The sequence below is a fragment of the Oncorhynchus tshawytscha genome, linkage group LG02 (assembly GCF_018296145.1).
Source record: "Oncorhynchus tshawytscha isolate Ot180627B linkage group LG02, Otsh_v2.0, whole genome shotgun sequence".
Taxonomy (NCBI): Eukaryota; Metazoa; Chordata; class Actinopteri; order Salmoniformes; family Salmonidae; genus Oncorhynchus; species Oncorhynchus tshawytscha.
Window position 1 is genome coordinate 65,279,795 of NC_056430.1, and position 144,179 is coordinate 65,423,973.

General features: G+C 43.5%; 5 protein-coding genes, 1 long non-coding RNA gene and 1 pseudogene across 7 annotated transcripts; 3 read left to right on the plus strand and 4 right to left on the minus strand.

Annotated features, from left to right (window-relative positions):
- The first annotated feature begins 13,327 nt into the window (after window positions 1-13,327).
- LOC112245632 (keratin, type I cytoskeletal 13) lies at window positions 13,328-18,465 on the plus strand. The gene is made up of 8 exons (XM_024413759.2): window positions 13,328-13,833; window positions 14,708-14,790; window positions 15,130-15,286; window positions 15,988-16,152; window positions 16,441-16,566; window positions 17,168-17,388; window positions 17,816-17,862; window positions 18,068-18,465. Exons 1-8 carry the CDS (start codon window positions 13,423-13,425, stop codon window positions 18,172-18,174), a joined length of 1,317 nt encoding a protein of 438 aa, XP_024269527.1. The 5' UTR covers window positions 13,328-13,422; the 3' UTR covers window positions 18,175-18,465.
- An 11,392-nt stretch (window positions 18,466-29,857) lies between these two features.
- Window positions 29,858-41,650, plus strand: LOC112245634. The gene is made up of 8 exons (XR_002952773.2): window positions 29,858-29,989; window positions 36,926-37,282; window positions 37,514-37,610; window positions 38,084-38,289; window positions 38,492-38,522; window positions 38,636-38,750; window positions 38,837-38,980; window positions 39,267-41,650. It is a non-coding gene; the product is annotated as an uncharacterized LOC112245634 (long non-coding RNA).
- A 3,177-nt stretch (window positions 41,651-44,827) lies between these two features.
- On the minus strand, window positions 44,828-48,815 carry LOC112245631 (keratin, type I cytoskeletal 13). Its single transcript, XM_024413758.2, has 8 exons — window positions 48,155-48,815; window positions 47,590-47,672; window positions 47,279-47,435; window positions 46,952-47,113; window positions 46,628-46,753; window positions 45,429-45,649; window positions 45,269-45,282; window positions 44,828-45,170 (listed from the first exon to the last, which is right to left on the minus strand). Exons 1-8 carry the CDS (start codon window positions 48,662-48,664, stop codon window positions 45,121-45,123), a joined length of 1,323 nt encoding a protein of 440 aa, XP_024269526.2. The 5' UTR covers window positions 48,665-48,815; the 3' UTR covers window positions 44,828-45,120.
- A 17,559-nt stretch (window positions 48,816-66,374) lies between these two features.
- Window positions 66,375-79,847, plus strand: LOC112245560 (keratin, type I cytoskeletal 50 kDa-like). Its single transcript, XM_042305354.1, has 7 exons — window positions 66,375-66,673; window positions 75,738-75,835; window positions 76,398-76,619; window positions 77,431-77,656; window positions 77,943-77,987; window positions 78,561-78,792; window positions 79,052-79,847. Exons 1-7 carry the CDS (start codon window positions 66,554-66,556, stop codon window positions 79,195-79,197), a joined length of 1,089 nt encoding a protein of 362 aa, XP_042161288.1. The 5' UTR covers window positions 66,375-66,553; the 3' UTR covers window positions 79,198-79,847.
- Window positions 79,848-84,674: 4,827 nt separating this feature from the next.
- On the minus strand, window positions 84,675-88,352 carry LOC112245704 (keratin, type I cytoskeletal 13-like). 2 transcript variants are annotated; one of them, XM_042302823.1, is made up of 8 exons: window positions 87,744-88,352; window positions 87,235-87,317; window positions 86,755-86,911; window positions 86,358-86,519; window positions 86,093-86,218; window positions 85,550-85,770; window positions 85,303-85,363; window positions 84,675-85,245 (listed from the first exon to the last, which is right to left on the minus strand). In XM_042302823.1, exons 1-8 carry the CDS (start codon window positions 88,293-88,295, stop codon window positions 85,114-85,116), a joined length of 1,494 nt encoding a protein of 497 aa, XP_042158757.1. In that variant the 5' UTR covers window positions 88,296-88,352; the 3' UTR covers window positions 84,675-85,113. The 2 variants fall into 2 exon arrangements, with proteins under 2 accessions (XP_042158757.1, XP_024269609.2); XM_024413841.2 differs by having other exon boundaries at window positions 84,675-85,363.
- A 10,238-nt stretch (window positions 88,353-98,590) lies between these two features.
- LOC112245705 lies at window positions 98,591-99,889 on the minus strand (annotated as a pseudogene).
- A 3,924-nt stretch (window positions 99,890-103,813) lies between these two features.
- Window positions 103,814-104,674, minus strand: LOC112245613 (keratin, type I cytoskeletal 13-like). Its single transcript, XM_042305357.1, has 3 exons — window positions 104,380-104,674; window positions 104,077-104,240; window positions 103,814-103,991 (listed from the first exon to the last, which is right to left on the minus strand). Exons 1-3 carry the CDS (start codon window positions 104,527-104,529, stop codon window positions 103,814-103,816), a joined length of 492 nt encoding a protein of 163 aa, XP_042161291.1. The 5' UTR covers window positions 104,530-104,674.
- Window positions 104,675-144,179: the final 39,505 nt, after the last annotated feature.

Below are 144,179 nucleotides of genomic sequence, written 5' to 3' on the forward strand. Positions count from 1 at the left end.
CTATGAGGGTGCCCGTGTTGACGGATTTGGGGTTGTACCTGGTGGGTTCATTGATAATTTGTGTGAGATTGAGGGCATCAAGTTTAGATTGTAGGATGGCCGGGGTGTTAAGCATGTCCCAGTGTAGGTCATCTAGCAGCACGAGCTCTGAAGATAGATGGGGGGTGTCATGACTTTGGCCTGTTGGGGGAGGTTTATGACCCCCATAAATGCCTTTCCCCTTTTCTCTCTCTCTACTCTTTAGAGCTGACTCTTGTAAAGCCTTTGTAACATAGAGAGCCTGGTAACATCAAAAGGTGGAAAATATTCCATATTTCGGTAAACAAACCAGTTGGAAATATGCGTTGGTACTTAATTAATGAATATGATCTCAGATCAGTTGTTGTCTGAGACATTACTACTAATGACGGGATGACATAAACTGTATCTTGGAAAGTCGACACATTCTAGTTATCAGATTCACATGGAATTGTTGTGTAATTTAAATGTTTAAATATGCAACTATTTGTGAAAATATTAAATGTAATTTTAGCTTCTTAAATGAGAGAACTGTTTGTCAAAGAGAAACTCTGCTCACTCAGAGGCCCAGCCCAAGTGAACAGACTTTGGTTGTAAACTATGAAACACGCCCTTCTTTCACCACTATATAAATCCGTTGGCGAAAATTCAACTTCCTGTTCCAAGGACGTGAGGACTTGCGGTCCCCGCGTTAAAAAGGACAAGGTCACCTACAGAACTAAGCAAACGTCAGCGTGAGTTCTGGTTGAACGACAAGAACCTTACAAAATTAGCATTGAATTTCAAAGTGAAGATGAAGATCAACATGCCGAAAGGATGAATTTCGACTATACCAGCCAGTCGACTATACCTTTGTGTAACCAGTCGTCATATCTGTTCCGTCCACTAGTGATGTTTTCCTTTATGACATAATTTGTAATCAATGTATGATTCATTCTGTAGATGTAATTCTGTGTGATTATTTAGGTATTTAGTAAATAAATAATTAAACCAAATTTTGTGTTGCTGATTCAACTTGTTAGCCAGGGTTCGTGACGATAACCAAGAATTTACAACTTTAAGATGAGACTGAATAAAGTGACGATTAAATGTTGACTGCTACTGATGTTGTCACGCCCTGACCATATTTTGCTTTGTATGTTTATAGGTTTTGTTTGGTCAGGGTGTGATCTGAGTGGGCATTCTATGTTGTAGGTCTAGTTTGTCTGTTTCTGTGTTTGGCCTGATATGGTTCTCAATCAGAGTTAGGTGTTAGTCGTTGTCTCTGATTGGGAACCATATTTAGGTAGCCTGTTTTGTCGTTGTGCGTGATTGTCTATGTTATGTTGCATGTTAGCACAGTGTTTATATAGCGGTCACGTTCGTCTTATATGTTTTGTTGTTTTTTTGTTTAAGTGTTCTTCGTGTTCTTCATTAAATATAGAAGAATGTATTCAAACCATCCTGCGCCTGACTCCGCTTTCACTCTGCACCCAATCGCTCGGACCAAACGGCGTGGTAACGGGCAGCAGCAGGAGAGGCAGTGATGTCAGGATTTCTGGACATGGGAGCGAGATCTGGACTGTGTCACTACTTGGGAGGAGATAGACAGTTGGGCGGTCGACCCAGGGAGAGTGCCGGAGCCCGCCTGGGATTCTCTGGAGCAGTGTGAGGAGGGATACCGGCGAATGCAGTCAGCAAGGCGGCGCGGTAGGAAGCCCGAGAGGCAGCCCCAACAATTTCTTGGGAGGAGGCACACGGGGAGTGTGGGTAAGGCAGGTAGGAGACATGCGCCAACTCCCCGTGCTTATCGTGAAGAGAGAGGGCGTTGTACCTGGCAGGCACCGTGTTATGCGTTGGAGCACACGGTGTCCCTGGTGCATGTGCATAGCCCGGTGCGGTACATTCCAGCTCCTCGTATCGGCCAGGCTAGAGTGGGCATTGAGCCAGGTGCCATGAAGCCGGCTCTACGCATCTGGTCTCCAGTGCGTCTCCTCGGGCCGGCATACATGGCACCAGCCTTACGCATGGTGTCCCTGGTTCGCCAGCACAGCCCAGTGCGGGCTATTCCACCTCGCCGCACAGGCCTGGCTACGGGGAGCATTCAACCAGGTAAGGTTGGGCAGGCTCGGTGCTCCAGATCTCCAGTGCGCCTTCTCGGTACGGTCTATCCGATGCCATCTCCACGCACCAGCCCTCCGGTGGCAGCCACCCGCACCAGGCTTCCTGTGCGTCTTCAGAGCCCAGTACTCCCTGTTCCTGCTCCTCGCACTTGTCTTGAGGTGCGTGTCCCCAGCCCGGTACCACCAGTAAAGGCACCACGCACCAGGCCTACAGTGTGCTTCGTCTGTCCTGAGCTGCTAGAGTCTCCCGTCTGTCCTGAGCTGCTAGAGTCTCCCGTCTGTCCTGAGCTGCTAGAGTCTCCCATCTGTCCTGAGCTGCTAGAGTCTCCCATCTGTCCTGAGCTGTTACTGTCACGCACTGACCATAGTTTGCTTTGTATGTTTATAGGTTTTGTTTGGTCAGGGTGTGATCTGAGTGGGCATTCTATGTTGTAGGTCTAGTTTGTCTGTTTCTGTGTTTGGCCTGATATGGTTCTCAATCAGAGACAGGTAGCCTGTTTTGTCATTGTGGGTGATTGTCTATGTTATGTTGCATGTTAGCACAGTGTTTATATAGCAGTCACGTTCGTCTTATTCGTATTGTTGTTTTTTGCTTAAGTATTCTTTGTGTTTTTCATTAAATTAGAAGAATGTATTCAAACCACGCTGCGCTTTGGTCCGCTTCTTACGACGATCGTGACAGATGTAAAAGATTACTAGGTCTTTAAGAGTTTATTCGGAAGATAACAGCTCATTAAACATTTGTACGTGGTGCCCCGACTTTCTGGTTAATTACATTTACCTGATTATATTAATTACAGATATTTTTTTTTATAGATTAGCATGTCATATCCCTTAATCCGGCATAGCCAAAGACAAGACAGGGGCAATCAATTCACCTATGGTGTCCAGGGCACAGCTGGGGGCAGAGGGTGGTCTATAGCAAGTGGCAACAGTAAGAGACTTGTTTCTGGAAAGATGGATTTTTAAAAGTAGATGTTCGAATTGTTTGTGTACAGACCTGGATAGTAAGACAGAACTCTGCAGGCTATCTCTGCAGTAGATTGCAACACCGCCCCCTTTGGGAGTTCTATCTTGTCAGAAAATTTTATAGTTAGGGATGGAAATGTCAGTGTTTTTGGTGGACTTCCTAAGCCAGGATTCAGACATGGCTAGGACATCCAGGTTGGCAGAGTGTGCTAAAGCAGTGAATAAAACAAACTTAGGGAGGAGGCTTCTAATGTTAACATGCATGAAACCAAGGCTTTTACGGTTACAAAAGTCAACAAATGAGAGCACCTGGGGAGTAGGAGTGGAGCTAGGCACTGCAGGGCCTGGATTAACATCACCAGAGGAACAGAGGAGGAGTAGGAGTAGCTAAAGCCTATCAGGACTGGTCGTTTAGTGCGTTCAGAGCAAAGCGTAAAAGGAGCAGGTTTCTGGACATGAGAGAATAGATTCAAGGCATAATGTACAGACAGAGGTATGGTAGGATGTGAGTGCATTGGAGGTAAACCTAGGCATTTAGTAGTGATGAGAGAGATATTGTCTCTAGAGATGTTTAAACTGGGTGATGTCACCGCATATGTGGGAGGTGGAACTAAAGGCTCTATAGTGAAATAAGCAAATAATCACTAACCAGGACAGTAATGGACAAGGCATATTGATATTAGGGAGAGGCATGCGTAGCCGGGTGATCAATAGGGGTCCAGTGAGTGGTTGGGCTGGTTGGAGATACGGCGATCCAGATAGCTAGCAGGCCGGGGCTAGCAAGCTAGCAGAAGGGCCTTAGAGGGACGTCTCGACGGACGAAAGTCTGTTTTGGAATCCGCATACGGTGACGTCGATAGACCAGTCATGATGGATTAGTAGGGTTCCGAGTAGTAGGGGAGTCCAAGTCCAATTGGCAAAATAGGTATAGTGGCCAAAGAAATTGGCCGATGGATAACAGTCCAATATGCTCTAGACAGCTAGCAGCTAGCAGGCCGCGACTAGCAGATGGTCATTCAGGGATGGTTGCGATGTAGAGGCCAGTTGAGTACCCCCTTGAGCAGATTACGTCATAGTCCAGTTGTAAAGGATCGGCGGGTTTCCGTGCCCCTTACTAGCAGTAGAAGGTGTCCGGGTATTGTAGCCCAGGAGTGGCTGATGGGCGTCTTTAGCTAGCCAGGAGAAAGGGCCTAGCATGGGCTAGCTTCAGGCTAATTAGTGCTTGCTCCGGGACCGACATTAGCCAGTACTCAGATAGCAGCTAGCTAGCTGAGAGGATCCAGGTGAAAATGTTCAGAGCTTGTGGTAGGAATCCGGGAGAAAGACTTGGCCCCCTCTCCTCCTGGGATATGGAGAGAAAATAGGTCCGGTATGCTCTGGTTTGAGTCGCGTTGTAGAAACTGGCGAGAGCTTTCCAGGCTAAAGGTTAGCTGATGACCGCTAGCAGTGGTTAGCGGACTACTAGCTAGTAGCTAGTGAGCTGGCTAGCTTCTGTTGGGGGGGGATTCCGGATTCGAGGTGAATAATACTTTAGAAGAAAAAAAACAGATCCACACCACATTGGGTGAGGCGGGTTGCAGGAGAGTGAAGTTTTGAAGTTGAAGTTGAGTTTTAGAAAAAAATATATAAAAAGATATGCGAAGAAAAATATATAAAAATATATTTTACATGGGACAAGAGAAGACAAGGACAAACGACGTCTGACTGCTACGCCATCTTGGATTTCTGATCCAATGAACCATTGCATTTCAAAATGTTGTATCAAGACTGCCCAAATGTGCCTAATTTGTTTATTAATAACTTTTCATGTTCAAAATTGTGCACTCTCCTCAAACAATAGCATGGTATTCTTTCACTGTAATAGCTACTGTATTGGACAGTGCAGTTAGATTAACAAAAATTTAAGCTTTCTGCCAATATCAGATATGTTTATGTCCTGGGAAATGTTATTTTTGCTTACAACCTCATGCTAATCGCATTAGCCTATATTAGCTCAATCGTCCAGTGGATGGGACACCGATCCCGAAGAAGTTCAAGGAGCCATTTGAAACTAGACTTGGCGCTCTGGTATAGCGGTCCTGGATGGCAGGAAGCTTGGCCCCAGTGATTTACTTGGCCGTACGCAGTACCCTCTGTAGCGCCTTACATGCTGACCACACCACTTGCGTCGTGTGTGCGAGCGTTGCAAAATACATTTAAACAAAAATCTCGTCATTGGTTTTTAGGAGCATATACCCACATGGATGATTATGTTTAATGCTTTTTGACCTGTCCCAAAATTAATATAATTGGTTCAGAGTTTGTTTGATATTTCAACCTGTGTGTCCTGATATCTTCTAGTTTGGGTGAAGAAAATCAACGTGCGAGCGATGGTGCATGAGCACGTAGACGCAGATGCCCGTCTGGTTTGGTCAGCATCTTACGGTCTTGCTCACATTGAGGGAAAGGTTGTTATTCTGGCACCACACTGCCAGGTCTCTGACCTCCTCCCTATAGGCTGTCTCATCATTGTCGGTGATCAGGCCTACCATCGGTGTGTCGTCAGCAAACTTAATGATGGCGTTAGAGTCATGCTTGGCCACACAGTCGTGGGTGAACAGGGAGTACAGGAGGGGACTAAGCACGCACCACTGAGGGGCCCAATGTTGAGGATCAATGTGGCATATGTATTGTTGCCTACCCTTACCTCCTGGGGGTGGCCCGTCAGGAAGTCCAGGATACAGTTGCAGAGGGAGGTGTTTAGTCCCAGGGTCCTTAGCTTAGTGATGAGCTTTGTGGGCAATATGGTGTGGAACGCTGAGCTGTAGTCAATGAACAGCATTCTCAAATAAGTGTTCCTTTTGTCCAGGTGGGAAAGGGCAGTGTGGAGTGCAATTGAGATTGCGTCATCTGTGGATCTGTAGGGTCGTTGTGCGAATTGGAGTGGGTCTAGGGTTTCTCGAATGATGATGTTGATGTGAGCCATGACCAGCCTTTCAAAGCACTTCATGGCTACAGACGTGAGTGCTACGGGGCAGTAGTCATTTAGGCAGGTTACCTTGGCGTTCTTGGGCACAAGTGACTATGGTGGTCTGCTTGAAACATGTAGGTATTACAGACTCAGTCAGGGAGAGGTTGAAAATGTCAGTGAAGACACTTGCCAGTTGGTCCGTGCATGCTCTGAGTACACGTCCTGGTAATTCGTCTGGTCCCGCGGCCTTGTGAATACTTACTCACATCGGCTATGGAGAACATGATCACACAGTCGTCCAGAACAGCTGTTGCTCTCATGCATGCTTCAGTGTTATTTGCCTTGAAGTGAGCATAAAAAGCACTTAGCTCTTCTGGTAGGGTCGTGTCACTTGGCAGCTCGCGGCTGGGTTTCCCTTTGTAGTCCGTAATAGTTTGCAATCCCTGCCACATCTGACGACCTGCACTTATAGTATGCACTTATAGTGTTAAAGCTGAGGAGAGAGGAACAACGAAAATGATTAGGCCATAGCATAATCTTCTTCGACATGGTTTTGTGAAAGCGCCTCCGGGCTTAGGAGTCCTTGTTGATCTGAAAAACAATTACACCTAGGAGTGGCACACTTTCCTGAAATCACCTTTCTGTTGAACAAGGATGGGGACATACTTTACACATGTCCAAACAAGTCAAGGCAAAGACAATCCATAGACAGCAGGAGGGGTTGCCAGAAGAGCAAGAGGTAGGGAGCGGTGTCTGTGTGCACTGGCATTATCTGGTTTAGTCTAACCTCTGGCCATCACAACTGATTTAGGATGAACCGTTCCTTCCTAAGTTATAATTCATCAATTCAACTTGGTTAGTTGGTTAAAGCTAGAATCCTTAGTTGCTACCTCCATTTTTGTACTTCACAATTATTTATATGTACCCATTGATTCTTGAAGAATATGACTTATAAATGCTGCATGAGTCAGTTCAACTGTTGTACCCCATCAGAACCCAGAATATAAGTTTTTTTTTACCCCAATGTTTGTAAACAAAGTAAATGTAAACCAACACTGTATAGCTTCAAAACATGGTTAAAACTGTAATGTTGATATCATGGATGGTTGTTGCATCCGTAGATCTGTCTATGAATTTGAGAGTGGATACATTTCTCTAGGCCCATTCCTCAGCTTTTACAAAAACAGAGGAGGGGTGAGGGCTTTGTTATTGTTTCAACTATGGATTCTAGCTTTAAAGGGCTTAAAAGAACAATATGTGCAGGCTGGCCCAAAAGCATTACAAGGATTGTGGTCAGACAAGCATGGCTTACACAACCACAACACTGGAGAGAGCAACTTATTTGCTACAACAAGGAGTGTCAGACAGTTATATTAGAGCTGTATGATTGGTCCCTCAATAACCAGCACTTTGTGACATAGGCTGATGTAAAAAGGGCTTTAAAAATACATTTGATTGATTGATTGATAACCTTGATACTGTAGTGTACGTATAGGTAGAAATGGTAGAAATTGACCAATAGGCCTATTCATGGGGGTAGATGCGTGTAATTGAATTTTAAATACTGCACACAGAGCAAGTGAACAACTTGATAGCCAGGGGGAAAGAAGACTAAGGCTGCGTTTAGACAGGCAGCCCAATTCTGATATTTTTTGCACTAATTGGTATATTGACCAATCACATTAGATGTTTTCACATCAGATCTTTTTTAGAGCTGATCTGATTGATAAACAGACCAATTAGTGAGAAAATAAAAGTGGGCTGCCTGTCTAAATACAGCCTAAAATGTATGTTTTTTGTCCCTGGGGCTGTTTGCTTAGACCTGACAAGACACCCTGAAGGTCTGAAGGTGGTTTACGGAGGTCAGGGAGTAAAATGGAGCAATTATACTGTCTGTCTGCATCCTTTGAAGCCTAGTGCGTTCATAAGGTCTCAAATCCACATTTCAGTTCAGTTCAATCCACAGAGTGAATGTGAGAGGACACCCTATAGCAGGGATCTCCTATTCCAACCCAATTGGCCAAAAGTAATCATTTTAGATTCCATTTCATGCGGCCCATGCGTGGTTAATTAAGACAGTCATAATTAAGACCGTCTTACCGATAAATTACTGTATGTTAAGAAATCACATAAGATCATGGGAACACTTTAAATGTGTGTTGTAATGAGTGTTGCAATGAGTAAACAGTCTGTGTGGCACAAAGTGTGCATGAATTATGTCTGTCTGTTACTGTTTTCGCCTAGAGGACACAACTTCTTATTCCATTTCCCCATCAGCTGTGTGGGCTTGAAAATAACTGCTAAGTACTTAGCCACTGGGCACAGATATCAATTCAATTCAACATCTATTCCACGTTGGTTCAACATAATTTAATTGAAATGACGTGGAAACAACGTTGATTCAACCAGTGTGTGCCCATTGGGTAGTAGTTCAGTAGCCATCTGTCAATACACTGTGTCACTCATGAACAAGCGGAAAGTGTAGGGACTTGACAGGGACCTCCATCACACCTGTGTGAAGGCCACCGAAATTAAATTAAAGCGTGTTGACAAACAGCTAACATCAACCCACTCTGACCTTGAAAATGATAGAGAGAGAGAGCGACAGGGAGGGAGGGATAGCAATTATACTAAAGATACTCTAAGCCCTAAAGATACTCTAAGCCCTTCAAATTCAACTGGCTTTGAAAGCCAGCTACATTGCATCTTTTCATTGTTCCCCTCTAATCATGGACTGATTTAGACCTTGGACACCAGGTGTGTGCAATTAATTATCAGGTAGAACAGAAAACCAGCAGTCTCCAGATCTTCTAGGGTAAGAGTTGAATAACCCTGCTCTAAGCTACGCTTGGGTAACTTTCAGCAATGCTGCAAAACCTGTAAGCATCAAAACCAAAGGTCCAAAATAAACAAGTCTTTTTTAATGTGGCAAAGCTATGATTATGAGGGTGGGGATGGGGAATGTGCTCCTCTCCAGTCTTGTTCATCTGAAAAGCTATTCATGCTTTTTGAATGGAACATCATACAGTGGTTTTCATTAGAAAGTACATATTGTTCTGAATGGACCAGGTGGCTCCTTTGGAAAAGCTCATATTCTTTCATTATGTTTTTTGTTAATTCTCATTGAGGTCCACAAGTACTAATTTGAGGCTATTAGCGATTTGATTCTCCAAAGTAAAATATTTCTGCATTGAGGATTGCCAACATTGAACTATTACAAGAGAAAGCTGTTTGTTATTTGTATTTGTATTCATTATGGTGACTTCTGCTGCCTTGGCAGCAGCTACTCTTCCTAGGGTCCGGATTTTTAAATAAAACATTACAATACATTCATTACAGAATTCACAACACACTAAGTGTGTGCCCTCAGGCCCATACTCCACTACCACATATCTACAATGCAAAATCCATGTGTAAGTGTATGTATAGTGCATACGTTATCATGTGTGTATGCATGTGTCTGTGCATATGTTTGTGTCACTTCACAGTCCCTGCTGTTCCATAAGGTGTATTTTTACTTGCTTTTTAAATCTGATTCTACTGGTTGGAATTTTTCCTATTTTGTTGCCTTACAACCTGGAATTAAAAATGATTTTTGGGGGAGTTTGTATCATTTGATTTACACAACATGCCTACCACTTTGAAGATGCAAAATATTTCTATTGTGAGACAAACAAGAAATAAGACAAAAAAACAGAAAACTTGAGCGTGCATAAATATTCACCCCCCCAAAGTCAATACTTTGTAGAGCCACCTTTTGCAGCAATTACAGCTGCAAGCCTCTTGGGGTATGTCTCTATAAGCTTGGCACATCTAGTCACTGGGATTTTTGCCTTTTCTTCAATGCAAAACTGCTCCAGCTCCTTCAAGTTGGATAGTTCCGCTGGTGTACAGCAGTCATACCACAGATTTTCAATTGGATTGAGGTCTGGACTTTGACTAGGCCATTACAAGAAATGTAAATGTTTCCCCTTAAACCACTCGAGTGTTGCTTTAGCGGTATGCTTAGGGTCATTGTCCTGCTGGAAGGTGAACCTCTGTCCCAGTCTTAAATCTCCGGAAGACTGAAACAGGTTTCCCTCAAGAATTCCCCTGTATTTAGCACCATCCATCATTCCTTCAATTCTGACCAGTTTCCCAGTCCCTGCCAATGAAAAACATCCCCACAGCATAATGGTGCCACCACCATGCTTCACTGGAGGATGATGTTCTCGGGGTGATGAGAGGTGTTGGGTTTGCGCCAGACATTGCGTATTCAGTCTCATCATACCAGAGTACCTTCTTCCATATGTTTGGGGTCTCCCACATGCCTTTTGGCAAACGTGTTTGTTTATTTTTTTCTTTAAGCAATGGCTTTTTTTCTGGCCACTCTCCTGTAAAGCCCAGCTCTGTGAAGTGTACGACTTCAAGTGGTCCTATGGACAAATACTCCAATCTCAGCTGTGGAACTTTGCAGCTCCTTCAGGGTTACCTTTGGTCTCTTTGTTGCCTCTCTGATTAATACCCCTCCTTGCCTGGTCCATGAGTTTTGGTGGGCGGCCCTCTCTTGGCAGGTTTGTTGTTGTGCCATATTCTTTCAATTTGTTTTTAGAATGTATTTAATGGTGCTCTGTGGGATGTTCAAAGGTTCTGATATTTTTTTATAACCCAACCCTGATCTGTACTTCTCCACAACTTTGTCCATAACCTGTTTGGAGAGGCAGAGCAGTGCTTTATTATGGGCAGACTTCTCCCCATCTTTGCTAATGTTGTATCAAAATGTTGTGACCGTAACATTTTACGATCCAGGGTTACTCCAAGCAGTTTAGTCACCTCAACTTGCTCAATTTCCACATTAATCATTATGAGATGTAGTTGAGGTTTAGGGTTTAGTGAATGTTTTGTCCCAAATACAATGCTCTTGTTTTGGAAATATTTAGGACTAGCTTATTCTTTGCTACCCATTCCAAAACTAACTGCAGCTCTTTGTTAACTGTTGGAGTCATTTCAGACGCTGTAGTAGCTAACGTGTATAGTGTTGAGTCATCCGCATACATAGACACATGGGCCAGTGGCATGTCGTTAGTAAAGATTGAAAAAAGCAAGGGGCCTAAACAGCTTCATCCACATTATAGAAGGGGGTGTAAAAGCCATAGAACATATGTTTTTTGAGCAGCAGACTATGATCGATAATGTCAAAAGCTGCACTGAAGTTTAACAAGACAGCCCCTGCAATCATTTCATCATCAATTTCTCTCAGCCAATCATCAGTCATTTGTATAAGTGTCGTGCTTGTTGAGTGTCCTTCCCTATATGAGTGCTGAAAGTCTGTTGTCAATTTGCTTACTGTGAAATAACATTGTATCTGGTCAAACACTATTTCTTTCCAGAAGTTTACTAAGGGTTGGTAACAGGCTGATTGATCGGCTATTTGAGCCAGTATTTTTTTTTTTTTACTATTGTTATGTGTCACATGCAGTCACAAACACAATAACACTTTCTCAAAGTGTAAACAAGTGTGTTATTCTGAGGTTATGACAAAATAATGTAAATCAGAACAGGGATTGAAAGATAAGGGATGCAGTGTATTGTGTTTGAATGTTTCATTTTCCTTAAACAGCTATGAAGGCATAATAATGTGAACATACAGTACATAGAACTATAAAGGTGTGTTAGTAAGTGATTAATTAGCCTACCCACACAGATATACCATAACCACAGTATGGCAAAGGCTTTATAGTAATGGATAATGAAAATGATACCTAAGCAGGACTTGCAGCCTTCCGTCAGATATAATCATACAACATGCTATTGAACATATAATAGAGTTTGATTTCCCAAAAGACTGATGGATTGAATTCAGAGGTGAAAAGTATATCAGTATCAGTAACCGTTAGGGGCAAGTAATAAGAACAACGCCAGTTTGTGGTTGCTTTCTATTTTACATGCTAATCATATCATCATATCATCACTCCATAGAGGGATGGCGAAGACACCACCTGTGCTGGAAAGGTTGTGTTTACGCTCAACATCTGGGAAACACCTAGCTCGTGATTCACACTTTGCACCTGTTGACAAAATAACAGAGACTTGAGTTTGACGGGAGAAGACGTCTAGTGACCCGTATACCAACACTGGCCTACGGCAGAAGCCAAACATGAAACCAGTTTTCTGTGTAATTCAGTTAATATCAATGGCATATCAATCTTTCTAATAAATGGCACATCAATATTTTTAATAAATGGCATGTCAATCTTTCCGCATGCTATCTGTGCTAAATTAACTCAATATTAGGAAGGTGTTCCTAATGTTTGGTATACTCAGTGTATATTAGTGTGTTTCTGTGTATTGTTTTGGCCAATCCACAAATACCTGTATTTGTTCAATAATGGGCAACCAACTATAACTTTGATGTGAAATTTAGAGAACCTTTTGAAGGTAATTGTTATTGTATTCCTGAAGTCTCTCTCATGTCCTGAATGCCCTCTTGATTCAAGTGACATCTCTATAACAATTTGTAACTTCCTATTTGAATCTTTAACATAGTAAACCATCAAATAAATATCAGGGTAACCATTTCATAAATTCCTCTTTATCAACGCCCCATGTCACGTCACCGACTACTTTTATGGTATGATGATCAATGCATTTACATTTTCTAAATGGAAAACCTATATTTTTTCACTAACTATGAGGAAATAACGGTACCTATTTTTATTAGACCTAAGGACGTTAGATTTGGATTAGCCTCCACATTTGGGAGACTTCTAAACCTGTTACCATTACCCTTGAACATAATATAATTGCCCAATAACATTTGAAAAAGAAACATAATATTGATGAAATGTATAATTTGTATTTAAAAAATATTTATGATCCTTCCATCTCTCCAAAATATAGCCTACCAACATGTGCATGTCATGTGAGCTAGCCTACTGTTCTACAAAGTTTAGGTAGAGGAGCCTATTTTCTGTATCCTACATTTTTCGGTGACTACAGAGGGGAAAGCAGACTTTCTGTTGCGGGTTCCAGTCGTTTGTCATCTCTTAAAACGTGAGCTACTATCTTATCATATTCATAACTTGCTTATCTGAGGTTTATCATGCCGTGACAGATGTCAGACTGTACAGGAAAGTGAAAACAATTATGGAGGCAGAATGCCAGCTAACTCTCACGCGCACCACACCTTAGTTCCCTTTTTTAACGAGCTGACTAAGGACACACCTGTTGGATGCCTAATGAATATCTATTCACGTACATAATTATCTCAATGCGACATCCAGCCGCTCCCACCTCCAAGGGGGTATATATTCTGCTATCAGGCTTGAACTGGTTCACCACCAACTCTTCGAAGTACCACTCCGGGTTTTGTCAGCTCTACATAGCCATCATCACAACGTCGCCATGAGTGCTTTATCACTTCGAAGTTATGGAGGCAGCCGAGGCTCATCCTCCATGTCTCTCGGAGGAGGGTACCAGAGTCGCATCGCATCACGGGCACCAAGCGTCTATGGAGGGGCAGGGGGACAGAGTGTCCGCGTATCTTATGCTTCGGGCACCAGGAGCGGTTTCGATCTGTCCAGTGCGCTTGGAGGTGACAATGGCAGCTATGGTAGTAATGCAGTGTCGGTCAACGAGAAGGCCACCATGCAGAACCTCAACGACCGTTTGGCCACCTACCTGGAGAAGGTGCGCTCCTTGGAGACGGCGAATACTCAGCTCGAGCGTCAAATCCGCGAGTGGTACGAGAAGAAGACACCGGTCATTAGAGATTACAGTAAATACGAAGCTACTCTTGCCGACCTGCGCAGAAAGGTGAGTATTCTTTGGGCATCATAAATACAGTATATTGCTATGTTGAGCGAGATTGATATTATTACATTTTCGTTCATCAACCTCTCCCCTATTTACTATTGAGTTTGGATTAAGTTTTCTATGATGAGAAATGTTTTAATTAGGATATATAATTTACAAAAGTAAAATGTCTAAACATTTCTACTCAGGCAGGAAACAACATACATTCTGATATACAATTCAGTTCTAGCTTACAAGACAAGTCATACCCTGACGTTCATTGACTGACTGCATCTATGAAGCTGTCAGGCTGCAATATAAGTGTGCCCTCAGGATGTGAATTTGTAAACCCTTGACTTTAATAGAGGAATCATACCACGTTTACAGTAGTGATGGATTATGGGACTTACATGTCATGAGTGTTGTTTAGTATATTTGTCTCTATTGAAAGAAAGCAATTACCAAAAAAAGGGCTTGGCATGTGAAACCACTTCTGTTCAACTTATCTCCCTGTCAACATTTACATTCACACTCACACTCATGCCGCCTACATTACTTCTTTCAAACGGGTGAGCCGTGAGCGTGATGACGACACGGATTGAATCATACCACTGTTCAATAGCATCTTGTATTATTTAATCTGATGTGATCCAAGTCATGCTGATTATTTTCATTTCCCATACATAACGGTGTGGCCTTTGTCATAGATAGGCTACAGTATATATGCGTGGGTAGGAGGCTAATCAATAAGTTACTAACACACTATTATAGCTCTGATAGGCTTCTCCTTAGCACGCAAGCAAATTATGTAATCATTGTGATAAGCCTGACTGTGTGTAGTTGTCTTCCTTTTTTATGTACCATGTACCAACCATTTTTGTTGTCCTGTTCTCAGATCAGTGCTGCCACTCTGAGCAATGCCAGTATCCTCCTGCAGATAGACAATGCCAAACTGGCAGCAGAGGACTTCAAAGTCAAGTGAGTACAAAGGGTCTATAAGATGGAAGCAGCAAACAACTGTTGAACTCATCTTAGAATAATACTTTAAATCAGGATTGGAATGGGAACTATACGTCATATGTAAACTTGAGTCATGCAACTTTTATACCATTATTACAGTAGGAAGCCACACCTACATTACTCAAGGTCAATGAGCCCATGACGTGATGTTAAATGTCACATTACTGTACACCTTAGATACATCATCAACGGTCAACTGCACATAAAACTGGTCTGACTGGATTTGTGCCATTTGGTATGTTTACTGTTGGCGGCAATTGTTAATAATGCTGGTTAACTCCATTTCCCTCTGGAAAGGTTTGAGAATGAAATGGTTATGCGTCAGTCAGTGGAGGCAGACATTGCTGGACTGAGGAAGGTTCTGGACGAGTTGACCATGTCCCGGTCAGACCTGGAAATGCAGATTGAGGGGCTGAAGGAGGAGCTGGTCTACCTCAGGAAGAACCATGAGGAGGTGGGTGTTCCTCAGGGCACTGTAGGGGCCTTGTAAGCTCCTACAAAGCCCCTCTTTTATCATACCATATCCCCAAGAGTCATGGCACAGCCCTGTCAATAGCAAGACCTCCCCACAGTTCAAAATTCTTATACATTTTACCTAGATGAAAACAATGTGGTTGTGAGAGTCAAATGGAGTTGTCAGAGACATAATTCATTCTCATCGCATGCCAAGCAGTGTTGTCTTTGGCTGTATCAATGACAATGCAAGCAAGAGATCAAACAGACCTTGTTTGGAGTGTCTGCGCTGTCTCTGTTTGTGTAGCTTTAAAGCTGTCAGCAAATTTGTCACAAGCCCTGCAGCAGTATGGCATAGATGTTAAAACCACACTTGAGATCACATGGTCACAAGTATTATTTCATGTTGGATTACCTTGAGGGTAAGTTATCATATACTTACTTTAGGACGGTTATACAGAATGTCAGAGAAGCTGACCATGAACACTGTAACTAGGTTATGAAAGATGGGGTTGAACCTGAGACACCACCTGTCTGTGACCCAATTTGACCCCACACCCCTATGTAATTGTGCTAGACAGTTTCCCTGTCTGGGACAGTCAAGTTGTATCTTATCTTACCCAGTGACAGCCTACCCAGTGGCAACCTCCATTCGCCTCTCATCTGGTGTTGACCTCTGTCATCACTCTGTGCCCCTTATAGGAGATTGCTGCCATGCGGGCTCACATGAACGTCAGCTCAGTGAACGTGGAGGTGGATGCAGCACCCCAGCAGGACATGGCATTGATGATAGAGGAGATCCGAACTCAGTATGAGGGCATTGCCGAGAAGAATCGCCGCGAAATGGAAACCTGGTACAAGAGCAAGGTGAGGAGAAGAAGAGCCCAACCTTGTCTAGGGAGAAACTCTTGATCCATCTGTTCTGTTTTAGATAATATGAAAATGCACATCTTAAAAGGAACACTATGTCCTATGAGGGCAGTATTTAAAGTGCTTATAAACAACCAATTACTGTGATCACATACTTGAAGCTATCTTATACTTGTTTGATCATGTCAATATAGAGATATCAGACCACAGAGAATGACTTTTGTGCATATTACCAGTACAAGTGGAGTTACACAACCCTTACCGTGTTCCTTCTGTATGTCCCAGTTTGATGAGCTGAACAAGGTGGTGACCCACAGCACAGAGACCCTCCAGACGTCCCGCAGTGAGATCAATGAGCTCAAGAGGACCTTTCAGGCCCTGCAGATCGAGCTGCAGTCCCAGCTCAGCCTGGTGAGGAAACAAAAGCCCCCTCAACCCCCCTAACGTCACACCCCTCTCTGCCTCCTAGTTGATGCTAGACGTATGAGTTTGAGTTAGAGCTAGACTAGGTGTAATTACTGTAGAAGATTACTCGGAATTCGGAAATACATGACATTTACAAGATTCCACCTTCAGTTGAACAGTACAGTACAACTGACACCTCACAGTAAAAACATGATCATTTAGACCTCATAAATACATTCCTACCCTACAGGTTACATATGAGTCCTCAGGTTTACCTTTTAGAAACTGAAGATTATGGATTAGTTACAGAGAGAGAAGAGAGAAGCAATCAGTTAACTCAGAGCTTTGTAATTATCACTAACTATAATAATAATACATTTCATTTTTGACAAGCTCTTTGATTGATGGATATATGAAGTGAAGTTGAGGATAACAGTTTTTGTTATACCACAGCTGTGATCCTCAAAACTGAGTTCTAAAAACATGTGCTCACCAGGAACTTCACCTCAATCATTCACTGATGTCAGCGTGGGTAGCCTAAATCAACACCACTTGTTGAATCGTCTGAAGTCTTTAACCCTTCCTCTTCCTCCCTCTCTCCCTATAGAAATCAGCCCTGGAGGGACAGCTGAATGAGACCGAGTCCCGCTACAGCATGCAGCTGAACCAGCTCCAGGGCATGGTCAACAGCCTGGAGCAGGAGTTGGGTCGCATGAAGACGGACATCGAGAGGCAGGCCGGCGAATACCGCATGCTCCTGGATATCAAGACCAGGCTGGAGATGGAGATCGCAGAGTACAGGAGGCTGCTGGACGGAGAGGATGTCGGGTAAGGAGAGGAGAGGAGAGAAGAGAAGGCTGCAGATCCCTAAGTTACATACCCAACGGGATTTACATGGCTTCACATCCCCAATGTAAATTATAAATGTGCATTTTACATACCCAATTACAAATCAACCCCTCCCCTATCCCTTTGACACACCACCTGCTGTAGGCACTTTGAATCTAAAATGATTGGATACATGCAAGTACTATGGTGGGAATATTAGTAGAGTGGAAGATGGAGCAATCATCATTACGCTAATAACCTACAGCAGCCTATCTGATCATTACAGATCTACAAGAAGTGCACAGGGGAAGGGGCCAGGGGTCAATTTGGAACTGGGCAATAGAGACTGTGTTACAGAGTAGAGGGATTAATGTAGAGTTGTTCAATATGAAGGTACTTAACACTTAAACTATCTTCTTCCCTCCAGGAGAGCTGTCATCACCAAGAAGGTTGAGATTGTTGAGGTCAAAAAACGTAAGTAGAGCGAGAGCATTTTCTATCATATCAAATTCCATATTGATTGAACCCAGCGGTAGTAATTGTGAAGCACTCTAGAACACAAAGGATTTGGTTGATTTGAATGTGTTAAGGTGCTATGTGTTCTCATAGCTCTGTGCTTCTCCTCTTTAGCTATGCCCAACACTAAGTGTACTAATGGTTATTTGTCCCTACGTTGTAGCTGAGCCAGTGGTGACAAAGAGAGTGAGGACGGTGATTGAGGAGATGGTTGATGGGAAGGTGGTCTCCCGTACAGAGGATGTGGAGATGGAGGTCCCGAAAAAATAGATCCCTTGCCCACCCAAACCCACCTGTCATTAAAAGCCTGGTTCCGCCTACAGCTAAAAGGAACACCAGGAATGTTAAAATATTTTAATCTCCTCTGGATGGCATCGCTTTGGTGTTGCCTGTATGCTCGGTGAATGTACAGCACTGTGCAATCTTTGATAAATTGACCATATTTGATATTTAAATTGACAAAACAAACATGCTTTTGAATATCATTATTGATCAAATGATAACGAATGATGTTTGGTTGAATTGTCCCAAAATACATAATAAAATATGTTTCAATATCTACTGTATTTGATCATTGTCTTTGTTTTGAGCATGATCTCTCAAATCATTTTTCCTCTCAGTCTACTGTCTTATCATTGGAAAATAACATTGTTCAAAAGGGGATGATCAAATATCAAGGAACATTTAAAGAGATTATCTTATAACTTTTTTCTTATCTTTTCTTACCAAGATGGCATATCAGTCAGACTTCCTTTGTCCTTGTCTTGTATTGTCCCGTGTAGATATATATTTACATCTTTCTTCGCATATCATTATATATTTTATTTTCCAAAAACTCAACTTCAAAACACTCTCCTGCAACCCGCCTCACCAATAAAAAAAGAATTTATCTGAAATCCACAAAAGAAGCTAACCAGAAGCTAGCCAGAAGCTAGCCAGTTTACTGGCTAACGTTAGTATTCAGCTAACCACGGTTTGTGGTCATCAGCTATCCTTTAGCTCAAAAAGCTATCGCCAGTTTTGTACAACGCTACCCAGACCAGAACACACCGGACCTATTTTTCTCTGCATATCCCCGGATTTCAACCGCAAGCTCTGGACATTTACAGCTGGATCTCGCAGCTAGCTAGCAGCTATCCGTGTGACTATTGGTTTACGTCGATCCCGGAGCAAACATCAATTATTCCGGAGCTAGCCAGCTGAAGAGTTCCATCAGCCACTCCTGGGCTACAATCACCTATCCGGACCTTTTACTGCCGATGCGGAGCCCCACCGGGCCTTTCTTCACTGGACTACCGACGTTATCTGCCTGAGGGAGTTATCCAACTGGCCCCTCCGTCGCAACGTTACCTGAATGCTCATCTGCGGCCCGTTAATCGTTAGCTGTCTCATCGGCTGCTATCTGAATAGGTCTATCGGACAATTGTTCTTGGGTCACTATAACTATATCTATTTTGCCAATTGGATTGATCCCCTCTACCACACGGAACCCCACTAATCTACCGCCGGAAATGCATGAGGTGGCTAAAAACAGACCTCCATCCTATGCTAGCTTGCTACCGATGGCCCGGCTAGCTGTCTGAATTGCCGTTACCCCAACCAACCTCACTACTCACTGGACCCTTATGATCACTCTACTAAGCATGCCTCTCCTTAATGTCAATATGCCTTGTCCATTGCTGTTCTGGTTAGTTTTTACTGGCTTATTTCACTGTAGAGCCTCTAGCCCTGCTCATTATACCTTATCCATCCTTTCTAGAGACAATATCTCTCTCATCATCACTCAATACCTAGGTTTACCTCCACTGTATTCACATCCTACCATACCTTTGTCTGTACATTATACCTTGAAGCTATTTTATTGCCCCCAGAAACCTCCTTTTACTCTCTGTTCCGGACGTTCTAGACGACCAATTCTCATAGTTTTTAGCCGTACCCTTATCCTCCTCCTCCTCTATTCCTCTGGTGATGTAGAGGTGAATCCAGGCCCTGCAGTGCCTAGCTCCACTCCTATTCCCCAGGCGCTCTCTTTAGATGACTTCTGTAACCGTAACCCTCAATCTCACACAAATTATCGATGAACCTACCAGGTACCACCCCAAAGCCGTAAACACGGACACCCTCATAGATATCATCCTAACCAACTTGCCCTCTAAATACACCTCTGCTGTTTTCAACCAAGATCTCAGCGATCACTGCCTCATTGCTTGCATCCATAATGGGTCAGCGGTCAAACGACCTCCACTCATCACTGTCAAATGCTCCCTGAAACACTTCAGCGAGCAGGCCTTTCTAATCGACCTGGCCGGGGTATCCTGGAAGGATATTGATCTCATCTCTTCAGTAGAGGATGCCTGGTTATTTAAAAAAAAAAGCCTTCCTCACCATCTTAAATAAGCATGCCCCATTCAAGAAATGTAGAACCAGGAACAGATATAGCCCTTGGTTCTCCCCAGACCTGACTGCCCTTAACCAACACAAAAACATCCTATGGCGTTCTGCATTAGCATCAAACAGCCCCCGTGATATGCAACTTTTCAGGGAAGCTAGAAACCAATATACACAGGCAATAGAAAAGCCAAGGCTAGCTTTTTCAAGCAGAAATTTGCATCCTGCAACACAAACTCAAAACATTTCTGGCACACTGTAAAGTCCATGGAGAATAAGAACACATCCTCTGCTGCCCACTGCACTGAGGATAGGAAACTCTGTCACCACCGATAAATCCACAATATTTGAGAATTTCAATAAGCATTTTTCTACGGCTGGTCATGCTTTCCACCTGGCTACCCCTACCCCGGGCAACAGCACTGCACCCCCCACAGCAACTCGCCCAAGCCTTCCCCATTTCTCCTTCTCCCAAATCCAATCAGCTGATGTTCTGAAAGAGCTGCAAAATCTGGACCCCTACAAATCAGCCGGGCTACAATCTGGACCCTTTCTTTCTAAAATGATCTGCCAAAATTGTTGCAACCCCTATTACTAGCCTGTTCAACCTCTCTTTCGTGTCATCTGAGATTCCAAAGATTAGAAAGCAGCTGCGGTCATCCCCCTCTTCAAAGGGGGGGGACACTCTTGACCCAAATTGCTACAGACCTATATCTATCCTACCCTGCCTTTCTAAGGTCTTCGAAAGCCAAGTCAACAAACAGATTACCGACCATTTCGAATCCCACCATACCTTCTCCGCTATGCAATCTGGTTTCAGAGCTGGTCATGGGTGTACCTCAGCAACGCTCAAGGTCCTAAACGATATCTTAACCTCCATTGATAAGAAACAATACTGTGCAGCCATATTCATTGACCTGGCCAAGGCTTTCGACTCTGTCAACCACCACATCCTCATCGGCAGACTCGATAGCCTTGGTTTCTCAAATGATTGCCTCGCCTGGTTCACCAACTACTTCTCTGATAGAGTTCAGTGTGTCAAATCGGAGGGCCTGTTGTCCGGGCCTCTGGCAGTCTCTATGGGGATGCCACAGGGTTCAATTCTTGGACCGACTCTCTTCTCTGTATACATCAATGATGTCGCTCTTGCTGCTGGTGAGTCTCTGATCCACCTCTACGCAAACGACACCATTCTGTACACTTCTGGCCCTTCTTTGGATACTGTGTTAGCAACACTCCAGACGAGCGTCAATGCCATACAACTCTCCTTCCGTGGCCTCAAATTGCTCTTAAATACAAGTAAAACTAAATGCATGCTCTTCAACCAATCGCTGCCTGCACCTGCCCGCCCGTCCAACATCACTACTCTGGACAGTTCTGACTTAGAATATGTGGACAACTACAAATACCTAGGTGTCTGGTTAGACTGTAAACTCTCCTTCCAAACTCACATCAACCATCTCCAATCCAAAGTTAAATCTAGAATTGCCTTCCTATTTCGCAACAAAGCTACCCTCACTCCTGCGGCTCATGCAAATATAACCTTGTAAAACTGACCATCCTACCGATCCCTGACTTCGGCGATGTCATTTACAAAATAGCCTCCAATACCCTACTCAATAAATTGGATGCAGTCTATCACAGTGCCACCCGTTTTGTCACCAAAGCCACATATACTACCTAGCACTGCGACCTGTACGCTCTCGTTGGCTGGCCCTCGCCTCATACTCCTCGCCAAACCCACTGGCTCCAGGTCATCTACAAGACCCTGCTAGGTAAAGTCCCCCCTTATCTCAGCTCGCTCACCATAGCAGCACCCACCTGTAGCACGCGCTCCAGCAGGTATATCTCTCTGGTCACCCCGAAAATCAATTCTTCCTTTGCCCGCTTCATCTTCCAGTTCTCTGCTGCCAATGACTGGAACGCACTGCAAAAATCTCTGAAGCTGGAAATGTGACAGGTTAAAGGAAATATTCAGAGCCTGTTATACATTAAAAACTATTAGTAAGTTCATAGTATGTGAGGATCTTAAAACATCTAAGGTTAAAAAGATCATGCATTCAGTATTAGTGGATAGAGATTGATAACATTCATATAATTGTGTTAAAGTTAAAATCCGTCAAGCGTACAAAGGGTACGAATTGTGAGAGGAATGTGTAAACATTGTATTGATTACTTTATTTTGTGGTGCCTAATGGAAGGGTAAAAGTGTTCATCTGTAATCTACTAAATGCTCTTAATCTATGAGCCTAAAATCGATTGCTCTGGTCTCCACCAATGAGGAAACAAACCGTATCACTCGTGATTATTTCTCCCCTTTTCAGGTACGTTATTGATGATAAAAAAAGAGTAATTTAAATGCAATAACTCGCTAACATGTCAAGAGTGTTTAAGGTGTGTCTTAGTAACGTCTTGAGGAAGTTAGAATTAAGTTTGCAGAGAGTAATATGAGCCCTGCTCGGTTGTAGCTTCGTACTGAGAGTAGCTGCCATTTCATGTCGATTGTGAATGAACATGTGCGTTGTTAATAAGATATTTTGCGGTGTTATTTGTATAACGGTTTTTCAAATACTTTATTGCCTGTTGATAAATGTAGTTATGGTTTACTGAGTTAAAGCTTTGTGCTTGACAGTTATATTGAAATTAGTATCTGTTTCAGTGAATTAGTGTATACTGTTGTGACTTGAATAAGCCTTGTACCCTAAAGACTATCTATTTCCTGTAGATCTGTTGTTCTGTAAAATGTGTTACTTTTGTAAAATGATTGCACTAAAAGTGAAATGATACCGTATCACTCTCGTGATTATTTCTCCCCTTTTTCAGGGGCGTAACAGAAACACATATCTCCCTCACTAGCTTTAAGCACCAGCTGTCAGAGCAGCTCACCAATTACTGCACCTGTACATAGCCCATCTATATTTTAGCCCAAACAACTACCTCTCCCCCTAATGTATTTTTTTTTGCTCCTTTGCACCCCATTATTTCTATCTCTACTTTGCTATCACTTCTATCACTACATTCTGTAGTGTAATAATGTTATCTTCATAATAACATTTTGTATATATTTGATGTCATTCAATTTCACCCAACCATTTAACATGCTCTTTCAACAAATGCACATTAGATGATAGAATGATTCAGTATGATGTCATTAACAAATCAACACGGACAAATAAATAGGCAGTGATTCCTTTAAAGAAACATAATCCTGGGACTGTCACGCCCTGACCCAAGAGAGCCTTTTCTCTCTTTTGGTTTGGTCAGGGTGTGATTTGGGTGGGCATTCTATGTTTTGTTTTCTATGTTTCTTTATTTCTATGTTTTGGCCGGGTATGGTTCACAATCGAGGACAGCAGTCTATCGTTGTCTCTGATTGGGAATCATACTTAGGTAGCCCTTTTTCCCCTGCTTCAGTGTGGGTAGTTGACTTTTGTTAGTGGCACTTTAGCCCTGTAAGCTTCACGGTTGTTGTTTTGTTGGCGACATTTTAAACAAAAGAGAAATGTATGCTCACCACACTGCACTTTGATCCACTTCTTTTGACGGCTGTGACATGGACATAGTCAAAGGACGGTTAGTCTAATGGGTGTGGATCCCAGCCCTGTACATGTAGCATCTTTTGCATCTATAAAGTTTGATCTCGGCTGATGACACTGAAGCAGTCAGACATCTCCAATAAAATATATGATTTGAGGTCACAGTCTAAATTCCCCAAACAAGCCACTTTAATTACAGATGATTACAAAGATACTGGAGTCAATAAACAGGGAGGTGAATAACTCAATTGAACGGTTTCAAGTTCCAAAGGTGGGAAGGAACTGAGGTAATAAAAGCATTGTAATGGTGAAGTCTTACTGGGACAGGGTGGGACAAGACCAATATAAACAGTGTGACTGAGGACAGTACTCTATGTAATGGTTCATGCTTGAGCCGGCCTGTTATTGAGTTAGGAGTGAGATTGGAGACACTGAAGAACGCGGCGACAGGTAGTCGAGTGGTTAAGAGCGTTGGGCCAGTAACTGAAAGGTCGCTCTTTTGAATCCCTGAGCCAACTACGTGAAAAATGTGCCCTTGAGCAAGGCACTTAACCCTAATTGCTCCTGTAAGTTGCTCTAAATAAGAGTCTGCTAAATGCCTAAAATATATATGCATTGCTCAAAAAAATAAAGGGAACACTTAAACAACACAATGTAACTCCATGTCAATCACACTTCTGTGAAATCAAACTGTCCACTTAGGAAGCAACACTGATTGACAATAAATTTCACATGCTGTTGTGCAAATGGAATAGACAACAGGTGGAAATTATAGGCAATTAGCAAGACACCCCCAATAAAGGAGTGGTTCTGCAGGTGATAACCACAGACCACTTCTCAGTTCCTATGCTTTCTGGCTGATGTTTTGGTCACTTTTGAATGCTGGCGGTGCTTTCACTCTAGTGGTAGCATGAGACGGAGTCTACAACCCACACAAGTGGCTCAGGTAGTGCAGCTCATCCAGGATGGCACATCAATGCGAGCAGTGGCAAGAAGGTTTGCCGTGTCTGTCAGCGTAGTGTCTAGAGCATGGAGGCGCTATCAGGAGACAGGCCAGTACATCAGGAGACGTGGAGGAGGCCGTAGGAGGGCAGCAAGACCGCTACCTCCGCCTTTGTGCAAGGAGGAGCAGGAGGAGCACTGCCAGAGCCCTGAAAAATGACCTCCAGCAGGCCACAAATGTGCATGTGTCTACTCAAATGGTCAGAAACAGACTCCATGAGGGTGGTATGAGGGCCCGACGTCCACAGGTGGGGGTTGGCGCCACTGGCTCCCTGTGCTCTTCACAGATGAAAGCAGGTTCACACTGAGCACGTGACAGACGTGACAGTCTGGAGACGCCGTGGAGAACGTTCTGCTGCCTGCAACATCCTCCAGCATGACCGGTTTGGCGGTGGGTCAGTCATGGTGTGGGGTGGCATTTCTTTGGGGGGCCGTAGATCCCTCCATGTGCTCGCCAGAGGTAGCCTGACTGCCATTAGGTACCGAGATGAGATCCTCAGACCCCTTGTGAGACCATATGCTGGTGCGGTTGGCCCTGGGTTCCTCCTAATGCAAGACAATGCTAGACCTCATATGGCTGGAGTGTGAGTGCTATGGAGTGCTATGGACTGGCCCATCCGTTCCCCAGACCTGAATCCAATTGAGCACATCTGGGACATCATGTCTCGCTCCATCCACCAACACCACATTGCAACACAGACTGTCGAGGAGATGGCGGATGCTTTAGTCCAGGTCTGGGAGGAGATCCCTCAGGAGACCATCCGCCACCTTATCAGGAATATGCCCAGGCATTGTAAGGAGGTCATACAGGCACGTGGAGGCCACACACACTACTGAGCCTCATTTTGACTTGTTTTAAGGACATTACATCAAAGTTGGATCAGCCTGTAGTGTGCTTTTCAACTTTTGAGTGTGACTCCAAATCCAGACCTCCATGGGTTGATACATTTGATTTCCATTGATAATTTTTGTGTGATTTTGTTGTCAGCACATTCAACTATGTAAAGAAAAAAGTATTTAATGAGAATATTTCATTCACTCAGATCTAGGATGTGTTATTTTAGTGTTCCCTTAATTTTTTTGAGCAGTGTATATTGGATGAGAAAACAAAGTGTGTGTGAGAGATAGGGATGTGAAAGTAGTGATTGATAAATTTACCATATTTAAGTTGACAAAACAAACATGCTTTACCATATTTCAGTGTTGATCAAATGATCATGTATGATGTTTGGTTGAATTGTCCCAAATTACACAATAAAAGATGTTTCAGTATCTACTGTATTTGATCATTGTGTATTTGTTTTGAACATGATCTCTCAAATAATTTCTCCTCTCATTCAGCTGTGTTCCACCAGATGGCAGCAAGTACTTCCTACTGTATGATAGTTAAACTTGGTTTTGGCTTTGATTTTCAATGGTGCCAAATATCAAATGGTATCATTCTGAGAGGGCTTTAGAGAACTCTGTCATCATCAAGGCAAATATTTATGGGACCTGCACTAAAATAAGTGTTTTCCTTTTAACAAAATGTGGTTGTCATCTTTGTAGGGGAAAACGTGTTTTCATATCTACATCCACGTAGAAATTCACATAATCACAACCTCATTAACCTTAGACAAACATCAGGGCCATAACTAAATATGAGGACACCGAGGTCCGGACCTTGGTAATTTTTTCTAATTTAAAAATAAAAAATAACAATAAAATATATACAGTACCAGTCAAAAGTTTGGACATGCCTAATCGTTAAAGGGTTGTTCTTTACTTTTTACTATTTTCTTCAATGTAGAAATGTAGCAAAGACATCAAAATCATGAAATAACACATATGGAATAATGTACTAAGCAAAAAAGTGTTAAACAAATCGGAACATATTTTAGATTTTAGATTTATCCACCCTTTGCCTTGATGGCCGCTTTGCACACTCTTGGCATTCTCTCAACCAGTTGCATGAGGAATGCTTTTCCAACAGTCTTCAAGTAGTTCCCACATATTCTGAGCACTTGTTGGCTGCTTTTCCTTCACTCTGCGGTTCAACTCATCCCAAACCATCACAATTGGTTTGAGGTCTGTTGAAAAACAAATGATACTCCCACATGATAGTCGCTTCAAAATGCTGTAGAAGCCATGCTGGTTAAGTGTGCCTTGAATTCTAAATAAATCACAGACAGTATCACCAGCAAAGTACTCACAAACCATCACACCTCCTCCTCCATACTTCATAGTTTGAACCACACATGCGGAGATCATCCTCTGCGTCTTACAAAGACACGGCAGTTCGAAACAAAAATCTCAAATTTGGACTCATCAGACCAAAGCAAACATTTCCACTGGTCTAATGTCCATTGCTTGTGTTTCTTGGCCCAGCAAGTCTATTCTTATTGATGTACTTTAATAGTGGTTTCTCTGCAGCAATTTGACCATGAAGGTCTGATTCACACAGGCCCCTCTGAACAGTTGATGTTGGGATGTGTCTGTTACTTGAACTCTGTGAAGCATTTATTTGGGCTGCAATTTCTGGGGCTGGTAACTCTAATAAAGTTATCCTCTTCAGCAGAGGTAACTCTGGGTCTTCAATTCCTGTGGTGGTCCTCATGAGAGCCAGTTTTATCAGTGCTTGATGTTTTTGTGACTGCACTTGAAGAACTTTCAAAGTTCTTGACATTTTCTGTATTGACTGACCTTAATTTCTTAAAGTAATGATGGACTGTCATTTCTCTTTGCTTATTTGAGTTGTTCTTGACATAATATGGACTTGGTCTTTTACCAAATAGGGCTATCTTCTGTATACCCACCTACCTTGTCACAACACAACTGATTGCCTCAAACGCATTAAGACGGAAATAAATTCCACAAATTAACTTTTAACAAGGCACACCTGTTAATTGAAATGCATTCCAGGTGACTACCTCATGAAGCTGATTGAGATGATCCCAAAAGTGTGCAAAGCTGTCATCAAGGCAAAGGGTGGCTACTTTGAAGAATCTCACATCTCAAATCTGTTTTCATTTGTTTAACACTTTTTTGTTTACTACATGATTCCATATGTGTTATTTCATAGTTTTGATGTCTTTACTTTTATTCTACAATGTAGAAAATAGTTTTTTTTTTAAACCTGCAATGACTAGATGTGTCCAAACTTTTGACTGGTACTGTATATTTTGTACACAATAAAGAAAATAAATGATGGGTCAAAATCTAAATATTGCTCCCAACACGGATCAAAGCTCAGAAGAATTATAAGCTATTCTTGATCTGACTGAGCTCTAATAAAAAAAAAAACGACTCAGACAAAACCGGTAAATAGTCGCTTGTAGATATTTTATGTCAGTCAGTTAGGAGACTTCTATTGTAAAAATGGCTAGCTGGAGCTTGTCTGAGTGGTTGGCTGTGAATACCCTCACACGCTAGTACTTAATGCTGATATAATTGGTTCTGACTCGCTACAGACTGTCCGGCCAGAACAGTACGGATGCTTCTTAGACCAGGACTTTTATTATCTTCATCACCACCACACACTATAGTATTCACACTCACAGACAGAAATCATCAGTTTACATAGGATGAACTTGTGGTTCTGGTAAGTAAGAACAATTATAATCTGGGTGGTTTGAGCCCTGAATGCTGATTGGCTGACAGCCGTGGTATATCAGAACGCATACCACGAGTATGACAAAACATTTATTTTTACTGCTCTGATTACTTTGGTAACCAGTTTATAATAGCAATAATGTACCTCAGGGGTTTGTGGTATATGGCCAATATACAACGGCTAAGGGCTGTGTCCAGGCACTCCGCGATGCGTCTTGCTTAAGATCAGCCCTTAGCCGGGGTATATTTCCCATATACCACACCCCCTCATCCCTTATTGCTTAAATATACAATGTTGTAAGCTATGCAAAAGGAATATCTACACAGGAAATAGAGGCATGGCATCTAAGAAGGGATATTCACATAACAGCATACACATTTACAGCTGTACTGTATATGTATAAACATCTTGCTGGAGAGAGAGAGAGAGAGAACTAATTACTTAGACAGGTGAGATTTATGGCCCTCTCTCTGAGGACTGGTGGAGATCTTATCTGATCTGTGTCTAGTTCCACAGTCATAAATCTTACTGTCCATGCAGGAACACAAGGACAGTCTACTACAGGCTATATAGGAATTAACCATCTCTAAACAATAACAATATACCGCAAAATGCTCATACACTCATACATTCATGCAACTATAAACAACATTCACATGAAATATATACTGAATAAAAATATAAATGCAACATGCCACAAATTCAAAGATTTTACCGGGTTACAGTTCAAAGAAAGAATCAGTCTATTGAAATAAACTCTTTAGGCCCTAATTTATGGTTTTGACATGACTGGTCAGGGGCGCAGCGATGGGCCCAACCACTTGGGAACAAGGCCCACCCACTGGGGAGCCAGGCCCAGCTAATCAGAATTAATTTTTCCCCACAAAAGGGCTTTATTACATTCAGAAATATATATTTCTGTTTTTCAGTATACATAATATGCAGCAGTACTATTCAGCTACAGAAGTAACAAGATAATCAGGCCTTGCTTCCAGTCAATCACCATAAAGTAGCATTAACCCACCTGACAATAAACCCAACAACTCACTTCTTCCTAAAATAAACACACTGATAACTTGGTCGGCAGCCAAATTTGCATCATTGTCTGCAGACAATGATAACAACTCTGACCTTGAGTGGGAGGGGTCAGAGTCCAAATGTGCATTTGGGCACTCTGATTGGTGGAAACCAGGAGGCTGTGATAGACAGCTGAGAAGAGGAGAAATCATCCTAAAGGGACCATGGGGAAAGTCACGTGCACAGGCATGGCTTTGAAATGTGTTTTTTTAAATGTATTTTAATTTGACATCTATTGCAGTAACGTTGAAGGGCTCTTACTACTTAGCTAGAAGGATGAAGTAATATGCTAACTTTAAACCGAGCCTACCTTAGCAGGAGCAAAAAAATAGGCTTCTAAGTTCTCATAATAACTTTGCTTTACAGAGAGTAGGCTACTGAGACAGACAGTGATTTGGCGGTCAGTGGTGAGGCTAAAGCAGCCTGCAATGCATGCAGAAGGAAACAGAGGAGACAGAGAGAGAGAGAGAGAGGAAGCAATCAGAGAGAGGTTAGTACAGTGGTTCACAAACTTGGGGTCTGGTCTCCATGCAGGGTCCACTAAGAAAATCTGTACTAATCTTATCAAACAAGTTAGGAACCTAAAAAAAAGAAGATATATTTCAATATGAACATCTCCACATGGCGTATGTTTATTTTTGGCCTCCATTAAATTGCAATCAGAATGCAAACAATACAGTTCTAAAATGTCATATGTTTTCATTTATATCGTGATTGTTCATCATATATCGATTTGTCCACTGGACTTTATAGTTTATTATATTAATACAAAATCATAAGTAATATTCTAGTAATTCATGTGAATGTGATAATCAAACCATGTATGCTCCATTTATGTCTGTCTGTGCAGAGTTTGATTAGTAATGCCTAGGAATACAAAATGTAAACGCTACGTACTTTGAAAAAAGAGATACCTATGTAAACAGTTGATTATTTTATACAATTCATCACATCTGATTGAACTTTCGCTGATGCTACGTGTCAGAATGAATCATTTCTCATATTTCCCCCCTTTCAGGGGTATAACATTACAATTGTATAGCTAATAGGCTATACAGTGCATTCTTAAAGTATTCAGACATTTAACTTTTTCCACATTTTGTTACGTTACAGCCTTATTCTATAATGGTTTAAATATTTTTTTTCCCTCATCAATCTAAACACAATACCGCTCAATGACAAAACAAAATACATGATTTTAGAAAAAAAAACGGGAATATCACATTTACATAAGAATTCAGACCCTTTACTCAGTACTTTGTTGAAGCACCTTTGGCCGCAATTACAGCCTCAAGTCTTCTTGGGTATGACGCTACAAGCTTGGCACACCTGTATTTGGGGAGTTTCTCCCATTCTTCTCTGCATATCCTCTCAAGCTCTGTCAGGTTGAATGGGGAGCGTCGCTGCACAGCTATTTTCAGGTCTCTCCAGAGATGTTTGATCTGGTTCAAGTCAGGGTTCTGGCTGGGCCACTCAAGGACATTGAGAGACTTGTTCTGAAGCCACTCCTGTGTTGTCTTGACTGTGTGCTTAGGGTCATTGTCCTGTTGGAAGGTGAACCTTCGCCCCCAGTCTGAGGTCCTGAGCGCTCTGGATCATGTTTTCATCAAGGATCTCTCTGTACTTTGCTTCATTCATCTTTCCCTTGATCCTGACTAGTCTCCCAGTCCCTGCCGCTGAAAAACATCCCCACAGCATGATGCTGTCACTATCATGCTTCACTGTAGGAATGGTTTTGGTCAGATGATGAGCGGTGCCTGGTTTCCTCCAGACGTGACGCTTGTCATTCAGGCTAAAGAGTTCAATCTTGCTTTCATCAGACCAGAGAATCTTGTTTCTTGACAAGATCTTGAGTCCTTTAGGTGCCTTTTGGCAAACTCCAAGCTGGCTGTCATGTGGCTTTTACTAAGGAGTGGCTTTTGTCTGGCCAATCTACCATAAAGACCTTATTGGTGGAGTCCTGCCGAGATGGTTGTCCTTCTGGAATGTTCTCCCATCTCCACAGAACTCTGGACCTCTGTCAGAGTGACCATCGGGTTCTTGGTCACCTCCCTGACCAAGGCCCTTCTCACCCGATTGCTCAGTTTGGCCAGGCGGCCAGCTCTAGGAAGAGTCTTGTTGGTTCCAAACTTCTTCCATTTAATAATGATAGAGGCCACTGTGTTCTTGGGGACCTTCAATGCTTCAGAAGTGTTTTGGTACCCTTCCCGAGATCTGTGGCTCGACACAACTCTGCCTCGGAGCTCTATGGACAATTTCTTTAACCTCATGGCTTGTTTTTGCTCTGACATCGCACCGTCAACTGTAGGACCTTATATAGTCATGTGTGTGCCTTTCCAAATCATGTCCAATCAATTACATTTACCACAAGTGGACTCCAATCAAGTTGTAGAAAAATCTCAAGCAGTGACACACCCCATCCAACCTGACAGAGCTTGAGAGGATCTGCAGAGAAGAATGGGAGAAACTACCCAAATACAGGTGTGTCAAGCTTGTACTGTACTGTAGTGTCATACTCAAGAAGAATCGAGGCTGTAATCGCTGCCAAAGGTGCTTCAACAAAGTACTGCGTAAAGGGTCTGAATACTTATGTAAATGTGATATTTCCGTTTTTTTTTTTAATACATTTGCAAAAATGTCTAAAAAGCAGTTTTTGCTTTGTCATTATGGGGTATTGTGTGTAGATTGAGGGAAAACAACATTTTCATCCATTTTAGAACAAGGCTGTAACGTAACAAAATGTAGAAAAAGTGAAAAAGTCAGAACTTCCCGAATGCACTGTAAACTGCAAAAAGACAGAGGTCATCCTGATTGGCTCTCGGACTATCAGAAACCACACCAGCAGCTACAGCCTCAATATTGATGGTGCCAAGGTCCTCCCCTCCTTTGAGGTTCGCAACCTGCGTGAGATATTTGACAGTCGGCTCTCGTTTGAAGCCCACATCAAGAGTATGACCAAAGTAAAATGTCTTAATCTACGGAAAATTTCCAAGTTACGACTTATGCTGCCACAACCTGCAGCTGAGTGACTCATCCACACCTTTATTTCATCCGTCTAGACTATTGTAACACCTCTTTTGTTGTCGCATCTGCCAAGTGCCTGAACAGGCTACAAAATGTCCAGAACTGTGCTGCAACGTGCCCTCACCCACACCTTCCCCTGCGAGCACATCATTCCAGTGCTGTTCAACCACTGGCTCTCCATATGCTCACGCATCGACTACAATATTCTGCGTCACGCCTACCAAGCTATCCACAACTCTGGACCCAAGTACCTGTTTGTAGGTGACCAAATACTTATTTTCCACCATCATTTGCAAATAAATTCATAAAAAATCCTACAATGTGATTTTCTGGATTTTTTTTCTTCTCATATTGTCTGTCATAGTTGAAGTGTACCTATGATGAAAATTACAGGCCTCTCATCTTTTTAAGTGGGAGAACTCGCACAACTGGTGGCTGACTAAATACTTTTTTGCCCCACTGTATGTGTTGTCAGCTTGCTAAATAAATAGCAGAGGAAAGTTACAGAGCGCGCCTTGAGCTTTGTGCGTTGTGCCCATCCCGCACAACATGCGAAGAGCCTGCAACAGCACTCCCATGTGAAAGACAGAGAAATTATGAAGTCACATTTCCCCTGTTGCCTCGCCACACATTTTACGGCGGCCCCGATGATACATCATTATGACATGAACTATGACATAAACTATATTGTTAACTATGACATGGCTTTCATGAACTATAGCAACCAGTACTGTCTCATTATCCAGGCCTATGACCAAAGTCAGTTGAATGTCTATTGTGGACTGTCTTTGGATGTCTATTGTGGACCAATATATTGTATGCTAAGGGATTAAGGCCTTACAAAGGACACTGCCCATCATGGATGCCCCTCCTGTGAGTACTCAAATACCTACCTACTGTTTAACACCCTGAACATGAGGGGTACTATAGAAAATGAAAGCATTACCTCAGGTGGAAGTTTAATGGTTATATTTCAATTTCTTTGGTGTGCATAGATACTGTTTACTAGGCAGGGGTGCCGCCAGGGATTTTGGGCCCCATGAAAAGATATCACGTTGGGCCCCACCACCACAGACCACACCAACCCTGCGCAATTGCTGTAACCACACACCTCCAGAACCCAATCGACCCATTCAAAGCTTTAAATAACTCTACCTTTGCAAGCTTTGCAACTCTCTTGTAGTCCAATATTTACTGTACAATGTTTACTGACAGTGAGCTATGAAAATATAACACTGTGCAGACATGCATGCAACATTCTGCATACAGTGGAATTCACTATTTGATGCAAGACTGATACCCTCTATAGGAAATGTGCTAAAGGCCATATTTTACAGTCTAAATGTAATTTTAATGGTAAAATTCTTGATTGGAAAATTCTCTTAACATTAATGAATAACTTAAAATAAATATAACCTAAATATACATTAATATCTTCAATTAAAATAAATTAACATGATCATCTATAGAATGATATAATAAAATCAGCAGCAGATTTTTGAACTAAGTATACATACCAACTAGAAAATAAGCAGCTGTAAGGGGAAATGGGAAAACAAAATGGAAATGAAAAGGCCTGATGGTGGCGCTAGAGGAAAGGTCAAGTGGTCACCAATTCAAGACCCGAAGTGGAAGAAACCTATTGATTGTGCACAGCTAATTTTACAGCAATCCAGCCATTACTTTGAGATATATCTTGTTCTCACTCTGTTATCAGTCTTGTTCTCAGCCAGTGGGTATCATGTGTGTAGTGATCCATTTAACAGTTATCACTGGCCCTTGCTCAGCCTTACTAACCAAGAGCCCAGCGCTGAGCCGTCTTGCTAGCAAAGTCCCTGATCAAGTCTTTGAAGTCCAGCTTTCTAGCTAACTGACTTTCAATGGACAGCAGGGCAAGACTGCAAAGCCTGTTCTGGGACAAAGTGGGCCTCAAGTATTTTTTAATCAGTTTCAGCTTAATGAATGCTCTCTTAATGAATGCTCGCCAACCCAGACAGGAAGATTACGTCAGCGACTCAACCCACTCAAGTGACGCACCCCTCCTAGGGACGGCATGAAAGAGCACCAGTAAGCCAGTGACTCAGCCCCTGTAATAGGGTTAGAGGCAGAGAATCCCAGTGGAGAGGGGGGAACCGGCCAGGCAGAGACAGCAAGGGTGGTTTGTTGCTCCAGTGCCTTTCCGTTCACCTTCACTCTCCTGGGCCAGACTACACTCAATCATAGGACCTACTGAAGAGATGAGTCTTTAGTAAAGACTTAAAGGTTGAGACCAAGTCTGCGTCTCTCACATGGGTAGACAGACCATTCCATAAAAATGGAGCTCTATAGGAGAAAGTCCTGCCTCCAGCTGTTTGCTTAGAAAGTCTAGGGACAGTTAGGAGATCTGCGTCTTGGGACCATAGCGTACGTGTAGGTATGTACGGCAGGACCAAACCGGAAAGATAGGTAGGAGCAAGCCCATGTAATGCTTTGTAGGTTAGCAGTAAAACCTTGAAATCAGCCCTTGCCTTAACAAGAAGCCAGTGTAGGGAGGCTAGCATGAGAGTAATATGATCAAATCTTTTGGTTCTAGTCAGGATTCTAGCAGCTGTATTTAGCACTAACTGAAGTTTATTTAGTGCTTTATCTGAGTAGCCAGAAAGTAGAGCATTGTAGAGCACTTCTAACCTAGAAGTGACAAAAGCATGGATTCATTTTTCTGCATCATTTTTGGACAGATGTCTATGTATATAGGGCAGCAGCCTCTAAGGTGCAGGGTTGAGTAACCTGGTGGTGATGGCTGTTTAACAGTCTGATGGCCTTGAGATAGAAGCTGTTTTTCAGTCTCTCGGTCCCAGCATTGATGCACCTGTACTGATCTCCCCTTCTGGATGGTAGCTGGGTGAACAGGCCGTGGCTTGGGTGGTTGATGTCCTTGATGATCTTTTTGGCCTTCCTGTGGCATCGGGTGCTGTAGGTGCCCTGGAGTGCAGGCAATGTGTCCCCGGTTATGCATTGGGCAGACCGTACCACCCTCCGGAGAGCCCTGCAGTTGAGGGTGGTGCAGTTGCTGCACCAGGCGGTGATACAGCCCGACAGGATGCTCTCAATTGTGCTTCTATAAAAGTTTGTGAGGGTCTTAGGGGCCAACTATGGAAAATGATCAAATGCCTAATATCAGTGTCCAGGGCCAGTCCTTGCGGTTCTGCCGCCATAAGCAAGACCAAAAAATGCTGACCTCCGTAAACCTATATTAGTCACAGTAAGCAAAATGACATTGAAAAGATGTCTAAAATATGTATTTTCAAGATGGGGAAGTTAGGTTCAATTTAGGTTCTGAATGAAAGGTGAAAATACCTATTTTCCTGATGTTGAAATCAGGCAAATTTTGGGTTCTGAATAAAAGTTGAAAATAAGTCATTTATAGATGTCTATGTTTGGGCCAAATCAAGACTGGTCTGGACCGCACCAAATCTGAACCAAACATAGACGTCTATAATTGGTTCAGATTTGGTCCGGACCGGCATCAGCTTCGTTCCATGCTTACTGAGGTGTAGCCTGCAGTGTTGCCTGAAATTGGATTTTATGAATGCCCGTCTATGTGGTAAGCCTACCGTTTGTAAAACAGGACATTGCATTGGCTTTAATAGTCCTGATTCCTGTGACTAATCAATTTGTCTATTTAAGCTCTGAATATTTGCTACCCAACTTTATCAAGAGTTATCGCGAGCCTATTTGCAATGTGTTTACAATGCGGAAAATGCAGAAGTATTTTTTTCTCTCTCTATGATCAGGATACAAACTTGAAACCACTGATCATGACAATGGGGCGAAACTCCTGGACCACAGTTGTAATTGTCCATTCCATACGGTCTTATTTTTAGGATACACTGTATGTTGTTTGTTAATGAGTGCCATTTAGGTTAGGCTATTTAATCTGAGAAATCTGAGAAAATGTAACAAGTGTCTCATTACATTGTCATATATATTATCTCCAGCCTGTAGGCTACAGAAAAGGCCACATACTATTTTTTGTTGTTGTTGATGAAACGTTGGTGGAGCGCTTCAGAGATGCATCTCTTCAACAGCACCCTGGGGAATGGACAAGCAAAATATTTTTCGCCCTTGCCTTTGACAAAGTGGGCACTGCTTATCAAAGGGCGGAATCAGCGCTCACCTAAAAAGTCAATTTTCCACTGGTTGAGAAAAATTGTTTTTGGGCAGAATTACATGAGGTTCTATGTGTTGTTGTTGGAGGTGTATCTTGGTCAGTTTAGCTTAGAAAATGCTGCCCTCGTCAATCTGCCATCATAGGCAGCCGACTAATCCTGCCTAATGAGCGGTCCGGCCGGCCGGCCGTGCCAGTGTCATATCATTGATTCACAGAGTCATATTATGGATGCCTTGTTGATGTTTATTACAGACCTATCCTCTACCTCCACCCCCACCTCCCACGATGAGCCCAGGATATCCAGGGGATCCAGTTGGTCCTCTAACACAGCCGTGCCAAGAAGTTTTACTGAGGGAAAATCAGCATCAGGCCGTCCCCCCAGTTGCGGCTGAGATTCCTCAATGCAATGAGGTGATGGGCCTGGAGTTGGGCCTGGAGCCACCCAAGGTAGAGGTCTCCCTGAATCAGAGGGAGCAGCTGAGTCATCAGGGGAGCGGTGGCTTGGTGTGCCTCCCAGCAGCGTGGGCCCAGGCAGAACCCAAGCTCTCTATGGAGGCTCCAGTAGCGGCACCGTTACAGCCAATGTACTCAGTGAGGAGGCTCCCAAAGGTAAATTCAACGAAAATGACAGATCTCACCCAGTGCTCTATCCATCGGTGTACAGTACAACATATTTATTTCCCATGAAGCAGGCAATATGTAGCTTATACTTCAAGATGTATATTCAAGTCACTCACCTCACTCTTATTGAAACAGTGAGGTGACATATCATTGATATGCAGTGTCATGTTAATGTTAAGCAGTGTCATATTTTGGTTGTTTGGTTGATGTTTATTACAGACCTATCTTCCTCCACCACCACCCTCCATGAGGCCCGGATGGCCAGGGGATCCCTGTGGTCCTCAACCTGTTCCAACAACCTGCGCACATGGAAGATGTGAGTAAAGACAGTCTTTTTGTTTAACAGCAGTGAACCTAGAGACCTCCCATGTATGACTTTGAGTAAGCGTGCCAGTAACTAACAGGAATAGTGTCATTTATGGAGACTGAGGCTTCAACGTTTATTGGGAGGAATCTTTTCCTGGAGGCAGCGCTGAGTGGTTTCTGCTGGATTGGCCAGCCGCAATGTCAAAATTGGCTATATCGTAAAAAATGTATGGAAACAAAATGTGCATTTTGGTCTTCATTTAAGGTTGGGGTTAGGCATAAGGTTAGCAGTGTGGTTAATGTTAGGGGTATGTTTTAATGTGATTTTATGACTTTGTGATTGTGCCAGCTAGTGACCACCCTGAAGACCTGCCTTCAGTACATGAATCATCCCAATAAATGTCAACCTGCCTTTAATCATGCTGGTGCCCTGTACTGCCTACAGAGGGTTGAGGTTGTGTCCGTCTGTCCTACTTGTCACAGACCCACGGAGCAGATACGTGGATGTCCTGAGCCAGGAATGGAAGAACAGCCCGTGACTAAATGTCCTGCGGCCCCCAACTGCCCCGCTCAACACCCCGTGGACCTGCTGCTGAGCCTCTCATTGTGAAGGCCAAGACCAGCGGAGAGGGCTGGCTTGGCTTTTGCCGTAAGAAGGAGGCACTCCTGCCAGAGGATTCCTCAAATCTGTAAGAAACCTGCTCTTCATATCCTGTCCTGAAACATTAGTGGACTAATACACAGAATCTTTGTATATTTTGCACACTGAGTTTGTAGATGGAAAATGTTTATCGAGGGATAGTTAAAGATAGAGAATGGTAGATGGCTAAAGATTGATTCTCATTCCTATAATTTTCTCTGTCATATTTTCTGGAATCCTATGCTCAACAGGTGGTTGGATATGAGCGTACCACAGGAGGAGGTATAAACTTTCAACTGACATTTTAAATCAGAGCAAAGCAATTGAATGAACTGTGTGTTATTAAATTGCTTTTACTAATTGTTTTTCAATTGTATTGATATATCTTTTTACAGAGCAAACCTCTACCACGTCTCTCACCAATTGGGATGTACCCCCCTCCACCAATGGGGAACACAGGCTATCTGGGGGACTCTGGCAGTCTTCCCAAGGGTATAAATATTCTAGCAGGTGCCTACATGAGACTTAACATCTCATACTGCTTCAGCCAATCAATGGTAGATGTCTGGTGTCTTAAGTTTTCCCCCTACTTACAGCAGGTCTGTGGGATGACCCTAACCCCCAGATGAACCCGGATGGGAACATAACTGAGGCCCTCAGCCAGAGTGGCAAACCCGGACCACAGCTGTTCGTGACAGACATGTAGGCTCTGATGGCACCGATGGAAGTCCCACCTGATGGTCAGTATTGGTTATACGTTGTTCTTGCTATTCTTCTACATGCTTGATAGGCTGGTGAGCTAAGGAAAGCTCCCACCATTTTGACTCCCTATTTGCTGGAAGTGGTCAGACTCCCATCAGTGCTTTTACTATGGACCTCCCAGTATGCCGTAAAGTTAGACAGCAGCCTTTCGGCCACAATCTACATGATTCCGTCATTCAGTCAGTCTGCAATCGTATTCATTCATATTTGAGCTAAGTTGTGTTTAGAAATAGTGAGATATAGAATGTTTTTTTCTCTCTGCAGATTCAGAGGATTCAGCATGGTGGAATGGGAACCTTGCCTAAAATGCCATGCCCAAATGCCACCCTAATTCAAGAATGATCTATCAGCTACCAAGCATGAGAACCAAAATGGCAGTTTTAATAAAAAGTAGTAGTATTTATAGCCTCTGGATTTGCCGTAAATTGTTGTGGGATAATTAGGAGTACAGCGATACCTTCCATCCCTGGATTGGAGTACGAAGTTCACAGAGGTGCAAACATATTGGCATATGGTCATTTCAACTAGGAGAGCCTTTATTCTAGTGTTCTTCCACTAGAGGACACCATCCACTTTGGAAAACCACCTTGAACTCAATGCGATTGGTGTGAGGCATAGAGATGGATAGAGGGCGCACTTTCCACAAAGATAGGGTGTGTGCTCTCTTTCGCGCTCTGTCTCACACTCATTGTAATGGAGATAATCAAACACTGGATGTCAGTGTGGTAACACCGTGGTACACTAAAATCCTTATCTGAATCAGAGAATGTATTAGTCACTAAGACCAACACCAGTGATTTATGGTATTGTAAACATGCCAGAATGAAAGCACACTATAGAAAAGTAGCTAGTTTGTCAAAGTCCCACTGGTCAGGTAAGCGCACTAGACTTTTACAAAAGCATTCAAAGTTTGAATTGAGTCGTACCTTCACTTGCAGTGCCAACTTGATTGGAAAATGTGCCTCACAGCTCACATTCCTTTCTGATAGTTACTGTAGCAGTGTTATTCAATACTGTCGCTACATCACTGTTAGGTAACTTGCTATATAGGCCTACCATTATTTGTACCACATTTGGTTGAACCAAACAAATATCAATGTTTATCTTGTGACAAGTATGTTGCATTGTGTACACTGTGCGGTTCCCTGTGGGGAATGCCTGTTTATGGGCATATGAAGGCAAATGACTTTCCACTAACTATAACAGACATATTAATGAAGAACAAATCAAGACTCATGTATACTTATCATCTTCCACTTTGTTACATGCTTATCTATATGTCACACCTGTTTACAATTTACAGTATTAGTCCAGATGAGATGGACATTTGTCTTCTGCTTTTTTCCCCATCCCCTCCGGTACACACACACACACACACACACACACACACACACACACACACACACACACACACACACACACACACACACACACACACACACACACACACACACACACACACACACACACACACACATTAGGTTGGAGAGCCTGGAGCAGAGGGCATCCACAGTGCAGTGCCCAATGAGCAGTTTAGGGGGTTAAGTTCCTTGGTCAAGGGAACATTACATGTTAATGCAACAACAGAATGAAGACTAAATATCCTGGATGGCTTTGCTTTTTGATTATCTCGCCACCAAGAGAGATACATTATCTTATTTTATTAAGGATGTCATAATGTGTCTTCCTTCCACTATTTGTACAGCAGCTGTGTATAATCATGGCGGTTAGCTAAATGATGGTACGCTGTGATTGTTTTGTCTTTCTTGACCCCACGTATTTCTCACAGCAGTGTAGTAGCTACTGTCAGTAGCATATAGCTGATAAGAACAGGCTGTGGTTGACACTGAGAACCAGTCTGACTGTTGCCTAAGTCAACTGGCTGGCCCCTTACCAGCCTCCATTCCTGATGTGTTGTCAACTTTCTCCACTGCAACAACACCCCTTCATAATAGTTGTGAAACAAACTGCTCCCTTGTCATGGCAGTTATTGCGGCACATTTTCTATGGTCGTATGATGAATCACGCTATGATAAACGAGGAGAGAGATGTGGTGTGATGTCAGTGGCCGTCTATCTCAATGACACAACAGGGATGCTAGCACTGGCACATTTATGATAGTGTTTGATCCCATGGCACTGTGTGCAGACTCAAGTCAGAGCCGCGCTGTTGAAATTCACATCCAGCTAGTGCTTGGCTATCTTGCATTGCCCTTGGAGATACCCCAGTTACACTGAGACCTGCATTCCAGTCTCAGTTGTTTTGACTTTCACAGATAGTTATTGATGCCAATCATGCCATGCTGTGTCTGAAACTCTGGGCAGAGGTCAAGGGTTTTCTCCTCTCCTTGTCTATTCAGCAAAGTTAGAATACGCTAACATGAGGGCTATGAGTAGAATTCGTCACCTATGAGAAATGTTCCTTCTCTCACCTCACACAAGTCCCAAGCCAGATACATTTCTACAGACTTTTTGGGATGAGGAGGAGAATGTGTTCACTTTTGATACTAATCTGAACTTTGTACTGTACTGTAACAAGAAAGCACAATTTCTTCTAGGGATGTTTCAAACAAGTGTGTTTCATGATTGCTCTCATATTTATGATCAAAGTATCATGAGCAGAAATTCCACTGCGCACAAACTGGTTGAATTAATGTACTGTATGTTGACAAACAAATGTTAATAAAAATTGAATTTTGAACTGACGTCTGTGCACAGTGGGATGTGATGTAAGGGAGCTGGTAATTATTCCTTCAAATTAAATTTGATGAGATGTTATTACAGTCCAAGCCATGTATAAGATGTACAGTTGAAGTCGGAAGTTTACATACACTTAGGTTGGAGTCATTAAAACACGTTTTCCAACCACTCCATAAATGTATTGTTAATAAACTATAGTTTTGGCAGGTCGGTTAAGACGTCTACTTTGTTCATGACACAAGTCATTTTACAAACAATTGTTTACGGACAGATTATTTCACTTATAATTCACTGTATTGCAGTTCCAGTGGGACAGAAGTTTACATACACTAAGTTGACTGTGCCTTTAAAAAGCTTAGACAATTCCAGAAAATGATGTTATGGCTTTAGAAGCTTCTGATAGGCTAATAACATAATTTGAGTCAATTTGAGGTGTACCTGTGGATGTATTTCAAGGCCTACCTTAAAACTCAGTGCCTCTTTGCTTGACATCATGGAAAAATCCAAATAAATCAGCCAAGACCTCAGAAAAAAATTCTAGAGCTCCACAAGTCTGATCCATACTTGGGAGCAATTTCCAAATGCCTGAAGGTACTACGTTCATCTGTACAAACGATAGTACGCAAGTATAAACACCATGAGACCACGCAGACGTCATACCGCTCAGGAAAGAGACGCGATTTGTCTTCTAGAGATGAATGTACTTTGGTGCGAAAAGTGCAAATCAATCCCAGAACAACAGCAAAGGACATTGTGAAGATAACTGAGGAACTCAGAAAGGAAGAAGCCAAAGCTCCAAAACCGCTATAAAAAGCCAGACAACAGTTTGCAACTGCACATGGGGACAAAGATCATACTTTTTGGAGAAATGTCCTCTGGTCTGACGAAACAAAAATAGAACTGTTTGGCCATAATGACCATCGTTATGTTTGGAGGCAAAAGGGAGACGTTTGCAAGCCGAAGAACACCATCCCAACCGTGTAGCACGTGGGTGGCAGCATTGTGTTGTGGGGGTGCTTTGCTGCAGGAGGGACTGGTGCACTTCACAAAATAAATGGCATCATGAGGAGGAAAATTATGTGATTATATTGAAGCAACATCTCAAGACATCAGTCAGGAAGTTAAAGCTTGGTTACAAATGGGTCTTCCAAATGGACAATACTTCCAAAGTTGTGGCAAAATGGCTTAAGGACAACAAAGTCAAGGTATTGGAGTGGCCAACTCAAAGCCCTGACCTCAATCCCATAGAAAATGTGTGGGCAGAACTGAAAAAGCACGTGCGAGCAAGGAGGCCTACAAACCTGACTCAGTTACACCAGCCCTGTCAGGAGGACTGGGCCAAAATTCACCCAACCTATTGTAGGAAGCTTGTGTAAGGCTAGCATTTTTTTTATACCCAAGTTAAACAATTTAAAGGCAATTCTACCAAATACTAATTGAGTGTATGTACATTTTTGACCCACTGGGAATGTGATGAAATAAATCAAATCTGACATAAATCATTCTCTCTATTATTATTCTGATATTTCATGTTCTTAAAATAAAGTGGTGATCCTATTTGACCTAAAACAGGGAATTTTCACTAGGATTAAATGTCAGGAATTGTGAAAAACTGAGTTTAAATGTATTTGGCTAAGGTGTATGTAAACTTCCGACTTCAACTGTATTGTATTGTGTGGATGGACAAGGAAATGGTCCGGAACTGATAAACATTCAATTGTCAATAGAAAATACCAACCACATCAGTTCCAGGCATCTGCCAGGTGATCAAAAGAAACCAATTGTGGTTGCAGTTTTACAGCTGTAAACAATGTCACCTAAAGTTGCTGTCACTCCCCCACAAGACTCAAGCCTTGATTTCTGTAACCAAGGCAGCAATTGCAGTGTTTTAACAGTCTGTGTATACAACAGGAAAAGATGACATATGATGAGAGCAGTTAAACATTTCATTTGACCACAATGTAAGCTAGGTGGTTATCCATCCCTTCTATAAACCCACCCCTATTCTACAAGCAAGAGCAGTGTGTGTGTGTGTGTGTGTGTGTGTGTCGGTGGAGACGACAACAGCAGACTCACCAATATAACAGCAATAGCAATAATAAGAACAGCCATTTTAAAGGACATTATTTAGAACCCTGCCTGACTATGCGTTTTTTATTAATGTATTGTGTGTGTGTGTGCGCATATTTGGTATGTTTTGCGCAAGGATGTGTGTATGCGTGTGTCTGTGAGTGATTGCGTATTTCAAACATGGTCCCGTTGCAGGAACTGCAGTTTCTAAATGTCCTTTTGATTCTGCTCCAATATCAACATTAGTCATATCAGTATTCCACTGGAGAACTTTCGCAATTCTCATTTATGCATAGCATAGACAGATACACCTGTCAAACATAAACATAAAAAGTGTGTTCACACAGAAACAGACACAGGCAAGTACACACCCCTTGTGTGTGTGTCCCCCCCCACTTCTGTACCCAACACCTCTGATTAGTTCCACTCTACTCAATCAGAGTTCCACCGAGAGCAAAGTGCAACACAGATACCAACCCTGTCAACAAAGACTTTCTTTGTTCAGCCGGTCAGCATTTGCCTCCTCAGTCAATGTTTTTCCACTTGTCTCTAGGCAACAATGCCGCTTGGTGAGTAGGAAACTCAGCATGTTGTGACACTGTGTCGAAATGCTAAAGTACGTCTGAGGGCATAGATTAGTTGTCCAGTTGGGTGTGTCCCGACTCACTTTTGAGGAGTCATTTTACCACACCCAGGGTCATATACTCCGTTCCGTGGTCACGGATCCTGCTCCCTGCTCCTTTCTCCATTCAGTGGTGTTTGAGTACATAAGCTGCAAGGCACACAATACCTTCAGTAACCTTCAATGTCTCTCTCTCACATGTTCTGTTTTCCACAGTTGAGTTTTCAGCCATTGTCCACGACATCCTGACAACCTCCTGACAACCCCATTGTTATATCTAACACAGAGGCCAGAGAGTATTATTTGGTTGTCATGCTTTTGAATAAATACAGGCAACAGATGGGGTGGGGGGGGAGGACAATACAGGCTTATGATAGTCAACTTTTCCAAAAGCTGTCTACCTTATTGGAATAATTTCAGCCACACAATAGCGATTCATATTCCCCAGAACATTTATTTTCAGAAACAGGATGGTCACACACACTTTGATAGCAAAAATGGTTCATTATTCCTACTTTCTCATCCTGGAACTCCAGTAAGGCTTCCTATGATTGGCAGATATCTTAAAGACAGGTATATTATTGACCTATCAGGATGAGAGGCATTGCAGTTTTAACAGTACTTCTCAGGTCTTTTATTTGACCGCTCTCCTCTTTAGTTGTAACAATGTGTGGTGTTTGTGGGTGTGTTTCTGATAATATTATGCACTGCCAGTAGAGATGGACACCTAGCTGGAAGAGCGCACTGTGGAGGTTGTAACTGTGGTTTTCGATCCCCCTGCAGAAAGAAAATGAGTTACAACATGCTGATAACCTACTATTAAACCATCATTTATTATCATTATAAAGCCATTATATAAAATAGATGATATTTACCTGAGCCAACAGTTCTGAAAAGACGGATGGTGAAAAAAATTAGTAGGAGTTGGTAGCCATTTTGTATCTGTCTGAATGACTAATAATAATAACTATGAGTATGGGCCGTGTTAAGTGTATGGACGTTTATGGGCATTTCCAATAGATTTGCAGGGTTTACCTGGACTCCTCCCCTTCCAGGAGGCCCCTGTAGGTGGCGATCTCCTGCTCCAGACGGGACTTGATGTCCAGCAGCATCTTGTAATCGTGGCCCTGCGTCTCGATGCTCTGGCGCACCCTGTTTAGCTCCTGTTCCAGCATGTCGATCTGGTTCTGGTACCCCGAGAGCATGGCGCTGTAGCGGCCATCTGTCTCTCTCAGTGTGTTCTCAAGAGCTGCTTTCTGTGTGGCGACAGAGGTGATACAGGGTCAGTAACAGGTAATGCATTTTTAGAAATAATGAAAATACAACTCAAACCAGCCATAGTTATTGCACTTAATCAACTTTGATAAGCAAATGTCATCAAACGTCTTCTAATAAACCATACCAAGACTATGTTGAGTGAAACAAATATGCCGGCTCCACCAAGCACAGCAAGGTCACTTCTTGAGGTGCTTATTTTAAATGAGATACTGAATTCTATGTATTCCCAAAAAATAAAAAAGGAACCGCAGCAGATATTTATTTTCTTTTAAAATGGCCTTTAGTGGGGGATGACGGCTCATAATAACGACTGGAACGGCGCTAACGGAATGGCTTCAAACACATAGAAACCATGTGTTTGATACCATTCCACTGATTCCGCTCCAGCCATTACCACAAGCCCATCCTCTCAAATTAAGGTGCCACCAGCCTCCTGTGCTTTAGACCGACATGGAATGTTGCCTTGTTACTGCAGCGGGATGGATTGAGATAGCTTTACTGAGTTTGATAAGCCCCAGCTAAGTTTCCATGGGAGTTAGGCTCTGGCTCTGTCACCTCTGCATTCCTCTGGACACACTCATACTCTTGCTGTCTTCCAGAGAGGGTGCAGATGCCCACAAAAAGCAAAAAAAAACTCTTCATAACCCTAACATCCCCTTGTCCACTAATCCCACCCCTTTAGCCTTTCCCCACTGCTTTCCCATTTCCCCTCTCCTACTCCATCCCTCTCCAAGCCCTCCCCTTTCTTCCCTCCCTTTTATCTCGTCAATCCCTTTCAACCATGTCTGTCTCGCTCTTTCCCTCTGCTGAAAGAGAGAAACTAAACTCCAGAGGATTGATAAAGAAAATGGTGAAAGAGAGTCAAATGTTGACTGTTGCCAAAAGTGGCATAAAGTTGTGTAAGTTATGGCCAATAAACTGTGGTCCGTTGCTAGACGTTAGTGAATCTGGCTCACCATGCTGAGCTGTGACTGCAGCTCGATCTCCAGGCCCTGCATGGTGCGTCTCAGGTCGTTGATCTCCGTTTTGGTCGTCTGGATGATCTCTGTGCTGGTGGCCACCTCCTTGGACAGGTTGGCTGACTGAAACACAAACAAACCAGGGCCGCCATTTTAATCCCACTGTAGCTCACTCTCCTGAAGAATTGAAACCACCATCTTCTAAATGATTACAGTTAATGACGGTCAGTTACATATTTTGGTTTTGAAGATTTCATTTCAAAAGATTAGTGTGGTAGACAGTTGGGGAATTTTAGTGAGGTGGGCCATGGCAACGGTTACCTTGTCATTGAACCATGTCTCCTGGTCGCGACGGTGTTTGTCGATGATGCCCTCGTACTGGGTGCGGATCTCCTCCATCGTCCTGGACATGTCCTGCTGGGGCGCTGCGTCCACCTCCACGTTCACTGTGCCAGTGAGTTGAGCACGCATGGCTGCCAGCTCCTGTGGAATCATGGGAAATGGAGTCACTCTCATCCCTCTTACTTTCTATCCAAATTTTAAAAACAATCCCCACCACTAACTTTCTCCTCTCTATTGTCACTGGGGTGTGTTTATATTGAATAACATCTCATTACTGTAACGGAAAAAAGGGAATTGCCCCCACACCTCTATGTGGTTCTTCTTGAGGTAGGCCAGCTCATCCTGCAGACCCTCGATCTGCATCTCCAGGTCGGCCTTGGTCAGAGTGGTCTGGTCCAGCAGGCGACGCAGGTTGGCGATGTCAGCCTCCACCGACTGGCGCATCATCAGCTCATGCTCGAACCTGATTGGTCGGGAGAAAGTGAGGAAGTTATCATGAGACATTTGAATCCAAACTTGTAGATAAGACCTATTGAGTGATGATTTGCTTGTTTTCCTCTAATAACCTAGTGTTGTAAAAGCTGATACTATGGAGCTGATTGAGGAAGTGCCCTTACTTGGTCTGGAAGTCATCAGCAGCCAGTTTAGAGTTGTCAATCTGCAGCAGGATGTTGGCGTTGTTGCATGTGGCACCGTTGATCTAAAAGAAAACATGAAAGACTTTCATTGTTCACCATGGTTGAGTCGCAGTTAGTCAACTTGGAAGCTGATAGTATTTTAATACGCTGTTGCGTCTGTCCCAAAGCTTGTGGAATACACATTCCAGGAGTTATAGCATGAAACCTAAACATGAATCTACCAGAAAAAGCCATCTGTATCAGCTCCTGGAATGACCTTGTCACCTTCATGCTTGAGATGTAATTAATTTGCTAAATGTGTTTAATTAATAGACATCATCTATACATGTCAGTGACAGCTCATTGTTTGTATAACCCTCTGAACTCTGATTAAAAACTATAAGTCATTCCTGAAGTATACTTTATGAATTTTGTGTTTCTTATTCCTACATACTGTAAGCTGATTGTAGTTTCCATGGTAGCCTGTCAGCATGGCATACTTAACAATGCAAGGTACGAAATGATGGATTTGAACAGGCCATAGTAGAGGAGGTCAGCACATTACCTTGTCCTTCAGGTCGTTGATGATGGCCCAGTATTTGCTGTAGTCCCTCTCAGCGGCAGGCCCTTTCTTCTCATAATACTCTCTGATCTGAATCTCCAACTTGGAGTTGGCCTCCTCCAGCGAGCGCACCTTATCCAGGTAGGTGGACAGACGGTCGTTCAGGTTCTGCATGGTGGCTTTCTCGTTCAGGTGGATGGCGCCGCCGTCCAGGGCGCTGGACAGGTTGAAGCCGCCACCACCACCGGACCCATAGCCTCCAGCACCGGACCCATAGCCTCCACCACCGGATCCATAGCCGCCACCGAAGCCGGCCCCGCCGCCGTACCCAGAGGAGACTGAGCGGACGGAGGAAGAGGAGATCCGGGTGCCACCACCGGAACCACCTCCGTACACGCTGAAGGCTTTGGGGGCGCTGGACACGTAGCCGACCCGGCTTGACATGATGTTGGAGCCCCCGGAGAAGTTCATGGGGCCGCCGCCGCTGGAGCTCTTGTATGAGTAGTAAGACATGCTGACTTCCTGGCTGCTGCAGGTCAGTGGAGTGGCGACGAGAGGAGAGAGGACCGTTGTAGAGCTGGAGCCTCCAGGAGTGTGGAGTTGGACAGAGGGAGGCTGGCCCCTGATATAGTCTGAGCCCTGGGGCGGGCCTCGTAGAGGTGGAAGAGGAGGACAAAACAGGGAACGTTCAGGGGGAGGAGAGGGTGACTTTACAACACTCTCCAACAGCCTTGGCACCGCCACAGTCTGTTTGCCTTTAAGGACCAGCGTTCAGTTTCCACCCCTGTGAGGAAACTGTAATGGAATGCCTGTGTGTGTGTGGGGGAGGGAGTGTGAGTGTGGTGTGTGTGTGTGCGAGAGGGGGTGAGTGTGTGTAATTTGCCAGTCGTTAGGTATACATGGTTGAAGTATGCCTTTTTTCCAAGCTAAAGTAAAGTGTTACCTGCCACACCTAAAGTAAACATCTTATTACAGGATAAGTGCTGAGCATACTATATCTATCATTAAAACTGTGGGTGTCTTTCATTAAAGAAATGAAATGTAGTGAAACCGTTAAATGGTTATTCCAAGTTACCTATATTGGTACATGAACTGCGTAGATATTTCAACGTAATCAGCTGAAGACCATTTTGTTTATTTGTCAACGAGTGATGAAATGCATCTCAGAGGTATGAACATACTGTATATCAAAAATGTGGATTTTATAAAGAAGCAATGAATCTACCCAGAAAGTGTTGCCATGCAGTCAATTACAATTGAGCACTTTCTTGATTGAAACATAATTTATATAGTAGAAAACATGACTGTATGAAGACCCCCAGACCTCTGTTGTTTTCCATACATACGCCCATGGACACAGCCCATTGTTCTCCTTCTACTCCAAACATTCCCTTCAGCCCCATGGGCCGTGTCCTGTGTCTTTGTGTGTTAACGTGCAGTGTGCTGTGTCTGTGTTAGTGTGTATTGTGCTGGTGTGTGTGTGTTAGACTGTAGTGTGTTATTGTTTATGTGTGTGTGTGTGTGTGTGTGTGTGTGTGTGTGTGTGTGTGTGTGTGTGTGTGTGTGTGTGAACTGAGAATCCCAGTGCGGATGAAGTATGTTGTTTTTGGTCGGGTTGAGGTAGAGTGTATGAGGGATGAAGGATGATGAGGGAGAGAGAGCCTCAGGGAGGGGGTTGTGACAGTGTGTGAGATCAGCCTTGGACACTGGCCCGCTCCCACTCACATCTGGTATCAGCTGCTGAGAAACAGGGAGCAAGGAGGGGAATGGGGCCTCATACCTCATACAATCTCTGATAGGGTTGTGCCTGAGTTGGAGGGGGAGGGGAACGCCTTCAATTTTTCTTCATACATGTGAGAGATGTTAGTAAATTTGTGGGGAAACCACTTCCTGAATGCAAAGGAAGAAGCATTGCACGCAAAACTTTGTTGCAGAATAATCCAACAATCCATTCAGCAGTATACCCACTTTAGACATTGTGAAAGCTGTGCAAGCTGTGAAGTGTACGATTAGTTTTAATCTACAGTAGAAATTGAAACATCTCCAATGTAATTTTGTATTCGAAACATCTCCAATGTAATTTTGTATTCAAAACATCTCCAATGTAATTTTGTATTCAAAACATCTCCAATGTAATTTTGTATTCAAAACATCTCCAATGTAATTGTGTATGAATTCATTCCTTGAATTGCAGCGAATCTTCTGTATTCATTGGATTAAAAACAAATACAGAATATAGAACCCTGGTTCTAGAAGTCTCTCCGGTTCATGGAAGTTTGCACAACCCGGTGGATGAAAGTACCTGGCCTTGGCACAGGTGGTGAGAAGTGGGCATAGCGGGCAGATACCGGGCCGGTGAGTCGTCTGGAGCAGCAGAAGGATGTGGTCACTGACTCACACAGACACTTCAACAACCAACCCATTGTACCGTGTCACGTCGGAGCTTGCAACCTGTAAAAATCAACAACGTGACTTAGGCTCACGTCTGGGTGCCTGTTTTCACTTGCACTGAAATAATAATTCACCTTTACAGAGGTGAACGGAAAACTTTCTCTACTGTGTAGATTGTCTGTTTGCCTGCCGTAAAGATGCTGTAGAGATTGTTATGAATATATGCTGAGTCTCAATCCTAAATTGATAAGACAATAAGTGGATATTTGCTGATGAAAAGCAGGTGATATAACAGTCGCAAAAGGTGTGGCTGACCTATCTGAACTCTACAATGTGACTCTCTCTTTGAAGTATATGGCAGCTACTGTAGCTATGGTGCTACTACGAATGGAATAACAACCCCAAAGAGATCCTTAGGTATCGGGTATAAAACTGAATGAGGGTCCATTTATTTCACAATGCATTGAAACCCTGTGCCGTTTCAGTGCAGCTAAAAACTGGAGATATCCTATCCTTGCACGTATTGATAATAAGCTGTAGGGTGAGCAATAATTTCACTGTATTTTTCAAAAAATGACCCCAATCCAACTCTCATATCTTCACTTCCACGAGAAGATAAAAGCTGTAACATCTATAACTTAACTGAAGCCTGTAACTGCGTATAACTCAGCTATCACTATACTCTTAAAAATAAAATCTACATAGAAGCCTTTTTGAGTTCCATATAGAACCCAAAAGAGTTCTACCTGGAACCAAAAAAGGTTCTACATGGAACCAAAAAGGGTTATCCTATGGGGAAAGCCTAAGAACCCCTTTCAAAATCTTTTTTCTAAGAGTGTATGTTTATGATGCTTTATGCAAAAGACTCAGGGCTCTATTCAATCTGTATTGCTGAAGCGTTACAGATTGAGCAATAGAAATGTAAAGGTCATTTCAGATTGAGCCGACATATGCAGTGTTTACCGTGAATGCAGTCTCGGCTAAAAAGCATGAACATTTCCTTTAAATTAGAATCACGCAGTAGAGCTGAATTGCTGCGATGCAGATTGAATAGAGCCCTCCACCTAGACTGAATTGACTCAACTTGCCTTGTCTAGAACTAAGCTCTTGACGTTTGTCTAAGGTGCACTCAAGTCTGGCTTTGTCTGAAAGGGGTTTAAATCAAATGAGTTTAAGCCGTAGCTAAGAATGAGTCACTGTAGAAACACTACTCCACCCATGCACTCTCTTTCTTTCCCCATCCCCCACTCTCTCCCCGGCCCTACAGCTTAGTTAATAAACACAGGGATAGAAAGGGAAGATAAGAACTCTTGAGAAATGGACTACCTTTGGCATGGGTGTTTTCGACCTGGGACGGAGGGAATGAATTTGGGCCAAGAAACTTACTGTTGGCATGCCAACAAATACAAGGCAGATTGTCTTGTGCTTTTTTCATGGTTTACACTTGTTAGTAGTGTTACGGTCTAAAGATCAATAGGTTTTACTAGTTGGTAAAAAAAAAAACATATAAAAACTGATTCAAATTACCTCAATTACCCTCAATGGGGTCCATGGAATCTGAGACATGCATTTATAGTGAATCAAAATGTAAATGTTGGTATGAGACACTTTCCTTGTACTTCAATAGCCATTATCAAGGATACCTCACTGATTTATAAATATCCTAAATCAGATTATAGAAGAGACCATGGTTGAAAAATGATGGAGAGTTGGAAGGGGGATTGGCTTTGGTCTATACAGAAACTGAACAAGAACAGGTGGCTGCATGTCCTCCACCAGCTCTCGTCCTTTTTGTGTAAGTAGGGATGTGGTTACTGTTGAATACCTCATCTATGATGTGAAATATTACCTTCGCTAGTTTGAACAACAAAAAGCTGGTCGAAGTTAGTTCCTCTCCGGAACTGCCCATAATTACCTTTACGGAAAAAACAGGCTTCTGGGAAACAGTTGTGCCAAATATTTTGGCCAATTTCTGCCATATTCTGTCATATTTTGTCATCTGTGATATTTTCACATGCAGATTAGTTTTGTGGCAAACTGTTGCAGCAAATTTGTGGTGACTTGGGAACTTCTGGCAAATAATTCTAGGAAATTCTACTGTTTGCCGCAAATTTGCTGCAAACTCATTAAGACTATGCAAGGATTAATAACAATATTGAAATGTTGTATCTACATAAACCAAATCACATATAACTTTCAATGAACTTGCTTCTCACAGAGAAAACTAAACTAACCCTACAAAATGTACTAATATACTAAACAACATGTATTCAATTTCTTAACGAATCAAAATAAATCCAGCACAACTTGAACTCATCAGACATCCGGACGGGCTGGCCCCAGCTGGTGAAGGTAGGCAACAACACCTCTGCCATGCTGACCCTCAACACGACGGCCCCTCAGTGATGTGTACTTAGCCCCCTCCTGTACTCCCTGTTCACCCACAACTGCATAGCCACACACAACTCTAACACAATCATCAAGTTTGCTGAAGACACGACAATGGTAGGTCTGATCACCTACGGCAATGAGTCAGCCTACACGGAACAAGTCAGAGACCTGGCAGTGTGGTGCCAGGACAACAACCTCTCCCTCAACGTCAGTAAGACCAAGGAGCTGATCGTGGACTGTAGGAGAAAGAGGGAAGAGCATGCCCCCATCCACATCGATGGGGCTGTTGTGGAGCGTGTCGAGAGCTTCAAGTTCCTTGGCGTCCACATCACTAAGGACCTAACATGGTCCACACACCCGCACAGTCGTGAAGAGGTCACAGCAGCGTCTCTTCCCCCTCAGTTGGCTGAAATGTTTTGGCATGGGCTCTCAGATCCTCAAAAGGTTCTACAGCTGCACCATCGAGAGCATCTTCACTGGCTGCATCACCTCTTGGTATGGCAAATGCACCGCAAATTGACCGCAAGCGCAACAGAGGGTGGTGCAGACAGCTCAGCACATCACTAGGGCCGAGCTCCCTGCCATACAGGACCTCTATATCAGGCTGTGTCAGAGGAAGGCCCAAAAAATTGCAAAAGACTCCAGCCTCCCAAAACAATAGACTGTTCACACTGCTACCGTCCAGCAAATGGTACCGGAGCATTCGCTCTCTGACCTACAGGCTCTGAGACAGCTTCTACCCCCAAACCATTAGACTGCTAAATAGCCAGACTGTTAAATAGTCAATTAATGGTACCTGAACTATCCTGCACTGACCCTACGCACACTCACTAGATTATATATGCAAACCATATATACTCATACTCATACACACTACAAACCCCACACACATTCACATACACTACATACGCCCCCCCTCCTACTGCTCCTACTCTTGTTGTTTATTTTACTCTTACTGTTATCTATCCTGATGCCTAGTAACTTTACCCTGCCTTCATGTACATATCTACGGCAGGTAGCCTAGTGGTTGGAGCGTTGGGCAAGTAACCGAAAGGTTGCTGGATTGAATCCCCGAGCTGACAAGGTAAAAAATCTGTCGTTCTGCCCCTGAGGAAGGCAGTTAACACACTGTTCCCCGGGTGCAGTGGATGTTGTTTATGGCAGCCCCCCGCACCTCTTTCATTCAAAGAATGTGGAAGACAAATTTCAGACTAGGTATCCCCCTTTCCATCCTCAAAGACGTCATACCTCTGCACATTGATTGGGTACTCCCTGCGCATTTTGTTTTATTCCTCGTGTTAGTATTTTATTTTTGAACTCTGCATTGTTGGGAAGGGCTTGTAAAGCAAGCATTTCACTGTAAACTATACTCTAGTTGTATTTAGCGCATACAAATAATATTTGATTTGATTCGATAGCTATCTGTATTTGTCACATGCGCCGTATAAAACAGGTGAAATGCTTACTTACAAGCCCTTAACCAACAACAACAAAAATTGGTAAGAAAGTATTTACTAAAATAAACTGAAGTAAAAAGAATATATATATAAAAAATACATTTATTAACAGTAGTTAGGCTATATACAGGGCTATCACATCAATTGTGCAAAATATGATAGCTAATGTTAGCTAACTAGCTAGCTAAGAGCTGAGCCACTACTAACGTTAGCTAGCTAGCCAGTCAGTGGTGCAGACAGATGGAAACTGATATTGCAACAACATGTGTTTCACCCGATCACATAAAGCATGACATTTCTAACCAGGCATCAATTAGCTAACACAAGTTTAGTAGGAAGTTCATTTAATGCCAAACTCTCCCCTAACTCGGACGACGCTGGGTCAATTGTGCGCGCCTCTTGGGTCTCCCGGTCGCAGCCGGCACGTGTATCGAACTAGCATCAGTAGCAACGCAGTTTGCGCTGCGATGCAGTCTCTTAGACCGCTGCGCCACTCGGGAGGCTCCAGCCACAAAGTTTTTAATGCTTATCAATTGCCTTGCACAAAGTATCAAAATACAACAATGCAACTTAAACAGGACTCTTAAAGAATTTAATTTAAACATTAACTGTATTTTTTGATCACAGAAACAATGAGAAAATATGTTTAAAAAAATAATAATAACAATAAATGTTAATTATATAAAGCAGCCCGTGTAGTCATCTGCCAGAGAGTAGCCCTAATTGGCCTGAGCCCCAAGTAATACATTTGGAACAGATACAGTGCCTTGCGAAAGTATTCAGCCCCCTTGAACTTTGCGACCTTTTGCCACAATTCAGGCTTCAAACATAAAGATATAAAACTGTATTTTTTTGTGAAGAATCAACAACAAGTGGGACACAATCATGAAGTGGAACGACATTTATTGGATATTTCAAACTTTTTTAACAAATCAAAAACTGAAAAATTGGGCGTGCAAAATTATTCAGCCCCCTTAAGTTAATACTTTGTAGCGCCACCTTTTGCTGCGATTACAGCTGTAAGTCGCTTGGGGTATGTCTCTATCAGTTTTGCACATCGAGAGACTAACATTTTTTCCCATTCCTCCTTGCAAAACAGCTCGAGCTCAGTGAGGTTGGATGGAGAGCATTTGTGAACAGCAGTTTTCCGTTCTTTCCACAGATTCTCGATTGGATTCAGGTCTGGACTTTGACTTGGCCATTCTAACACCTGGATATGTTTATTTTTGAACCATTCCATTGTAGATTTTGCTTTATGTTTTGGATCATTGTCTTGTTGGAAGACAAATCTCCATCCCAGTCTCAGGTCTTTTGCAGACTCCATCAGGTTTTCTTCCAGAATGGTCCTGTATTTGGCTCCATCCATCTTCCCATCAATTTTAACCATCTTCCCTGTCCCTGCTGAAGAAAAGCAGGCCCAAACCATGATGCTGCCACCACCATGTTTGACAGTGGGGATGGTGTGTTCAGGGTGATGGGCTGTATTGCTTTTACGCCAAACATAACGTTTTGCATTGTTGCCAAAAAGTTAAATTTTGGTTTCATCTGACCAGAGCACCTTCTTCCACATGTTTGGTGTGTCTCCCAGGTGGCTTGTGGCAAACTTTAAACAACACTTTTTATGGATATCTTTAAGAAATGGCTTTCTTCTTGCCACTCTTCCATAAAGGCCAGATTTGTCCAATATATGACTGATTGTTGTCCTATGGACAGAGTCTACCACCTCAGCTGTAGATCTCTGCAGTTCATCCAGAGTGATCATGGGCCTCTTGGCTGCATCTCTGATCAGTCTTCTCCTTGTATGAGCTGAAAGTTTAGAGGGACGGCCAGGTCTTGGTAGATTTGCAGTGGTCTGATACTCCTTCCATTTCAATATTATCGCTTGCACAGTGCTCCTTGGGATGTTTAAAGGTTGGGAAATCTTTTTGTATCCAAATCCGGCTTTAAACTTCTTCACAACAGTATCTCGGACCTGCCTGGTGTGTTCCTTGTTCTTCATGATGCTCTCTGCGCTTTTAACGGACCTCTGAGACTATCACAGTGCAGGTGCATTTATACGGAGACTTGATTACACACAGGTGGATTGTATTTATCATCATTAGTCATTTAGGTCAACATTGGATCATTCAGAGATCCTCACTGAACTTCTGGAGAGAGTTTGCTGCACTGAAAGTAAAGGGGCTGAATAATTTTGCACGCCCAATTTTTCAGTTTTTGATTTGTTAAAAAAGTTTGAAATATCCAATAAATGTCGTTCCACTTCATGATTGTGTCCCACTTGTTGTTGATTCTTCACAAAAAATACAGTTTTATATCTTTATGTTTGAAGCCTGAAATGTGGCAAAAGGACGCAAAGTTCAAGGGGGCCGAATACTTTCGCAAGGCACTGTAACTCTCACCAGAATCTGTCTGAGGCTAAAGTCATACATTTGGGCCAGATAACTCAAACCGGAATCGGCCCGAGCTCAATCCCTGCATCCTAGCCATAAGTAATACTGCCTAAGGTGACCCAGACGGCCGATTCTGACTTTGTGTTTTTTGGTCTAGCTTAATGTTCTGGTCGGTAGCTAGCTAGTACTCACATGGCTAGTAGCAAGATCATGAAAAGGAGCATGGCGGAAGCCCTACAACATTACGATTTTCTAAGTAGTGACAACGCCCGGGAGAAGGCAATGTAGAAAAGGAATCTTAAGACATGCTGTACTTTTCTTAAATGTCGTTTTGTAATTCACTAAAAGAAACAGACAACAAGAAAATTGTGTTTGAAAAAGGTGACTTTTTTTCTGTGAGCCCATGGGGTAATGTGGGTAACCACAGGTTGTTTTTCCCACAGGTGGGCAGGGCTGCGTCTTTCCATCTAATACCGACTGGGACTATAGCCAAAGACTTTTAGAACTAACCCAAGATAGACCAGAGCCTGTGGTTTCCAAGGGAGGAAATTAATCATGATGGGCAAATATGCATTTACTTGCATATTTCCATTTGGGAATGCCTGCTCTGTGAAGTGTGCGTGTGCAATAACACATTTTGCCCTTGCATTCCTTCTAAACGGATGCGTCACATTTATACAATTTATACAATGTGACGCATCCGGTCGGCGTTTCCACACTCTACCAAATGGTGATGAGAGGAAGCCCAGTGGCTGGCAGTGGGAGAAGATGGAGTGAGGTGGATTTTGGCCAACATTCTGCTAATCCTCTCATCGATGAAACATTTGACCTCCATACAGTTTTCTATTTCCAAAAGTAGAATCTGTATCAAAGAGTGGACTGCTTTTTGTAGACTTTATTTACCATTTGCCAAAGTTTTAAAAAATGGCATTGTTTAGAAGGAATGCAAGGGCAAAATTTGTTATTGCACACGCACACTTCACATCTATCTTATTGTTCTATCTGTGCTATAGCTTGGTTTCCATTTTTCAACTGGATTTTCTTTTCCCACTGACTGGTCGTCAACAGTTACTGATCTTGGAACTCATGTCTTCACCAGAAACGGCTTCTGGTAAACTGTTTGCCACTAGTGGCAATACATATTCTTGCCACGTGTTAGCAACAGGTTCAAATATGTGGAATCTTGAGATAATTATTTTCTAGAAAAAAATCCTCCGGTGAACTGTTTGTCACTAGTGGCAAAACAATATGATTGTTGCCAAAGGTTTGCCCCAGATTCACCACTGGTGGTAAATATTTGAAAACCTTCTGTCAGCATTTTTTTTGCACACTTTAGTTTGCAGCAAATTTACCAAAAATTTGCAGGATGTTTGCCACAACAAATAACTTTTTGGAAGGGTACCCACTGTTTTTCTGGAAATAAAACAGTTTACTGTTCTGTATATCACTTTTTTTATTTATTTTTTATTTTACCTTTATTTAACCAGGTAGGCAAGTTGAGAACAAGTTCTCATTTACAATTGCGACCTGGCCAAGATAAAGCAAAGCAGTTCGACAGATACAACGACACAGAGTTACACATGGAGTAAAACAAACATACAGTCAATAATACAGTATAAACAAGTCTATATACAATGTGAGCAAATGAGGTGAGAAGGGAGGTAAAGGCAAAAAAGGCCATGGTGGCAAAGTAAATACAATATAGCAAGTAAAACACTGGAATGGTAGTTTTGCAATGGAAGAATGTGCAAAGTAGAAATAAAAATAATGGGGTGCAAAGGAGCAAAATAAATAAATAAATAAAAATGAAATACAGTTGGGAAAGAGGTAGTTGTTTGGGCTAAATTATAGGTGGGCTATGTACAGGAGCAGTAATCTGTGAGCTGCTCTGACAGTTGGTGCTTAAAGCTAGTGAGGGAGATAAGTGTTTCCAGTTTCAGAGATTTTTGTAGTTCGTTCCAGTCATTGGCAGCAGAGAACTGGAAGGAGGCGGCCAAAGAAAGAATTGGTTTTGGGGGTGACTAGAGAGATATACCTGCTGGAGCGTGTGCTACAGGTGGGAGATGCTATGGTGACCAGCGAGCTGAGATAAGGGGGACTTTACCTAGCAGGGTCTTGTAGATGAGATGGAGCCAGTGGGTTTGGCGACGAGTATGAAGCGAGGGCCAGCCAACGAGAGCGTACAGGTCGCAATGGTGGGTAGTATATGGGGCTTTGGTGACAAAACGGATTGCACTGTGATAGACTGCATCCAATTTGTTGAGTAGGGTATTGGAGGCTATTTTGTAAATGACATCGCCAAAGTCGAGGATTGGTAGGATGGTCAGTTTTACAAGGGTATGTTTGGCAGCATGAGTGAAGGATGCTTTGTTGCGAAATAGGAAGCCAATTCTAGATTTAACTTTGGATTGGAGATGTTTGATATGGGTCTGGAAGGAGAGTTTACAGTCTAACCAGACACCTAGGTATTTGTAGTTGTCCACGTATTCTAAGTCAGAGCCGTCCAGAGTAGTGATGTTGGACAGGCGGGTAGGTGCAGGTAGCGATCGGTTGAAGAGCATGCATTTAGTTTTACTTGTATTTAAGAGCAATTGGAGGCCACGGAAGGAGAGTTGTATGGCATTGAAGCTTGCCTGGAGGGTTGTTAACACAGTGTCCAAAGAAGGGCCGGAAGTATACAGAATGGTGTCGTCTGCGTAGAGGTGGATCAGAGACTCACCAGCAGCAAGAGCGACCTCATTGATGTATACAGAGAAGAGAGTCGGTCCAAGAATTGAACCCTGTGGCACCCCCATAGAGACTGCCAGAGGTCCGGACAGCAGACCCTCCGATTTGACACACTGAACTCTATCAGAGAAGTAGTTGGTGAATCAGGCGAGGCAATCATTTGAGAAACCAAGGCTGTCGAGTCTGCCGATGAGGATGTGGTGATTGACAGAGTCGAAAGCCTTGGCCAGATCAATGAATACGGCTGCACAGTAATGTTTCTTATCGATGGCGGTTAAGATATCGTTTAGGACCTTGAGCGTGGCTGAGGTGCACCCATGACCAGCTCTGAAACCAGATTGCATAGCAGAGAAGGTATGGTGAGATTCGAAATGGTCGGTAATCTGTTTGTTGACTTGGCTTTTGAAGACCTTAGAAAGGCACGGTAGGATAGATATAGGTCTGTAGCAGTTTGGGTCAAGAGTGTCCCCCCCTTTGAAGAGGGGGATGACCGCAACTGCTTTCCATTCTTTGGGAATCTCAGACGACACGAAAGAGAGGTTGAACAGGCTAGTAATAGGGGTGGCAACAATTTCGGCAGATCATTTTATAAAGAAAGGGTCCAGATTGTCTAGCCCGGCTGATTTGTAGGGGTCCAGATTTTGCAGCTCTTTCAGAACATCAGCTGAATGGATTTGGGAGAAGGAGAAATGGGGAAGGCTTGGGCGAGTTGCTGTTGGGGGTGCAGTGCTGTTGACCAGGGTAGGAGTAGCCAGGTGGAAAGTTTTGGAGTTTCATTGTAGTTCATCATCATTGTAGTTTTGGATGACTTCTACCCATCTATCTCTAGTATGTACTGTATCGCTCTATGGCATGGCCCAAACCAGGGGCCTGTATTAAAAAAACATAGACTAGGAGTAAGAGTAGTAGGATTAGGAACACTGATCTAGGACCAGTTTTTTCCTTTTAGATCATAATGGATAGGATTATATGATTACTGTATATGAGATGCTTTGTGAATATGGGCCCTGGTTACTATTTATTTACAACATGGCTGCCATGGCGATTGCACCTGATCACATAGTACCAGAAGGTGAATATATCATCATCGGGTGTGAGTGTTTTCCTTACTCATTCTTGAATGTCTCCTTGTCTATTGTCAAAGTCTCGATCGTCTGGATTCCTATCATGAGTACAGACGGATACAGTGTCACAGTGTTGTTGTCATCAATCACAATAGCCAATGACACAGTGAGAGCTGATGGCCGGTACACCGTTCCCATGCCTATCACAAGCCTGTAATTGCCTGTTCCTTAATTTCTGAGTGACAGGTGAAGTTGTTAAATATGTTTGGGCTGCAGCAATGAAACCCAATGGCACATCTATTGTCACATACATAAACGTCCACGTAGCTTGTGATTGGACTGTAACATACACATAAAAACAACTGAGATACATAAAAAAACTAAAGACAACAAAGTAGTTGTTTATGTCTTTAATGCAGCTGTTTATCACCTGTGAATATGGTAAACAACAAAGGTTGAAGAGTACAATGGTGTGAGTATGGCAATCATATGTGTTGGGAACTAGCAGAAATACAGTATACAGTATACTTTATGTGAGACTCAGTGCACTGTATGAGTGTATAATTGAAATATTTGAATTACTCCTTGGTGCTTGTCATTAATAGTCATGAATGCTAAGCATGAATTCATGAAGCATGAAGATGTGCATTCATTAATTATAGTGTGTCTATTATGAGCTTAATTTGATGTCACATACCATCATCTTTGGATACCCAAAATCCGACATTGTGTTGTGCCTCCTGTGAGTAAACCCCTGCAATATAAACAAGGTTATTGTAAGCCGATTTCATTGGTATATAGGCCTACACTACATCATTGTAGTTTTGGATGTAAAAATGCATTCAAACATGATGTTGAAAAGGCTGGTCCTCATCTTTATCAAACTTAAGTTTGGAAATCTTTCAAAGTCAATTAGACATGACGATAAAATATTTTTGTATGATTATGAGCAAGCAGACAAAATATACAGCCAATGTTTTTCATAGCAGAACATATGCTACTCTGTGATAATGGTAGAATAATATGATCATGTGGGTGTACATATCTATGTCTAAAATGTTATCCCAGGGCTACAGACAGTACAGACAGTACATTGCCGCAAAGCATAAAGAGTTGTTTAATTAAAATTTGATCTGTTCTTTTCATTGCACGTATCAACAGAGACAGAGTGCCTGTGTTGTCTGGCCATCCTTCGTCACCTATCCACACCCGTACAATAAATCTCCATGGCCACACCCTACTGCAAGTCAACCTGATTGGTGGACATAATACCTGTGGTTATAGTGCGCACTCTAGTGGTAGCAGGGAGAGACATCAAAACCACTGAACCTTCCAGATCATATCACAACTGTTGCGTAATCATTGCCAGAAGTAAAGTCTATAATCCAAGGCACATCCTTTTTTTATTTAGCCAAGTAGGACATGATCCTTGATCATGATTGTTTTGGTACCTGGATCAACAATACAATACCAACAGTGTATAAACCAGGTAGTTTGGCACCTGGATGCTGATTGTCTGAAAGCTGTGGTATATGAGACAATATACTATGGGTATGAGGGAAAAAAATATTGTTTACTGGTCTAATTATGCTGGGAACCTGTTTATAATAGCAAAAAGTCACCTCAGGGGTTTGTGGTACACTGTGGCGATCCTTCATTCAGAGCCCCACTTGATTTGAGCCCCACCTGTTTAGCAAGACAATATATACGTATATATACAGCACCAGTCAAAAGTTTGTACACAGCTACTCATTCAAGGGTTTTTCTTAATTTTTTACTATTTTCTACAGGCCGTCGTCCGTGGTGGCTTCCCAATCAAGATTGGATCCGGAGATACCTGCGTCTTCGTCCACGGCTCTGTCTCCCTCTCCGGTGGCTTCTACCTGGGTTCAGACCGTGAGGCTGCCAGAGAGACCGGCCCATTCAACATGACCAGCTATCATCATAGGAAGCTCTATGGTGAGAAACATCTCGGTCCCCAAGGCAAAAACCCTGTGCTACCGAGGAGCACGCATACAGGACATAACAAGGCTGCTTCCGACTGTTCTACCATAGATGCCGGGAGCTGACACTGTCGTTGTCCATGTGGGGTCAAGCGACATCAGGAGGGCAAGCTCGGAACATTTGAAAATGGATTTTATATAACTGATTTTAGCATTAAAAGACTAAAAGAAAAAGGCCAATAATTTCAGGTCCAGTACCATCTTTGGGCCGCGGGTGTGAAAGATTCAGCAGACTGCTGCCATCACACATCTGGCTAAAAGACTACTGTAGCTCTGCTGGAGCCACTTTTATTGATAACTTTGACACCTTCTGGAAACAGAAGATACTCTACAGGAATGACGGAGTCCATCCAAATCATCTTGGCTCCTGGACTCTGTCCACGCATTTCAAGGCTGCGTTGAAACAATGACTGGTAAATGAGCCAAGACCAGCTCAGTTAATCCCTACCATTGTGACAATGAGTCATCATAATGCTGCGTCGAATGTACATGATCTTAGGGGCATTGGCAAACACAATGTAAGTCATTAAATTTATCTACCCCTAATTGCACCGAGTACATCTGTTTATCCTACAGCTATTGTAAGCAGTAATCATGAGCCTATAAATCAGAGTTACACTGTTAGCACTGAGGCGATGTGCAATAGTAGGAAGACCACTTTATGCAGCTCACCCTGCACTATCAGCTCCAATGTAAATAACATGAGTAAGTCTACCTCTGATAAGCTTCCCAGTAAAGCATTAAAAACAATCAAGCAACCCAGGAAAGTGCTACAAATAGCCCATATTAACATATGTAGCCTAAGAAACAAGGTCCATGAAGTCAATAACTTGCTTGTAACAGATGACAGTAATATTCTGACTATCTCTGAAACTCACTTAGATAATACATTTGATAATACAGTTGTAGCAATACATGGTTATAACATCTACCGAAAGACGGAAACGGAGGCGCTGTTGCGGACTATATTCAGAACCACATTCATGTAAAGCTTAGAGACAATCTAATGTTAAATACTGTTGAAGTAATATGGCTACAGATTCATCTGCCTCACTTGAAGCCCATTCTTGTGGGAAGCTGCTATAGACCACCAAGCGCTAACTGTCAGTATCTGGATAATATGTGTGGAATGCTTGATAATGGTTGCGATATCAACAGAGAAATATATTTTCTGGGTGATTTAAATATTGACTGGCTATCATCAAGCTGCCCACTCAGAAAACAACTTCAAACTGTAACCAGTGCCTGCAACCTGGATCAGGTTGTCAGTCAACCTACCAGGGTAGTTCAACCAGCACAGGAATGAAATCATCAACATGTATTGATCACATTTTTACTAACGCTACAGATATTTGCTTTAAAGCAGTAAAAATATCCATAGGATGTAGTGATCACAATATAATAACCATATCTAGGAAAACCAAAGTTCTAAAGGCTGGGCCTAATATAGTGTAAAATACATTTTGTAGTGATTCATATGTTGATGATGTAAAGAATATCACCTGTTCTGTGGTGTGTAATGAGGAGCAACCAGACGCTGCACTTGACGCATTTATGAAAGTACTTATTCCAGTTATTAATAAGCACGCACCCATTAAGAAAATGACTGTAAAAACTGTTAAATCCCATGGATTGATGAGGAATTAAAAAATTGTAAGGTTGAGAGGCATGAGGAAAAAAGGTATGTCAATTAAGTCTGGCAGCCCAACTGATTGGCAAACGTACTGCAAATTAAGAAATCAAATTTAAAAATAAAAATAAACTACACATTATATAAAGAATGATAATAAAAAGAGTTGAGGCACCTTAAATTATTTTTTTTAATCAGATGGCTCATTCATCACAAAGCCCAGTGATATTGCAACTACTTTATGACTTTTTCATTGGAAAGATAAGCAAACTTAGGGATGACATGCCAACAACAAACGCTGACACTACACATCCAAGAATATCGGACCAAATTATGAAAGACAAGAACTGTACTTTTGAATTCCGTAAAGTCAGTGTGAAAGAGGTGAAAAAATGATTGTTGTCTATCAACAATGACAAGCCACCAGGGTCTGACAATCTAGATGGAAAATTACTGAGGATAATAGCAGATGATATTGCCACTCCTATTTGCCACATCTTCTATTTAAGCCTACTGGAGAGCATGTGCCCTCAGGCCTGGAGGGAAGCTAAAGTCATTCCACTACCCAAGAATAGTAAAGCCCCCTTTACTGGCTTAGATAGCCAACCAATCAGCCTGTTACCAACCCTTAGTAAACTTCTGGGAAAAAATGTGTTTAACAATGCTATTTTACAGTAAACAAACTGACAACAGAGTTTCAGCATGCTTAATAGGGAAGGACACTCAACAAGCACAGCATTTACACAAACGACTGATGATTGGCTGAGAGAAATTGATGATAAAATTATTGTGGGGGCTGTCTTGTTAGACTTCAGTGCAGCTTTTGACATTATTGATCATAGTCTGCTGCTCGAAAAACGTATGTGTTATGATTTTACACCACCTGCTATAATGTGGATAAAGAGTTACTTGTCTAACAGAACCCAGAGGGTGTTCTTTAATGGAAGCCTATCAAATATAATCCAGTTAGAATTAGGAATTCCCTAGGGTAGCTGTTTAGGCCCTTTGCTTTACATTTCTTTTTACTAATGACATGCCACTGACTTTGAGTAAAGCCAGAGTTTCTATGTATGCGGATGACTCAACACTATACACGTCAGCTACTACAGCGACTGAAATGACTGCAACAATCAACATAGAGATATAGTTAGTTTCAGAGTGGGTGGCAAGGAATATGCTAGCCCTAAATATTTCTAAAACGAAAATAATTGTATTTGGAACAAAACACTCACTAAACCCTAAACCTCAACTAAATCTTGTACTAAACAATGTGGAAATTGAGCAAGTTGAGACGACTAAACTGCTTGGAGTAACACTACATTATAAACTGTCATGGTCAAAACATATTGATGCAGTAGTAGCTACAAAAAAGGACTTAGGAAAATTGCAATTGGCTCAGAACAGGGCAGCACGACTGGCCCATGGATGTACAAAGAGAGCTAATATTAATAATGTGCATGTCAATCTCTCTTGGCTGAAAGTGGAGGAGAGATTGACTTCATCACTACTTGTATTTATGAGAGGTATTGACATGTTGAATGCACCGAGCTGTCTTTCTAAACTACTGGCACACAGCTCAGACACCCATGCATACCTCACAAGACATGCCACAAGAGGTCTCTTCACAGTCCCCAAGTCCAGAACAGACTATGGGAGGCACACAGTAGTCCATAGAGCCATGACAACATGGAACTCTACTCCAAATCAAGTAACTGACGCAAGCAGTAAAATTAGATTTGAAAAAACAGATTAAAAAAAAAAACACCTTATGGAACAGCGGGGACTGTGAAGCAACACAAACACTGGCACATACACATGCATAGCATTGAAATACAGTATATGATAATATACAGTATATAATACAGTCTAACACCCTAAATACATTTGTTTCACAATTAAATATACATGTCATTATGCACAATTTATCAAACTTTCAAAATAGGAACCAAATTAACTTCACCTTACTGTGCTCAGGACCTAGTCAATACAATCACAGAAAACCTTTATTATGTCACCTCAATGAAAGTTAACCAAATCAATAATGTGCTAATTAGGCTGTAATCGTTTGCTGCAGGCTACACCCATTATCATGATGAAACTGTGTGAAATTATATCCAATGTTGTTGTTATGTTCTGTTAATTACGGATGTCCCCTTTAAGGATGGAGCACCCTTGGTGATGCGCAGAGTTGTTCTATGTTATTCTGGTACTAACTCGTTTGAGTAAATGTGAAGCTCCAGTTCAATTGCTTGTATTCCGAGTCTTTCTTATTACATAAATAAGTACTAAGTGTTAAGACACTACAATGGCGACGAGGATGATTACCTGCAGTGTGCATCACGAATACAGATGGAGTTCGTAGGAAGAGAGGAAGATTTTGACCCTGTAGCACAACAGCTAGCAAGCAGTGAAGACGAGGGGAGAGCTGACGAGAACGAGGCGGCAGATCAAAGACCCGTGGAGCCGGAGGTAAAGAGAATGGCTAGCATCGGGAAAATAGATGTGTTTGATGACACGCAGGAAAACTGGGCAACTTACATTGAACGACTGGAACAGTACTTCATTGCAAACGACATTGCTGCTAACAAAAGAGCACCAGCGTTGTTGAGTTTAATTGGCCCAAAAACATACAGTTTGCTAAGGGATCTGACTGCCCCTCTGAAGCCCTCAAATAAAACATTCAGATATCGAAGGCAAACCCCTCAAAATGGAGCTGGACACAGGATCTGCAGTGTCTATAATTTCCACTACCGTCTATAATGAGCACTTTAAGGCTATCAAGCTGAAGAACACAAATGTGTTGCTGAAGACATACTCAGGAGAGAGATTGAGCCCAATGGGGGCGTTGCAGGTCAGAGTGCATTATGGGGGGCAAACACAGCAGTTACAGCTGTATGTGGTGCCTGGAACTGGCCCCCCATTATTTGGCAGGGAATGGCTTTCAAAAATAAAGCTTAACTGGTGTGACTTGAAAATGCTCCACACATTCCAGTCCAAAGAGAAAGGCACAGACCAAACACTAGTGGAAATTATAGACACTGCAGATCCTGTGTCCTGTGTCCAGCTCCATTTTGAGGGGTTTGCCTTCGATATCTGGTGTCACCCATATTATGCTCCTGCTGGGAGAAGTCACTGTGTTTAACTCCATTGTACCAATTAATCGTTCATCTGAATCACTGCCACTAGAACACTTGCGGAAGAAATACAACACAGTTTTCAGTGATCAGATGGGAACAGTAAAAGGCTTCACAGCAAAACTTGTACTAAGAGATGATGCAACCCCCAAATTCTGCAAAGCCAGATCTGTTCCATACTCCCTGAGACCAAATGTGGAAGCGGAAATCGATCGCTTGCAGGATACAGGGATCCTGACGAAAGTGGACAGAAGCGAATGGGCCACACCCATAGTTCCTATTGTGAAGAAAGACGGCTCTGTTAGAATGTGTGGGGACTTCAAGGTAACTGTGAATTCAATGTTGCATGTGGAGCAATACCCCCTACCACGCCTGAATGACATCTTTGCTGCACTAGCTGGTGGGAAACACTTCAGTAAAATCGATCTGAAACAGGCTTATCTGCAGCTACCGGTTGAAGAGAGTTCCAAACAGTACTTGACAATAAACACACACAAAGGTCTATACAGGTATAACCGCCTGGTTTTTGGCATTGCATCAGCCTCAGCCATTTGGCAACGAACTATTGACCAGATTTTGCAAGGAATCCCAGGAACCCAGTGTATCCTGGATGACATGATCATAACAGGACGCACCGACAAAGAGCACCTGGCTAACCTGGAAGAGGTCCTGAAAAGACTGAAAGAGTATGGTCTACAGGCAAACTTAAAGAAGTGTGAGTTCTTCAAAGACAAGATTGTCTTCTGTGGACATGAGATTGACTGTAATGGATTGCACAAAACACAGGACAAAATCGAGGCAGTGGTACAGGCACCACGACCAAAAAATATCACAGAAGTGAGATCTTTCACGGGACTGATCAATTACTACAGAAGATTCCTCCCAAACCTTTCAGCAGTACTCCAGCCTCTAAATCAGCTCCTGGAAAAGAATAGGACATGGCGGTGGACAGAGCAGTGTGAAAATGCAGGTCTGGATCAACAAAAACATGGCGAAGAACTGTAGCGGATGTTTGGAAACCCTTCACATGCCTGCTCCTGTCCCAGTCCACCCATGGGAATGGCCCGCAGAGCCATGGCAGAGAATTCATGTGGACTACGCTGGTCCCTTTGAAAAGCACATGTTTCTGGTTATAGTGGATGCCCATTCCAAATGGCCAGAGGTGTTTTGCACTGACTCCTCCACCTCAGCTCAGACGATAGAGTGTCTCAGAACAACGTTTGCACGCTTCGGTTTGCCACTGCAGCTGGTAAGTGACAACGCGCAAGTTTTTGTAAGTGACGAGTTTACAAGATTCATGTCAGTAAATGGAATCAAACACTCAACCTCAGCTCCATACCACCCTGCCACCAATGGGCTGGCAGAACGCTTTGTGCAAACCCTAAAGCAAGGACTCCGTGCAGCAAAACGAGACGAAGGGACTTTGCAAACAAAACTGGCCAAGTTCCTGGCCTCCTACCGAAACACCCCACATGCCACGACAAATGAAAGCCCAGCCGCACTGATGTTCGGGAGGCCTCTCCGCACACAGCTGGACATCATGAAGCCAAACACGCGTAATGAAGTGCTGAACAAACAAGCCAAGATGCTCTCCGGTGGCCGGGAGCGCCATCTCCAAACAGGACAGGAAGTGATGGTGCGAGACTACAGAAGAGGAGGGAAATGGACAAGAGGGGCCGTACACACACAAACGGGACCCAGAACTTACCAGGTTCAAGTGAGCCCAGACCAAATCTGGCGGCGTCACATTAACCAAATGCATTCCACGGAAAACAGCACAACAATCGAGAGAGAACAGGCACAGAGAGATCCTGAGAGTGACACACAGGGAACTGTAGAGGACGGTGGGGCAGTAAAGAGACCCCAGGCTGAAAGAAAGGGAACGTGTTGATGAAGGTGCTGCTATAGTTTGGTGCATCCTGGCTGACTGGCGTTTCCGGCAGATCCTGGCTGACTGGCGGATCCTGGCTGACCGGCGGATCTGGAAGATCCTGGCTGACTGGCGGATCCTGGCTGACCGGCGGATCTGGAAGATCCTGGCTGACTGGCGGATCCTGGCTGACCGGCGGATCTGGAAGATCCTGGCTGACTGGCGGATCCTGGCTGACTGGCGGATCTGGAAGATCCTGGCTGACTGGCGGATCCTGGCTGACCGGCGGATCTGGAAGATCCTGGCTGACTGGCGGATCCTGGCTGACCGGCGGATCTGGAAGATCCTGGCTGACTGGCGGATCCTGGCTGACTGGCGGATCTGGAAGATCCTGGCTGACTGGCGGATCCTGGCTGACTGGCGGATCTGGAAGATCCTGGCTGACTGGCGGATCCTGGCTGACTGGTGGATCTGGAAGATCCTGGCTGACTGGCGGATCCTGGCTGACTGGCGGATCTGGAAGATCCTGGCTGACTGGCGGATCCTGGCTGACTGGCGGATCTGGAAGATCCTGGCTGACTGGCGGATCCTGGCTGACTGGCGGATCTGGAAGATCATGGCTGACTGGCGGATCCTGGCTGACTGGCAGATCTGGCGGATCCTGGCTGACTGGCGGATCTAGCTGCTCTGGCTGCTCCATGCAGACTGGCAGCTCTGCTCTGGCTGACTGACTTTGGCTGCTCCATGCAGACTGGCAGCTCTGGCTGCTCCATGCAGACTGGCAGCTCTGGCTGCTCCATGCAGACTGGCAGCTCTGGCTGCTCCATGTAGACTGACAGCTCTGGCTGCTCCATGCAGACTGACAGCTCTGGCTGCTCCATGCCGACTGGCAGCTCTGGCTGCTCCATGCCGACTGGCAGCTCTGGCTGCTCTATGCAGACTGGCAGCTCCATGCAGACTGGCAGCTCTGGCTGCTCTATGCAGACTGGCAGCTCTGGCTGCTCCATGCAGACTGGCAGCTCTGGCTGCGCTGAACAGGCAGGAGACTCCGGCAGCGCTGGAGAGGAGGAAGGCTCTGATAGCGCTAGACAGGCGGGAGACTCCGGTAGCGCTGGAGAGGAAGAAGGCTCTGGCAGCGCTAAACAGGAGGGTGACTCCGGCATCGCTGGAGAGGAGGAAGGCTCTGGCAGCGCTAAACAGGCGGGAGACTCCGGCAGCGCTGGAGATGAAGAAGGCTCTGACAGCGCTAAACAGGCGAGGCGCACTGTAGGACTGATGCGTAGTGCTGGCACTGGTGGTACTGGGCCGAGAACACGCACAGGAAGCCTGGTACGGGGAGCTGCAACCGGAGGACTGGTATGTGGAGGTGGCACTGGATAGACCGGACCGTGCAGGCGCACTGGAGCTCTTGAGCACCGAGCCTGCCCAACCTTACCTGGCTCGATGCCCACTCTAGCCCGGCCAATACGAGGAGCTGGTATGTACCGCACCGGGCTATGCACCCGCACTGGAGACACGTGCGCTCCACAGCATAACACGGTGCCTGCCCGGTCTCTTTAGCCCCCCGGTAAGCACAGGAAGTTTGCGCAGGTCTCCTACCTGGCGTAGCCATACTCCCTGTGAGCCCCCCCCCCAATACATTTTTGGGGCTGACACTCAGGCTTCCATCCGCGTCGCCGTGCTGCCTCTTCATACCAGCGCCTCTCCGCTTTCGTCGCCTCCAGTTCTTCTTTGGGGCGGGGATATTCTCCAGGCTGTGCCCAGGGTCCTTTTCCGTCCAATATCTCCTCCCAAGTCCAGAAGTCCTGTGATCGCTGCTCCTCACGATAAACAGGGGGAGTTGGCTCAGGTCTGAACCCTGACTCTGCCACACTCTCCCTGAGCCCCCCCCCCAAGACATTTTTGGGGCTGACTCTCTGGCTTCCTTCTGCACCGCCGTGCTTGTCTCTTCAACTCCATTCTTCTATACCCCTCTTCGCACTGCTCCAGCGAATCCCAGGCGGGCTCCGGCACTCTCTCTGGGTCGACCGCCCACCTGTCTATTTCCTCCCAAGTCGTATATTCCAAACTTCGTAGCTCCTGCTGCCGCTGCCTGTCACCACGCCGCTTGGTCCTGGTGTGGTGGGTGATTCTGTTACGGTTTTCTTCGGGTGAAAGAGAGTCGGACCAAAATGCAGCGTGGTTAATATGATACATCTTTAATTACGATGAAACACGAACAATACAAAAACAATAAACATAACGTGAAAACCGAAACAGCCTAAACTGGTGACAATAAACACAGAGACAGGAACAATCACCCACGAAACACTCAAAGAATATGGCTGCCTAAATATGGTTCCCAATCAGAGACAACGAGAATCACCTGCCTCTGATTGAGAACCGCCTCAGGCAACCATAGACTATGCTAGAAAACCCCACTAAGCCACAATCCCAAAACCTACGAAAAACCCCCATACATAAACACAACACAAAATAAACCCATGTCACACCCTGGTCTGACCAAATAATAGGACAGAATACAGTATATACATATGAGATGAGTAATGCAAAATATGTAAACATTATTAAAGTGAATTGTGTTCCAATTATTAAAGAGGCCAGTGATTTCAAGTCTATGTATATAGGGCAGCAGCCTCTAATATGCTAGTGATGGCTATTTAACAGTCTGATGGCCTTGAGATAGAAGCTGTTTTTCAGTCTCTCGGTCCCAGCTTTGATGCATCTATACTGACCTCACCTTCTGGATGATAGCCGGGTGGACAGGCAGTGGCTCGGTGGGGCGGCAGGTAGCCTAGTGGTTAGAGAGTTGAGCCAGTTACCAAAAGGTTGCGGGATCGAATCTCTGAGCTGACAAGGTAAAAATCTGTCGTTAACCCACTGTTCCCCGGTAGGCCATCATTGTAAATAAGAAGTTATTCTTAATTGACTTGCCTAGTTAAATAAAGGTTAAATAAATAAAATAAATAATAATAATTAAATATCTACCGTGGCTTTGATTGGACTGGTCGTGTCAACATCATACTTTCAAAATAAATCTTAGCTATTAAGCTAGTCATCATCATGAATCACGTCGACAATCTACCAGCAAATCCTTTACTTTCAATCCGTGTCATATGAATAGAAATTATAGATAAAACGTATGAGTGCTCATTGGTCATTTGACATCAACATTACACAACAAGTTGGAATTTGCAAATTCAACAATGAGTGGTTTGGAAAGAATCAGTGGCTAACTGCAAAGATTGCAATGAAAATGAGCTCAGACTGGAAAAATATGTTTTGAATGGTCATCCAACTCGGAATTCCAAGTCGGGAACTCTGGCCTCTTTCTAGATCTCCGACCTGAAGATCACTGACATCATGATTCAATGTTATTTTTTTCCAAGTTCCCAGGTGTCTTGAAAGTGCAATAAATCCAGAGAACGACAGAATTTGATGACAAAGTTTGATGACAAAATATCCCCACAAGAAGGACCTTCCGCACTACCTTCCTGTTCAAGTGATCACAGCTCTTGACTACAGAGCACAGTGAGCACAGAGTCAAATTTACTGTATGCTGCTGCATAAACTATGTATTATGCCAGGGGGATATGTATACTGTAGTTAAGAAAGTAATACTAAGTGTATGTTGTGTTGTAAGCTGTTACTACCCTAATAAGTTGGTCCCCTTTCCCCTCATAATTTAGCCTACTGTTCTTACTTGGTGGTGCGCATGTAGCCTATAGCGTTTAGAGAAATGTAAACATTGAATATTGTAAGCGCTTTCATTGTCTGCTTATATGCTCCCTTTATTTATCCTACGGTTCTGACTTAGTGTACAGGGAGAATACTGTAAGAATAGCCCATGTTCTGAATTCAGTCACTGTACATTTCAAAAGTGCAAATAGTTATATTGACTGCGTCCATCCTAGCTCGCTCATTAATGTCTTATTGAAAATTACAGATTATGCCATAGCTTGTATGCCATAGCTTGTACATATCAAGTACATACTTGTACATACCTTATGCCATAGCTTGTACATATCAATTGTCAGGAGAAAGCACATTTGTTTAAGCAAGTCATCCATATCAACTGTGTTTTTTTAAAGGCAGTAAATGAGGCTGAATGAACTGTTTTGCTGCCAGACAAGGCTCTGCTGATAGCCAGGTGTAGCAGTGGTCAGGATTCACTCCATGGTGCTGAAAAGAAAGCTCTGCTGTCGGGACAGCTTTATGTAGGTTTGTGGGCACCGTTATAGTGCAGTTAATGTATTGTTTAGTGCTGTGTTGTGTAGTGTCTTTGCTGGTATGCATCTACAACATTTGTTTTGAGTTTGCCCCACCAAGATTTACATGTTGAAATCGCCACTGGTGGTATACAGTTGAAGTCGGAAATTTACATACACTTAGGTTGGAGTCATTAAAACTTGTTTTTCAACCTCTCCACAAATTTCTTGTTAACAAACTATAGTTTTGGCAAGTCGGTTAGGACATATACTTTGTGCATGACACAAGTAATTTTTCAAACAATTGTTTACAAACAGATTATTTCACTTATAATTCACTGTATCGCAGTTCCAGTGGGACAGAAGTTTACATATACTAAGTTGACTGTGCCTTTAAACAGCTTAGACAATTCCAGAAAATTATGTCATGGCTTTAGAAGCTTCTGACAGGCTAATTGACATCATTTGAGTCAATTGGAGATGTCCTTGTGGATGTATTTCAAGGCCTACCTTCAAACTCAGTGCCTCTGTTCTTGACATCATGGGAAAATCAAAAGAAAATATTTTTTTTGTAGACCTCTACAAGTCTGGTTCATCCATGGGAGCAATTTCCAAATGCCTGAAGGTACCACTTTCATCTGTACAAACAATAGTATGCAAGTATAAACACCATGGGAGGTTTGCAAGCTGAAGAACAACATCCCAACCGTGAAGCACGGGGGTGGCAGCATCATGTTGTGGGGGTGCTTTGTCCCAGGAGGGACTGGTGCACTTCACAAAATAGATGGCATCATGAGGAGAAAAATTATGTGGATATATTGAAGCAACATCTCAAGACATCAGTCAGGAAGTTAAAGCTTGGTCGCAAATTAGGTCTTCCAAATGGACAATGATCCCAAGCATACTTCCAAAGTTGTGGCAAAATGGCTTAAGGACAACAAAGTCAAGGTATTGGAGTGGCCATCACAAAGCCCTGACCTCAACCCCATAGAAGATTTGTGGGCAGAACTGAAAAAGCATGTACGAGCAAGGAGGCCTACAAACCTGACTCAGTTACACCAGCTCTGTCAGGACGAATGGAACAAAATTCACCCAACTTATTGTGGGAAGCTTGTTGAAGGCTACCCGAAACATTTGGCCCAAGTTTAACACTTTAAAGGCAATTCTACCAAATACTAATTGAGTGTATGTAAACTTCTGACCAACTGGGAATGTGAAATAAAAGCTGAAATAAATCATTCTCTCTACTATTATTCTGACATTTCACATTCTTAAAATAAAGAGGTGATCCTATCTGGCCTAAGACAGGGAATTTTTACTAGGATTAAATGTCAGGAATTGTGAAACACTGAGTTTAAAAACGTATTTGGCTAAGGTGTATGAAACCTTCCGACTTCAACCAGCATACCGTACCACGGTGGCATTTTGGCCATATACCAAAACCCCGCTGGCCTTATTGCTTAAGTGTAGTTCAACCTGTTTAGAAATAGGATATTGTAATAGTAATTAGGCTACGGAAATAAGTATTACATCTAGATTTAAGTGGTGGTTGAATAACAGGCTAATTAGGCTTCCTGATAATTATATAACATAATTACATCATTACATCATTATATCATTACAAATAGCAACAACTATTTGGTTGTTTTATGATTCATTTAAAATAGCACCACCTGCAAGACAGGTTTTTTCTGGTTAACACAGAACATATTACAAACATATTTCTTGCTTTGCAAACACAACAGTGGTAAAATATGTTTTTATGAATGTGACAACACTTGTGACACCATGGATTACATTTTTGACTCCACGGATTACATTTGGGACTCCGCGGATTACATTTGTGACTCCACTGATTACATTTGTTACTCCACGGATTACATTTGTGACTCCATGTGTGTTAGAATTAGGGACGTTTGACAGCTGACAATGTTAACTTATTCCCATTAGCACCTACTCCATCATCTCTGTTGATTTATTTGCTGGCTCTTCTGTGCACAGGCAGTTAGTTATTGCATATGTTCCTGTCTATGGGGGTGAGGAGGGAAATGTGTGTGAGATGGGATGGGGGTGTTTCAGCCAAAAGGAATTCTGGCAGAAGACGTTTTTGTTCTGTTCCTTGAAGGCCAATGCAGGTTACGTACTAAAATAACGTCATTAACTACTACTTCATACCACCAAATCTGAGTCGCAAATGGCATGATATTACCTAAAATGTGCCCTAATTTTGACCAGAACCCTATGGGTCCTGGTCACAAGTAATGCACTATATAGGGAAAAGGGACACTGCCCAAGTTACATTTTTGTTATTCCTGCTGCAGGTCACAGTCATCCAGATTCTTTTGGCATCCAGGTCCAATACCAAGACTGTGCTGGACATTGACAATGCCAAGCTTGCTTCTGAGGACTTCAAGATGAAGTAAGGGGCTACTAACGACTATGAATCATGACACACTATTCATATAAAACCTTTGTCTTTCACTCAAGGCTTTATACAACACACTCTGAGTCGAAGTTACCCTTTTAGATACAGAACCATAATCAGCCTACCCAAGCTAAATCTTATCCATAACTATTAGTGAGGAAAAGGCTAAACTGATCAATGGTCATGTCCGATTACCCACACTAGCTAGCGTATTACATACTTAAACTGCATACTAATTTTGGCGTTTGATCTACCTGTAGTAGAATTCACTTGTCTTTTCCCGACTCACGTGTTTGACAACAGATTAATTGACACTCTGTACCAAAATGAAAGAGTGGTGGGAGTCAATGCATTCGCGCATTAGATGATGCATTTGGATTACTATTTTCAAATTTCATTTATTTTTTGCACACTATTTAGTACGCTAGAATGGGTGTTCAGACACTGCCTGTGTCAAGCCATCCCTACTCCATAGACAAAGCAAAAGACTACAATCTTAAAACATATTGGTAGCCTGTGTGACCTTAGCATGACTTTTGACCTTTGCCCTGCTCAGCTATGCGAAAGAGCAGGCCATGAGGATGGCAGTGGAGGCAGACATCAGTGGTCTGAGGAGGGTCCTGGATGACATGAACCTGGGCCGCTCTGACCTGGAGATGCAGTACGAGGGTCTGAAGGACGAGCTCATCATGCTTAAGAGGAGCCACCAGGTGGTAACAGATTGTTCCGGGCCAACAGTTATTCACAGTACAACCACACTGTATAGCACAGGGGAGCTGTTTTTCACAGTACACCCATTCAAAACCACAAAGCGTTAGCAACACCAATCTAACAAAATGCCATACCTTCTTATCTTTGATGTCCACCAACGCCAACACGTTTTCACCTCCCTCCTCACAGCCACACCTACAGTATAACAGATATGTTTGTGCTAGTGAATCTGAATAGGAATGACATGCATATGTTTACTTGTTAATACTGCCCTAATAGTGCAAACAGTACTAGAACAATATATTATTTATTTGCTTAGTGTTCAGTGACGATATACAAGACGATATACAATGGACCCTACATGTATTTCATTCCACTTACAGCAGCAAAAAACTCACTTCAGCCGGCATCCACATGACAGTTGCTAGGCGGAAGGATATCATTGGCCACTAAGGAGTACTTAGCCCTGTTTTGTATGGGGTGTTATTGGAGCAGTTAATGTTCAGTACACAAATATGACATCTACCTAACCACTGCTGATATCACACCAGGATTTCCTTTACACAGGTGGATGGGTGTTTTTTTTTTACAACACAGTTCCTCTCCCCCTCCTCACACTTCCTAGTATTCTTACTTTCTTCCATTAACTCACTATTACCCTTTGTGTGACTTTTACATGCACAAATTCACACATAACAGTTCATGTATGGTGAATAATGGGTAATATATTGACCAGTAGGAGACATTAGATTAGTTGACAATAGCTTAGTCCATTAGGTTAAAAGTCCTCTGGTTGAAAAACATGTAATCACACGTGTGGGGCTGCACTGTAATAGCAAATACTCAGATCTAAAACATTGAGACCTGTTTAATCACAGTCAAGCTACGGTTGGTTGTTATGGTTACTACCTGAGGTTACGCCCTCTGACCTTTGACCTACAGGAGATTGCCCTGGTGAAGACCCACGTGGGCAGCCAGGTGAATGTATCAGTGGATGCTGCCCCATCCCAGGACCTGAACGCAGCGATGACCGAGATTAGGAAGCACTACGAGTCTGTGGCCATCAAGAACCGCAAAGAGCTGGAAGCCTGGTACCAGGGCAAGGTGAGCTGAATGACCAAGATATCTTTACTATATGAAGTCATTAATCTAAAAGAGTTATTCTCTAAAGGTGTTTTTTTCATCATAAGAATAATGCAATTCAGCTGCCCTAAAATTTTTTACATTTGAAGTGTCAATTAAAAAACATGTTTAAAGCATGAAGAAAGTATATTCTCTGTATAGGATGAGGTTAATGATCTATTGATGCATGGAAATCAATTTAGAGACTGAATGAGTTGGCTCTGAGGTAAACTGTGTTGACTAATGCTATTTCTTTTAACCTGTATAGCTGGCCACAGTGGAGATTGAAGTCATGACAAACAATGAGCAGCTGGTGAGCCGCCTCACAGAGTCCGAAGGACACATACACACACACGCGCACTCCATAAAAACCCAGGCATGGGTGATAGCATGTATGCCAGGTCTCTCTGCATGCCGTTATTCTGACACTAAATACCTTACTGACATTTTGAACTTGGCAACATGCCCACCTCATGTCTGGACTTGACCAAACATTTTTCTGGGTGTGTAGTCCATTGGAGCACCAGATTCACAACCTCTCACACAGTTTTGTGCAACAGAGTTATAATAATAACAATAATCGAATATTATCCATGTGTGTAGTGCATTGGAGAGGGTACCCACTCTATCCCCCGCGAACAGAAGCAAAACTTGTGCAACAGTATCACATACTGTGGTAGCATGTCATTGGACAAGGCACCAGTATACTAACTAGTCCGCTCCAGGGGGAAGTTTTCCCTAAGTAAAGATCTAGGATCAGCTTCCCCTCCCCCAATCCTAAACTTAACCATTATTGGGGAGAAATGCAAAACTAACCCAAGACAGTGTCTTGGTGCTACTTCACTCTTCACCCACTCATCCCTTCCACTCCCTCCTCCCCTGATAGAAATCCTCCCTGGAGCCCACGCTGGCAGACACCCAGAAACGCTACTCTGCTCAGCTGGCAGGGCTCCAGAGCATGGTGACTAGCCTGGAGCTCCAGCTCTCCCAGCTCCACGCCAACATCGCCCACAACAAGCAGGAGTACGACATGTTTCTGAACCTCAAGACCCGGCTGGAGCTGGAGATTGCAGAGAACAGGAGGCTGCTGGACGGAGAGGACGACAGTTCCACCCAAGGTAAGCCATTGTATACAGCGGGCAATAAGCCTTTGTAGACTTCTTGCCAAATGCATCATCATGAGACTGCTTGATTTTAAGCTAAAAGCAAAATACTGTATCTTCAAAATTCGGAAGTTGACAATTATTTTGGACTGTATCAAAAGTGGACTAATGAAGAAGATATGAAGAAACAAAAATTATTCTAATAGTATGCTTTAAAGTGCTCAGTATGAGTGTTGCAATGAGATTTACTCCATGTCCATTTTTGACTCCACAGGGGTTACCAAGATGATCACCGTGACCCAGACCATTGTGGATGGAAAGGTGATGGTTCTGTTAACAGAACCATCGATAAAGATTATGTGGTTGAATGAGAATGGGCTGTGTGGTTTCACTTGTTTCAGATATATGAATGCTTTATAATAGACTGACTATATGAATCTGTGATTATGGATGTCAAAGCAGATACATTTTGTGTTGTCATTTCATATGACTTGATTTCAATTCGACATCTTTCCACCAAAACATGGTGTCCAGCACTAGAGTTGACTCCACAAACACTCTCCATACAGTATATAACTCTGAATCTAATGCTTGAAAAACTGAGAGTTTGATTAATAGAGATAGAATGATGTAATTTTGCCGACAGCCAGTGTGGCGGCCCTGCCACTCTGTCTGCCAAATTCTTTCTCTTTGCTCGTTTTCCTTGGTAGGATGTCAGGGGGCGGAGCTCAGGTGTGTCCCGGGGATAAGTACACCTTTCCCCGTTCATTGAGGAGACTCTCTCCACGCAGACACACTGTTATTTTTGGTTGTGGCATTTTGTGGTTTGTTTGTTTTGGCACCTCTCAACACCCCTCATTTTCACCATCTATGCATGCAACCACTCACTTACACTACTAAATACTGACTACACACACCATTGTTACTTGTATATAGTTTTAGTTAAGAAATATTTAGTTAATAAATATATTTTTGTTTTTCCTTATCTCCACGTTGTCTCCCTCATGACTTCCACCGAAGGTGGTTCCTCTCCCTGTTCCCTCGGTGCTCGGGGGTCGGCATCACCGGCCTACTAGCCATAACCGATCCATGTTTCCTTTTCCATTTGTTTTGTCTTTGGTTCATTCACACCTGGTTTTCATTTGCTTTAATTTAATACTGTTACCTCCCATTGTTTTGGGGTATTGTACTGTACCGTGTTTTTGGACTTGCCCCGATTAAAATATACGCTACACTGACATCTCTGCTCTCCTGCGTTTGACTCCTCACCTACCTTCAGTGCGTAAACGCAACAGAATCCCGCACCGGCATGATGGAGTCAGCAGGAGCAGACGCTCTCCCGACATTAATGGAGGAGCGCGTCCAACAACATACGGCCGTACTGCAGCGTCTGGGAACAGCAATGGATCAGGTGATGGCAATGATGGACAGGTGGGAGAGAGTTGCCCTTCCTCCACCAGCCACACTACAACCACCCCCACAGCCCTCTCATTCGTCACCTGGCTCCAGTGGCATTCGGCTCGTGCTCCCTTAGGGAGTGCGATGGGACGGCTGCCGGGTGTCAGGGGTTCTTACTCCAGCAGGAGCTCTACCTGGGAACCATGCACCCTGCTCCTTCGGGATGTGAGAGCGTGAACGCCCTAGTCTCCTGCCTCTCAGGCAAAGCACTGGAGTGGGCCAACGCGGTCTGGAATGAGGGAGACTCGGCGAGGGACCACTACCCAGAGTTCACCCACCGCTTTCGGGCAGTGTTCGACCACCCACCGGAGGGCCGAGCGGCGGGTGAACGTCTGTTCCATCTCAGGCAGGAGAAAAGGAGTGCGCAGGACTTCGCCCTGGAGTTCTGGACCTTGGCCAGCGGCGTGGGATGGAATGACAGGGCCTTGATCGATCACTATAGGTGTAGTTTGCGTGAGGATGTCCGTAGGGAGCTAGCCTGTAGAGATACCACCCTCACCTTGGACCAGCTGGTGGACATGTCCATTCGGCTGGACAACTTGCTGGCCACCCGCGGACATCCGGATCGGGCTCTGTCCGTTTCATCCCCCAGCACCTCTGCTCTGACGCCCATGGAGCTCAGAGGTGCTTCAGCAAGGGCGACCGGAGGAGGAGCTCTTTCCTGCACCAGATGTGGTCGAAGAGGGCACATTGCTGACCGGTGCTGGAGGAGCTCTTCTGGGAGTCAAGACGACAGGCAGGGCACTGTTTGGGCACCCCAGGTGAGTAGGCCCCAGACTCACCCAGAGTCCCCTGTTGCTCACATGTATGTGTTGATTTCTAGTAGATTCAGGCGCAGCTGGGAATTATATTGACCGTGGTTTTGCTTATAGTCTAAGGATCCCCCTTGTTCAGGTTGATAAGCCCTTCCCAGTGCACTCTTTAGATATCTGACCATTAGGGTCAGGGCTAATCAGGGAAGCCACGGCTCCACTGGACATGGTTACGCAGGGGGGGTCATGGGGAGAGAATTAGTCTCTTCCTTATCGATTCTCCTTCGTTTCCCGTGGTGCTCGGGATACCCTGGTTGACCCGTCACAACCCCAAGATTTTGTGGCAACAGAGGGCTCTGAAGGGGTAGTCAGAGGAGTGCTCAGGCAGGTGTGTAGGAGTTTCCATAGGTACAACAACGGTGGAGAGTCCAGACCAAGTCTCCACCGTGCGCATTCCCTCAGAATATGCCGATTTGGCTATCACCTTCTGTTAAAAGAAGGCGACTCAATTACCACCTCATTGACGAGGGGATTGTGCGATAATTCTCCTGGTAGACGGCGCAATTCCCAGGAGTCACGTGTATCCCCTGTCACAGGATGAGACGGTGGCTATGGAGACATATGTCTCTGAATCTCTGGGGAAGGGGTACATTCGGCCCTCCACGTCACCTGCCTCCTTGAGTTTCTTTTTTTTGTGAAGAAGAAGGAGGGAGGTCTGCGCCCCTGCATTGACTGTAGAGGTCTAAATTCCATTACAGTGGGGTACAGTTACCCGCTACCTCTCATCGCCACGGCGATTGAGTCATTTCACTGGGCACGCTTCTTCACAAAACTGGATCTCAGGAGCGCATATAACTTGGTGCGTATCTGTGAGGGAGATGAGCGGAAGACAGCGTTTAGTACCACATCAGGCAATTATGAGTACCTCGTCATGCCGTACGGGTTGAAGAATGCTCCAGCTGTCTTCCAATCCTTTGTAAACAAGATTTTCAGGTACCTGCACAGCAGGGTGTGGTGGTTTATATCGATGACATTCAGATATATTCCGCTACACACGCCGCGCATGTGTCTCTGGTGCACAGAGTACTTGGGCGAATAATGGAGCATGACCTGTACGTCAAGGCTGAGAAATGCTTGTTCTTCCAACAGGCCGTCTGCTACCTAGGATATCGCATTTCCACATCAGGGTTGGTGATGGAGTGTGACCAAATTGCAGCCGTGCGTAATTGGCTGACTCCCACCATGGTAAAGGAAGTGCAGAGATTTTTAGGGTGCAGAGATTTTTTTTTTTTGGGTGCATCATTCTCGATACTCTAAAGTGACTTTTACGCCCCTTGGGCAGGTGGCTGCTCCCATTACCTCACTGCTGAAGGGGAGACCGGTGCGTCTGCGGTGGTCGGCTGAGGCGGACAGGGCTTTTGGTTGCCTGAAGGCTCTGTTTACCTCGGCTCCCGTGCTGGCCTATTTGGATCCCTCTTTGGCATTCAGAGTGGAGGTGGACGCGTCCGAGGCTGGGATTGGAGCCGTGCTCTCACAGCGCTCGGGTACGCCACCGAAGCTCAACCCGGCGGAGTGAAACTATGACGTGGGGGACCGGGAGTTGTTGGCTGTCGTCAGGGCTCTGAAGGTGTGGAGACATTGGCTTGAGGGGGCTAAACACCCTTTTCTCATCTGGACTGACCACCGTAATCTAGAGTACATCCGGGCGGCGAGGAGACTGAACCCTGGTGGGCTATGTTTTTCACCCGGTATAGGTTTACGATGTCATATAGACCGGGTTCCCAGAATACTAAGGCGGACGCACTGTCACGACTGTATGATACAGAGGAGCGGTCCATCGATCCCACTCCCATACTTCCGGCCTCTTGTCTAGTGGCACCGGTGGTATGGGAGGTGGACGCGGACATCGAGCGGGCGTCACGTTCAGAGCCTACTCCACCTCAGTGTCCAGCTGGACGGGTGTACGTTCCGTTCAAAGTTCGTGACAGATTGATCTGGTGGGCTCACACCTTACTCTGGTCATCCGGGCATTGGTAGGACGGTGCGAAGTCTTAGTGGGAAGTACTGGTGGTCCACTTTGGCCAAGGACGTGAGGGTTTATGTTTCCTCCTGCTCGGTGTGCGCTCAGTTCAAGGATCCTAGGCACCTGCCCCAAGGGAAATTACAACCCCTTCCCATTCCACAGTGGCCTTGGTCACACCTGTCGGTGGACTTCCTGACCGATCGTCCTCCGTCACAGGGAACACCACGATCCTGGTCGTTGTGGATCGGTTTTCTAAGTCCTGTCGTCTCCTCCCTTTGCCCGGTCTCCCTACGGCCCTACAGACTGCGGAGGCCCTGTTTACACACATCTTCCGGCACTACGGGGTGCCTGAGGACATCGTTTTTGATCGGGGTCCCCAGTTCAAGACCTGGGAGGCCGCCCACGGGTGCCTGAAACGGGCTGAAGGGCGGCAGAAGGCAAGCGCTGCCCGTCACCGCAGTGAGGCCCCGGTGTTCGCACCGGGAGACCGGTTCTGCCTCTCGACCCGAAACCTGCCCCTCTGCCTGCCCTGCCGGAAGCTGGGTCCGCGGTTTGTGGGGCCATTTAAAGTCCTGGGGAGAATAAACGAGGTGTGTTACAGGTTACAGCTCGCCCTTATTACTGTATTAACCCTTCGTTTCATGTGTCTCTCTTTCAGGCCGGTGGTGACTGATCCGCTTCAAGAAGCTGAGGTGCGGGAGGTCCCTCCACCCCCCTGGACATCAAGGGGGCCCCGGGGTATGCAGTTCGGTCCATACTGGACTCAAGGCGTCAGGTGGGGGGCCTTCAGTACCTTGTGGATTGGGAAGGGGTACGGCCCGGAGGAGAGATGCTGGGTGCCGGTGGAGGACATATTAGACCCATCTCTGCCGAGGGAGATTCACCGCCTCCATCCGGATCGCCCTGCACCTCGTCCTCTGGGTCACCCTCAAGGCCGGCATTGGGAGCCGCACATCGGGGGAGAGGGGGGGTTACTGTAATAGACTTCCACCTAAGGTGGTTCCTCTCCCTGTTCGGGCGGTGCTCGGCGTCGCCGGCCTACTAGCCATCACCGATCCATGTTTCCTTTTCCGTTTGTTTTGTCTTTGGTTCATTCACACCTGGTTTTCATTTGCTTTAATTTATGTGTGTATATCTACCCCTGTTTCCCCGCTTAGGTTTGTGCGGGATCATTTTTCTTGTTGCTTGTGGAGGCTTTCCTCAGTGTATTTCGCGTGTGGTTATTATAGTAAGGTGCATTGTGTTTTTGCGCCTTACAAGAATACTGTTACTTCCCTTTGTTTTGGGGTATTGTACTGTACTGTGTTTTTGGACTTGCCCTGATTAAAATATACGCTACACTGACATCTCTGCTCTCCTGCGTTTGACTCCTCACCTACCTTCAGTGCGTAAACGCAACACCCTCTTTGTAACTGGTTACGAGCCGGTTCGTGACACTAGCAATCAGACTTCTTCTATTCACATTTCTATATTGCCAACTATTAAACTCAACTCAGCAGAAGTGAATGTCATAAATTACACTATTCAAGATCATTCTGACACATATGCTTTCTCAAGACCATAGAATTTGTCTCACGTGCACAAGATGACACCCTATATGATAGTCAGATGTACAGGAGCATGCCAGATCAGATACATCAAGTTGAAAGACACAGAAGACAGAATGATGGTGTCAGCAAGTCAGAGCATCTTTATTGTATTCACAATGGGGTCTGCTGTTGGTGTCCCATCCAGATGTAGTAGAATATGTTGTTCTGTATGTGTTAACCATAAAAATAGAATTACCAGAAAATAATTCCCCATTCAAGTCAATGTACCATGATGGGTGTCTGAGGGGTTTTAGCCATTCTAGAAAGAATAGGAGGATGATATGCACATCTTTAACTACAGTTAACCCAAGCTGGCCTAAACAAATAATACAGATAAGGAAGACAGGGATTTTTCATCTTATGATGACGTTGAATTTTAGGTTGCATGAACAAAGCACTGGGGTGCAGCAATATTCCATGTGATGGCCTCTCATTTCCTATACCCAGTCTAGCAATTATATTTGTATGGGGTTAACCCGTTGCTTACTGCAGTGCTCGCTGTGTGTGTGGGACCTTAAGAGGTGTGTTTGGTTTCACTTGAGGAGACAACCTTGCCATCCACCATTTCCTCTGTGACGATCACCACCTTGCGTGTGGTGGAGGTGGATGAGCTGGGGCCGGAGCTGGAGGAGCTGAGGCCGGAGCTGAGGCCAGAGCTGGAGGAGCTGAGGCCGGAGCTTAGGCCGGAGCTGACGCCGGAGCTAGACGAGCTGATGTGGGAGCTGGAGGAGCTGTGGCCAGATTTCGAGGAGCTAAGGCCGAGGCTGTGAGGAAGGGAAACCAATGGTGAGCATAGTTAGCATCTATGATCATAATAAGTATCTATTAAAGATCACATAGCTGATGATTCATGTCAAAAGTAACCATGGCTCATACTAAGGTCAATTTCAAATGAGCATTGTTTTTAAAGTGAAATGTTGAGGGAGACATCCAATTCCATCCTGCCTTACCCGCTAGCCTCTCCGTCCAGCAGCCTCCTGTACTCCGCAATCTCCATCTCCAGGCGTGTCTTGATGTCCAGCAGCATCTTGTACTCCTGGCCCTGGCGTTCCATGTCGCTGCGGAGAGACACTAGCTGCTCCTCCAGACTGGTCACTTGGCTCTGGAGGCGTCCCAGCTGCATTGAGTAACGGCCCTCCGTCTCCGCCAGCGTGTTCTCCAGGGAGCCTTTCTATTGGCCGGGGGATATAGAGATGATGGGTCAAAAACTGTGGGAGTAGGTTTGGAAATTGGAATGTTTACTGTAATACTGAAAAAGTTAGCTCTAGTAATTGAATGTGAAGGCAGGTAGATGTTAGCTATAGTAATGGAGTGGTGCCTGGCTACAACAACTTGAGGGATAGTGTTAGAGTCCAGGTGAAAGTGAGATACTTGAGGGATGGTAGAATGATAGAAGAGTCAAATGTTGATTATTGCAGAAAGTTGCAGAAAGTTGTGTAAGTAATGTGCCCTAAACTGTGGTCCTTGGTCAGATGTTTGTAATTACAGCTCACCATGCTGAGCTGTGACTGCAGTTCAATCTCCAGGCCCTGCAGTGTGCGACGGATCTCCGAAATCTCTGACTTGGAGGTCTGGAGAACCTCTGTGCTGGACGCCACCTCCTTGTTCAACGTCTCTGTCTGTAAAACACAATAAGTGGTCAATCATCACAGAAACAAACCAACATTTCAGCTCATAATAGAATGTGACAACATTCCTTTACTTCTAGTTGGTAACATCTACACCATGAACATAGTTTAGGGGTTCTAGAAGTTCTACCTTGGTCTGGAACCAGGCCTCCAGGTCACGCTGGTTCTTGGCACTACCGGCCTCGTACTGCTCACGAATCTCAGCCATGACTCTGGACAGGTCCTCCTGTGGTGCTGCGTCCACCTCCACGTTGATCTGTCCAGTCATCTGAGTCCTCATGGCCAGCAGCTCCTTTGGAGAAAAACATAGGGGTGAGTTTAAACAATTAAAAAGTGCCTAACCTCTGCCTGATGATAACAACTTGACCTGCCCTGTCTTCATTATACATTTGAACACCATTGCTTGATACAGATGTGCTTGAAAGCCAGCAATGGTGTTCTAGTGAAGACCCATAGCAGGTTGACATGGTCTATAGATGAAATACATTAAGGGACTGTATGGATATGTCCCATCAGCCCACACCCACCTCCTCATGGTTCTTCTTGAGATAGATGAGCTCCTCCTTCAGTCCCTCGATCTGCATCTCCAGGTCAGATCTGGCCATGGTCATCTCATCCAGCATCCTCTTCATCCCGGCGATGTCCGCCTCCACTGACTGACGCATGGCCAGCTCGTTCTCATACCTGAGAGATGGAGAGAGCTTAGGTCAAAGAACTGCCTGATTGTGTTCCTCTGTGAGAATAGCAGGGGAGTTATAGATTCTAGTATTCCATTAAGTTTGGGGAAAATAACAGAAAGTAACACCAGACTTCTGATATGTCTGTTGTGAGGGTGTGGTTAAGGTGGAGGTGAAGGGTAATGTCATTTGGTTTCTATTTTTGTAGATTCAATACAAAATGTAATAAAAAACAGTATGAGTGTTTTTACAGATTTGGGGTTATTCCATGTAGTTAATGTAATGTACGAGCAGTGTACTGTATCTGTGGATGGTGTTGGATGTACTTACTTGTTTCTGAAGTCGTCTGCAGCGAGCTTTGAGTTGTCGATGCTGAGATAGATGCTTCCGTTCAAGCAGGTGGCAGCCTGGATCTGAGAGGTGGAGGATGGCAAAACATTTCAGGATGGGGTATGCTTGTAATTTCCCACATATGCAGTACACACAAACAGTGATACCACACTGTAATCATTTAGTTCTGAGTTTCATCTGCACTGTAAATTAGAGCTCATGGAAGCATTACAGGGAACCTGTGGTCGTTATGATCGTAGAGCATGGCACCTTTTGCAATCGCCTAGGGGCTCTTAAGAGAGAGGAAAGAATAGCGTCAATTATCTGCTTTATTTTCAATGCTGCAGCTAAAAATATGCATACTGTCTTTGCATCTATCTTTTGTGCAATATCTTGGTTGAATCAATTTTGGTTGAATAAAAAAAATATGTAATTTTGCATTGTCCAATATTCATAGTCCTAACATTCATCATTGAATGCTTTCGCCATCTAGGAGACACATCACATACCTTGTCCTGAAGGTCGGCGATAGTAGCATAGAAGCCAGAGTAGTCGCGAGCGCTGGGGGACGTCTTGCTCTCAACGAACTGACGGATCTTCAGCTCCAGCTCGGCGTTGGCCGCCTCTAGCAGGCGCACCTTCTCCAAGTAGGTGGACAGGCGGTCGTTCAGGTTCTGCATTGTGGCCTTCTCATTGACCGACACATGGAGGTCGGCTCCACCGCCGCCACCACCCCCACCACCCCCACCCATGCCAAAACTAAAACCGCCACCGCCACCCCCTCCCATTCTGAAACCATAACCGCCACCACCACCACCTCCACCGCCGGAACCGAACGAGGAGCTAGAGATGCGCACCCCAGAGCCTCCTGCTCCTCCATACACACTGCCGGCCCTCATGGCAGTGACGTGGCCTCCTCCACCTCCACCACCACCACCCATCGAGGAGAAGCGGGAGGAGCCCATACCCATTCCACCTCCACCTCCAGACCTCATGGACATGGTGCCACCTCCGCCTCCACCGCTGCTGCTGTAGGACATGCTAGATCTGGAGAAGGACATGGCTGCTGAGAGCGAGTCTGCCTGCCTGGGATGAGGAGAGAGAATGTGGTGCACGGCCCAGCCACTGTTCTCTTTTATGCTGCACAGGGCAGAAGGAGGGAGGGTTGGAGATGGACATGGGTGGGAGAGGCAGAAGGGAGGAATACAGGTAAGCATTACCTCATGTAGGGCAGGGCAGGACTCCTCCACCCACTTTGACACCCTGCGGGCAGACGCTAGGATGCAGGAGATGGAGGAGGATAGATATATATGTGCTTTATGTGTGGATATTGAAAATATACTATTGCTGTGCAACTCCACCCTCCCCCATCTTGCTCTATATATGGTGTCTGCCTGCACAAACATATAAAAGTTCACACCCTGTAAACAGATGGAATTCCTCTCCCATAAATAGTGTCTGGTAGAAAGCACAGACACACCTGCTTCTATTAGCCCCAGGTAGGTCAGTCAATCAGTCAACACACACAGTTTAACTTTGACAGGTGAGCTTTTCCGTGTTTCCTGATAATATAGATTGACACAGAGAATGGCTATTTATCTGTACCTGTTATGTTACTAAGACAACAAGTTGCAAAGAAACTTCACTTCGTAGAATATGATCTATCGCTTGACACCCGGACAAAATTCTCCCTGAACAGACCTGTCTTTGTCTCACACTGATGTCTTGCAAGAAAATCTCCTGTCCTTTTCCCTAAAAGCAACAGTCCATTGTTCCTTTTATGCACATACTCAGTTTACCATTGTATTAAGTTTCACTCAACTTCATGCATTTTCCATCAACAGTAGGAGTCTGCAGGACCGACAAAAGTACCACTATATAGCCCCCATGGGATGAGTCATTACTCCAGGCATCTTACCCCAGGAAAAGAAACCTCAGATGGGATTAAAGTACCGTTCTTTTCCCTTAACACCTTGGAAGGGAACTTGGCATCTGCAACATGCAAGAACAAGCTGTTGCTTGTTTGCATATTTCCATATAACCAGAGCATTTCTTGCAGATGTATTTATATCATGCTCCAGAGGTTTCCATTTGAGTCTGACATTTAGTATGTGGAAAAGATGATTTGCATTTGGTTAATGCCAAAGAGCATTACAGCATTTATGTCCTCGTGTTAATGATTTGCAGTAGAATGGATTATAGTGGCATTGGAGGAGATGTTGCACTTTATACAGTGTACAGTTGAAGTCGGAAGTTTACATACACCATAGCCAAATACATTTAAACTCAGTTTTTCCAAACTCCTGACATTTAATCAGTTAGTTAGGATCACCGCTTTATTTTAAGAATGTGAAATGTCAGAATAATAGTAGAGAGAATGATTTATTTCAGCTTTTATTTCTTTCATCACGTTCCCAGTGGATCAGAAGTTTACATACACTCAATTTGTATTTGGAAGCATTGCCTTTAAATTGTTTAACTTAGGTCAAATGTTTCGGGTAGCCTTCCACAAGCTTCCCACAATAAGTTGGGTGAATTTTGGCCCATTCCTCCTGACAGAGCTGGTGTAACTGAGTCAGGTTTGTAGGCCTCCTTGCTCGCACACGCTTTTTCAGTTCTGCCCACACATTGAGGTAAGGGTTTTGTGATGGCCACTCCAGTACCTTGACTTTGTTGTCCTTAAGCCATTTTGCCACAACTTTGGAAGTATGCTTGGGGTCATTTTCCATTTGGAAGACCCCATGTGTTATATGACATGGCAAAGTGCAATGTCATCTCATGACTATACCTGCACTCTGCAGATGTCACGCCCTGGCTGTAGAGAGGCTTTTATTCTCTATTTTGTTTAGGCCAGGGTGTGACTAGGGTGGGAATTCTATGTTCTTTTTTCTATGTTTTTGTATTTCTTTGTTTTTGGCCAGGTATGGTTCTCGATCAGGGACAGCTGTCTATCATTCTCTCTGATTGGGAACCATACTTAGGTAGCTCTTGCCCACATGGGTTTTGTGGGTAGTTGTTTTCTGTATTGTTAGTTTCCTTACAGAACTGTTCGTTTTCCTCTTTGTTGTTTTTTGTTCTAGTGTTCTGATTTTAATAAAATATCATGAACACGTCTCATGCTGAGCCCTGTTCCAGTCATTCACAGGAAGAGGATCGTTACAGCAGACTTTTACAAACCCTCAGAAACCAGCATCTCGGTGCTGGCTGGGGATCTGGGATTGTGGGAGGTGAAGAGAATTAATAACGAATATAATCCCAGAAACCTGTATCTGGGTTGGTTCGTTCCATCAACACATCTCCTTCTCCACTAGGGGCGATAAAGTCCTAGACCACTGTTACTCTATCCGCAAGCAAGCATACAAGGCACTTTCACGTCCCCCCTTTGGAAAATCAGATAATGACTCTATATTCCTGCTTCCTATCTACAAGGTCAACCAGGAAGTATCTGTGATGCTCTCCATGGAGAAATAGTCCTCCGAATCGGAGGCTATGCTACAGGACTGCTTTGCTAGCGCTGACTGGAATATGTTCCGGTACTCCGCTGATAGCATCGACAAGCTAACCACCTCCATCAATGGCTTCATTAGGAAATACATCAGCGCCGTTGTCCCCACAGTGACGGTTCACTTCCCCAATCAAAAGCCCTGGATTAACACAGAGGTTGGCGCTAAACTAAAGAACAGGTTTACCGCACAAAGAGCTATCGCAGCCAACACCGAGGCTATGGCTGAGGACACAAAGTCCCACTACGATCTCCACCGAGCCATCAAACAAGCAAAAGAACAATATAGGAACAAGCTGGAATCCTATTACATAGACTCCGCCGCCCACCGCATGTGGCAGGGGCAATAGTCCATTACGGATTACAAAGGAAGGCCCAGCCATGATCTGCCCAATGATGCCTCTCTACCAGAAGAACTCAATTAATTTAATGCACGCTTCTACAAAAACAACACAGAGCCGTGAATGAGGGCCACCTCAGATCCGGAGGACTGGTGGATCTAGGTAATCTAGGTAAACGCTCACAAGTCCGTGAGGCTGGACAGCATTCCAGGGCACGTTCTCAGAGCATGCGCAGAACAGCCATTCTCAGCCAGTCTCTAATCCCCACATGTCTCAAGCTGACCACCATCATTCCTGTTCCCAAGAACTCTAAGCCAAACCTTGACCCAGAAAATATAAAAAACTATCGGCCTATATCAATCTTCCATTCCTCTCAAAAATTTTAGAGAAGGCTGTTGCTCAGCAACTCACTGCCTTCCTGAAGACAAACAATGTATACGAAATGCTTCAGTCTGGTTTTAGACCCTATCATAGCACTGAGACGGCACTTGTGAAGGTGGTAAATGACATTTTAATGGCATCGGACCGAGGCTCTGCATCTGTCCTCGTGCTCCTAGACCTTAGTGCCGCTTTTGATACCATCGATCACCACATTCTTTTGGAGAGATTGGAAACCCAAATTGGTCTACACGGACAAGTTCTGGCCTGGTTTAGATCTTATCTGTTGGAAAGATATCAGTTTGTCTCTGTGAATGGTTTGTCCTCTGACAAATCAACTGTAAATTTCGGTGTTCCTCAAGGTTCCGTTTTAGGACCACTATTGTTCTCACTATATATTTTACCTCTTGGGGATGTTATTCGAAAACATAATGTAAACTTTCACTGCTATGCGGATGACACACAGCTGTACATTTCAATGAAACATGGTGAAGCCCCAAAATTGCCCTCGCTAGAAGCATGTGTTTCAGACATAAGGAAGTGGATGGCTGCAAACTTTCTACTATTAAACTCGGACAAAACAGAGATGCTTGTTCTAGGTCCCAAGAAACAAAGAGATATTCTGTTGAATCTGACAATTAATCTTAATGGTTGTACAGTCGTCTCAAATAAAACTGTGAAGGACCTCGGCGTTACTCTGGACCCTGATCTCTCTTTTGAAGAACATATCAAGACCATTTCAAGGACATCTTTTTCCATCTACGTAACATTGCAAAAATCAGAAACTTTCTGTCCAAAAATGATGCAGAAAAATTAATCCATGCTTTTGTCACTTCTAGGTTAGACTACTGCAATGCTCTATTTTCCGGCTACCCGGATAAAGCACTAAATAAACTTCAGTTAGTGCTAAATACGGCTGCTAGAATCCTGACTAGAACCAAAAAATTTGATCATATTACTCCAGTGCTAGCCTCTCTACACTGGCTTCCTGTCAAAGCAAGGGCTGATTTCAAGGTTTTACTGCTAACCTACAAAGCATTACATGGGCTTGCTCCTACCTATCTCTCTGATTTGGTCCTGCCGTACATACCTACACGTACGCTACGGTCACCTCCAGGCCTCCTAATTGTCCCTAGGAATTTCTAAGCAAACAGCTGGAGGCAGGGCTTTCTCCTATAGAGCTCCATTTTTATGGAACGGTCTGCCTACCCATGTCAGAGACGCAAACTCGGTCTCAACCTTTAAGTCTTTACTGAAGACTCATCTCTTCAGTGGGTCATATGATTGAGTGTAGTCTGGCCCAGGAGTGGGAAGGTGAACGGAAAGGCTCTGGAGCAACGAACCGCCCTTGCTGTCTCTGCCTGGCCGGTTCCCCTCTTTCCACTGGGATTCTCTGCCTCTAACACTATTACAGGGGCTGGGTCACTGGCTTACTGGGGCTCTCTCATGCCGTCCCTGGAGTGGGTGCGTCACCTGAGTGGGTTGATTCACTGTTGTGGTCATCCTGTCTGGGTTGGCGCCCCCCCCCTTGGGTTGTGCCGTGGCGGAGATCTTTGTGGGCTATACTCAGCCTTGTCTCAGGATGGTAAGTTGGTGGTTGAAGATATCCCTCTAGTGGTGTGGGGCTGTGCTTTGGCAAAGTGGGTGGGGTTATATCCTTCCTGTTTGGCCCTGTCCGGGGGTGACCTCGGATGGGGCCACAGTGTCTCCTGACCCCTCCTGTCTCAGCCTCCAGTATTTATGCTGCAGTAGTTTATGTGTCGGGGGCTGGGGTCAGTTTGTTATAGAGTACTTCTCCTGTCCTATTCGGTGTCCTGTGTGAATCTAAGTGTGCGTTCTCTAATTCTCTCCTTCTCTCTTTCTTTCTCTCTCTCGGAGGACCCGAGCCCTAGGAACTCCACGACTACCTGACATGATGATTGTCCCCAGTCCACCTGGCCATGCTGCTGTTCCAGTTTCAACTGACCTGAGCCCTAGGACCATGCCCCAGGACTACCTGACATGATGACTCCTTGCTGTCCCCAGTCCACCTGGCCATGCTGCTGCTCCAGTTTCAACTTCCACCTGACTGTGCTGCTGCTCCAGTTTCAACTGTTCTGCCATTATTATTCGACCATGCTGGTCATTTATGAACATTTGAACATCTTGGCCATGTTCTGTTATAATCTCACCCGGCACAGCCAGAAGAGGACTGGCCACCCCACATAGCCTGGTTCCTCTCAGGTTTCTTCCAGGTTTTGGCCTTTCTAGGGAGTTTTTCCTAGCCACCGTGCTTCTACACCTGCATTGCTTGCTGTTTGGGGTTTTAGGCTGGGTTCCTGTACAGCACTTTGAGATAGAAGGGCTATATAAATAAATTTGATTTGATTTGATTTGATCTAAGACTACCTGCCACAATGACTATCGCCCTGTAGGACTCACATCTGTAATCATGAAGTGTTTTGAAAGGCTGGTTATGGCACACATCAACTCTATCATTCCAGACACCCTATAACCTAGACCCACTCCAATTTGCATTCTGCCCCAACAGATCCATAGATGACGCAATCTCAATTGCACTCCACATTGATTTCACCCACCTAGAAAGAGTAATACCTATGTGAGAATGCTGTTCATTGACTACAGCTCAGCGTTCATTGACTACAGCTCAGCGTTCAACACCATAGTCCCCTCCAAGCCCACAAGGAACCTGTGACTGAACACCTTCGGCAACTGGATCCTGTATTTCCTGATAGGTCGACCCAAGGTGTGAGGGTAGGCCTCCGCCACACTGATCCTCAACACGGGGGCCCCACAGGGGTGTGTGCTTAGTCCCCTCTTGTCCTTCCTGTTCACCCACGACTGCATGGCCACGCATGACTCCGAAACCCTCATCAAGTTTGCTGATGACACAATGGTGGCAGAAGAGGACTGGCCACCCCTCAAAGCCCGCTTCCTCTCTAGGTTTCTTCCTAGGTTTTGGCCTTTCTAGGGAGTTTTTCCTAGCCACCATGCTTCTACACCTGCATTGCTTGCTGTTTGTGGTTTTAGGCTGGGTTTGGCCCTGTCCGGAGGTGTCCTCGGATGGGGCCACAGTGTCTCCTGACCCCTCCTGTCTCAGCCTCCAGTATTTATGCTGCAGTAGTTTATGTGTCGGGGGGCTAGGGTCAGTTTGTTATATCTGGAGTACTTCTCCTGTCCTATTCGGTGTCCTGTGTGAATCTAAGTGTGCGTTCTCTAATTCTCCCCTTCTCTCTTTCTTTCTCTCTCTCGGAGGACCTGAGCCCTAGGACCATGCCCCAGGACTACCTGACATGATGACTCCTTGCTGTCCCCAGTCCACCTGGCTGTGCTGCTGCTCCAGTTTCAACTGTTCTGCCTTATTATTATGATTCGACCATGCTGGTCATTTATGAACATTTGAACATCTTGGCCATGTTCTGTTATAATCTCCACCCGGCACAGCTAGAAGAGGACTGGCCACCCCACATAGCCTGGTTCCTTTCTAGGTTTCTTCCTAGGTTTTGGCCTTTCTAGGGAGTTTTTCCTAGCCACCGTGCTTCTACACCTGCATTGCTTGCTGTTTGGGGTTTTAGGCTGGGTTTCTGTACAGCACTTTGAGATATCAGCTGATGTACAAAGGGCTATATAAATACATTTGATTTGATTTGATTTGGTTTCTGTACAGCACTTTGAGATATCAGCTGATGTAAGAAGGTCTATATAAATACATTTGATTTGATTTGGTAGGCCTGATCACCGGTGACTATAACACCGCCTACATGGTGGAGGTCAATGATCTGACAGCGTGGTGCCAGGACAACAACCTCTCCCTCAACATCAGTAAGACCAAGGAGCTGATCATGGACTACATGAAACAGGGGTGTGAGCACTCCCCCATTCACATCTATGGGGATGTAGTGGAGTGGGTCGAGAGCTTCAAGTTGCTCTGTGTCTAAATCAGTAAGGACTAAAAACGGCCCACACAGCCGTGAAGAAGGCATGACAGAGCGTCTTCCTCCTCAGGAGGTTGAAAAGATTTGTCACGGGCCCTCAAATCCTCAAAAAGTTATACAGCTGCACCATTGAGAGCGTCATGACTGGCTGCATCACTGCTTGGTATGGCAACTGCACCACCCTCGATCGCATGGTGCTACAGACGGTGGGGCGGACAGCCCAGTACATCCCTGGGGCCAAGCTCCCTACAATCCATGACATCTATATCAGGTGGCGTGAAAGGAAGGCTCGGAAAATTGTTGAAGACTCCAGCCACCCAAGCCATAAACTGTTCTCTCTGCTTCTGCACGGCAAGCCGTACCAGTACGTGACATCAACAGGCTCCTGAACAGCTTCTATCCCCAGCCATAAAACTGCTAAATAACTCATCTCAGTTACCCAGAGGTTTGTCATGAAAGTTTCCATTTCCTGTTTTACTTTTGGAGGGATTATGATTACCTTCTTGCCAAGGAAGGAAGCGAAGTCTCCTCCCTTGCAAATGGAAACTCTCGGCCAAAGCCCTCCCTATCATGGCTAAAAAGAAGGGGGGGGGGAATGATATAGCCAAGTTTGACTTTGTGGCTGTGGAATCTAGTGGAAACCATTTATCATCTGCACACAGGCCTGAAAATCACTGCACCAGTTTATGCACTGCCTTCGCCCCAATTCTGATTCATCCAAATAATCAATGATGAAAACAGAAAACCAGGAACTACTGCCGCTCGTAATCACATTATTCTATGTGAGCCTTGACAGATTCTTGCCGTTTCATCTGTCCATGAAAATCTGTCCATGAGATTTTACTAAAAAGCTAACAATCACTACACAGACAATCTGCATTACCCTTTGTATGTATTACTGTTATTTTATTTCTGCACTGACTCAATGCACACTCACAGGACTCTACACACTCACTCACATCGATACTCCAACAAACACACACACACACACACACATTTTGTTAATATTTGTTAGATTGCTTGTTAGATAATACTGTACTGTCGGAACTATAAGAACAAGCATTTCACTACACTCGCATGAACATCTGCTAACCAGGTGTGTGTGACAAATAAAATTGGATTTGATTTGACACACACACACACACACACACATTCATGCTGACTCTACACACATACACACACATGCACACACACACAATCACCATACACGCTGCTGCTACTCTGTTGATCAGACACAAGCAAAGAATGTTCATGTTTGACAGGAATGAACATGCAGAACCCCCCCCAGGAGAAAATATATGAAGCATGAACTATGTAAAGTGACCTCTGCCTGTCCTCTCCCCTCCAAAAAGATGACAGACCGCACATTCTAGTGTGCCATGATTATGTCCTAGCTAAATTCCCAAATCTGTCCCTCCTACCGGGATGACTATCTTTCATCCCCTCACCTCTCCACTGCAACTTTTCGTAGGTTGTTTCTATAAATAAGAATGTGTTCTCTTCTCAGTCAATTCACCTGGTAGAATAAGAGTTAAATAAACCCCTCACCTCTCAGTTTAGATTGCAGGATGTGCCTAAGGGTGGCAGGTAGCCCAGTGGTTAGAGAGGTGAGCCAGCAAACGGATTGACTACTTGTTTTTGTATGAAGTGTTGACCAGCTGAATGTACCGAGCCGTCTGTTTAAACTACTAGCACACGTCTCGGACACCCCCCAAGACATGCCACCAGAGGTCTCTTCACAATCCAAGTCCAGAACAGACTATGGGAGGCGGACAGTACTCCATAGAGCCATGACCACATGGAACTCTATTCCACATGCAAGCAGTAGAATCAGATTTTAAAAAACAAGTAAAAATGTGTCTCATGGAATAGCGGGGATTGTAAAGAGACACACATGCATACATAGTAATAGTTTTGTACGGTGGTATATGGCATTTTGTATCGTACATTTTGTATTGTCGATATGTAGTGGTGTAATAATGTACTGTTTAATCTTTCTATGTAATGTAAGTGCTTTAATGTGTTTGGACCACAGGAAGAGTAGCTGCTGCCTTGGTAATCCAAAATAAATTAAAAATTAAAAATACAGAAAACAGAATGATGGTGTCAGCAAGTCAGAGCATCTTTATTGTATTCACAATGGGGTTTGTTGTTGGTGTTCCATCCAGATGTAGTAGAATATGTTTTCTGGAGGTGTTAAAACCTCTTGCACTTAGCCATCCCGGATCCGGGATCGTGAATACAGCCTCAAGCTCATTACCATAACGCAATGTTAACTATTCATGAAAATCGCAAATGAAATGAAATAAATATGCTAGCTCTCAAGCTTAGCCTTTTGTTAACAACACTGTCATCTCAGATTTTCAAAATATGCTTCTCAACCATAGGAAAACAATAATTTGTGTAACAGTAGCTAGCTAGCGTAGCATTTAGCGTTAGCATTAGCATTAGCAGGCAACATTCTCACAAAAACCAGAAAATCATTCAAATAAAATCATTACCTTTGAAGAACTTCAGATGTTTTCAATGAGGAGACTCTCAGATAGCAAATGCTCCGTTTTTCCTGAAAGATGATTTGTTTAGGAGAAATTGCTCCGTTTGGTGCGTCACGTTTGGCTACCAAAAAAAAAACGAAAATTCAGTCTTCAAAACGCCAAACTTTTTTCCAAATTAACTCCATAATATCGACTGAAACATGACAAACGTTGTTTAGAACCAATCCTCAAGGTGTTTTTCACATATCTCTTCAATGATATATCGTTCGTGGAAGTGTGCTTTCCCCTCTGAATCCCAGGAGAAAATGCCTGCAGTTGAAGATTACGCACCAATTTACACAAAGGACACCGGGCGGACCCATGGTAAATGTAGTCTCTTATGGCCAATCTTCCAATGATATGCCTACAAATACGTCACAATGCTGCAGACACCTTGGACAAACGGCACAAAGCTTAAGCTCGTTCATGGCACATTCACAACCATATAAGGAGACAATGAAAAACAGAGCCTCAGAAATTCTGCTGATTTCCTGTTTGAGGTTTCATCTTGGTTTCTCCTGTAGCATGAGTTCTGTGGCACTGACAGATAATATCTTTGCAGTTTTGGAAACCTTAGAGTGTTTTCTTTCCAAAGCTGCCAATTATATGCATAGTCGAGCATCTTTTCGTGACAAAATATTGCGCTTAAAACGGGCACGTTTTTTATCCATAAATTCAAAGAGCGCCCCCTATATCCAAGAAGTTGTTAACCATAGAAATAGAATTACCAGAAAAGAAAACCCATTGAAGTCAATGTTCCATGATGGGTGTCTGAGGGGCTTGAGCCATTCCAGAAAGAATAGGAGGATGGTATGGACACCCCATACTAGAGTTAAACAGAGCTAGCTGCCCTTAACAAAAAACAAAGATAATGAAGATCGTCGTTTCAGGTGAATATTCCCTTTGTATAAGTTGAAACGTATTTTAGGTTGCATGAATAAAGCAATGGGGAGCAGCAATATTCCATGTGCTGGCCTCTCATTTCCTATACCCATTCTACTAATTATATTTCAATGGTGTTAACCCGTTACCTACACCTTGCCGTCCACCATTTCCTCTGTGACAATCACCATCTTGCGTGTGGTGGAGGTGGAGGAGCTGGGGCCGGAACTGCAGGAGCTGAGGCAGAGGCTGTGAGGAAGGGAAACCAATGATTAGCATAGTTAGCATCTATGAAAGTTGTAGAAAGTTGTGTAAGTAATGCCCCCTAATGTGTGGTCTGTGAAAATAATTACGGCTCACCATGCTGATGGAGTGGTGCCTGGCTACAACAACTTGAGGGATAGTGTTAAGAGTCCAGGTGAAAGTGAGATACTTGAGGGATGGTAGAGAATGATGAAAGAGTCAAATGTTGATTATTCATAAAAGTTGCAGAATGTTGTGTAAGTAATGTGCCCTAAACTGTGGTCCTTGGTCAGATGTTTGTAATTACAGCTCACCATGCTGAGCTGTGACTGCAGTTCAATCTCCAGGCCCTGCAGTGTGCGACGGAACTCCGAAATCTCTGCGTTGGAGGTCTGGAGAACCTCTGTGCTGGACGCTACCTCCTTGTTCAACGTCTCTGTCTGTAAAACACAATAAGTGGTCAATCATCACAGAAACAAACCAACATTTCAGCTCATGATAGAATGTGACAATGTTACCAACTAGAAGTAAAGGACATCTACACCATGAACACAGTTTAGGGGTTCTAGAAGTTCTACCGTGGTCTGGAACCAGGCCTCCAGGTCACGCTGGACTCGTATTGGATCTCAGACATGACTCTGGACAGGTCCTCCTGTGGTGCTGTGTCCACCTCCACGTTGATCTGTCCAGTCATCTCCATCCTCATGGCCAGCAGCTCCTGTGGAGAAACACATGGTGATGAGTTTAAAGGATTAAGACGTGACTAACCTCTGCCTGATGGTAACAACTTGACCTGCCCTCTGTCTTCATTATGAATTTGAACACCATTGCTTATCACAGATGTGCTTGAAAGCCACCACCACCCCCTCCCATGATGAAACCATAACCGCCACCGCCGCTGCCACCCCTTCCCATGCCAAAACCTTAACCGCCACCACCACAGGTTAGTCGAGGTAATTTGTAAATTTGGGGGTAGAAGCAACCTCTTGAGCCTACTTGAGACGCAGACGTCCCACCTAGAGCTCTGGAAATGCAAATGCGCTACGCTACACGCTAATAGTATTAGTTAAAACGCAAACGTTCATTAAAATACACATGCTTGGTATTGAAATAAAGCTACAGTCGTTGTGAATCTAGCCACCGAGTCAGATTTTTAAAATGCTTTTCGGCGAAAGCATGAGAAGCTATTATCTGATAGCATGCAACACCCCAAAAGACCCGTAGGGGATGTAAACAAAAGAATTAGCATAGTCGGCGCTACACAAACCGCACAATAAAATATAAAACATTAATTACCTTTGACCATCTTCTTTCTTGGCACACCTTGATGTCCCATAATCAATACTGGTTTTTTTTTTTGATTAAATCGGTCCATATATAGCCTAGATATCGATCTATGAAGACTGTGTGATAAACGGAAAAAAATAGCGTTTCATAACGTAACGTCATTTTTTAAAAGTTAAAAATTCGACGATAAACTTTCACAAAACACTTGAAATACCTTTCTAATGCAACTTTAGGTATAACTACACGTTAATAAGCTATAAAAATCATCAGGAGGCGATGTAAATTCGATAGTTGGTCGTGTGGAAAAAATGTCCGGAAAAACACAGAGACAATGCCTCAGGTTGGTGGTCGGAGGGAATCGGTTCCCTTTGGCCGGATCTACCAAGAATCAAATCAGAATCAAATGAGGAGACTCTATACATCCTGTGGAAGCTGTAGGTACTGCAAGCTCGGCCTCATTTAATACGGTTCACCTTTAAAAATTGGTTGAAGTGGCGCATGGATATTTTTTTCCATCTCCAGTGATCAGATTTTCCTGCGCTTTTCGATGAAACAGACGTTCTGTTATAGTCACAGCCGTGATTTAAACAGTTTTGGAAACGTCTGAGTGTTTTCTATCCACACATACTAATCATATGCATATAATATATTCCTGGCCTGAGTAGCAGGACGCCAAAATGTTGCGCGATTTTTAACAGAATTTCCGAAAAAGTAGGGGGAGGCTTAACAGGTTTTAAGGAGCCTTTTGGTCCAAGACTTTGCGCTCCGGTGTCGCTTGCCGAGAGAACAGTCTATGACTTCGGTTTCTGGATTATTTGACAATTTTTGGGGCCGTCCTCTGACACAGCCTAGTATATACTGTAGGTCCTGGATGTCAGGAAGCTTGGCCCCAGTGATGTACTGGGCTGTACGCACTACCCTCTGTAGCGCCTTACGGTCAGATGCTGAGCAGTTGCCATACCAGGCGGTGATGCAACCGGTCATCACCGCCTGTCCTTTTCCTTAAACTTAACAGCCCATTGTTGCTTCATAGTGTTTGTGATTTTATGCATAGACTCAGGTACCATTATATTAAGTTTCACTTAACGTTATGCATTTTCAATCCACTGTAGTTGTCTCCAGCTCCAACAAAAGTAGTTTTCCTTCCCCTTACCAACTTTATAGCACCATGGGAGGAGTCATTACACCAGGCATTGTACCCCATGAAAAATCACCCCAGATGTGATTAATGATAGAACGTACTGTTCTTTTCCCTTAACACCTTGGCAAGGAATTTGGCATCTGCAGCGTGCAAGAACAAGCTATTGCTTGTTTGCATATTTCCATACAACCAGAGCATGCTCCAGATGTTGCCATTTGAGTCCCATGTTCTGTATGTGGGAAAGTTGATTTGCACTTGGTTAAAGCCCATGAGCATTGCAGAAGTTATGTTCTCATGTTAATGATTTGCAGTAGAATGGATTATTGTGACACTGGTGGAGATGTTGCACTACAAACAGCTATTGCCTTTAAGTCAACACGGCCTAACTAGAATATGTAACAAAAAAGTTACATTTAACCTTTGTTGGGTAAATTGTCACCATAGCTGACATATTATTAACATGCAAGTTGCAGTGATATCTCACTGGGCTCACCATGTCTTTTCTGTGACGAACACGAGGGAGACAGAGAGCTGGTTTCAAGCACAGGGCACAGCAGATGTTTAATGTAAAGGAACATAGCAGGAGGCAGGTAGCTGGGTCCAGGGGCAGGCAGCAGGTCATACACAGGTGGTCCAAAAAGTCAACAGTACAGGCAGGGAAAAGGCTAGTAAACATAGTCCGGGAGATCAGGAAATATGTAGATAACAGGAAATCTGATAGGCTAAAGTACAGGTAAAAGGCATCGTTAGTGAGGCAGGCAAAAACTATCATACATAGGAGGATTAAGTCATGCGAAAACCAGCGCTCCAAATAGAAGTGTGTCAAAAACAAACAATACTTCACAATGATTGGGTGCAAAGAGCTGAACTAAATAGTGTGTGATAATGACATACAGGTGTGTGAATAGGTGATCAGAATTAGGTTGATAGGGATCTGGAGAGTGAGCTGTGTGCAGGGGATCTATGTGTTTGAGAGTGTGAGCTGGAAAGTGGCCTGGGAAGTGAGCTACATTCAGGGGATCTACGCGTATGAGAGTGTGAGTTGGAAGCAGACGTTACAATTGCAACATGAACAATTGGGTGATATTTGGTTGAGATGTTGATCAATGAGATTATAACCCATTGAAAAAGACAAACGACAGTTTGTTGAATTCCCAATGTGTTATCACTATGCTTTCAACCATCCAAAAACAGTGGAAAAACATGGTCAGATATTTTGTTTAGTTGTCACCTTAATGTGTTATATCTGCACTTTCAACCGTTTAGCACAAGGTTCAAATGGCAAAACAATGACAGAAATGTTGTGTATTTGTACAACTCAATGTGTTGTCACTGTGCTTCGTCTAATAGCACAACCAAATGAGCTGAATTGCAGTTTGCATTAAAAGTACACGGTGCAAGCAAGGGCAGACTAGAACCAGAAATGTGGCCCTGGCATTTCTGTTTTAAAGCTAAGTTCCTGCAATTCTACTTCGTTTAGCATGGCATCTATTGTTGGGTATGCTATTTCATGATAATAATTATGATCAAATGTAGTCTAGAGTAAAGTGCACAGCCATATCCCACTCTTATCCCTCCATTCCCCACTTTCTTTCGTACCCACATTACTCTCAAACCCAGAGGAGTAAAATTATGCAAGGAGTGTTTTTGCCTCTGGTCACAAAAGTTTAAGTTTGCATTAGTCAAACATTTCTATCTCTATAACATCTCCTAAACTCTCCTGGTTTGTGTCATGCATATGTGCATCTCTCAACTATATAGAAAAACATGTGCTATGACATGGCAGTGTGCAATGTACTCTAATGGCCATACCTGCACTCTGTTGGCTTTTACAAACTCTCAGCAACTGGCATCTTGGTGCTGGCGTGAGATCGAGGATTGTGGGAGGGGAAGAGGTTCATGTGGTCCATAATAACCCTTTTCTTTTATACACTTCCTTGTCTTCACCATTAGCTTTTGCAACCTCAAAAATAAAATGTTCTGTCTGTATGTTGTTTTTAATGATTGGTATTGATAATTAATATATTCACAGAAACCTGTATCTGGGATGGTTTTTTCCATCAACACGTCTCCTTCTCCAGTTGGGGCGATAAAGTCCTAGACCACTGTTACTCTATCCACAAGCAAGCATACCAGGCCCTTCCTCGTCCCCACATTGGCAAATCAGATCATGACCCTATACTCCTACTTCCTGTATACAAGGTCAAACAGGAAGTGCCCGTGACATGCTCCACAGAGAAATGGTCCTCCGAATCGGAGACTAAGCTACAAGACTGCTTTGCTAGCTCTGACTGGAATATTTTACATTACTCAGCCGATATTATAATTCCATGGGGTTAACCCATTGCTTGCCCCTTGCCATCCACCATTTCCTCTGTGACGATCACCACCATGCGTGTGGTGGAGCTGGAGGAGCTGCAGGAGCTGAGGCTGGAGCTGAGGCCAGAGCTGGAGGAGCTGAGGCCAAAGGTGAGACAGGAGCTGAGGCAGGAGCTGTGGCCGGATTTCGAGGAGCTGAGAAAGAGGCTGTGAGGAAGGGAAACCAATGATTAGCATAGTTAGCATCCAGGAAATTTGCAGAAAGTTGCGTAAGTAATGCCCCCTAAATGGTGGTCCGTGTAAATAATTACGGCTCACCATGCTGAGCTGTGACTGCAGTTCGGCTTCCAGGCCCTGCAGTGTACGACGGATGTCCGAAATCTCTGACTTGGAGGTCTGGAGAACCTCTGTGCTCGACGCCACCTCCTGGTTCAACGTCTCTGTCTGTAAAACACAATAAGTGGTCAATCATCACAGAAACAAACCAACATTTCAGCTCATGATAGAATGTCACAATGTTACCGACTAGAAGTAAAGGAACATCTACAAAATTAACATAGTTTAGGGGTTCTAGAGGTTCTACCTTGGTCTGGAACCAGGACTCCAGGTCACGCTGGTTCTTGGCACTAACGGTCTCGTATTGCTCAAGGATCTCAGACATGACTCTTGTCAGGTCCTCCTGTGGTGCTGCGTCCACTTCCACGTTGATCTGTCCAGTCATCTCCATCCTCATGGCCAGCAGCTCCTGTGGAGAAACACATGGTGGTGAGTTTAAAGGATTAAGACGTGACTGACCACTGCCTGATGGTAACAACTTGACCTGCCCTCTGTCTTCCTTATGAATTTGAACACTATTGCTTATCACAGAAGTGCTTGAAAGCCACCACCACCCCCTCCCATGATGAAACCATAATCGCCACCGCCGCTGCCACCCTTTCCCATGCCAAAACCTTATAACCGCCACCACCACAGGTTAGTCGAGGTCATTTGTAAAGTGACTATGCATAGATAATAAACAGAAAGTAGCAGCAGTATAAAAACAAAGGTGCAGGAGGCAATGGGGGTTGGGGGTCAATGTAAATAGTCCGGGTTGACATTTGATTAATTGTTCAACAGTCTTATGGCTTGGGGGTAGAAGCTGTTAAGGAGCATTTTGGTCCAAGACTTTACGCTCCGGTGTCGGTTTCTGGAGTCCTTGACCATTTTTGGGGCCTTCCTCTGACACAGCCTAGTTTATACTGTAGGTCCTGGATGTCAGGAAGCTTGGCCCCAGTGATGTACTGGGCTGTACGCACTACCCTCTGTAGCGCCTTACGGTCAGATGCTGAGCAGTTGCCATACCAGGCGGTGATGCAACCTGTCATCACTGCCTGTCCTTTTCCTTAAACTTAACAGTCCATTGTTGCTTCATAGTGTTTGTGATTTTATGCATAGACTCAGGTACCATTATATTAAGTTTCACTTAACGTTATGCATTTTCCATCCACTGTAGTTGTCTGCAGCTCCAACAAAAGTAGTTTTCCTTCCCCTTACCAACTTTATAGCACCATGGGATGAGTCATTACTCCAGGCATCGAACCCCATGAAATATCACCCCAGATGTGATTAATGATAGAACGTACTGTTCTTTTCCCTTAACACCTTGGCAAGGAATTTGGCATCTGCAGCGTGCAAGAACAAGCTATTGCTTATTTGCATATTTCCATACAACCAGAGCATGCTCCAGATGTTGCCATTTGAGTCCCATGTTCTGTATGTGAGAAAGTTGATTTGCATTTGGTTAAAGCCAATAAGCATTGCAGAAGTTATGTTCTCATTTGAATGATTTGCAGGGTCAAACAGGAAATACCCGCTCCATAGTGAAATGGTCCCCCGAATCGGAGACTAAGCTACAAGACTGCTTTGCAAGCGCTGACTGGACTATTTTCCATTACTCAGCCGATATCATCGACAAGCTAACCACCTCCGTCAACGCCTTCATTAATCAAAAGCCCTTATTTAACACAGAGTTTGGCACTAAGCTAAAGGACAGGCTTAGCTCACACAGGGATAACGCATCCAAGTACAAGAAGTTGCTACGATCTCCAGACAGCCACAAACAAGCACAAGGACAATATAGGAACAAGCTGGAATTCTATTACACGGACTCCGACACCCGCTGCATGTGGCAGGGGCTACAGTCCATTACGGATTACAAAGGAAGGCCCAGCCATGATCCCAATGATGTCTCTCTACTAGAAGAAAATGCATTTAATACACGCTTCAACAAAAGCAACACCGAGCTGTGCATGAGCACACCCACCATTTCAGAGCCCTGGGTGATCTCGCTAATCAGGTAAACACTCAGTATTCCAGGGCACGTTCTCAGTGCTTGCGCAGAACAGCCATTTACAACCTCTCCTTGTCTCTGTCTCTAATCCCCACGTCTCAAGCTGACCCCCATCATTCCTGTTCCCGAGAACTCTAAGACTACCTGCCACAATGACTATCGCCCTGTAGGACTCACATCTGTTCATGAATTGTTTTGAAAGGCTGGTTATGGCACACATCAACTCCATCATTCCAAACACCCTAGACACACTCCAATTTGCATACCGCCCTAACAGATCGACACATACTCAATTTCACTCCACACTGCTCTCACCCACCCAGAGAAGAGGAATACCCATGTGAGAATGCTGTTCAATGACACCTCCCTCTCCAACTGGATCCTGAATTTCCTGATAGGCCGACCCAAGGTGGTGAGGGTAGGCAACATAACCTCCGCCACACTGACCATCAACATGGAGGCCCCAAAAGGGTGTGTGCTTACTCCCTTCTTGTTCTCCGTGTTCACCCACGACTGCTTGGCCAAGCACGACCCCGACACCATCAAGTTTGCTGACGACACGACGGTGGTAGGGCTGATCACCGGTGACTATGAGACCGCTTACAGGGAGGAGGGTAGTGATCTGACTGTGTGGTGCCAGTACAACAACCTATCCCTCAACATCAGTAAGACCAAGGAGCTGATAGTGGACAACATTAAAGAGGGGGGGGTGAGCACTCCCCCATCCACATCGAAGGGGATGTAGTGGAGTGGGTCGAGAGTTTCAAGTTCCTCGGTTTCCAAATCACTAAGGACTTAAAATAGCCCATACACACAGTCGTGAAGAGGCGTGACAGTGCGTCTTCCTTCTCAGGAGGTTGAAAAGATTTGGCATGGGCCCTCAAGTCCTCAAGAAGTTATACAGCTGCACCATTGAGAGCGTCATGACTGGGTGCATCACTGCTTGGTATGGCAACTGCACCAGCCTCGATTTCATGGTGCCACAGAGGGTGGGGCGGACAGCCCAGTACATTCCTGGGGCCAAGCTCCCTACAATCCATGACTTCTATATCAGGCGGTGTGAAAGGAAGCCCCAGCCACCCAAGCCATAAACTGTTCTCACGGCAAGTGGTACCAGTACGTGACACCTATGGGCTCCTGAACATCTTCTGTCCCCAGCCATAAAACAGCTAAATAGCTCATCTCAGTTACCCAGAAACTTATCGTAAAGTTTGCCATTTCCTGTTTTACTTTTGGAGGGAATGCTGTTAACAATTATGATTACCTTTGTGCAATGGAAGGAAGCAAAGTTTCCTCCTTTGCCACATGGAAACTCTCGGCTAAAGTCCTCCCTTTAACTAATTTCACCAGTATTTATCATGACTTTGTGGCTGTGGAATCTAGTGGAAACCGCTTATCATCCGCACACAGGCTTAAAAATCACTCTGCAGGACCGACAAAAGTACCACTATATAGCCCCCATGGGATGAGTCATTACTCCAGGAAAACTCACCCCGGATGGGAATAAAGTACTGGGCCCAGATTCACAAAACACTAGAAGCTTCTTAAGAAAAAAAAAGTTTATAAGATAGTAAGTGCAATTCCTCAACAATATCTTAATAATGAATTGTTTTCTTACAAACTTTTGTTTCTAGTTGACAATTTTAACTAGCTATCTAGCTGGCAATGGCAATCATGTTAGCATATTTCTTACTGAGATTACTGTTCTAAAACATGTTCATTGTGCACTAGCGACTCCTGTGGTGGGCTGGGCACAGTGTATGTCGACCAGGTCGCCAGGTGTACAGTGTTTTCTCCGATACATTGGTGCGGCTAGCTTCCAGGTTGGATGGGCATTGTGTCAAGAAGCAGTGTGGCTTGGCTGGGTTGTGTTTCGGAGGACACATGGCTCTCGACCTTCGCCTGTCCCGAGTCCGTAGGGAGTTGCAGCGATGAGACAAGACTGTAACTACTACTAATTGGATACCATGAAATTGGGGAGAAAAAGGGGTAAAAAAATAAATAAACATGTTCAATTGTGTTTTCCGCTCACTGCCCTGATTTTCTTGGAATTAACAACATTTACAATAACTTTATGTTCAAGAATCTTGCTTAAGGAGAAACATAAGAACATTTCCAATAACATTTGAGGAATAGCAACTTTGCTTAACTTTCTTCTGAAGTCAGTTAAGAAGACATTTCTTCGTAAAAAGGTTTTGTGAATGTGGGCCCTGTTCTTTTCCCTTAACACCTTGGCAGGGTACTTGACATCTGCAGCGTGCAAGAACAAGCTATTGCTTGTTTGCATATTTCCATACAACCAGAAAATTCCATCCCGGTTACAATTTGAGTCTCACATGTTGTACATGGAAAGTTGATTTACATTTGTTCAAGCCAATGCAAGTTATGTTAATGATTTGCAGTAGAATGCAATATTGTGACATAGGTGAAGATGCTTAAAAGCAATATAGCTAGCTAGCTCTCAGTCAACATGGTCTTATTAGAAGATGTCAAAATCAAAAAGTGACATTTAAACACTGTAGTTACAGTGCCTATTGAAAGTCTACACACCCCTTGCACAGTCTTCACATTTTGCTGCTTTAAAATGTACTCTAAATATGTGTTAAATTATATATTATTTATATGGATATACACAACCTAATTGTCATTTTAAAAGTGAAGGAAAAATTGCAATTCTCCAGCTGAAAAATAAAACTATCCCAGAGTTAGGTTTTCAGAAGACTGAGGCAGGTTTTTTTTTTAAACCTGGGCTTTGCTCTTTTCATATATATTAATCCTGACGTCACAACGCAGGTTGAAACCCTGTGTGTTTTCAAGCTTTGTGACGGCAAAATCATCTTATGGGTATGCCTGTCACCGTCAGGGACTGGGGAGTTTGTCAATATCAACTTTAATATGAACGGTGCAAAGCACTGCTAAAAAGGTGTATTTTTCAGCCAAATATCCCTAAGAATGGCTTTCCAAGAGGTGTTGAGTGTTCCTGAGTGCTCCAGTCTCAAGTCCAAAAACAATGGATAAGCGTTGGCCTAAGAACCGTCTAAAGTTTTTTAGAATGGTATTATTCACAGCTGTAATGGCTGCCAAAGGTGCTTCCACCCAGTATTAACCATGGGGTGTGAAGACGCAAAATATTCTATACATTTTCTTTCACTTGTGGAGTAGGTTACAGTATGTAGATTGGTAGGAATTAAATCCAATTGGATCCCTTTTGGATGTGATTTTAAGACAGCAAAATGTGCAGAATGTGCATGGGGTGTGTAGACTTTCTCTAGGCTCTGTATGGCATGTACTAGTTACGTGGCAGTTGCGGCAAGATGTATCAGTCCAAGTTTCTGATATGTAAGTTATAAGTGAATGAATGAGTGAGAAACTAATTAGCTGAGGTCATTTGCCTGGTTCTCCTGCTCACACTCTCACTCATATGAGTGATTTCCTCTCATCTTCACAAAACTTCAGCCTTTTCTCCACGTACTCCACGGATTACCAGTGTGTCTGTAACGCAACTCAGGGTTTAGACATAGAAAGTCATTGAGCCTAATTCTGCTACTGACCAATGAGAAAAGGGCGTGGGTAAATGGCAATAGCCATGTCCCACTGTCATCCCTCTAGTCCCCACTTTCTTTTGTACACACATGTTTCTATGAGTGTGCGAGAGAGTGAGAGAGAGAGTGAGAGCGAGTGTGTGAGAGAGTGAGAGAGAGTGAGAAACATTTTGTTCCTGTGTGCCCTGCAGCTTTCCTCTTCAAAGGAGAGAGCCACACCCAGATAAAACCACAGGAGTGTCTTTCTCATGCCCTGACAATGACGGTAATGTATGATTTTCATCATTTATCAATTTGATTTATGTCTGTCCCTCCTCTGCAATTATCAAAGAATGTGCAGGTTTCACAGGAATGAACATGCAGTAACCCCATGGAGAAAACGTATGAACTATGTAAAGTGACCTCTGCCTGTCTTCTCCCCTCCAAAAAAGTTGACAGACCACACAATCTAGTGTACTAAGATTGTGTCCTAGCTATATTCCCAATCTGGACCTCCTACGGTCATAATGGCCATCTAATCATCCCAGCTTTCCAGTCTACTCTTTCAACCCCTCACCTCTCCACTGCAACCATTTCCAGGTTGTTGCTATAAATAACAATGTGTTCTCTTCTCAGTCAATTCGCCTGGGACCGAGAGACTGAAAAACAGCTTCTATCTCAAGGCCATCAGACTGTTAAACAGCCACCACTAACATTGAGTGGCTGCTGCCAACACACTGACTCAACTCCAGCCACTTTAATAATGAGAATTGATGGGAAATGATGTAAAATATATCACTAGCCACTTTAAACAATGCTACCTAATATAATGTTTACACACCCTACATTATTCATCTCATATGTATACGTATATACTCTACTCTATATCATCTACTGCATCTTTATGTAATACATACTTTAACTTTATCACTAGCCACTTTAATGCCACTTTGATTACATACTCATCTCATATGTATATACTGTACTCGATACCATCTACTGTATCTTGCCTATGCCGCTCTGTACCATCACTCATTCATATGTCTTTATGTACATATTCTTTATCACCTTACACTTGTGTGTATAAGACAGTAGTTTTGGAATTGTTAGTTAGATTACTTGTTGGTTATTACTGCATTGTCGGAACTAGAAGCACAAGCATTTCGCTACACTCGCATTAACATCTGCTAACCATGTGTATGTGACAAATACAATTTGATTTGATTTGATTTGATTTGATTTGGTAGAATATGTGTTAAATAGAACAGTGGTGTACACCCAACTCGCAGGATGAGCCTACTGTGCAATCACCCATAAAACAATATAAACTTAAACTGACAGAGAAGACAAACATCATTTCACAAGCCTTTTGAAAGTAAAACAAAAGCTTCATCATTCTTCTTCCCACTAGAACGTACTTTACACTGAGATTGAGCTAGTAACATGCAGTCTATGGTTTTAGTAAAATATACCTCCTCACCTTAGCCTCGCCCTTTTACCATTCGTAATATTTCCTGGTTGTTTGTAGCTGTATACAACCTAGTCACACGGAACTGATCCAAACAAACAACAAACAACATAGAGCCGCTGTCCGTCACTAGATTCACCTGAAACTCCACCCATGTCCATCGGCATTCCGTAACTAATTCTTTAGATACACAAAGTCCTCATTGTAGAGACAAACATCCCCTTTGCATGAACACATACAGTACCAGTCAAAGGTTTGGACCTACTCATTCAACGGCTTTTCTTTATTTTTACTATTTTTTACATTATAGAATAATAGTGAAGACATCAAAACTATGAAATAACACATATGGAATCATATAGTAAACAAAAAATTATGAAACAAATCAAAATGTTTGTTATATTTGAGATTCTTCAAAGTAGCCACCAAAGTAACCAAGCTGCTGACAGCTTTGCACTTTATTGGCATTCTCTCAACCAGCTTCATGAGGTAGTCACCTGGAATGCATTTCAATTTGCAGGTGTGCCTTGTTAAAAGTTAATTTGTGGAATTTCTTTCCTTCTTAACACATTTGTGCCAATCAGTTGTGTCGTGACAAGGTATGGGTTGGTATACAGAAGATAGCGCTATTTGGTAAAAGACCACGTCCATACTATGGCAAGAACAGTTCAACTAAGCAAAGAGAAACAACAGTCCATCATTACTTTAAGAAATGAAGGTCAGTCAATGTGGAAAATTTCAAGAACTTTGAAAGTCACAAAAACAATCAAGCGCTATGATAAAACTGGCTCTCATGAGGACTTCCACAGGAAAGGAAGACCCAGAGTTACCTATGGTGCATATGATAAGAACACTAGAGTTACCAGCCTCAGGTTGCAGCCCAAATAAATGCTACAGAGTTCAAATAACAGACACATCTCAACATCAACAGTTCAGAGGAATCAGGCCTTCATGGTCAAATTGCTGCAAAGAAATCACTTCTAAAGTACACCAATAAGAAGAAGAGACTTGCTTGGGACAAGAAACACGAGCAATGGACATGAGCCCGGTGGAAATCTGTCCTTTGGTCTGATGAGTCGAAATGTGATTTTAGGGGATCAAAAAAACTGATAAATAATGTGTTGTGTCATTTTGGAGTCATTGTATTGTAAATAAGAATAGAACATGCTTCTAAACACTTCTACATTTTAATGTGGATGCTACCATGATTACAGATAATCCTGAATGAATTGTGAATAATGATGAATAATGAAGTGTTAATGAGGTGCTAACATTTATGATAGGAAATTTAATTTCACAAAAACAATTTTTTTTGTCTTTTGAGCTTCTAGTCAGGAAATCTATGCAGCCAACTCAATCACTTTGTATAGCTTCTGGCCAGTATACAGCGTTCCTCACTGAGTTCCCGGAACCTTGTAGTCATGGCAGATAATATTCACATTTTGGGGGATTTCAATGTTCACATGGAAAAGTCCACAGACCCACTCCAAAAAGCATTCGGAGCCATCATCGACTGGGTTTTGTCCAACGTGTCTCCTGACCTACGTATTGCCACAGTCATAACCTGGATCTAGTTTTGACCCGTGGAATAATTTTTATTTATTTTTTTATTTCACCTTTCACCAAATATTGTGGATCTAAATGTTTTTCCTCATAATCCTGGACTATCGGACCACCATTGCAATCGCATCAAATAATCTGCTCAGACCTCAACCAAGGATTATCAGAAGGCGAGCAATACATCCTTGGACAACCCAAAGATTCCTAGATGCCCTTCCAGAATCCCTCCACCTACTCAAGGATGCTGGACTACAAAAAAACAATAAACCACCTAACTGAGGATCTTAATTTAACCTTGCGTAATACCCTAAAACTAAAATTCCCTTTTCACAAGAAATGCAAATTACAGACAACTCTTTGAATCTGCATATTCTTCCAAAACTCTGTTGTCCTGAGTCTACACAAAACTGCCAGGTCCTAGGATCAATGGAGACACTCAAATGTTTTAATCCTGTATCTCTCAACACGTTCACGAAAATAGTCATGGCCTCTAAAACATCCAGCTGCCTACTGGACCCTATTCCAACTAAACTACTGAAAGAGCTACTTCCTGTGCTTGGTCCTCCTATTTTGAACACAATACATGGCTCCCTATCCTCTGGATGTGTACCAAACTCACTGAAAGTGGCAGTAAAAAAGCCTCTCCTGAAAAAGCCAAACCATGACCCAGAAAATGTAAAAGACTATCGGCCGAATTGCCCATTCCTCTTAAGAAAAATCGGAAAAAGCTGTTGCGTAGCAACTCACTGCCTTACTGAAGACAAATAATGTATACAAAACGCTCCAGTCTGGTTTTAGACCCCATCATAGTACTGAGGATGAACTTGTGAAGGTGGTAAATTATCTTTTGATGGCGTCAGACCAAGGCGTCAGACCTGCATCTGTCCTCGTGCTCCTTGACTTTAGTGCCGCTTTTGACACATCGATCACCACATTCTTTTAAATATATTGGAAACCCTAATTGGTCTACACAGACAAGTTCTTGCCTGGTTTAGATCTTAGCTGTCGGAAAGATATCACATTGTCTCGGTGGATGGTGTGTCCTCTGACAAATCAGGTGTTCCTCATTGGTTCCGTTTTAGGACCACTATTGTTTTCACTATATATTCTACCTCTTGGTGATGTCATTCAGAAACACTTTCAATGCTATGCGGACGACACACAGCTGTACATTTTGTTGAAACATGGTGAAGCCCCAAAATTCCCTACCCTGGAAGCCATTGTTTCAGACATGGAAGTGGATTGCGGCAAATGTTTTACTTTTAAACTCGGACAAAACAGAGATACTAGTTCTAGGTCCCAAGAAACAAAGAGATCTGCTGTTTGATCTAACAATTAATATTGATGGTTGTACAGTCGTCTCAAATAAAACTAAACAACCTCTGCATTATTCTAGACACTGACCTCTCTTTGGACAAACAATAATATTTCAAAGGCAGCATTGTTCCGTCTTCATGACGTTGCTAAAATCGGAACGGTTTTGTCCCAAAATTATGCAGAAAAGCTAATTCATGCTTTTGTCACTTCTAGATTAAACTGCTACAATGATCTACTCTCCTGCTACCCGGATAAAGCACTAAATAAACTTGCTAAAGTGCTAAATATAGCTGCTGGAATCTTGACTAGAACCTAAGAATGGGATCATATTATTCCAATGTTAGCGTCTTTACGCTGTCTTCCTTTTAAGGCTAGGGCTGATTTCAAGGTTTTACTGCTAACCTACAAAGCATTGCATGGACTTGCGCCTACCTATCTCTCCAATTTGGTCCTGCCGTACATACCTACACATACGCTATTGTCACAATACGCAGGCCTCCTTATTGTCTCTAGAATTTCTAACCAAACAGCTGGAGGCAGGGCATTCTTCTATAGAGCTCAATTTTGATGGAATGGTCTGCCTATCCATGTGAGAGATGCAGACCATGTCTTGACATTTAAGTCTTTACTGAAGACTCATCTCTTCAGTAGGTCCTATGATTGAGCGTAGTCTGGCCCAAGGGTGCGAAGGTGAACGGCAAGGCACTGGAATGACAAACCACCCTTGCTGTTTCTGCCTGGCCGGCTCCCCTGTCTCCACTCGGATTCTCTGCCTCTGACCCTATTACAGGGGCTGAGTCACTGGCTTACAAGTGCTCTTCCGTGCCGTCGCTAGGACGGGTGCGTCACGTCGTGACAGGCTTCTTTGCGCTACAGTATATTCGACTTGAATGGATTGAGTCACTGACTTGATCTTCCTGCCCAGACTTGCGCTTCCTCGGGCATGTGCGGTGTTGGAGCTCTTCGAGGGATATACTCAGACTTATCTCAGGCTGGTAAGTTGGTGGTCTGTTGATATCCCTTTAGTGGTGTTGGGGCTGTGCTTTTGCAAAGTGGCTGGGGTTATATCTTGCCTGGTTGGCCCTATCCGGGGGTATCGTCGGATGGGGCCACAGTGTCCTCTTACCCCCCTTCTCAGCCTCCAGAATCTATGCTGCAATAGTCTAAGTACCAGGGGGGGGTTATGTTCCCTCTAATTCTCTCTCTCCTTCTCTCCCTCCCCTCCTGGAGGACCTGAGCGCTAGGACCATGCCTCAGGACTACCTGGCCCGATGACTCTTGGCTGTCCCCAGTCCAGCTGGTCGTGCTGCTGCTTCTACCTGTGGCAGAACAGTTGGAACCCTGACCTGTTCACCGGATGTACTAACTTGTCCCGGACCTGCTGCCTTCGAGTCTCCCTCCCTTGCTCTCTCCCTCCCTCCCTCCCTCCCTCTATACCGCACCTGCTGTCTCGACCTATGCTCGGTTATGAAAAGCCAACTGACATTTACTCCTGAGGTGCTGACCTGTCGAACCCTCTACAACCCCTGTAATTGTTATTTGACCCCATGAACGTCATCTATGAACATTTGAACATCTTTAAGAACGATCTGGCCTTAATGGCCATGTACTCTTTATAATCTGCACCCGGCACAGCCAGACGAGGACCCCTCAGAGCCTGGCTCCTCTCTAGGTTTCTTCCTAGGTTCCAGCCTTTCTAGCGAGTTCTCCTTTTTTATTTTATTTAACCTTTATTTAACTAGGCAAGTCAATTAAGAACACATTTTTATTTACTATGACGGCCTACAAATTTCCTAGCCACCTTGCCTCTACATCTCCATTGCTTGCTGTTTAGGGTTTTAGGCTGGGTTTCTGTGTAAGCACTTTGTGACATCTGCTGATGTAAAAAGGGCTATATGAATACATTTGCTTGATTGATGAGTGAGAGAGTTGCAGACAAACAAATATCATATCCCCAAGACATGCTAACCTCTCACCATTACAAAAACAGGAAAGATTAGCATTTTTTTTTGGTGGGGGAGGACATGATATTTGTGTGTCTAACTTTCTCACTCATCATTATACGATTAATTTACATCCATAATCATGGAAGCATCCACATGAATGTCGAAACATATTATACTCTTATTTACAATAAAAGTGACTCCAAAATGACACAATACATTATTCACCATTCATTTCTATTGGACACAAAATAATCTGAAACATAAAACAAAACGTCACAAGCTCTAAATGGTTCATAGCGATGAAAATACCAAGAAATTAAAGCTGACAGTCTGTACTTTAACTTCATAGTCATTGTTTGATTTCAAATCCAAACTTTTGGAGTATATAGCCAAAAGAAGAAAAAATGCTTCACTGTCCCAATAATTATGGAGGACACCCTATGTGGTCTGTGTCTTGATTTATGGTTGTGCACCACCGTGAGTAGAGCACTCTACTTTTCAAATCTTGTATGAGTTTCTCAATTCTCCCACAGTCATATCTGGCAAAACTAACTGTACCACCCTCTAACTACAATGCCTACTGATGATGTGTATTGTCTAACTAAACTAAACTACCCTGGTCCTACCTGTTGAATAGCCCTGGTAGGACCACACCTTTTATTCAGTCTGTCAGAGGGACATCAGGGTTGTATTGTATAGTTAAACCCTGTTTCTCTCCCACATTCTGTAACTCTCACACTCTAACCCCTCTGGCACTATAGAGTTTAAAGATCCCATGACTCACTGCCAGCATCGATTCCACAGCCATGGCTCTGTTCCATTGTACTATGTGTACATGGTCAGGACTGGTTTCTGCGGTTTCTGTTTATGCCCCACAGCTATTGGCTTGCCTGGCCACACCCTACCTGACCCACAAAGGACCCGACTATAAGCCTAAAGAGGCACCTTTGTTCTGCAACTGTATGTAGGTAAAATAGAATACATGTTTTTAAAGAGTAACAATGTTTGCTCTGAGTCTAAGTTATAGTTCAGCTGTAATAGTTCTCAATCTAGGTTCCGTTTTTAGGCTTTATTTCAATTCATTCAAATACTGTCAAAGGGATTACTACTAATTACTGTATTCAGGGTTATGTTATAGCTTTTATAGCGACGAGTCACATTCATTCAATGAGTCACATTCTGAAGTAATAGATGGGCAGTTGATTACACACAATGGTACTATTGACAGTTATTAGTATTTCAATCATTTTAATTATGGTGTTGCTTACAGTACCTCCTCATTTTATACATGGTATCACACACATGCAGTTGATGAAAGCTACATTTAAAAAAAAATATATATTTCACTTTTATTAAACCAGGTAAGCTAGTTGAGAACTGCGACCTGGCCAAGATAAAGCAAAGCAGTGCTACACAAACAACATAACAGAGTTACACATGGAATAAGCAAACATACAGTTAATAATACAATAGAAAAAAGTGTATATACAATGTGTGCAAATGAGGAATGACAAAGGAGGAAAAGGCAATAAATAGGCCATTGTGGCAAAATAATTACAATATAGCAATTAAACACTGGAGTGATAGATGTGCAGAAGATGAGTGTGCAAGTAGAGATACTGGGGTGCAAAGGAGGAAAATAAAGAAAATAAATAACAATACAGGGATGAGGTAGTTGGATGGGCTATTTACAGATGAGCTATGTACAGGTGCAGTGATCTGTAAGCTGCTCTGACAGCTCGTGCTTAAAGCTAGTGAGGGAGATATGAGTCTCCAGCTTCAGTGTTTTTTGCAGTTCGTTCCAGTCATTGGCAGCAGAGAACTGGAAGGAAAGGCGGCCAAAGGAGGAATTGGCTTTGGGGATGCCCAGTGAAATATACCTGCTGGAGCGCGTGCTACGGCTGGGTGCTGCTATGGTGACCAGTGAGCTGAGATAAGGTGGGGCTTTACCTAGCAAAGACGTATAGATGACCTGGAGCCAGTGGGTTTGGCGACGAGTATGAAGCGAGGGCTGTCAAAGACAGCAAATTTGTCGCAGCGGTGGGTAGTATATGGGGCTTTGGCGACAAACAGATTGCACTGTGATAGACTGCTTCCAATTAGCTGAGTAGAGTGTTGGAGGCTATTTTGTAAATGACATCGCTGAAGTCAAGGATCGGTTGGATAGTCAGTTTTACGAAGGTATATTTGGCAGCATGAGTGAAGGATGCTTTGTTGCGAAATAGGAAGCCGATTCTAGATTTAATTTTGGATTGGAGATGCTTAATGTGAGTCTGGAAGGAGAGTTTACAGTCTAACCAGACACCTAAGTATTTGTAGTTGTCCACACATTCTAAGTCAGAACCGTCCAGAGTAGTGATGCTGGACGGGCGGGCAGGTGTGGGCAGCGATCGGTTGTTGGTGAACCAGGCGAGGCAGTCATTTGAGAAACCAAGGCTGTTGAGTCTGCCGATAAGAATGTGGTGATTGACAGAGTCGAAAGCCTTGGCCAGGTCGATGAATACAGCTGCACAGTATTGTCTCTTATCGATGGCGGTTATGATATCGTTTAGGACCTTGAGCGTGGCTGAGGTGCACCCTTGACCAGCTCGGAAACTGGATTGCATAGAGGAGAAAGTATGGTGGGATTCAAAATGGTCGGTGATCTGTTTGTTAACTTGGCTTTCGAAGACCTTAGAAAGGATAGATATAGGATAGGACAGATATAGGTCTGTAGCAGTTTGGGTCTAGTGTGTCTCCACCTTTGAAGAGGGGGATGACCGCTGCAGCTTCCCAATCTTTGGGAATCTCAGACGATCGGAAAAAGAGAGGTTGAACAGGCTAGTAATAGGCTTTGCAACAATTGTGGCAGATCATTTTAGAAAGAGAGGGTCCAGATTGTCTAGCCCGGCTGATTGGCAGGCGTCCAGATTTTGCAGTTCTTTCAGAACATCAGCTATCTGGATTTGGGTGAAAGGAAAATGGGGGAGTGCAGGGCTGTTGACTGGGGTAGGGGTAGCCCGGTGGTAAGCATAGCCAGCCGTAGAAAAATGCTTATTGAAATTCTCAATTATCACAGATTTTTGGTGGTTCCTAGCCTCAGTGCAGTGGGCAGCTGGGAGGAGGTGCTCTTATTCTCCATGAACTTTACGTCCCAGAACTTTTTTGAGTTTGTGCTACAGGATGCAAATTTCTGTTTGAAAAAGCTAGCCTTTGCTTCCCTAACTGCCTGTGTATATTGGTTCCTAAATTCCCTGAAAAGTTGCATATCGATGCTAATGCAGTACACCACAGGATGTTTTTGTGCCCGTCAGGAAGTCCAGTACCCAGTTGCACAGGGCGGGCCGAGACCCAGGGTCTAGCCACTCAATGCTTGTCCAGAGGGTACTATGGTCTGAATGCCGAGAGGTGGAGCTAGTCTCTGGTCAAGGGCAGTCAGGTCTGGAGTGAACCATGGGCTATATCTATTCCTGTTTCTACATTTTTTGAATGGGTCTTTTAAAGAATAACCAGGCATCCTCTATTGACGGAATGAGGTCAATGTCCTTCCAGGATACCCGGGTCAGGTGGATTAGAAAGGCATGCTTGCTGAAGTGTTTTAGGGAGCGTTTGACAGTGATGAGGGGTGGTCGTTTGACCGCAGACCCATTACGGACACAGGGAATGAGGCAGTGATCGCCGAGATCATGGTTGAAGACAGCAGAGGTGTATTTGGAGGGCATGTTGGTTAGGATGATATCTATGCGGGTGCCCGTGTTTACGGATTTGGGGTTGTACCTGGTAGGTTCATTGAGGCAATTTGTGTGAGATTGAGGGCATCAAGCTTAGATTGTAGGATGGCCGGGGTGTTAAGCATGTCCCAGTTTAGGTCGCCTAACAGCACAAGCTCTGAAGATAGATGGAGGGAATCAATTCACATATGGTGTCCAGGGCACAGCTGGGGGCAGAAGGTGGTCTGTAGCAAGCGGCAACGGTGAGAGACTTGTTTCTGGATAGCTGGATTTTTACAAGTAGAAGCTCAAATTGTTTGGGCACAGACCTGGATAATAAGACAGAACTCTGCAGGCTATCTCTGCAGTACATTGCAACACCGCCCCCTTTGGTAGTTCTATCTTGTTGGAAAATGTTATAGTTAGGGATGGAAATTTCAGGGGTTTTGGTAGTCTTCCTAAGCCAGGATTCGGCTAGGACATCCGGGTTGGCAGAGTGTGCTAAGGCAGTGAATAAAATAAAACAATTTTAGGGAGGAGGCTTCTAATGTTAACATGCATGAAACCAAGGCTGTTGCAGTTACAGAAGTCAACAAATGAGAGTGCCAGGGGAGTGGGAGTAGAGCTAGGCACTGCAGGGCCTGGATTAACCTCTCCATTACCAGAGGAACAGAGGAGGAGTAGGATAAGTGTATGGCTAAAGGCTATAACAGAGAGTAAATGGAGCAGGTTTCTGGGCACGGTAGAATAGATTCAAGGCATAATGTACAGACAGATGTATGGTAGGATGTGAATTCAGTTGAGGTAAACCTATGCATTGAGTGACGATGAGAGAGATATTGTCTCTCGAAACATCATTTAAACCAAGTGATGTCACCACATGTGCGGGAGGTGGAACTAAAGGGTTAATTAAGGCGTATTGAGCAGTGCTAGAGGCTCTACAGTGAAATAAGGCAATAATTACTAACCAAAACAGCAATGGACAAGGCATATTGACAGTAGGGAGAGGCATGTGTTGGTCATAGGGGTCCAATGAGTGGCTCATGCGGGCCGGAGACACGGCGATTCTGGCAGCTAGCGGGCCGGGACTAGCAAGCTAGCAGAAGGGCCTTAGAGGGACGTTGTGACGGAAGAAGTCAGTTGTAGCCCCCTATTGCTGTAACGTCGGCAGACCAGTTGTCGTGGATCAGCAGGGCTCCATGTGGTGAAAGGGTCAGGGCCAATTGTCAAAATAGGTATAGTGGCCAAAGAATTTGTCCGATGGGCCTCTTAAGCTAACAGTCCGATATGCTCCAGACAGCTAGTGGGCCACGGCTAGTAGGCTAGCAGATGGGCGTTTCTCACTGAGTTCCCTGAATTCCTATCGGACCTTGTAGTCATAGCAGATAATATTCTAATCTTTGGTGACTTTAATATTCACATGGAAAAGTCCACAGACCCACTCCAAAAGGCTTTCGGAGCCATCATCGACTCAGTGGGTTTTGTCCAACATGTCTCTGGACCCACTCACTGTCACAGTCATACGCTGGACCTAGTTTTGTCCCATGGAATAAATGTGGTGGATCTTAATGTTTTTCCTCATAATCCTGGACTATCGGACCACCATTTTATTACGTTTGCAATTGCAACAAATAATCTGCTCAGACCCCAACCAAGGAACATCAAAAGTCGTGCTATAAATTCACAGACAACACAAAGATTCCTTGATGCCCTTCCAGACTCCCTCTGCCTACCCAAGGACGCCAGAGGACAAAAATCAGTTAACCACCTAACTGAGGATCTCAATTTAACCTTGCGCAATACCCTAGATGCAGTTGCACCCCTAAAAACTAAAAAAAATTCTCATAAGAAACTAGCTCCCTGGTACACAGAAAATACCCAAGCTCTGAAGCAAGCTTCCAGAAAATTGGAACGGAAATGGCGCCACACCAAACTGGAAGTCTTCCAACTAGCTTGGAAAGACAGTACCGTGCAGTACCGAAGAGCCCTTACTGCTGCTCGATCATCCTATTTTTCTAACTTAATTGAGGAAAATAAGAACAATCCGAAATTCCTTTTTGATACTGTCGCAAAGCTAACTAAAAAGCAGCATTCCCCAAGAGAGGATGACTTTCACTTTAGCAGTGATAAATTCATGAACTTCTTTGAGGAAAAGATTATGATTATTAGAAAGCAAATTACGGACTCCTCTTTAAATCTGCGTATTCCTTCAAAGCTCAGTTGTCCTGAGTCTGCGCAACTCTGCCAGGACCTAGGATCAAGAGAGACACTCAAGTGTTTTAGTACTATATCTCTTGACACAATGATGAAAATAATCATGGCCTCTAAACCTTCAAGCTGCATACTGGACCCTATTCCAACTAAACTACTGAAAGAGCTGCTTCCTGTGCTTGGCCCTCCTATGTTGAACATAATAAACGGCTCTCTATCCACTGGATGTGTACCAAACTCACTAAAAGTGGCAGTAATAAAGCCTCTCTTGAAAAAGCCAAACCTTGACCCAGAAAATATAAAAAACTATCGGCCTATATCGAATCTTCCATTCCTCTCAAAGATTTTAGAGAAGGCTGTTGCTCAGCAACTCACTGCCTTCCTGAAGACAAACAATGTATACGAAATGCTTCAGTCTGGTTTTAGACCCCATCATAGCACTGAGACGGCACTTGTGAAGGTGGTAAATGACATTTTAATGGCATCGGACCGAGGCTCTGCATCTGTCCTCGTGCTCCTAGACCTTAGTGCCGCTTTTGATACCATCGATCACCACATTCTTTTGGAGAGATTGGAAACCCAAATTGGTCTACACGGACAAGTTCTGGCCTGGTTTAGATCTTATCTGTCGGAAAGATATCAGTTTGTCTCTGTGAATGGTTTGTCCTCTGACAAATCAACTGTAAATTTCGGTGTTCCTCAAGGTTCCGTTTTAGGACCACTATTGTTCTCACTATATATTTTACCTCTTGGGGATGTTATTCGAAAACATAATGTAAACTTTCACTGCTATGCGGATGACACACAGCTGTACATTTCAATGAAACATGGTGAAGCCCCAAAATTGCCCTCGCTAGAAGCATGTGTTTCAGACATAAGGAAGTGGATGGCTGCAAACTTTCTACTATTAAACTCGGACAAAACAGAGATGCTTGTTCTAGGTCCCAAGAAACAAAGAGATATTCTGTTGAATCTGACAATTAATCTTAATGGTTGTACAGTCGTCTCAAATAAAACTGTGAAGGACCTTGGCGTTACTCTGGACCCTGATCTCTCTTTTGAAGAACATATCAAGACCATTTCAAGGACATCTTTTTTCCATCTACGTAACATTGCAAAAATCAGAAACTTTCTGTCCAAAAATGATGCAGAAAAATTAATCCATGCTTTTGTCACTTCTAGGTTAGACTACTGCAATGCTCTATTTTCCGGCTACCCGGATAAAGCACTAAATAAACTTCAGTTAGTGCTAAATACGGCTGCTAGAATCCTGACTAGAACCAAAAAATTTGATCATATTACTCCAGTGCTAGCCTCTCTACACTGGCTTCCTGTCAAAGCAAGGGCTGATTTCAAGGTTTTACTGCTAACCTACAAAGCATTACATGGGCTTGCTCCTACCTATCTCTCTGATTTGGTCCTGCCGTACATACCTACACGTACGCTACGGTCACAAGACGCAGGCCTCCTAATTGTCCCTAGAATTTCTAAGCAAACAGCTGGAGGCAGGGCTTTCTCCTATAGAGCTCCATTTTTATGGAACGGTCTGCCTACCCATGTCAGAGACGCAAACTCGGTCTCAACCTTTAAGTCTTTACTGAAGACTCATCTCTTCAGTGGGCCATATGATTGAGTGTAGTCTGGCCCAGGAGTGGGAAGGTGAACGGAAAGGCTCTGGAGCAACGAACCGCCCTTGCTGTCTCTGCCTGGCCGGTTCCCCTCTTTCCACTGGGATTCTCTGCCTCTAACCCTATTACAGGGGCTGGGTCACTGGCTTACTGGGGCTCTCTCATGCTGTCCCTGGAGGGGGTGCGTCACCTGAGTGGGTTGATTCACTGTTGTGGTCATCCTGTCTGGGTTGGCGCCCCCCTTGGGTTGTGCCGTGGCGGAGATCTTTGTGGGCTATACTCAGCCTTGTCTCAGGATGGTAAGTTGGTGGTTGAAGATATCCCTCTAGTGGTGTGGGGGCTGTGCTTTGGCAAAGTGGGTGGGGTTATATCCTTCCTGTTTGGCCCTGTCCGGGGTGACCTCGGATGGGGCCACAGTGTCTCCTGACCCCTCCTGTCTCAGCCTCCAGTATTTATGCTGCAGTAGTTTATGTGTCGGGGGCTGGGGTCAGTTTGTTATATCTGGAGTACTTCTCCTGTCCTATTCGGTGTCCTGTGTGAATCTAAGTGTGCGTTCTCTAATTCTCTCCTTCTCTCTTTCTTTCTCTCTCTCGGAGGACCTGAGCCCTAGGACCTGAGCTCCAGGACTACCTGACATGATGACTCCTTGCTGTCCCCAGTCCACCTGGCCATGCTGCTGTTCCAGTTTCAACTGACCTGAGCCCTAGGACCATGCCCCAGGACTACCTGACATGATGACTCCTTGCTGTCCCCAGTCCACCTGGCCATGCTGCTGCTCCAGTTTCAACTTCCACCTGACTGTGCTGCTGCTCCAGTTTCAACTGTTCTGCCTTATTATTATTCGACCATGCTGGTCATTTATGAACATTTGAACATCTTGGCCATGTTCTGTTATAATCTCCACCCGGCACAGCCAGAAGAGGACTGGCCACCCCACATAGCCTGGTTCCTCTCTAGGTTTCTTCCTAGGTTTTGGCCTTTCTAGGGAGTTTTTCCTAGCCACCGTGCTTCTACACCTGCATTGCTTGCTGTTTGGGGTTTTAGGCTGGGTTTCTGTACAGCACTTTGAGATATCAGCTGATGTACGAAGGGCTATATAAATAAATTTGATTTGATTTGATGGGCATTCGGGGGACGTCGAGACGGAGGAGCCAGTTGAAAAAAACCCTCGGTCGAATTACGTCGGTAGTCCAGTCGTGATGGGTCGGCCAGGGGTCCAGGCCAATTGGCAAAATGGGTATTGTAGCCCAAGGAGTGGCTGATGGACCTCTTCGGCTAGCCGGGAGATGGGCTTAGCAAAGGCTAGCTCCAGGCTGTTTGGTTCTTGCTTCTAGACAGAGGCGTTAGCCAGGTGTGGCCACTCGAATAGCAGCTAGCTAGCTGTGATGATCCAGGTGAAAATATGGAGACAAATAAGTTTGATTTGCTCTGGTTTGAGTCGCGCTATGCAAACTGGTGAGAGTTGGCCGGGCTAAAGGTAGCTGATGACCGCTAGCAGTGGCTAGCTGACTACTAGCTAGTAGCTAGTTATCTGGCTAGCTTCTGTTGGGGGTTCCGGTTCGAAGTAAAGAAAATAGCAGATCCATACCACATTGGGTGAGGCGGATTGCTGGAGAGTATGTTAAAGTTGAGGTTAAGAAAAATCAAAAAAATATATGCGACGAAAAAATATATAAAAAATATATAAAAAGATATATACACGATTTATACACGGGACACAACAAGACGAGGACAAAAGACGTCTGACTGCTACGCCATCTTGGATAAATCTGGATGCAATGGAATGATGTTGTGTGCAAACGGAAATAGATAGCACTGTGAATGCGAATACAAATCTAAATTAAAATCAACAAGAAGCAAGTTCGAGCTCTATTCAATCTGTATTGCGGAGTTCAGTGTTACAGCGTGATTGAAATTGAATGGCAATGTTCTGGCGTTAGCAGAGACTGCACTCATGGTAAACGCTGCATATGTCAGCTCAATTGGAAATGACCTTTTCATTTCTGTAACGCTTCAGCAATACAGATTGAATAGAACCCTTTCAGTTAAACATACAATAAAGCTTAGCATAAGGGTTTCAGATGAACTTGCTACAGAGTACAAAATATTGACTCAAACAAATATGGAACACACAGATCTTCCCACAAGCATTGTTTGCTTTGGTGCCACATTAGGTAATACACTCTATCCTTTATTAGAATGTACCACTGTTGGAACACCGACAGGAGTTTTTATATGGTTGAACATTGACTTCCATATGTCTTTCTGTTTGTATAATGACACTTGAGATGGGATGTCGTTTATGATAAAGACATTCATGATAAAGACAGTCATGACAGAGACAGTAAAGATAAAGACAGTAAAAATAAAGACAGTCATGACAGAGACAGTCATGATAAAGACAGTCATGATAAAGACAGCCGTGATAAATACAGCCGTGACAAAGACAGCCATGATAAAGACAGCCGTGACAAAGACAGCCGTGACAAAGACAGCCGTGACAAAGACAGCCATGACAAAGACAGCCATAATAAAGACAGTCGTGATAAAGACAGCCGTGATAAAGACAGCCATGATAAACACAGTGAAGATAAAGACAGTCATGATAATGATAGTCATGATAAAGACAGTCATGCTTGAACTGCTATAAGCCAGGGGAGAAAGTGAATGCAAGTTATTAATTAACATTGGTATAGATTATCAGGTTATGGACATACTGTAGTTGTATGTAGGGCTGTGGCGGTCCTGACATTTTGTTAGTCGGTTAATGTCGGTCAAAAGACTGCCAGTCTCATGGTAATTGACCATTCATTAACATAAACACATATAGCATCTCCAGGCCTCCATGGATACAAGCTGTTGAACATCTATGTTTCAACATATATATACGTAAATCAATTGAATATACACCACACAATAAATCCATTATTTATTTTAGGCAGATCCAAAGAAACATTATGATATGAAGAATCTTTTTTTCAGAAGAACAGAATATGAGTTGGCCTACTGTATGTTATCTGGCTATGCGCCTTGGCCTACGCTCTAGGCTTTTTCATTTAGCAGACAAGATATCCTTATAAGTCCCATGCAATTATTTTATATTATATGATTTTAGTAAGAAGAATATAATTTAACTTAGTTTAATAAAATAGAAAGGATATGTTTCCCATTACGGAGTCAGAGTGCACATATGAAGTGGCTAAGTTGAGCTTGATGAGTGATCATTTGAAACAGGTCTTATATGCTAGATTTAGAGTTATTTGGCAACTTCAATTGTGAATGATACAAACCATAGAACGCCTTAGAAATCAAAAGATGTGGGCTAGGCTCTGTTCCTTGCCTCAGGCTGCACACGCTGTTCTCTCATCAAGTGATCATATTTTCACCCATCAGACTGTTGCCTTTCCTAATATTTACAATTTGTTTTGATTTAGAACGGCCTATTATCAAATGGGCAGGAACCGGTGCAATACAAAAAGACATGTAATCCGTATACAATCAAATAGAGAATTGAGGCAACTTTCCCACAAGTTCCTTTCACTCATTTTGAGTAGGCTACTCCAGTGTTTGTTGCCATGCAACAGGTGATATTCTGCCCAAACTCTGTATGCCATAGGCTCTCCTACCCTGTTGCTTAATTTGGGAAACCAAGTGAAATCTGTTTGGGAACATCGATAGTAACATGTTTTCACAGCGAAACATATTTAATTAAACTGTTGAGAGCCCTTCTCCCTGGGCGCTGGAGAAAGGAATGAAGAAGAGCAGAGAGGGGATGGAAATGCACGGTGGTGAGATAGATAAAAGTAATGTCAGCCTATTAATTATGAAAATATAAAAACATGCCCTATTACTAGGCTACTCAAAATCAAATACAAATGCACTATAATTGTAGGCGAACTCTGAATCGGTTTAATTTAGGCAAGACCAATTAGGTACCAAAGATATATTACATTTGTATTTTTTAAAGTGTTTTTCTGCCTATTGTAATATGTGGTAGGCTATGTATTGAATAATGGCACAATCATTATTTTAATTCAGGTATTTCTTCAAGCTTGGGCTCTAATATAGGCCAATGCATAAACTCTAATATGCATAAGGGATTTTGTATTAATCATCACCTTAGAAATCATTATCCATTTCGTTGTGTTAAGCTTTGAAACAACATCCACAACGACCATGTTTTACAGTTTCAACCTGTTGTTGAACTTCTTTCTTCATATTGATCCATCAAAGCACATACTGTTTTGATTATAAGTGTTTGATGTGATTTTCGATTGCATTTGCATTGATGTCAGAGTGGTTAGAGGGACAATGGAGCCTTGAGTGCCAGGCCATTAGGACCTGATGGAGGGACAATTGAGCTCTGAGTAGCAGGCCATTAGGACCTGGTGGAGGGACAATAGATCTCTGAGTACCAGGCCATTAGTGACCTGATGATCATTAGCAAGTTGGGTACTACTAATGCATGTCCAGAGTGCAGAGGAGTTAACTGTGACTCAGCAAGCACATATATTTTTACTGCGGTCATGACTCACGAGCTAATACAGCCCTAGGTGTATGCATGTCACATAAAAAAGCAATTTTTATGCAAGTTGTCACCTTACTTGTGTACCGATCATCAGTCAGTTCGTCAGTCAGTCACAAGGACACACCCTGCTCTTCAGTGCGCCCACATGATGTTGAACACGTGAACAGCAAAGCCACACCCAGATCTACTGTTGTTTTTACTTGCAGAGATACGATAGAAAGTGAAGTGGGGAGGGTTTGTACCGTGAATTAATGAACTCAAGTCTGTATAAAGATACAAATGTTCACTTAAAAGCTGAAGACGAGGATCTGATTATACTGTATTTTGGTTTTCAACTGGGCATGTTTAATATTCTCCTATAACTCAAACTAGTATTGAGCCAAAGTCGCCATCACCCTAGAAATACAACGAGAACATACCAGTGGAGACTCATCAGAGGAGGAAGGGAAGGACCATCCTACTCAGCAAATTTCATAAAAATAAAAATACTGAAACATTTTCAAAAGTTTTGAAAAACTATACTAAATATATTCACATCACTAAATAACTGATTAAAAGACAATGTTTTGCAATGAAGGTCTGCAGTAGCCTCAACAACACTCTCTGGGGTAGCACTATGGTGGACAGCTTTTTCCACCCTCCTCTGGGTACATTGACTTCAGTACAGAACCTAGGAGGCTCATGGTTCTCACCACCTTCCATTATTACTAATTCTGGAGGATGTCCTCCAATCTACCAGAGCACTTGTTGCATGAACTGACATGTTGTCCACCCAATAAAAGGATCAGAGAATGAATCTAGTACTGAAAGCATAAGCTACAGATAGCTAGCACTGCAGTGCATAAAATGTGGTGAGTAGTTGACTCAAAAGAAGACAATAGTTTAACCGTTTTGAACAAAGTAATTTCTTCAAAAATTAAGGGGAAGCAGCAGGAGAGAGAGAGAGAGAGAGATACTTAGTTGTATTTTTTAACTTACTTAGCTACTTAATGTAGCCAGCTAATTTAGTCTACTCAAACACCCCGTTCAAACAGAGAGAAATGCAATTTATGATAGTTAGCTGGCTAAGGCTATCCAACACTGGAACTCTTCCAAGTCAAGATAAGCTTTCAGTTTTATTAATTTATTGCCACTGGAGCCCACCAGCGTAACTGGTAAACTGCTTGATATGCACTGTACTGTGTGATTGTAGTGGATTAACTACCGCGTTAGTTCTAATAACTATGTTAGCTATGACGTTAGCTAATATGGTGACACTGACATCACAGGAGGTTGGTTGCACCTTAATTGGGGAGAACGGGCTTGAGGTAATGGCTGGTTTCCATGTGTTTGATGCCATTTCATTTTGCTCTGTTCCGGCAATTATTATGAGCTGTTCTCCCCTCAGCACCATCCTGTGATTGACAACGATGTAGAGGGAAGGGGGGGAGGGGGGAGTGCTGAAGCATCCCCTGATAAATCACAATTTAAAAAAAAGAATATATATATATATATATATATATATATATATAAATGCACTAGGCCTTTATTACTCCTGTATGAGTGGAGGAGAGCAAAATACTAGTCAGTATAGCGGGAAGAAATCAGCACCCCCACCCCAAAACATTTTTCCACGGCCATGGTTAGTGGCTATGGTAGGATTGGCTTGGTCACAAGCACTGAAGTCCAACATTGAAGAGAAAAGGTGAGAGGAGGAGAGCACGTAGATGCGAGAAGAAATAATACAACAAGCAAAGTGACAATGTTGTTTGTATGTGGTGGCTACACAGAAAACTGTGTGTGCGGGTGATCAGGGTTGTATTCATTCCGCCGATTCTGTTAATACGTTTCTTAAACAGAAGCAAACGGAACGAAACGGGGATAAACCTACCAGAATTTGTCCAATAGAAACTCTCATTTGCAACTGTTTGGAGTAATTATTACACCCTAGATCAGCTAGGGAAAATGTTTGAATCAAGTAGTAGCCTAAACCTATGGATGTACATTGAGCTGGGTGATGAATGACAGTCATCCAATAAGCTGTAATAGAAAAAGGCCATGCTCATAAAAAAAATACAAAAATAAACGGCCTTCCCAAACGACAATGACTGTCACTGGAACAATTAAGTAAAGGTCTGTTTTTGTTCTGGTCAAAGCAACCTGTTCAAATTTGACGAGGCGATGCATCTCCTTTTGGCAGGTCTATTTGACTATCCTACATATTGTTTGTATAAAAGGAGCCTCACGTCTCTACTTGATATAGCCCAACACTTTTGGAGCTGCTTACCAGTATAATGATGACTCACCCATGAACTCTAGAATCAACAGAGGCAACTCTTTGCACAGCAAAGTACATCTAATTCCTCAGTGAATTCTTAACACAAAGAATTTCACTCACATTGGCTGATACAAATAGACCTAACTTGTTATGTTACTTATTCAAACATGTTCTCAGAGCAGGCAAACATTGAAAATGGAGTGGAGGCGGGAATACCAAACTGAGTGCAGGCTGGGAAATAGACAAGTCACATGGCGGGATTCAAAAACATTTGTGGGAAAAGGGGAGGGAAGAAGAGGAAGAACAAAATTCTGCAGGAGTGAGCAGCAAGAAAGCAAAACAAGTTAAGTTTAATATAGCTAGCAAATTATTCATTTTGCACATTAATGTCCTGTATCCAGCTAGTCTAAATAATTCATGAAATACTAAATGTGATGCAAGCTAAAGTTAGTTAGCTAAAATTGTATTTTCTAAGTAATGTTAGCTAGCTCAACAGTTTTAGCCTCAGGTTACCAAGCTAGCTTGCTAGTAAACAATTTAAGCCTACAACCAGCTAACTATCCAGCGAAATACCGTGCATTCTGAAAGTATTCAGACCCCTTGAATTTGTCCACATTTTGTTACATTTAAGCTTTATTCTAAAATTGATTAAATTGTTGTTTTTTCTCTCATCAATCTACACACAATATACCATAACGACAAAGCGAAAATAGGTTTTTAGACATTTTTGGAAATGTATTAAAAATAAAACACTGAAATATTACATTTACATAAGTATTCATACCCTTTTCTCAGTACATTGTTGAAGCAGCTTTGGCAGCAATTACAGCCTCGAGTCTTCTTGGGTATGATGCTACAAGCTTGGCAATCCTGTATTTGGGGGGTTTTTCCCATTCTTCTCTGCAGATCCTCTCAAGCTCTGTCAGGTTGGATGAGGAGCGTTGCTGCACAGCTATTTTCAGGTCTCTCCAGAGATGTTCGATTGGGGTTCAAGTCTGGGCTCTTGCTAGGCCACTCAAGGACATTCAGAGACTTGTCCCAAAGGCACTTGTCTTGGCTTGCGTTGTCTTGGCTGTGTGCTTAGGGTCGTTGTCCTGTTGGAAGGTGAACCTTCGCCCCAGCCAGGTCCTGAACGCTCTGGAGCAGGTTTTCATCAATGATCTCTCCGTACTTTGCTCCGTTCATCTTTCCCTCGAAGCTGACAAGTCTCCCAGCCTCTGTCGCTGAAAAACATCCCTCCTTCACTGTAAGGATGGTGCCAGGTTTCCTCCAGATGTGACGCTTGGCATTCAGGCCAAACAGTTCAATCTTGGTTTTATCAGACCAGAGAATGTTGTTTCACATGGTCTGAGTCCTTTAGGTGCCTTTTGGCAAACTCCAAGTGGGGTGTCATGTGCCTTTTACTGAGGTGTGGCTTCTGTCTGGCCACTCTACCATAAAGGCCTGATTGGTGGAGTGCTGCATAGATGGCTGTCCTTCTTGTACAGTAGCTTCTCCCATCTCCACAGATGAACTCTGAAGCTCTGTCACCACCCTGACCAAGGCCCTTCTCCCACGATTTGCTCAGTTTGGCTGGCCGGTCAGCTCTAGGAAAAGTCTTGGTGGTTCCAAACTTCTACCATTTAAGAATAATGGAGGTGTTCTTGGGGACCTTCAATGCTGCAGACATGTTTTGGTACTCTTCCCCAGATTCTTGCCTCGACACAATCCTGTCTTGGAGATCTACGGACAATTGCTTCGACCTCATGGCTTGATTTTTGCTCTGACATGTACGGTCACCTTAAATAGACAGGTGTGTGTCTTTGCAAATCATGTCTAATCAGTTGAATTTACCACAGGTGGACTCCAATAAAGTTGTACGAACATCTCAAGGATAATTGAGGGAAACAGGATGCAACTGAGCTCAATGTCTCATAGCAAAGGGTCTGAATACTTATTTAAATAGGTATGTTTTTTATTTTGAATACATTTGCACACAAAAACTTAAAACTGTTTTCGCTTCAACAATTTTAGAATAAGGCTGTAACATAACAAAATGTGGAAAAAGTCTAGGGGTCTGAATACTTTCCAATTGCACTGTATGTTGCTGTTCTAGTAGCAGCATAAAGGAATAGGGAGCGCTGCTGCTTTTGGAACAGAACTTTGTTAACCACAGTAGATAGTGCTGCTATTAAATCAGTCAACTGGGACTTATGCTGCTCCAAGAGTATACTCTACTGTGTTATCTTGATGTTGCTGCTCTAGGAGCAGCTCAGGTAAACTATCAGCGGTGCTACTCAACTAGGCCTAGATTCTGCTGTTCTAACACCAGTTTAAGTCAACTGGGTTGTCTGCTGTTCTAAAAGCAGAACTGTACTGTCATTTATGTTGCTGTTCTATGAGCAGTATACTGGGAGCACTGCTGCTTGTAGAACCTCTGTACTGCGTTATCTTATGTTGTTGCTCTAGGAGCAGCTCAGGTAAACTACCAGTTTGCACTGCTGCACTGACAGCAGAACTGTCAGTTGTGGCCATCAACACAGTCAGTACTACAGAATATGCATTTTATGTCATAGTTTACATGACTGAAATACAATATGCATTTATATCTATTCCTGTACTGCATGGAGACTTGGCACTGATTATATAATTGACACAGCAACAGTACCTGAGCTCAGTATTCTCTATCAATACAGCTCTGAGTCATTGTATTAAGTCAGCATGCATCCAGTAGTTGTATTTATCTTCTTTATTTAACGAGGCAAGTTAGTTAATTAAGAACCAATTCTAATTTACAATGACAGCCTACACCGGCCAAACCCAGGCAACCGCTGGGCCAATTGTGCACCGCCCTGTGGGACTACCAATCACGGCTGGTTGTGATACAGCCTGGATTCAAACCAGGGTGTCTGTAGTAACACCTCAAGCACTGAGATGCAGTGGCTTAGACCACTGCGCCACTTTGGAGCCCAAGATGAATTGATCAATAAATAATTATGGAAGCATATACAGTGACAAAGTATTGGGACAGTGACACATATTTTTGTTTTGGCTCTGTACTCCAGCACTAATGACTATGAGGTTAAAGTTAAAGTGCTGATTGGCAGCTTTAATTTGAGGGTATTTTCATCTGTATCAGGTGAACCATTTTAGAAATTAGAACACTTTTTGTACATAGTCCCCCCCCCCCATTTTAGGGGACCAAAAGTATTGGGACAAATTCACACTTGTGTATTAAAGAAGTCAAACATTTAGTATTTGGTCCCATATTCCTAGTACCCGATGTTGCTTGGTTGTGTTTCAGATTATTTTGTGCCCAATAGAAATTCATGGTAAATAATGTATTGTGTCATTTTGGATAAGAATAGAATATGATTCTAAACACTTCTACATTAATGTGGATGCTACCATGATTACGGATAGAATATATTTGTGCGTCTAACTTTCTCACTCATCATGATTCACAACTTTATTCAGGATTATTCGTAATCATGGTAACCAAATACTAAACTTGACTACTTTAATAAACATATAATTGAATTTGTCCCAATTGCTGGGGTACAGAGCCAAAACAACAACAAAATGTGTCACTGTCCCAATACTAGGTGTCAAATCTATTTGAAAAGCAAATTACATTGACATTTTGGTAATTTAGCAGACACTCAGCCAGAGGACTTGCAGTCGATGGTGATATTGATTTATCATTATACAATTGAAATTTAATTTTGACAGAAGACAGAGCAGTGGTAATTTGGAAACGTTTGAATATGCAATAAAAAACCTTCATAACCTGGTGTTGACGTAATTTAATGTGTAATAAACACGATGGGAGAGAGAGAGAGCTGGTTTCAAGCACAGGGCGCAGCAGGTATTTATTGTAAAGGACCACAGGAGGAGGCAGGTAGCTGAGTCCAGGGTCAAGCAGGTCAAACACAGGGGGTCCAAAAAGGCAACAGTACAGGCAGGGAAAAAGCTATTAACATCATCCAGAAGATCAGGCAATAGGTTGATAACAGGAAAGTACAGGGGAGGCGTATATTACAGGAAAACCAGCGCTCCGGCTAGAAGTGTGTCACAAAACAAACAATACCTACAATGATTGGGTGCAAAGAACTGAACTAAATAGTGTGTGATAATGACATACAGGTGTGTGAACAGGTGATCAGAATTCCGGTGATTGGGATCTGGAGAGTGAGCTGCATTCAGGGTATCTATGTGTTTGAGAGTGTGAGCTGGAAGCAGATGTTACATCATGATTACATTTATAATATATATTTATTTTTTGAACACTTAACAATATAGCCATTGAACAGACATTAAAACATAATTTATTTCAGAAGTTAGTTACAGTACTCTTGACAGGCGACACCACTACACTGTTCCATCTCAAAGCAGCATAACAAACTATTCAGTGTGATGGACGTTGTTCTTCTCAGGAAAGCAGATTGCGAACCATGGATGGCCTTCAATTGTACTTCCTTGATTCTTCATGTCCTCTATCCTTTCCACCTCCTGAAAATGCATTCGAGGAGAAGATGCAAGGTCCCTCCCACTGACCTTCTCCACCAATGCATTTCTAGAAGGAGACGAGGAAATGGACACACAGGATGAATGAAAGGCAAAATGAGATCCACCACCTGTGTTCTTGGAAGGGGCGGAATAGAGAGGGGTCACCTGCGGGCATGTGGGAGAGGTGTGGGCCCTCGCAGGCTAAAGGCCCATCCCCACTGGACGAGTGTCGACATGGGCCTTCCACAAACCAGAGACTGCTCCGCCTATTTGATCTCCATGGATTGTTGAGCTCTGCTGCTTTCCTCCACATAGCTGGGGGAAAGAGAGGGAGGAGGGAGGGAGGAAAGGAAGATGAAGAGAGAAAATAAGTCTCAGAAAGAGATATGGGGTTGATGACAATGATGATAAAACTAGTCGTTCAGCTTATAGTACTGTAGGTATATTAACACTAAGATGGTGTGTGCACTCACCTGAGTACAGCTAGGTTCTTCAGTGTTTCTCTGACCTGTGGGTGTGAGCATCCCAGACTGTCCTCATACACTCTCATAGCCTGTTTATACAGGGGCAGCGACTCACTGTGCTTTTTCTGTCAGACACACAATAACACACAGTCAGACCAATGTCCAGATAGAATCCAGGAGAAACAGTCTGATTTGAAGTCCAATTAAGCTGGGAAATCAAATCAAACCATACACATGCTGTATGCTTTCCAGCAGTTCCCATCTTTCCCTAATACGCATGCAGCAGACCTGGGTTTAATGTGAAAAATCATTTCAAACACTTTATCTGTGCCTGTTTGAGCTTGCCTGGCTTAATTAACCAAAACAAGACCCAAAACTGCAAACCCCGTACATCTGGCACTCCTGGAAAACTCATTTGAACCCGTGTCTGGTATGCAGTGAACTGTTAGCACTGTTGGTCCTCTCAGCACTTTTCAGCAGAGTATAGCCAGGTGGAACAATGCTGTGGCCATACTGGGGTGTTTGGGTCCAAAACTCTTCTTCTCCCTGATGTCCAGAGCCAGCTCTATGCATAGGAATAACACCCAAATATGTCCTCTTAAAAACGGAAACACTCTCAGTATACTGACCACTGCGCCACTCAGGAGGCGCAGCTCTCAGTATTTTGACGCCGGTCTTTAGATGTTGTACACATGAAATTGTGTCATTCAGAACTTTTGTTCTTCAGCTTTCCCTGGACAACACACACATCTTCTCTGTCAGCTTCACAGATCAGGATTGCACACAAGCTACAAGCTAATAGAATTCAAGGTCTCTAGGCTAACTGCCAAACAGTAATGCACATAACGCTACCAGACATGGGACGGTTGCACAGACTCAGATCAAGCCTACATCTGGAGTGGACTAAATGCAATTTTAACGTATACTCTCTTTAGACGAGGACTTGACCAAAGTACTTATTCCATTGTCTTTATAGTTTTTGTGTTTATTTGATTGTGGCATGGAGCATTATGTGGTGTTCACTTTGTTTATTGGGTCTGTAAAATCAATAACAATGTTAAAAGGAGTGGTTCACATATTCTGAACCAAATCTCTATTTTTTGATGTAAATGGAATGTTATAGAAGGGTCCAGACACTGTTTTAGTGATTTCACTTGGTTTTGAGAAACTTCCTCATTGCTTGTTCTGCAGTATGGGAGCTGTGTATAAACATGAACAAAGGCTCCAAAATCCCCCAAAATTCCTTTTAGAAACAGCAAAGTAATTATTATTTTTTTTTACCACTTTTTCTCGCCAATTTCATGGTATCGAATTGGTAGTTACAGTCTTGCCCGGCCTGCCACAGGAGTTACTAGTGCGAGATGTGACAAGGATATCCCTGCCAGCAAAACCCTCCCCTTACAACGCTGGGCCAATTGTACGCCAACCCATGGGTCTCCTGGTCATGGCCGGCTGTGACAGAGCTTGGACTCGAACCCAGAATCTCTAGTGGCACAGCTAGCACTGCAAAGCAGTGCCTTAGACCACTGTGCCACTCAGGAGACGCAGCTCTCAGTATTTTGACGCCGGTCTTTAGATGTTGTACACATGAAATTGTGTCATTCAGAACTTTTTTCGTAACATTATGTTGTGACTAGAGCGATACACGGAGAATGGAACAGCTGGCACACAAAATGATGTAACGTTGCGGATAAAGTTCGGAATGGCACAATTTCATGTGTACAACATCTAAAGACACGCAGCAATATACTGAGAGTGTTTCCGTTTTTAAGAGGACATATTTGGGTGTTATTAATCAATCAATCAAATGTATTTATAAAGCCCTTTTTACATCAGCCGATGTCACAAAGTGCTATACAGAAACCCAGCCTAAAACCCCAAAACAGTAAGCAATGCAGATGTAGAGCCATTGTTCATGTTTTTTTGGCTCCCCCATACACACAACAAGGATGAGGAAATGTATCGCTGGTTGGAGTAAGTTTCTCAAAAACAAGTGCGGTCTGTACACCTCTATAACAGTCTGTACACTTCTATTTCGATTCTTCACTTCTATAAGCAAGCCATTTGCATCCAAAATACAGATTTGGTTGTAAAAAAGTTAACTTCTCCTTTAAAATGTAAAAATAAAATGTGTCTAAGACTTGGCTTAATTGGATTATATGCAACAGCACCATGGCATCTTGAGTTGAAACCATACCATCTTCTCAACCTTCCCTGCATTTTTAGAGCAGGCCCAGGTGTTTGAGGGTGTACTGTAGGCCAGGGAGGGGGATCCAGACTCTCATCCTGATGTGCAGGGCTATCTCCTACTCTGCAGTCTCGTACTCCCTCCTCTAAATGTGAATGGCAGCTAGGTTTTTGAGGGGCACAGTCGGGAACACTTTGGCTGCCCTGAAAAACACAGTAGGGAGAGACAGTTTAACATAACGACATGATCAAAATCATTGGATGTAGCGAGTAAGGCTCCGGAGGGGGTGGCTGCAGTTTTACGGGCTCCTAACCAACTGTGCTATTTTGTTAGTTTTTCGCATTGTTTGTAACTTATTGTTTTACTTATTTTGTACATAATGTTGCTGCTACCGTCTCTTATGACCAAAAATTACTTCTGGAACATCACAACAGCGATTACACACCTCGAACTGGGCAAAGGTTTTTTCTTTAACGATTCCGACGTAAAGGATATACTGCTTTCTCAGGAATGAGCCCAAATCTCTGTCATTTGCGTGAAGAAAAGACAGAGAAAAAGGGGGTAGAGGTCGGACTGCCTTCAGAAAATTCATAGGCGAGTGAGTAAACCTCTGCTACCATCTGTTCTATTGGCCAACGTGCAAGATTATCCTACCAACCGTACATTAAAAATGTTTCACAGAGTCGTGGCTGAACGACAACATGGATAGAAAAGAGCTGGCGGGATATTCCATGCATCGGCAAGACAATGAAGCTATGTCTGATAAGACGAGTGGCGGAGAAGTGTGTCTATTTGTCAATAACAGCTTCTGCGCAATGTCTAATATTAAAGAAGTCTCGCCTGAGGTATCATAACCACCAACGATAAAAGACAGCACTGTGCAGCCGTCTTCATTGACCTGGCCAAGGCATTCGACTCTGTCAATCGTTGCATTCTTATCGACAGACTCAATAGCCTTGGTTTCTCAAATGACTGCCTCGCCTGGTTCACCAACTCCCTCTCAGATAGAGTTCGGTGTGTCAAGTCAGAGGGCCTGTTGTCCGGACCTCTGGCAGTCTCTATGGGGGTGCCATAGGGTTCAACTCTCGGGCCGACTCTTTTCTCTGTATATATATCAATGATGTTGCTCTTGCTGCTGGTGATTCTCTGATCCACCCCTACGCAGACAACACCATTCTGTATACATCTGGCCCTTCTTTGGACACTGTGTTAACAAACCTCCAAACGAGCTTTAATGCCATACAACACTCCTTCCGTGGCCTTTAACTGCTTTTAAATGCTAGTAAAACTAAATGCATGCTCTTCAACTGATTGCTGCCCACACCCGCCCACCCGACTTGCATCATTACTCTGGACGGTTCTGACTTAGAATATGTGGACAACTACAAATACTTAGGTGTCTGGTTAGACTGTAAACTCTCCTTCCAGACTCAGATTAAGCATCTCCAATCCAAAATTAAATCTAGAGTCGGCTTCCTATTTTACAACAAAGCCTCCTTCAGTCATGCTGCCAAACATACCCTCGTAAAACTGACTATCGTACCGATCCTTGATTTCGGCGATGCCATTTACAAAATAGCCCCCAACACTCTACTCAACAAACTGGATGTAGTCTATCACAGTATACAGAGCCCCATATACTACCCACCACTGTGACCTGTATGCTCTCGTTGGCTGGTCCTAACTACATTTTCGTCACCAAACCCACTGGCTCCAGGTCATCTATAAGTCTTTGCTAGGTAAAGCCCCGCTTTATCTCAGCTCACTGGTCAAATCAAATCAAATCCATTTTTATTTGTAACATACACATGGTTAGCAGATGTTAATGCGAGTCTAGCGAAATGCTTGTGCTTCTAGTTCCGACAATGCAGTAATAACCAACGAGTAATCTAACCTAACAATTCCAAAACTACTACCTTATACACACAAGTGTAAAGGGATAAAGAACATGTACATAAAGATATATGAATGAGTGTGCAGCCGTCTTCATTGACCTGGCCAAGGCTTTCACCATAGCAACACTCACCCATAGCACGTGCTCCAGCAGTTATATTTACCTGGTCATCCTCAAAGCCAACACTTCCTTTGGCCGCCTTTCCTTCCAGTTCTCTGCTGCCAATGATTGGAACGAATTGCAAAAATCACTGAAGCTGGAGTCTTATATCTCCCTCTCTAACTGTAGGCCACACTATCTACCGAGAGAGTTCTCTTCTATATTATTCGTACCTGTCTATTTACCACCACAAACTGATGCTGGCACTAAGACCGCACTCAACAAGCTGTATAAGGCCAAAAGCAAACAAAAAAAGGCTCATCCAGAAGCGACGCTCCAATTGGCAGGGGACTTTAATGCAGGCAAACTTAAATCCATTTTAATCCATTTCTACCAGCATGTCACATGCGCAACCAGAGGAAGAAAAAAACAACAACTCTGGACCACCTTTACTCCACACACAGAGATGCATACAAAGCTCTCTCTCTCCCTCTATTTGGAAAATCTGACCATAATTCTATCCCCCTGATTCCTGCTTACAAGCAAAGTGCTTACAACCAAAGTGGTCAGATGACGCTGATGCTACGCTACAAAACTGCATTGCTAGCACAGACTGGAATATGTTCCGGGATTCATCCAAATACCACCTCAGTCGTTGGCTTCATCAATAAGTGCATTGACGACGTCATCCCCACAGTGACCGCACGTACATATCCTAACCAGAAGCCATGGATTACAGGCAGCATCCACATCGAGCTAAAGGCTAGAGCTGCCACTTTCAATGAGCGGGACACTAATCCGGGAAGCTTATAAGAAATCGCGCTACGCCCGCAGATGAACCATCAAAAAGGCAAAGCATCAATACAGGATTAAGATTGAATCCTACTCCCATTATTCTCTGCAGAGGCTTTGTCAGATTTAGAAAATAATTACTTATAGAGTTAGTGTGTGTTGTAACATACAGTCGAAGCAGGCGGTCTCCCTCATGAAAAAGTACTGCTGAATTACTACTACACAAGATCTGCACAAAACCTCTCTATGATGAGCCGGACGTGTTCAAACATGGCGTGCTCACTCACACCTGACTACATCCAGATCTGACCCAGCTCGTTACATGCCTAGGAGAAAAAAAGACGACCCAACATATATCATCTGATCCTCACCAACTCAATAATGACTGTTTTACAGTCAGGATATAATGACATGTTAGTAACTCAAGTTTTATTTTAAGTGCATTTCACATGGGTCACAAGTACACAACATCATTAATAGGGAATAAAATCATGTAGGAAAATGTGAAAAGAGGAATGTGGAACTGACTGTGTTGATGGCTAGTACTGACAGTTCTGCTCTTAGAGACCCAGTTGACTCAAACTTCACTAAGAGCAGCAAAAGTATTTACTAGCAAGCTAGCTTGTTAACCTACAATGAACCTTATGTCCTTAATAGAAAGTATTATGATTGAGGCAAAGCAAACACAACACATCACTGAGTACCACTCTTCATATTTTCAAGCATTGTGGTGGCTGCATAAACTTTATGGGTATGCTTGTCATCGACAAGGACTGGGAGTTTTGTGTGATTAAAATGAATGGAAACGAGCTAAGCATGGGCAAAATCCTAAAGGAAAACCTGGTTAAGTCTGTTTTTCAACAGACACTGGGAGACAAATTCACCTTTCAGCAGGAAAATAACCTAAAACACAAGGCCGAATATACACTGGAGTTGATCAATAACCAATTTGACAGAGCTTGAAGAATTCTGAAAAGAATAATGGACAAATATTGCACAATCGAGGAGTAGAAAGATCTTAGAGACTCACAGCTGTAATCACTGCCAAAGGTGCTTCTACAAACTATTGACTCTGTCATGTATCAGTATGCAGAGGTGAGTACAGAGTCAGGCGCAGGACACAGAACTGAGTAAAATAACGTACTTTACTCTGAAAGTAATCAACCATAAATTCCACACAGGGAAAACACACCATAACACAGAAGACTGAAAATATTAGACAAGGAACAATCACGCACAAAACTTCATGGGAACCAGAGGGTTAAATAGGGAAATAATTATAATGTAATGGGAACCAGGTGTGTACAATCGAGACAAAACAAATGGAAAAAGAAACGTAGATCGATGGCAGCTAGAAAGCCAGTGACGACGACCGCCGAATGCCACCTGAACAAGGAGAGGCACCAACTTCGGCGGAAGTCGTGACAGACTCAGGGGTGTGAATACTTACAGTACCTGTCAAAAGTTTGGACACACCAACTCATTCAGGGGTTTTTCTTTAATTTGACTATTTTCTACATTGTAGAATAATAGTGAAGACATCAAGACTATGAAATAACACATATGGAATCATGTACTGTAGTATACAAACAATTGTTAAACAAATTAAATATATTTTAGATTCTTAAAAGTAGCCACCCTTTGCCTTGACAGCTTTGCACAATCTTGGCATTCTCTGAACCAGCTTCACCTGGGATGTTTTTCCAAAATGCTTGAAGGAGTACCCATATATGCTGAGCACTTGTTGGCTGCTTTTCCTTCACTCTGCAGTCCAACTCATACCAAACCATCTCAATTGGGTTGAGATAAGGTCATTGTGGAGGCCAGGTCATCTGATACAGCACTCCATCCCTCTCCTTCTTGGTCAAATAGCCCTTATAGAGCCTGGAGGTGTGTTGGGTCATTGTGCTGTTAAAAAACAAACAATAGTCCCACTAAGCACAAACCAGATGGGATGGCGTATCGCCGCAGAATACTGTGGTAGCCATGCTGGTTAAGTGTGACTTGACTTCTAAATAAATCACTGACAGTGTCACCAGCAAAGAACCCCCACACCATCACACCTCTTCCTCCATGCTTCATGGTGGGAACCACACATGCGGATATCATCCGTTCACCTACTCTGCATCTCACAAAGACACGCAATTTTGCAGGAGCGATCAGCAAATAAGTAAAACAAGTTAATTTGGCAAGTATAGCAAGTTCTTCATTTTGTGCATTAATGTCCTGTTTCCAGTTAGTCGAAAGTATTGATTAAATACTACATGTAAAAAATGAGTTCTAAAATGAGTTTTTCTAGTTAATATTAGCTTACTACACATACACCTAGTATTACCTTCTTAGCTACGGGATACATATCTCTCTGGCATCCTACGTAATTTATGAAGCAGCATAAGACATTTTTGGGCTCACGTTGTTGTGATGTGCTTGAACAGGAAAGTGGCGCGGCGGACCTTCGTGGGCAAATTTTGTCATCAAAGAGAAAGATGCTGGATTTACAATTCCGAGTTGTAAGACTGTTCAAAACGTATTTTCCCAGTTTGGGCTGTTTATTCCCGACTTCCCAGTTGCAATGCTTGCAGTTAGCCACTGTCACCGATTCCTTACAAAACACTCATTGTTGAATTTGCAATCTACCGAAATTGTTGTGTAATGTTTACGTCCAGTGGCCAATGAGCACCAATACGTTTTATCTATATTTTCTCTTCATTATTTCTCTTCATACGACAAGGAATGAAAAGGATTTGCCAGTAGACTTGATTCATGATGATGACTGCTAGCTAAGATTGTGAAAGTAAGATGTTGACATGATGAGTCCAATCAAAGCTACTGTACATATAACGTGATTTGATGTAATTTCTGTGGCCAATGACCTTCAGCCTTCTTGGAAGGGCACTTCTAATATAACTCTATGGCAGAACCCAATGGGCTATCTACCCTTTCTAAGGACTTAAACTTGGCGATTACGTAAGGTCCCCATGAGTGACAGAACACTGAGCCAATCACGGCGCAATGCTCCTATTGTCTGCTTAGCATGCCCCACCACCACAGAAAGCACTGAGCTAGGCCTGGAACACCTGCATTTTGGAGCTGCCTTACTCAAGAAAATAAAAAAGAGACCATGTTTGTATGCGGCTTGATTAATTAAATTATATATATTTTTTTTACATTTTTCGCAAACTGATATGTGACACATATTTATGCAAAAAAAGGCACATTTTCTTCTTGCTCTGCCCGACCTACCGTGAACGGTGAGTCGCCACTGTGCCTCCTCCCACCTCCTCTCCATTTTCATTGGGTGCCTGATGCGACCAATCATAATCCGTTCTGCTCTGAGAACATGTTTGAGTAAGTGAAACTCCCATGAGTGTTATGCTCATATAATGTATGGTACAGTATGTGTGTTGGCCTCATACGATCTGCAAAGGTGTTTCTTTTAAACTTTTTAGAGGACAGCAATGGACCCTAAATTATGATAGTGTCCTGAAATGCATTGACATCTAGATTTAATCCACAGCCAAATGTATCATGTAGCGTCAGTGTCATAGGTCTACAGAACATGAACTTTAAACCTGTCATAGAGTACAGAGAACATTCATGGCTTGTGGTCCTGGTAGTATACAATGGAGCTAAAATACCTTTATAATAGCTGATGAAGCAAATCTTATTTTCCCTGATGTCACTTATGTAACTGTACCAATCTGTTTTCAATTTACTCAAATGAGATCATTTTCACTTTTCATTGGGCTACCCAAAGATATTTAAATGAGATAATGCCACCTGGTGGCAATGAATGGAACAATGGGAAAAACACATTCTAGAAATACTATTCAATTGGCCATATGATAGAGTCATATAAGAGTTATTTGGTAACATGAGTAAATTACATCAGTTATCATTCAGCTGATGCAATCCTGTCAAAAGGGAAATATTACAGTATGCGACCATGAAATATATTTGCAGACATTTACAGTTGAAGTCAGAAATTTGCATACACTTAGGTT

What these genes read in the sequence shown, in the direction of transcription:
- LOC112245631 (XM_024413758.2), bottom strand. Translation starts at nt 48,664, where the DNA reads ATGTCTTACTACTCATACAAGAGCTCCAGCGGCGGCGGCCCCATGAAC. An exon ending in AGACATGGTTCAATGACAAG is followed by an intron (nt 46,754 to 46,951) that starts GTAACCGTTGCC and finishes TTTGTGTTTCAG; the next exon opens with TCAGCCAACCTGTCCAAGGA. An exon ending in TGCAGTCACAGCTCAGCATG is followed by an intron (nt 45,650 to 46,627) that starts GTGAGCCAGATT and finishes GTCGCCACACAG; the next exon opens with AAAGCAGCTCTTGAGAACAC.
- LOC112245613 (XM_042305357.1), bottom strand. Translation starts at nt 104,529, where the DNA reads ATGAGGATGGAGATGACTGGACAGATCAACGTGGAAGTGGACGCAGCA. An exon ending in AGTCCTGGTTCCAGACCAAG is followed by an intron (nt 104,241 to 104,379) that starts GTAGAACCTCTA and finishes TGTGTTTTACAG; the next exon opens with ACAGAGACGTTGAACCAGGA. An exon ending in CACGGACCACCATTTAGGGG is followed by an intron (nt 103,992 to 104,076) that starts GCATTACTTACG and finishes CCTCTTTCTCAG; the next exon opens with CTCCTCGAAATCCGGCCACA.
- LOC112245704 (XM_024413841.2), bottom strand. Translation starts at nt 88,295, where the DNA reads ATGTCCTTCTCCAGATCTAGCATGTCCTACAGCAGCAGCGGTGGAGGC. An exon ending in AGGCCTGGTTCCAGACCAAG is followed by an intron (nt 86,219 to 86,357) that starts GTAGAACTTCTA and finishes TGTGTTTTACAG; the next exon opens with ACAGAGACGTTGAACAAGGA. An exon ending in CTGGACGGAGAGGCTAGCGG is followed by an intron (nt 85,364 to 85,549) that starts GTAAGGCAGGAT and finishes CCTTCCTCACAG; the next exon opens with CCTCGGCCTTAGCTCCTCGA.
- LOC112245560 (XM_042305354.1), top strand. Translation starts at nt 66,554, where the DNA reads ATGGAGTTCGTAGGAAGAGAGGAAGATTTTGACCCTGTAGCACAACAG. An exon ending in CTGTATAGCACAGGGGAGCT is followed by an intron (nt 76,620 to 77,430) that starts GTTTTTCACAGT and finishes GTTTAATCACAG; the next exon opens with TCAAGCTACGGTTGGTTGTT. An exon ending in TGACAAACAATGAGCAGCTG is followed by an intron (nt 77,988 to 78,560) that starts GTGAGCCGCCTC and finishes CTCCCCTGATAG; the next exon opens with AAATCCTCCCTGGAGCCCAC.
- LOC112245632 (XM_024413759.2), top strand. Translation starts at nt 13,423, where the DNA reads ATGAGTGCTTTATCACTTCGAAGTTATGGAGGCAGCCGAGGCTCATCC. An exon ending in CTGGACGGAGAGGATGTCGG is followed by an intron (nt 17,389 to 17,815) that starts GTAAGGAGAGGA and finishes TCTTCCCTCCAG; the next exon opens with GAGAGCTGTCATCACCAAGA. An exon ending in GATTGTTGAGGTCAAAAAAC is followed by an intron (nt 17,863 to 18,067) that starts GTAAGTAGAGCG and finishes CCTACGTTGTAG; the next exon opens with CTGAGCCAGTGGTGACAAAG.